Source organism: Scleropages formosus, chromosome 14 (genome assembly GCF_900964775.1).
Source record: "Scleropages formosus chromosome 14, fSclFor1.1, whole genome shotgun sequence".
Classification (NCBI taxonomy): domain Eukaryota; kingdom Metazoa; phylum Chordata; class Actinopteri; order Osteoglossiformes; family Osteoglossidae; genus Scleropages; species Scleropages formosus.
In genome coordinates this window covers 27,889,167-28,006,021 of record NC_041819.1, presented here as the reverse complement: position 1 = coordinate 28,006,021, position 116,855 = coordinate 27,889,167, and the positions used below count along the sequence as shown (strand labels likewise).

The 116,855-nt window shown below is 47.5% G+C and overlaps 3 protein-coding genes and 2 long non-coding RNA genes across 9 annotated transcripts; 3 read left to right on the top strand and 2 right to left on the bottom strand.

The window, feature by feature from the left end:
* Positions 1-32,498: 32,498 nt before the first annotated feature.
* On the top strand, positions 32,499-42,962 carry LOC108935301 (uncharacterized). 3 transcript variants are annotated; one of them, XR_003798144.1, is made up of 7 exons: positions 32,499-32,732; positions 34,905-35,195; positions 36,296-36,352; positions 41,475-41,528; positions 41,785-41,859; positions 42,101-42,148; positions 42,803-42,962. It is a non-coding gene; the product is annotated as an uncharacterized LOC108935301 (long non-coding RNA). The 3 variants fall into 3 exon arrangements; XR_001966192.2 differs by having other exon boundaries at positions 32,500-32,732; positions 42,101-42,138; positions 42,803-42,953; XR_003798143.1 differs by lacking the exon at positions 32,499-32,732 and adding an exon at positions 33,727-33,762 and having other exon boundaries at positions 42,101-42,138; positions 42,803-42,953.
* Positions 42,963-48,091: 5,129 nt separating this feature from the next.
* LOC108931701 (carcinoembryonic antigen-related cell adhesion molecule 5-like) lies at positions 48,092-83,202 on the bottom strand. Its single transcript, XM_029257928.1, has 7 exons — positions 82,954-83,202; positions 81,295-81,591; positions 80,036-80,317; positions 50,133-50,375; positions 49,683-49,925; positions 49,318-49,426; positions 48,092-48,117 (listed from the first exon to the last, which is right to left on the bottom strand). The coding sequence occupies exons 1-6, from the start codon at positions 83,027-83,029 to the stop codon at positions 49,335-49,337; spliced, it is 1,233 nt and encodes a 410-aa protein (XP_029113761.1). The 5' UTR covers positions 83,030-83,202; the 3' UTR covers positions 48,092-48,117; positions 49,318-49,334.
* On the top strand, positions 58,915-62,432 carry LOC114912204 (uncharacterized). The gene is made up of 3 exons (XR_003798145.1): positions 58,915-59,199; positions 60,831-61,128; positions 62,106-62,432. It is a non-coding gene; the product is annotated as an uncharacterized LOC114912204 (long non-coding RNA).
* Positions 83,203-84,554: 1,352 nt separating the features above from the next.
* Positions 84,555-98,046, top strand: LOC114912197 (uncharacterized). Of its 3 annotated transcripts, XM_029257925.1 has the most exons (10): positions 84,556-84,645; positions 89,874-90,293; positions 92,008-92,295; positions 93,975-94,253; positions 94,576-94,603; positions 95,051-95,265; positions 95,442-95,603; positions 95,791-95,829; positions 97,054-97,128; positions 97,521-98,046. In XM_029257925.1, exons 2-10 carry the CDS (start codon positions 90,218-90,220, stop codon positions 97,592-97,594), a joined length of 1,236 nt encoding a protein of 411 aa, XP_029113758.1. In that variant the 5' UTR covers positions 84,556-84,645; positions 89,874-90,217; the 3' UTR covers positions 97,595-98,046. The 3 variants fall into 3 exon arrangements, with proteins under 3 accessions (XP_029113759.1, XP_029113758.1, XP_029113760.1); XM_029257926.1 differs by lacking the exon at positions 95,791-95,829 and having other exon boundaries at positions 84,555-84,645; XM_029257927.1 differs by lacking the exons at positions 84,556-84,645; positions 89,874-90,293; positions 92,008-92,295; positions 93,975-94,253; positions 94,576-94,603 and adding an exon at positions 94,693-94,815 and having other exon boundaries at positions 95,023-95,265.
* Positions 98,047-108,952: 10,906 nt separating this feature from the next.
* LOC114912202 (cilia- and flagella-associated protein 47-like) lies at positions 108,953-116,606 on the bottom strand. The gene is made up of 5 exons (XM_029257943.1): positions 116,588-116,606; positions 110,760-110,931; positions 110,290-110,451; positions 110,049-110,217; positions 108,953-109,951 (listed from the first exon to the last, which is right to left on the bottom strand). The coding sequence occupies exons 3-5, from the start codon at positions 110,391-110,393 to the stop codon at positions 109,829-109,831; spliced, it is 396 nt and encodes a 131-aa protein (XP_029113776.1). The 5' UTR covers positions 110,394-110,451; positions 110,760-110,931; positions 116,588-116,606; the 3' UTR covers positions 108,953-109,828.
* Between the last annotated feature and the right edge of the window lie 249 nt (positions 116,607-116,855).

Here is a 116,855-nt window from a genome sequence, read left to right as displayed (position 1 = left end):
ACCAAGAGATGTTGGTTTGTCTTCATTCAATCACTGGAACAGATAGCAGTTACAGACAAGCCTACAGGTGGATGGTGGAGACAGGAAAGAAAGGGGACTGAAGCACTATAATGTTGGTGTCATGCTGAGGACAGGCAGGCTGGAGACAGGTAAGTAGTGGACCCATTTGTGGTTTGGTTTTAATCCTTTACCAAAACTCATAGGACAGGACACAACTGAGGTCAGGGAGAGGCGAAGGTTTTTCCAGGCATGAACGTCACAACACAGGCAATCCAAAGTCAGTGGTCGAGGAGAAAAGGCAAGCGTCAAAAACCAGGAACGAGAAAACAAGTAAGACACGTAACAAGAATAAGCCGCTAAGACGTCAAAACCTCAAGGGCGTTTGCAAGAATCCATGTCAAAGGGAGAACCTGGAGCTCCTTTGATTCATGTCCTGTTAATTGAGCGCAGGTGTTGCCACTCCACTTGTTCCCAGGGGTGTGACAGTTGGACAGTTGTGGTGGACTGAGTATTTTAATATTGGTGCAAATAATCAATAATTTCTATCCAGAGCAGCTTCCTTTCTGCCAGCTGTGCCAAGGTCAGGGGCACACAGGTGATGACATGGAGATGGTCTGGAATTGGACAACATACCTTCCTATCTGGATGTTGTCAGAAAACAGCAGAGGAGACCCAGAGACCCAGAGTCTAGTAGAAGGAAATAAAGAAGAGATGGAGGTGGACTCAGAGGCAGAGACGGCACTGAAGGGCAGAAGATTCTGGAGAAGAGGAGGACCTTCCAGTAATGATTCCGATCCCTGTCCTGGTAGAAGTTCAAAAATGTTGGAAGGAGGATCCCACACTTCTGTGGAAGAAGAAGGAGAAGAAGGAGGCTGACTCACCAGAAGATTGACAGGTACCAGCAGGCCGAGAGCAAACAACCTCCTCAAAAGACAAGACTTGTCTGAAACAGGATTCAATGCTGGCAATATACTAAGCCCGTGTTGTGATGGAGCATCAATGATGAGAGGGATGCGAGGCTGTGTTTAGGCTTTATTGCAAAAAAGGTTGGGCAGGCATATCCCCTACATCCACTTCTGTAACCACCAGCTTCACCTCTCTAAACTACATGCAGTTCAAAGTGAACCTTGTGCCAAGAGATCCTTTGACTTGTCAGGCTCCCTGTACAGGCTCTTTATTCAGGCATCATTTTGTCTGTCGGAGATACAGTTGCCCATACCTTAAGAGATTGTTAGAAATCCAATGGACAAGTCATTTTGAAGTCACCAAGTGTGTTGTGGAGAATGAGGATGTCATTCTTGACAGTCTTTCCAAGGTTCCCAGTGATGACAATGCCTCAGTTGACCTTGCAAAAGAAGCCTCTGGGCTTCACTTTCAGCTGAAGGGACACCATTTCTTTGAAGTTGGCAAATTTCTGATTCTTGCCATTTTGAAACCGGCAAATGCCATCCTACAGTCTCAGTATGTTGATTTGTGCAGCGCAGTTCAAGTAGTACAGGGATCTCTTGGTGCACTGAGAAATCTCAGAGAAAATTGCAGCAGTACTGCAATGGCATGTCTACTGTTGAGCCCTCACCAAAATGTCTAAGGACTATTAATCCTTCTTATGTTGACTCTGTCATTTTTTTCACCTTTAGGGCAAGAAGGGAAGTCAGGGTCCAAATGTGCCACCAAAGCTCAGCTACAGATGTTGAACATACTAGATACAGCTGTATCAGAGATGGAAAACAGGTTTTCCACAAAGAATTTAGAGCTGATGCAAGCCTTCTCATGTTTGATGCAAAAATCCAACACATTTCTTGACATTCAGCTGCTTGAGCCTCTCTGTGGTCTTGCAGGGGTTGCAAAAAATCAGATTCAAAGTCAGATGTAAAATAAATTTTAAAAAAATTATATTAAAAATGAAAAACAAAAAGAAAAGAAAGAAGAACAACAACCACAAAGAAACACCCTGTCTGAAACCGCTTGTCTTAAGTGGAGTCACGGTGAACCGGAGCCTAACCCGGCAGCACAGGGTGTGGGGCTGGAGGGGAGGGGGACACATCCAGGATGGGACGCGAGTCCATCGCAAGGCACCCCAAGCAGGACTCGAACCCCAGACCCACCAGGGAGCAGGGCCTGGTCCAACCCATTGTGCCACTGCGCCACCGCGCCCCCCTCCCCCAGAAAACAAATGTAAAAATTATATTTTTATATTTTGTGATTTTCCAAGTGATAACACCCTCCCCCAAACTGCTTTTACTTTCGCTTCAGAAAGAAAGGCGGCGCTTTGAAGTGACACACCGCTCTTAACGGCTCTCTCCCCATTTCTCTTCATTATTATTTCGGTGTCTGGTGTGTGTCAGAAGATGGGTTCAGTGCGCCGCTCTCACACACCGCACATCATGATCATCATGTGTCTCCTTCTTGTGTTTTGGGCCAAGTTTCCTCTCTCGTTCGCCGGTAAGTTTATCATCGTCCTCTTTTCTCACTCGTAATTCATCATTTATTAACATTCGTTTAGCAGCTGCAACATGCGGCTTCCGCAACAAAATACTCTAATTTTACATTTTAAATCGCTTCTTCTCTACGCCACTTTATTTACTCTGTAAATACAAGTTTTCATTAATTTTACAAGTATTATTATTATTATTATTATTATTATTATTATTATTATTATTATTAAGCGAAATCGACGTAGGACTGAGAGATGAAATGTTCGAGTCACCAATCAATTCTCGGAAAAAATATAATATATTTTTAGATTGTACTGTGAGATTGTTTTTTTAAGTTAAGTGTGCAAATGTTCCTGTTTAAATATTAAATTGTAGAAATAATTTCTTATCGCGTTATCAACCGGAAATGGTGTCGCGTGCAGCTCGATTGCTCACACAAACGACTCCTTTTCTTTTTAAAATTCTTCTGTATATTTGTGTAATTTCTATAAACTAATCCATTTAGCGTAGATGTGTGGTTTTATTGACGCATAATAAAACAGAGGTTTTTATCGGCATTATATTATTATATGAACCGGATGTTGAGTCCGCGCGCAGCCTGATTCCCCAACGGCTTTTTTTTAAAATAAATTATACAGTAAAAGTTTGTCGTTTATCTCTCTGTATTTAGTGGTTTTATTGTTAAATTATTGTCACAATAGACCGGGCGCGCGCACAGTACCCTGCAGCATTGCGGTAAAATCGGGGTGTTGCTGATACTGTACCCGTGCGCATCCCCGGATGGGGTACAGAGTTTTTACCTTACCACGTGAGAGACGCAGGTGTAAGAGTCCCAGTGATTCGTATGGAGAGAAAGTGTAAATGTGTGTCAGTGTCACTCCTTTAACAGAAAATAGGCAGTTCAACAAACAGAAAATAATGTAAAAGATTTAATTTTGGACGTGGAGACTCACTAGTAGTGCATATGTGTGTATGATGAGTCTTTTCTTCCCTCGGGGAGTTTGCCATAGGCGGGACTCTGTACATGCGCACTGGAGCCCATCAGCCAGTCTTCTTGTAAGTTTCACAGGTGTTGCATCCAATAAAAACTTTGAAGGTGTTGGAAACCAACCTGGACGGGCAGCGTTTGTTATTTTCTGGAGCCCTAATGGTCTGGGCGAACCCGACAAGAACGCTTGGTTACAATAATATGAATGATAATATAGCTCATAAATATACTGTAATAGTATAATAATCAGAATCAGAACGAGCTTTATTGCCAAGTATGTTCACACATACAAGGAATTTGTCTTGGTGACAGAAACTTCCACAGCACAGACAGAATGACAGTGACAAGACAGGTGAGAAGATAGAGTATGTGAATAAGGGATAAAAAATATTTAAAAATATAAAGTACCCAATATACAAAAATAGTCACTAGATACAAATGGAAGGGAGTGTGAGTAAGACATATGATGTGATAAATAGATATAAATATAAACAGCGTTATGTATTGCACTGGTTTACTCTCTAGGGGGGATTTAGCTGTTCATGAGGTAGATGGCCTGAGGAAAGAAACTTTTCTTATGCCTGGCTGTCCTGGTGCTCAGTGCTCTGTAGCGCCGGCCAGATGGCAAAGGTTCGAAGAGGAAGTGGCCTGAATGTGAGGGGTCTAGAATGATTTTGCTAGCCCTTTTACTGGACGAGTACAGTTCTTGGAGAGCTGGGGGGGATGTGCCGATGAGTCTTCCAGCAGTCCGAACTATCCGCTGCAGTCTTCTGATGTCTGACTTCGTAGCTGAGCCGAACCAGACAGTTATAGAAGTGCAGAGGACAGACTCGATGACTGCAGAGTAGAATTGCATCAGTAGCTCCTGTGGCAGGTTGAACTTCCTCAGCTGGCGAAGGAAGTACAACCTCTGCTGGGCCTTCTTCACAATGGAGTCTATGTGGGGCTCCCACTTCAGGTCCTGTGAGATGGTAGTGCCCAGGAACCTGAATGACTCCACTGTTGCCACAGTGCTGTTCATGATGGTGAGTGAGGATAATGCTGAGGTGTTTCTCCTAAAGTCCACAATCATCTCCACCGTTTTGAGCGTGTTCAGCTCCAGGTTGTTATGACTGCACCAGACAGCCAGCTCTTGGACCTCCTGTCTGTAAGCAGATTCGTCACCATCCCGGATGAGGCCAATGAGTGTGGTGTCGTCAGCGAACTTCAGGAGCTTGATGGAGGGGTCTTTTGCGGTGCAGTCGTTGGTGTACAGGGAGAAGAGCAGTGGGGAGAGCACACATCCCTGGGGGGCTCCAGTACTGTGCGAGTATTGGATGAGAATTTTCCCAGCCTCACTAGCTTCTGCCTGTCTGTCAGAAAGTTGGTGATCCACCGACAGACGGAGGTGGGCACAGAGAGTTGGGTTAATTTGGACAGGAGGAGGTGTGGGATGATGGTGTTGAAGGCTGAGCTGAAGTCCACGAACAGGATTCTCGCATAAGTCCCTGGTTTGTCCAGATGTTGCAGAATGTTGTGCAGTCCCATGTTGACTGCATCATCCACAGACCTGTTTGCTCGGTAAGCAAACTGCAGGGGGTCCAGCAAGGGTCCAGTGATGTCTTTCAGGTAGTCCAACACCAGTTTTTCAAGTGACTTCATGACCACAGACGTTAAGGCGACAGGTCATCACAGTCATCAAGTCCTGTGATTTTGGGTTTCTTTTCGATGAGGATGATGGTGGAGTGTTTGAAGCAGGAAGGAACTTCGCACATCTCCAATGCTTTGTGCTATGGCACCGTGAATGGCTGTCTCGGTGTGGAGCTCCACAGTTGTTTTACTGTTTTTGTTAGTTTGCCCTGTCTTTAGTTATACTCCGACAATCAGTTTTACCAGGGAAGAACTGCTGAACATTTGGCAGTACACACCACCCAACATTTTACCGGTTTTCAATTATTCTGACGTTTTGCTGGACATTGTAGTCGGAGGTGCAGCGGCGCTGCTCAAGCGCTCCAAGACGCGCAAGCGTGGAAAAGCAAGCCATTGGCCCGCTAGTCAAGCTCCGACAGCACTGCTTTAGAACAGCGCTACCTAGTATCCATCTGGCGAACCTTCGCTCCTTACCCAACAAAATGGACGAACTTTTCCTCCTGTCCCAAAAACGCAAGAACTTCTTAAACTCTGCTGCTCTGTGTTTCACGGAAACCTGGCTGAATGAAGCCATCCCGGACAGCGCGCTACATCTGCCGGGTTTCCAGCTGTTCAGAGCGGAATCAGCGGGGAAATCACATGGAGGTGGGACATGCTTCTACATCAACGAAAGGTAGTGTACAGATGTAACAGCGTTGAAGAAGATGTGCTGTCCCGACCTAGAAGCGCTCTTCATCAACTGTAAGCCTTTCTACTCGCCGCGGGAGTTTTCCTCATTCATTCTCGTAAGCGTTTACATTCCACCGCAAGCGTGCGTGAACGCAGCACTGCAACAGCTGGGCGACCAGATCACAGACACAGAGCAACAACACCCGGGCTCGGTTGTAATCGTTCTCGGGGACTTTAATAAAGCAAATCTCTCCCGTGAACTGCAAAATACAGACAGCAAGTCACATGTCCTACTAGAGACAGTGATATACTGGACCACTGCTACACCACAGTAAAGGATGCATATCACTCTGTTCCACGGGCAGCTTTGGGGCTCTCTGATCACTGCCTGGTTCATCTTATACCGACCTACAGGCAGAAACTGAAATCAGCTAAACCTGTAATAAAGACTGTTAAAAGTGGACTAACAAGTAGTAGTGCAGGACTTACAAGCTTGCTTCGAGTGCACCGATTGGAGTGTCTTTGAGGCTGCTGCTAGTGATCTAGATGAGCTCACAGACTCTGTAACATCATATGTCAGTTTCTGCGAGGATATGTGCATCCCTACCAGGACTCGTTTAACATACAACAATGACAAACCGTGGTTCACTGCAAAGCTCAAACAGCTTCGTCAGGCCAAAGAAGACGCCTACAAGAACGGGGACGGAGTCTTGTATAAACAGGCCAAAAACACACTGGCAAAGGAGATCAGAGTGGCTAAGAGAAACTACTCTGAAAAGCTGAAGAAACAGTTTTCAGCCAACGATCCTGCGTCAGTGTGGAAAGGCATGAAAGACATCACAAATTACAAGACACCACCCCCCGGCACCGTGTCAACTCAACAACTAGCCGACGATTTGAATGAGTTTTATTGCAGGTTTGAAAAACCCTGTCTCACACCCTCTCTCCACGAATCAATTAACACCTCCAGTAACCCCCACCTTCCCCCCTCCTGCACCTTTGATCTGTGAAGAGGAGGTGCGTCGGGTCTTCGTCAAACAGAAGACAAGGAAAGCACCAGGCCCAGACGGTGTCTCACCAGCCTGCCTAAAAACCTGTGAAGGTAATGAAGGTATACCAGGCACGGCCAACTGGGATGAGGCCACGAAGTCAGCCCAGGAACCGCTGGAGGGATTATATCTCACAGTTGGCCTTGGAAACGCCTGGTGATCCCCCAGTTTGAGCTGGAGGAAGTTGTGGGGGACAGGGGTGGCTGGGCCTCTCTGCTCTCCTTGTTGCCACCACGACCCTAGAAGGACAAGCGGGAAAGAAGATGGATGGATGGATGGATGGATTACAATGGCACCTGTCAAGGGGTGGGATATATTAGACATATATTAAGGATCTCTGTGTTGGATAGGTTGAGTTGTAGGTGGTGATCAGGCAAAGGCAATGGTCATAGCTCTGATAGGAAAGGAGAGGAAGAGCTAGGTATTATCGGTGTAGCAGTAGTAGTTGAATTCATTGGAGGTGATGACAGGGCCGAGAGAGAAGGATTAGCTCGAAAGGACCCAGCACTGAGCCCTGCAGGACACTGGTTGAGAGAGACAGAGAAGAATGGGAGCCCCACCAGACCTCTTGGTACAATCTGTCTGATAGGTAGGACTCAAACCACTTTAGTGCGGTTCCTTTGATGCCAGGCTGACCAAGAGAGGAGAGAGGAATGCAGTGGTTGACAGTGTCAGGTCATGGAGGATGATGACTAGGGAGAGGGAGGCCAGGGAACATCTGACACTGCTAGGAGAGCTGTCTTGGGGAAATGTCCAGCTTTGAATCCAGACTGATGCCTGTCGTGGAGATGGTTCTGGGTGAGGAATTCAGATAGTTGATCACAAGTTGCTTATTTCAGAGTTTTTGACAGAAAAAGGAGGAAAGAAACTGGCCTGTTCGCATCTAGTCAGGATCCAGAGGGGGTTTCTTTACCAGTCTCCAGGCAGATGTTGCAAATTTGCATCAGCTGGTAAAATCTGATTTTTCCTACTTCTAGTTTATATTTAAGGGGGCGCGGTGGTACAGTGGGTTGGACCGGGTCCTGCTCTCTGGTGGCTCTGGGGTTCGAGTCCCACTTGGGGAGCCTTGCGACAGACTGGCGTCCCATCCTGGGTGTGTCCCCTCCCCCTCCAGCCTTACGCCCTGTGTTGCCGGGTTAGGCTCTGGCTCCCCCTGACCCTGTATGGGACAAGCGGTTCAGACAGTGTGTGTGTGTGTGTGTGTGTGTGTGTGTGTGTGTGTGTGTGTGTGTGTGTGGTTTATATTTAGCCCAGAGAGAGTTAATACAGGTGAAATGAGGGCAGTTTTGAAAGCAGACAAGAAGCAGCCAGAGGAAAGCGAGGAGTTGATCAAGGAGATGGAGAGTTGTGGGGAAATGGTCTTTAGGGCTGGTGAAGGGATCAGATCAAGGGAAAAGGTGGTGGTTTTGTATAACAACAAGAGGTCAGAGATTTCACTTTCTGACAGGAGATTAAATGTGGAGAACAAAAGTTCACAGGGAGGTCCAACATGATCGGGACAGGTGGGCACCAAGATCTTGTGGAGTTTTTTGTCTCTGAAGAACAAGACAATAATGTTAGCAGTGAGAGAAGGGAGGAGGAGGGCAGAAAAGGGATGAGAAAGTGGAGAAGAGTCTGTGTGGTTTAATTATAGACTGTAATTTGTTGTTGAAGGTGATTTCTGCTGAAGAAATAGCAGAGTGGAAGGTCACTAGGAGATCCTTGTTAAACTTCCAGGTCCATGAGAGTGTTTTGATTTACATCATCATTGCTCTCCAGCCTGGAGTTTGGTCCTGTTGGTACATAGTACATCTAATAGCCGTGGAGTGGAACTGGGGAATCTCATCTGGAAATTAGAGGACAGGGCTGAGAGAACGACATAGGTAACATTGTGTGTGGACAGTTCTGAGAATTGTACAGCAGAAGGGAGAGAGGATAGTGTGGCAGAGGAGAGAGAGATTTTATGTTGTGGCAGAAGGTGACAGAGGGTGCAGAAACAGTTGAGAGTTAGTAGTGATGTAGGGCTGGAAGGAGATGAAGAAATGATCAGAGACATTCAGTGGAGAAACAGAGAGTACAGGACAGCCACAGTTTCAAGAGAAGACAATGTCCACGTGATTGCAGAGGACTGGGACATAGAGCTCACCCTGAATGCCAGTCCATCATATCACAACATTTGTGACATAGAAAATAAGCTACATTGTGGAAAATCGGTAACTCATAGACACAGGACTCTGGGCAGTTTGGACAGTGAAGTGGGGCTTTGAGAATAATGCACTAAAGAATTAAGATTTTAAATCTCAATACAAAACTGAATGTGGGCTGTATGGTGTCCTGGTGAACAAACATCCTGTATAATTATAGTTCTTTAGAGGTTAAAATGAGGTAAAAGGCACTCCTACTCACAAAACAGCTCATGAAACTCATTACATTTGTTTTCTGGAAATGTTATAACTGTGTGCCTGTATCATGTTTCAGCCCATCGTTGACTTGTCTGTCTTTACTTCTCTGCTCTTCTCTCCCTTCCACAGCACAGCAGTGTGATGTGACCAAGGTGGTTGGAAACACTGTGATTGTCCCCCTGGGGTATTCAGGCTTCACAGATAGCAATGATTTGCTCTGGAAACATGGAACCAACACAGTTTTTGAGATGAAGACAGGATTAGTCATAAAGGGCAGCAACAAAGATATAACCAGAGATGGATCACTTATCCTGGACAGTGTGCAGATGTCCCACTCAGGACAGTATTCTGTACAAGTCTTTCACAGTAACAGAAAACAGGTTTTTTCAACAGTGAAGACCTTGTGTGTTACAGGTGAGTGGAGCAAAACATGGAGACACTGATGGTCTGTGACTCTGAATCCTGTGAGGTTTATGAACTCTGTCTCCATTATTTTACCCCGTTTTTATATTCTGAGCTTGTGAATGATCTAATGAGATTTTATATTTATTGAGTAAGGCGAGGTGCGGTGGCACAGCGGGCTTGGCTGGGTCCTGCTCTCTGGTGGGTCTGGGGTTCACTTGGGGTGCCTTGTGATGGACTGGTGTCCATCCCATCCTGGGTGTGTGTCTTCCCTCGAGCCTTGCGTCCTGTGTTGCCAGGTTAGGCTCTGGTTCACTGCAAACCTGCTTGGCACAAGCAGTTTCTGACACTCTGTGTGTTTACTGAGTCAGAATCTTGTTTAAGACACTTACGAAAACTAAAGTATTAAAGACTGGCTCCTATAAAGAATTTTAATTTTAAAAAATCATTGAATTCACTTACCTTGAATTTCACCAAACTTAAAGAATTCATATAATAACACACACACATTTTCTGAACCGCTTGTTCCATACAGGGTAACAGGGAACCAGAGCCTAACCCGGCAACACAGGGCGTAAGGCCGGAGGGGGAGGGGACACACTCAGGACGGGACGCCAGTCCATCGCAAGGCACCGCAAGGCACTGCAAGCGGGACTCAAACCCCAGACCCACTGGAGAGCAAGACCTGGTCTAACCCACTGCGCCACTGTGCCCCCTTCTTCATATAGTAACAGTTAATAAAAAATTTTACTTGAATTTTAAATTTTCAGGGAAGTAAATTTGATGGTTTTTAAATTCAAATTGTTTTACTCTAATCGGATTCCATACCCGTGGTAAGGGACTGTCAGTAGATATGTATCATATTTCAATGTGAGCTGACATTTAATAACCCCAGTGTGATGCTGCATTGGATGAGCAGAGTGTCATCAAGCCTGGGAGATGGAATCGCTGCCTTTAGACCTAAAGCTCGCAGGCTCAATCCAACCTATTGTTGTAGTACCCTTAAGCGAGGTTCTGTTGTCTTCCCCTCAACCCTGTTTTCCTCTCTAGACCCTCTCTGTCCTGTAATGTCCACACCAGATGCCTCAGTTCCACCCCATGGCTGTCAGGTGTACTACATGCCAACAAGACTAAACTCTAGGCTGCAGAACAGCAATGGGGAAATCAGACTCTCACAGACCAGGAAGTTTACAAGGATCTCCTAGTGACCTTCCGTTCTGCAGCTTCACCTTAAACCACCTTCTTCTACAACAAAATACAGTTTGTAATAACACAAACTCTTCACCACCTTCTCATCCCTACTCTGCCCTCCTCCTCCATCTTCTCTCACTTCTGATGATTTTGCTTTGTTTTTCAGAGACAAACTGAACTCCATCATTGACAAGTTCTTGTTGTTCTCCTACCCCGATCATGCTGGACCTTTCTCCAAAGTCATGTTCTCCACTTTCAAACCCCTCTCAGAAACGGAGACCTTCAGACTCTGGACAGAACCACCACCTGTTCCCTCAATCCGGTCCTTTCGCCACTCCAACAGAACATCTCCCTGCAATTCTCCTCCAAGGTTAACTCCTTGTATTCCTGTGGTTGCTTCCCATCTGCTTTCAAAACTGCCCACATTTCACCTCTCGGAAAGAAACCCTCTCTGGATCCTGACTCAGTGCAAAACAAGCCAGTTTCCCTTTTCCCTTTTCTGTCAAAAACTCTGGAAACATCAACCATCTGAATTCCTCATCCAGAACCATCTCCTCGATGGATAACAGTCTGGATTCAATGTTGGCCAGCCCACCAGGACAACACTTCTGGCAGTATCTGATGCTTTGCAGTCAGCTAGAGCAGCCTCCCTTTCCTTGGTCCTCATCTTCCTTGACCTGTCTACAGCATTCAACACTGTCAACCACAGGGTTCTCCTCTCTCGGTCAATTTGGCATCAAATGGACAGAACTGAAATGGTTTGAATTCTATCAGACAGATTCTACTAAATGGTCTGGTGGGGCTCCCGTTCATCTCCTATGCCGCTCTCAGCTGGTGTCCTGCAGGACTCAGTACTGAGCCCTCTACTCCTCTCAATCTACTTCTTTTCCCTTGGCCCTGTCATCACCTCTTGTGGATTCTTCTACCACTGCTATGCCAGTGATACTCAGCTCATTCTTGCCCGAAGCTACAGACATTTCCCTGTCTGAGCTGAACTCAACCTCTTTAAAAAAAGATTCTTCACCTCCGTACTGGTCTATCCTCCTGTGGTGAACTCTGTCAAACTGGACAACTCAGTCATTTCACCTACCTTGTTGGCTAAGGGTCTGAGAGTGATTTGGCTCAAGTCTCTTATTTACAGGATCTGATCACTCTGTATACCACAACCAGATTTCTGTACTCCTCTACCGCTGTCAACCTGGTGGTCCCATACACCAAATGCAAAGGTTTTTGGTCCTGTCTCTGGTGGAATAACCTCCCCCTCTGCCTCAGAACTGCTGAAACCCCTTCTATGTTTATCTCAAACTGACCTTTTTCAGATTTGCTTCTCCCCTGACCTCTTCAGTGCATTATAAGCATGTACACCAATCGGCCACGATATTAAAACTACTTAAAGGTGAAGTGAATAACATTGATTATCTTGTTACAATGCCACCTGTCAAGGGGTGAGATATATTAGGCAGCAAGTGAACAGTCCTTGAATTTGATGTGTTGGAAGAAGGAAAAATGGACAAACATTAGGATCAGGCAACTCTGACAAGGGCCTAATTGTGATGGCAACACAACTGGGTCAGAGCATCTCCAAAACAGCAGGTCTTGTGGGGTGTTCCTGGTATGCAGTGGTTAGTACCTAACAAAAGCGGTCCAAGGAAGGACAACCGGTGAACCGGCGACATGGTCATGGGCGCCCAAGACTCATTGATGCACATGGGAAGCGAAGGCTAGTCCTTCTGGTCCGATCCCACAGAAGAGCCACTGTAGCACAAATTACTGAAAACCCTAATGCTGGACATGATAGAAAGGTGTCAGAACACACAGTGCATCACAGCTTGCTGTGTGTGGGGCTGCATAGCTGCAGGTCAGTCAGTCCACTGCCGAAAGTGCCTACAATGGGCACGTTAGCGTCAGAACTGGACCATGGAGCAATGGAAGAAGGTGGCCTGGTCTGATGAATCACGTTTTCTTTTAGACCATGTGGACAGCCGGGTGTGTGTGTGTCATTTACCTAGGGAAGAGATGTTAGCAGGATGCACTATGGGAAGAAGGCGAGTCGGTGGAGGCAGTGTGTTGCTCTGGCCAGTGTTCTGCTGGGAAACCTTGGGTCCTGGCGTTCATGTGGATGTTACTTTGACACATACCACCTACCTAAAGATTGTTGCAGACCATGTACACCCCTTCATGGCAATGGTATTCCCTGATGGCAGTGGCCCTGCCACACTGCAAAAATTGTTCACGAATGGTTTCAAGTTCTTTGTCATTCTTTTATATAGCTTCTATACAGTGGAACAAAATTTATTTTTTCCAGAGACCATGGTGGTGCAATACAGAACAGAGTACAAGACAGCAAATATACACAGGACAGGATGTGGATGTGGGTATGGCTGTGAGCTGTAGGCAGTTGTGGTGTAGTGTAGTGCTGAGTTAATTGTTCGATGGAGCCAGGTGAGCGTTGGGAGGTAGCTGGGTGTTGAGCAGTCTGACTGCCTCAGGGAAGAAACTGTTGTGGAGTCTGCTGGTGGTGGCGCAGATGCTCCTGTACCTCCTGCCAGATGGCAACAGGGCAAGGAATCCATGAGAGGGGTGAGGGGGTCGTCCACAATGCTGGTGGCTTTGTGGATGCAGCAGTTTTTGTATGAGGAGTCGATGGGGGGATGAGAAACTCTGATGATCTTTTCAGGTTTTCTTACAACTTGCTGTAGGGTCTTGCAGTCAGAGGCTGTGCAATTCCCGTACCACACAGTGAGATCATTGGTCAGGACACTCTCTATCATCCTTCTGTAGAAGGTAGTGAGGATGGGAGGGGGAGTTTAGCTCTCCTCAGCCTCCGTAAGAAGTGAAGACGCTGCTGGGCCTTCTTGGCTAGGCAGGTGGTGTTCAGAGTCCAGGAGAGGTCCTCCGTATTGGAGTTTTGACTCTCTTCACAGTTATTTCATTGATGTGCAGAGGTGAGTGGTCTACTCGGGTCCTCCTGAAGTCAACTATTATGTCTTTGGTCTTATCAACATTGAGAGATAGATTGTTGTCTCTACACCATTCTGCGAGCTGGTTCACCTCCTCTCTGTATGCTCACTTGTCATTGTTACTGATGAGGCCCACAACTGTAGTGTCGTTAGCAGACTTGATGATATGATTTGAACTGAACTTTGCAGCACACTCATGAGTCAGTAGGTTAAACAGCAGTGGACTGATCACACAGCCCTGGGGAGTGTCGATGTTCAGTGTGGTGGTGCTGGAGGTGGAGCTCCCAGTCCTGACAGACTGGGGTCTCCCAGTCGAAAAGTCCAGGATCCAGTTGCAGAGGGAGATGGTCAGACCCAGCACTCAGCTTTCTTATCAGTTTCTAAGGGATGATTGTGTTGAATGAACTGAAGTCTATGAACAGCATCTTTACATGGTTGCCCTTTTTGTCCAGATGGGTCAGAAAAAGGTGGATGGCAGCAGATATGTTGAACGGTTGGGACGGTAGACATACTGGAATGGGTCCAGTGTGGTGGGAAGACTGCTCTTTATGTATTTCATGACTAGCCGCTTGAAGCACTTCACGATGATAGGTGTGAGTGTAACCAGACAGTAGTCATTCAGACGGGACGTCTTTTGTTTGAGGAACATGGCAAAGAGTTCAAGGTGTTGAGTTGGCATCCAAATTCCCCAGGCCTCAAGCTGATCGCTCATCTGTGGGATGTGCTGGAAAAACAGGTCTGATTCATTCAATTTACAGGACTGAAAGAATCTGCTGCCAACGTCTAGGTGCCAGATACCACAAGACATCTTCAGAGGTCTTGTGGAGTCCATGCCTCCATGGGTCAGAGGTGTTCTAGCAGCATGGGGGGACTTATACAATATTACATTTATTTACTTAGCAGAAACTTTTTCCAAAGCGACTTCCAATGAACTAACTCTGTGTAGTGTTATCAGCCCGCACACCTTATTCACCACAGTAACTTACACTGCTAGATACACTACTTACACTGGGTCACTCATCCATACATCAGTGGAACACACACACTCTCTCTGTCACTCACGTACTATGGGAAATCTGAACAGCATGTCCTTGGACTGTGGGAGGAAACCAGAGCACCCAGAGGAAACCCACGCAGACAAAGGGAGAACATGCAAACTCCACACAGATTGAACGGGGTTCAAACCCATGCCCTTTTGCACCACCCAGATGTGAGACAGCAGCGCTACTCGCTGTGCCACCCTATAATATTAGGCAGGTGGTTTTAATGTGTTGGCTGATTGGTGTAAATGTTCAATAATTTTGTAATTAGAAATTGAATAATGGATAAACCTTTTTTGCAGCTACTCACATGATGTACACTGGTTTACATGGTGGACTGTAACATATTGACTACTCTCGTCTACATCTAACTCTCTCCTTTTGTTGATGTAATGAACTCTGTTTTCCTGTTGTACATTGCTTTGGTGAAAAGCATCTGCTAAATAAGTAAATGTAAGTTGTTCCAGTAAAATTACCAAGCTGTACAAATGGGTTAATAATTGTAGGTCTCTTCACAGGGACTGTGGAGAAAACAGTCTATATATACATTAGGTAAATACCGTGCTACACTGATGGAATGACCACCCAGTGTCCAGAGGTGGAGGCGCTCATTGATCTTTCTGGGCTTTAGGAGCAATGGGTCTTTGACTGACTCGTGCATCATAATCAGAAAACTCCAGGGGTTTAAACTCACTGCTAACTGGACCTTTTCAGGACGTTAATTAACATAAATGTAAAGATTATTCCATATCACACAATTATATATTGTTTCCTACTATGAGGTAGTTTTTTTTTTTTTCAACAATTAGGAGTGCTCTAACCCTAATTCTTCTAGATATCGCTACATTGTGTTGCTGTGTCCCTCAAGTGTCCTCAGGTCTACAGTCTGTATACTAGCACCAGGGTTTTTTCAGGACTAGGGAATTCTCGCTGGGGGGGGAGTTAGGGTTACTGTTCTCCTCGCTCTTGCTGTAGTATCAAAGGATGGGTGTCGGCACCTACATTACTGTTAGTTGAAGCAACTTTACCATTCTCTCTTTCATCATGTAAATCCTCTTCCTGTAGTGTTCTGTTTTCTCCCTCCCTCTCTTGCTTCATATGAACCAGTGTACATTACATGAGTATCTACATAAAGATGTTCCTATTATTAAAGAATTATTAAACATAACACGTACACGTTTATTAAGCACTTAAGAGATCGGGGAGGAGTTCGAAACAGGCGAGTTTTGAGACGCTTCTTTAATGTAGAGAGAGATTCAGCAGTTCTGAGTGAACACATAAGGGTTCTGTTAAATCATTACATAAATCAAAGTTTATGCACAGTGCTGCTTGAAAGTATGCGAATGCCATAATAATCCCAGGGATTCCGCCGACAGTCTTAAATGCCGGTGTATGTTTGTGTAGTAGGGCACACAATAAAGTAGTCAGGGATGGGCAGAGGTTGAATGATCGTCATCCATTGTTCTGAGGTGCAGACAAAACCAGAGCCAAGGTCATGGAGCAGAGAGTCAAGGAACCAGGAAACCAAACCGAGGAAACACAGTATGGGTTATATCTTTGAAGATTCTCAGTTATCCAGGTCATGGTATATCTTAAAACAAAGGCAACTGGACTTGCATAAGTTTCTTTGAAGATGTTTCACCACTCATCCACATGCCTTCTTCAGCTCTAAATGACTGGTGGGGAGTTTGGGTTTTTAATTTGGAACAATTGTGGGCAGTACCCACTTGAAACTCACATGACTAGGGTCTCTTAACAACCCAATAATCACCTTCAGTTAGAGGATGTTGTTCAGATTAACCTAGAGACTATCCTGTTTTTCCACAAGTAGTGTTACTCTAACGACCCATTAACGGCCAGAAACTCCAGACTCAAGGTGTGAATGGGTGTGAAACCTTTTGGGGACAGATGCCAAGACTGTGTTGTACATGGCTGATAAGTTGTGTCTCAGTCCACCTCCCCTGTTCAGAGAGGGTTCTCCAATTTTTCCTTCACTCCTCTCTTAAACAATCTGTCTTCTCTGGCTAAAATGTGTACGTTGTTATCCTCAAAATAATGTCCCTTGTCCTTCAGGTGTGGGTGGACTGCTGAGTCCTGACCTGAAGAACTAGCTCTCCTGTGTTGAGCCATGTGTTTACGAAGGGGTTGTTTTGTTTCGCCAATATACAGGTCTGTGCATTCCTAAGTGCACTGAACTGCGTAAACTACATTACTCTGCTTTTGCCTGGGTGTTTTGTCCTTGGGGTGAACAAGTTTCTGCCTCAAGAGTGTTGCTGGGCTTGAAGTGTACAGGGATAGAGTGTTGATTGAAAATCCTCCTGAGTTTTTCTGATACTCCAGCCACATAAGGGATCACAATGTTTTTTCGTTTGTTGTTCTCCTCCTCTTTGTCCATTCTAGGTTTTTTCCAGTTCTTTTGATGAAAGCCCGGTTTGGATATCTACATGTTCCGAGCGTTTGATGTGTTTTTGTTCCTTCTCTTTACCTTCTCTTCTTGTGGGTACAATCTGCGCCTGGTGGTGTAGGGTTCTGATGTCCCCCAGCGTGTGTTCCAGAGGGTGGTGGGAATCAAATAATAGATGCTGATCTGTGTGTGTGGGTTTCCTATACACTTCAGTGTTGAGGCTTCTGTCCTCCTCCGCATACACTGCACAGTCTAAAAAGGCCAAACAATTCCCACTGATGTCCTCCCGAGTGAACTTGATGCTGCTGTCTACGGCATTGATGTGCTGTGTGAATGATTCCACCTCCTGTATTTTAATTTTGACCCAGGTGTCATCCACGCACCTGAACCAGTGGGTGGGGGTGGTTCCGTAAAAGAGTTCAGGGCTCTGCTCTCCACATCTTCCATATAGAGATTAGCCACTATGGGTGACACTGGTGACCCCATCGCACGGCTGTGTCTTTGCCTGTAGAAACCCCCATTAAATTGGAAGTAGGTGGTAGTCAGACAAAGATCCAGCAAGACGCAAATGTGGTCTGGAGTGAGGTTGGTTCTGTCGGCCAGAGTATTGTCCGGTAGTAGTCGTTTCCTTACCACTCTTGTTGCTTTTGTGGTGGGAATGCATGTGAAGAGAGAGGTAACATAATAGGATACCATGGTTTCATCTGGGTCCAGTTTGATTTGTCTGACTTTGTTAACAAAGTCCTGAGAGTTTTGGATGTGGTGTGGAGTATTACCAACTAACGGAGATAGGACAATGGCCAGAAGTTTAGCAGTGTTATATGTGACTGAGTTAATGCTGTTGGCAATGGGTCTGAGTGGAGCTCCTTCTTTGTGTATCTTGGAGAGTCCATAAATACAAGGGATGGCCTCCCCGGGGTACAACCAGTAATACAGTTGTCGGTCATTTTACATTTACATTTATTCACTTAGCAGACGCTTTTGTCCAAAGGGACGTACATCTCAGCAAAAGTACAATTTATGCATTACATTGAGAGAAGGAGACATAGCTGCAGACATGAAAGTCTCAGACCTAGTTTGTTCCTTACCACTTGCTGCATCGAAGTTCATCGTTCAAGTAGGTGCATAAGACACAGACAAATCCCGATACTGACACCAATTTTTTTTTTTTTTTTTTAAATTTATTTATTTATTAAATATTATAAGATACACAAATGAGCAGAACAATATCAGAGTAATGGCTGAATAAAGGTTGTATCTGGGGATGCTTCTGGAGTTACGATGCGTGAACAGTTACACCATAAATGAGCTGGAGGGATCTTGTCACCCCACACACACTGATTTTCACACTGTGTGATTTTTATTACTGTGTTAATGTAAAAGTATTTTTACTGTGTTCATGTAAACTGGGAGTTGAAAGTTCGACATCCATTTTCTCAGAAAGATACAGATGTAAACAGGTGATTGTAGTCAGTAAGATGTGTTTAACTGTAATTGTTCTTATGTGTTTTTCATTTCTCTCTGTTTTTTACCTGTACAGGTGGAAGAACTGAATTTGTTTATGGATTAATAGGAAAACAGGTTCAGCTGGATCTAAAAGCAAACGAGATGATCCGCAGCATCATATGGAAGAAAGAGAACAACACAATAGCAAAGTGGGACAGAGATTCAGAACTGAAATATTATGATAGATGTTTCACAGAAGACCAGTGTGACCTGAATACCACTACTGGGGTGTTTATAATGAAAGGGTTAAAACGAGAAGATAAAGGTCGATACTCTTCTGAAATAAATGGGAAAACATCTCAGCGGGACTTTCTGGTGACTGTAGGTGAGTTGGATTAAAGACTGATATTAAATAATCTATTAGCAATTTTAATTTTGTTTAAAATGTTTGTTGTTTATTGGGAGGGTGCGGTGGAGCAGTGGGTTGGACCACAGTCCTGCTTTCCGGTGGGTCTGGGGTTCGAGTCCCGCTTGGGGTGCCTTGCGATGGACTGACGTCCTGTCCTGGGTGTGTCCCCTTCCCCCTCCGGCCTTATGCCCTTTTTTACCAGGTTGGCTCCGGTTCCCCGCGACCCCGTATGGGACGAGCGGTTCTGAAAGTGTGTGTGTGTGTGTGTGTGTTGTTTAATTTGTTTGTTTAAACCTTCCAAAAAACACATTTTGTGTTTCGTTTTTTTTAATTCAGGACATGAGATTCGGTAGAAATCACCTGTTTTAATACATTGATTTTGGTGTATGGGCTTTAGTCAGAGACGGTGTTTTGACCTGCAACATTGGAGGTTCAGTTGCAAGTTGAAGATTTTGGCATTATAATTGTTTTTAAAAAGCCTCCAAAGATTTAAAGATATCACTTGTTTTCCATAGCATATAAGAAATGGGGTTTATTACACTGTTTTTTTAAAGGACTGCATTGTTCATTGTTTCTTTACTGTAGCATCCCACACTAATAGAGAGCACCTCCTAGCATGAATGGGTATGGACTGTAAAATACTGGTAATTAACAAGAGGATGTTGGGTAATGTCAGTAGTTCTGCAACCACTGAGGGGTCTTATATCTACATCTAAATGGTCTGTGAAGGACTGAAAGCAGGAATTAGCACCTGTTGGGGAATAACCCTGAAACACATGTGAATATAAGGGTATTTAGCTCCGCCCCTCGGGCTGTCAGTGACCCACCCACACTTATGTAACTCTCACTGCGGTACAAATTACCCTGATGTTGTAAATCTGAGAGGACATTTTATTGAGCTCTTGTTCACTGTGTGTTTGACTCCTTTGAGCTCCCAATGTCCACACTGTTAGTGTTTTCAGTCCCACATGCAGGACGTCTCTGTCACTGAAACTCAAGGACACGTCCACGTCTGTCCCCAAATAGAACTTCTTTTTACAGGAAAGTAATTAGAGCAGAAATCATTTTTAGCACTTTTACCATATTCTTATTGGTAAATAGTTGAGGTAAACAGTTTGAGGAAGAGCAGGGTGGTGGGACCTCAGTGGGAAAAATGGATGAGCTGGAGGGGAGAGAATAAGGTCCAGGGTTCGGGGGAACAGTGTAAAAGTGTTGATGGTGTTTAGAACATGTTCAGTGTTTCTCTACTCAAACAGAGACTGTTATAGACACTTATAAAGCCTTTGAGTAAAGAGATTAAAAACGGCGCAATATGAATAATAAAGAGAGCGCTGTGCTCTATTACAGTGCGACACCAGTAAAACAGAACCGTTAACAGCTCTGTCTGCACTATTATATTATATTATATTATATTATAGTGATAAACAGGTGATGGTGTTCAGTGAGAGAGAGACTCCAGATTTATCTGTTTTTGAGATTTTGTCCCAGATTGTGTCACTTTCAGTAAGCTTATAATTCCTGTTTTTGACAGACATGAACATTTTACACATAAACTATTAAACACACAGATTGACTTTCACACGATGTAATTTTATTGATGTATTAATGTAAAAGTACTTTTACTGTAGGGGTGGCACAGTGGGATGGGCCAGGTCCCACTCTCTGGTGAGTCTGGGGTTCAAGTCCTGCTTGGGGTGCCTTGCAGTGGACTGGCATCCTGATGGGGTGTGTCCACTCCCCCTCCAGCCTTGCGCTCTACGTTGCTGGGTTGGGCTCTGGCTCGCCTCTGGACAAGCGGCTTCAGACAGCACGTGTGCATGTGTGCGCCTGCTTTTACTGTGTTTATGTAAACTTGAAGTTCAAGGTTCAAGAGCCATTTTCTCACTAAAGATAAAGATGTAAACAGGTGATTGTAGTCGTGTAAGATGTGTTTAACTGTAATTGTTCTTATGTGTTTTTCATTTCTCTCTGTTTCTTACCTGTACAGGTGAACTGGTCTATGAATTCATAGGAAAAGAGGTTCAACTGGATCCAAAAGTGACTGAAACGATCAGGAACATCACATGGAAGAAAGAGAACAACAGAATAGCCGAGTATAACAGCAATAGATATGATTATTATAACAGATGTTTCACAAAAGACCAGTGTAACCTGAATCCCAGTACTGGGGTGTTAGTAATGAAAGGGTTAAAACGAGAAGATGAAGGACGATACTCTGCTGAAATAAATGGGAAATTATCTGAAAAGGACTTTCAACTGTTTGTACTCGGTAAGTTGTGTTTCAATTTGTTATTAAACACATGTGAATTTGAGGACATGTAGCTCCACCTCTTGGGCATTAGTGGACCCCCCCACACTTATGTAACTCTCACTGAGGTACGAATTACCCTGATGCTGTAAAACTGAGAGGACATTTTATTGAGCTCTTGTTCACTGTGTGTTTGACTCCTTTGAGCTTTCAGTGTCCACACTGTTAGTGTTTTCAGTCCCACATGCAGGACGTCTCTGTCACTGAGACACAAGGACACGCCCATGTCCCTCCCTCCTCCCCCCAGTGTCGTCCTCTTTGTGTGAGCAGTGTGACAAGGTGTGGTCCTGCTGGAGGACGACCAGCTCATGAACACACCAGTCCATTCATTCCTGCTGCTCTAGCAGGTTCTCTCCTCCCTTGGAGCTCAGACTGGTCCTCCTGGAGAAGGTGCTTCACTGCCTTCATCATCGTGGTCACTGTCATGGTCAACGTAGGAGATCTCACTGTCCTGCTCACTTCGGACCTCTGAAGTATCTGGTGCATCATCACTACCCACAAACATGTGGTGCTCATCATCATCATCATCATCATCATCATCATGAGTCCCTTCACTGTCAGTCTCTACTTCGTTCTCAGGTCCATGAAGCTGCTCTGCTGTTCTGTCACGCAGTGCTGTGTGGAGAATCACTGACATGTTGTTCATGTGTGTAAACACACAGCTACAAACACTTAACTGACACAGTAACAAACACAATAGTAGATGTTGTGTAATAATAAACATATGAAAACATGAAAATATAGTTTTTGGAAGTGTAAATATACATTAGTGCACTATTACATATCTGCTGTTTCTAGTAACCCTATAACTTTTTTACAGGAAATAAATTAAAACAAAACAGTTTTTAAGAGTTTTGGCTTATCATTGTTGTTAAACTGTTGAAAATGAAAAGTTTTAGGAATACTGGGATATGGGGAACTAACTGGACAGAATAGACCAGATGGAGGGGCAAAAATGAGGTAATGGGGCGCTACTGCACAGAGCTACACGTGGAAGGGATTATGAAATATGGAGTGTGGCTTGTGATTAATCAAGAGAATAGTTGGATTGAAGTCAATTTTTTGTGGAAGATTTCTTTGATTGTTGCATGAACCTCAGTGCTGTGAACTTGTATCTTACCACATTCCTAGAATAAATGTACCTGGAGAGGATTAGTGTTTAAAGCACACATCACAGAAGAAGGTCCTGTAAAGGTGACCTGCAGTGAGGGAGATTCTGTAAATAAACTTGAATTTTGGTTCCTGAATGCCAAAGGAGGTGCAGGCAGGGAACACTTGCAGATATAGATGATCGCTTATTGTCGATAAAAGACACATAAAGGTTCTGTTCTCAAGTTTGCATCAGTGCAGTAAAAGAGCCAGTGTCACTGCTAGATAAAATGGTAAATAATGCAGAACTCATGCCCCTGGAGTTGTTTGGTGTAATGAGTTGTTTTCTCAGCTTTTATTAATTCTTTCCATAATCTGTTCCCCACTAGGGCAGCAATAAAGTTATCACGTTTTAGATATTTATAAGAGTGTATTTGTTAGGTTGAAATTATTTCTGAAAAGGTTAAAGCTCAGCAGTGATTGATCTTAAATAAAAATGAAATATTCAGCATCCCTGTAGATAACCATTTTCATAGCCCAATTTGTCAAATAGTTGAAGGGTGATCTGGGCTGAGAGCAATAGCAAACCATAATGATAATAAACTGTTCAGGATCCCCAGGTGTCTCTTAACATTTTTTCAAACAAGAACATGACAAAATTTTTGGCTAAACATAGAATCTTGTGAAATTTCTGAATAAAAGCCAGAGATTTTAACAGTCTCGCATAACACGAAGGTGACTGAGATCAGGAGGTACCAGAATAACATATATCTCGGTATCTAAAAGTTTGCCAGTTTAAAGGAGAAAACCAAGTACAGTTAAGAGTGGTATTCAGTTGCATTGCCAGAGGGTTAGAGAGAATAATTGTATTACTTCAAAGTTTACTATTGTAGGATGTAACCCTTAGTACTGCTGGGACTGAGATTTCAGGGTGACTCAAGTGTAACAGTAAATCATGAGGATATAGAGAAATTCAATGGTCATCTTAATGCACCCTAATACTGGATATGTCTTGATTGGTCCTAATAGCTTCTGCCAAAGGTTCAATCATAAGTGTGAATATTAAGAAGGAGAGGAGGCAGACTTGTCAGCACCCTCTCCCAACTGTGATGACTTTGGGGAGAAGACACCAGGGGACCACAGGAGAAGGTCATTAGAGATAGTGCCACATACATGGGAAACACCTGCACCTCATTAAAATACTCTTTAAAAGAAGAAGACTTACTGTGGAAGAAATTTGACGTAACTCCAATGATAAACCCAAGATAGGAGAGCGTATGTTACTTTATTTCACCCCAGCTGGAGGGAGAGTCCCCCATCCCCTATGTCAGAGTCTACGGATTCTCTCCGAGCATCAAATACACACATACACTGCCTGGACAAAAAAAAAAAAGGTCACACTCTAGTATTTTGTTGGACCGCCTTTTGCTTTGATTACGGCACGCATTTGCAGTGGTATCATTTCGATAAGCTCATGCAATGTCACAACATTTATTTCCGTCCAGAGTTGCATTAATTTCTTGCCAAGATCTTGTATTAGTGATGGGAGAGTCGGACTGTTGCATAGTCTTCTCCAGCACATCCCAAAGATTCTCAATGGGGTTAAGGTCTGGACTCTGTGGTGGCCAATCCATGTGTGAAAATGATGTCTCATGCTCCCTGAACCACTCTTTTACAATTTGAGCCTGATGAATCCTGGCATTGTCGTCTTGGAATATGCCCATGCCATTAGGGAAGAAAAAAAATCCATTGATGGAAAAACCTGGTTATTCAGGTAGTCAGCTAACCTCATTTTTTGGGCACATAACGTTGCTGAACCTGGACCTGACCAACAGAAGCAACCCCAGATCATAACACTGCCCCCACAAGCTTGTATGGTAGGCACTAGGCATGATGTGTGCATCACTTCATCCACCTCTCTTCTTACCCTGATGCGCCCATCACTCTGGAACAGGGTAAATCTGGACTCAGACCACATGACCTTTTTCCATTGCTCCAGAGTCCAATCTTTATGCTCCCTAGCAAACTGAAGCCTTTTTTTCCGGATTAGCCTCACTGATAAGTGGTTTTCTTAAGGCTACACAGCTGTTTAGTCCCAATCCCTTGAGTTTTCTTCGCATTGTGCATGTGGAAATGTTCTTATTTTCATTATTAAACATAGCTGTGAGTTCTACTGTTGTTTTTTTTGACAATTTGATTTCACCAAACCTTTAAGTGATCTGTGGGGGTGTGGTGGTGCAGTGGGTTGGACCGGGTCCTGCTGTCTGGGGTTCGATTCCTGCTTGGGGTGCCTTGCGACGGACTGGCGTCCCATCCTGGGTGTGTCCCCTCCCCCTCCGGCCTTACGCCCTGTGTTGCCGGGTAGGCTCTGGTTCCTCGTGACCCCGTATGGGACAAGCGGTTCAGAAAATGTGCGTGTTTTAAATGATCTCTGATCGCAATCATTCAAGATTTTTTTCCGACTACATTTCTTCCTCGAAGATGATGGTTCACCACTATCCTTCCAGGTTTTAATAATGCGTTGGACAGTTCTTAACCAAATTTTAGTAGTTTCAGCAATCTCCTTCGTTGTTTTCTTTGCGTGATGCAGGCTAATAATTTGACCCTTCTTAAACAGAGTAACATCTTCGTCACAACCAGAGCATATGTCTTCCAACATAGTTGTTTAAGAAATGAGAAGCTACTCATTGCATCAGTTAGGGCTAAAAAAAACTTGTTGCCAGCTGAAACATATTAATCACTGCAGTAATTATCCAATGTAAGGCTCTTACCTATTTGCTTAGTTAAATCCAGGTGGTATATTATATAGTTCTAGAAATGCATGCTACATATATGGAAACATTTCTCATTGGCTTTCTGCATGATCAACGTGTGCTCAGCTAGTGTTTACTTATAATTTGATACTTACTTATCTACTACGTTTCCTATAGGCTAAAGTGAGGTATGCACATCGTATAGCGAACACCCTACACCCCTTCAGCATATCTCTCAACCTGTCAGCATTATTTAATTTTTTTGTTTTTCAGTCCAAGTGTCTGGTCATCTGGTCAGTGACTGTTTACAGCGTCCTTAAAGTCAGCGGTGCAGTTTCGGTACATTCCTGCTTATGACACAATGGGCTTTCTGCAGAGTTACAGAACACATCAGTTATGCATTTAACGCATACCATCATTTCTACCCCATTTTCTTATTTTTCTCTCACACTACCTACAGTGTACACAGAATATCATTGAGAAACATTGTGTTTCCTTGTCTTCAGCTTTGCTCTTTACTCCTTGTTAATTGTTCTTCAGGTCACAACTTTTGCCCTTCAGACCACAACTACGATTTCTGACTATGATCTCTACATTTTAATCGTGGCTGTTCAGATAACGATTCTCGCTCTTTAAACCACAAAAAACATGACATCAACAGAGAAGCTAAGGTAGTTGGTAGCATAGTGGTTTGCACTGTTGCCTTTATCCCTGAAGGTTACAGGTTCCCTTCCTACCTCTGGCTGTAGTACCTGTGACCAACATACTTACCCTAAATTGTTCCACTAAAATTATTGTGTTGTATAAAGGGGTAAATAATTGTGGGTATGCTAGCATTATAAGTTACTTTTGGAGAAAAGCATCAGCTAAATGAATATCTGTATATGAACTGTCTGACAGAGTCATTAGTGTTAATTTGTGCCATTGTGGAATACAAGAACTTTATTAGGTTGGCAAAGTATTACCCGTTTTAAGTGTACCCAAGACATTAGATAAGAAACTCCATTCCACTCTGTCAAATGCATTTTCAGCATCAAGAGACCTATAAGAGCTGGTCCTTGCTTTCCAGTAATCAAGTTGTTATAGGCACATTTAAGGCACATTGTACATTATTGGGGCCAAACCTAGCTTCAAATCCAAATTCATGAAGTTTAATGATGTTTTGGGAGGACAGCCTCAGTCCTAGGGGGTTACAGTGGTGCAGTGGGTTTGGTGAGGAAAGCCATCAAGCTGAAGAAGGAGGCCTTTAGGGCCTGGTTGGCTCTGGGGACTCCTGACTCAGCAGACAGGTACCGGCAGGCAAAAAAGGCCACAACAGCTGTGGTTGCAGAAGCAAAATCCTGGGCATGGGAGGAGTTTGGAGAGGCCATGGAAAATGACTATCGATTGGCTTCAGAGAGGTTCTGGAGAACCATCCGGCAGCTCAGAAGGGGTCGGAGGAGCTTCGCTCAGGCTGTGCTCAGCAAGAGTGGAGAAACGTTGACCTCTGATGAGGACATTGTTGGGAGGTGGAAGGAGCACTTTGAAGAACTCTTAAACCCGAGTGATATGCCTCCCTACAGGAGTCAGGGACAGAGGCTTTCGGGCTGTCAGAGTCCATTTCCCTGGTGGAAGTCACTGAGGTAGTTGGTAAGCTCCACAGTGGCAAAGCACCGGGGGTGGATGAGATCTGCCCGGAAATGCTTAAGGCCCTGGATGTTGCAGGGCTGTCAAGGTTGACACGCCTCTGCAATGTTGCATGGACCTTGGGGACAGTGCCTTTGGATTGGCAAACTGGGGCGGTGGTCCCTATCTTTAGGAAAGGAGACCGGAGAGTGTGTGCTAACTATTGGGGCATCACACTTCTCAGCCTCCCTGGGAAAGTCTATGCTGGGGTGCTGGAGAGGAGGCTCTGGCTGATAGTTGAACCTCAGATTGAAGAGGAACAATGCGGATTCTGTCCTCCTGGCGTGGAACAGTGGACCAGCTTTTTACCCTCTCACAGGTAATTGAAGGGGCATGGGAGTTTGCTAATCCAGTCTACATGTGTTTTGTGAACTTGCAGAAGGTCTATGACCGTGTTCCCTGGGAAATTCTGTGGGAGGCGCCGGGGCTACTACTGTGGGCCATTTGGTCTCTGTACACACAGAAGTCAAGCCCGATCAATGTGGGTGTTGGACTCCACCAAGGTTGTGCTTTGTCTTCATTCCTGTTTGAGATTTTCATGGACAGGATATCACGGCACACCCAAGGTCAGGAGGGCATTCTATGGAGGGCCAGAAGGTGATGTCTCTGCTTTCTGCGGATGATGATGTCCTTTTGGCACCGTCACATGGTTGCCTCCAACATGCACTGGAACGGTTTGCAGCCGAGTGTGAAGCGGTTGGGATGAGGATCAGCACCTCAAAGTCTGAGTCCATGGGTCTCTCATGGAAAAGGATGGCATGCCCCCTCCTGGTAAGGGGAGAGAATTTGCCCCAGGTGGAGGAGTTCAAGTATCTTGGGGTCTTGTTCACGAGTGAGGGGAGAAGGGAGCGTGACGCAGCAGTAATGCGGTCGCTGTACCGGACTGTAGTGGTGAAGGGGGAGCTGAGCCATAAGGCGAAGCTCTCTATTTTCCGGTCGATCTACGTCCCTACCCTCACCTATGGTCATCAACTCTGGGTGATGACCGAAAGAATAAGATCGCGGATAGAAGCAGCCGAAATGAGTTTTCTCCGCAGGGTGCTGGGACTCACTCTCCGTGACAAGGTGAGGAGTTCGGACATCCGGGAGGAGCTCAGAGTAGAGCCGCTACTCCTCTGCATTGAGAGGAGCCAGTTGAGGTGGTTCGGGCATCTGATGCCCCCTGGACGCCTCCATTTGGAGGTATACCAGGCACGGCCAACTGGGACGAGGCCCCGAGGTCGGCCCAGGACCCGCTGGAGGGATTATATCTCACAGTTGACCTGGGAACGGCTTGGGATCCCCCAGGTTGAGCTGGAGGAAGTTGCGGGAGACAGGGGTGGCTGGGCCTCTCTGCTCCTCCAGTTGTCACCGCGACCCTATTAAGACAAGTGGGAAAGAAGATGGATGGATGGATGTTCTTATGTGTTTTTCATTTCTCTGTGTTTCTTACCTGTACAGGTGGAAGAACTGAATTTGTTTATGGATTAATAGGACAAGAGGCTCAACTGGATCCAAAAGTGAATGAAATCATCTACAGCATCACATGGACAAAAGAGAACAACAAAATAGTCGAGTGGGACAGGGATTTTGCATCAAAATATTATGGCAGATGTTTGACTAACGACCAGTGTGACCTGAATAACTCTACTGGGGTGTTAGTAATGAAAGGGTTAAAACCAGATGACGAAGGACTATACTCTGCTGAAATAAACAATAAAGGACCTGCAAAGGAATCTCAGCTCATTGTACTCAGTAAGTTTCAGTATTTTTGTTATTAGTGCAGTAAACAGGATTGAATGCAGTGAGACACACAGAAGTACAAAAATCGATATCGTACAGCGAACTTCGAGCTGCACACACACCATCGTGTCACATTTACTGTGGAACTCAGATGAACGAAAGCAGCTCTGGGTTTGTTAGAACTTCCACTGTTTCCCCAGCGCTCTTTAAACACTCAGGTGTCTCCAATTTTACTGTGATCAGTGACCTATATTTATAATATTTTGGTTAATAACAGCTGAGCTCCTCCTTAGTACACATTTCTGTGGGAAACACACACTTGAACTGGAGACTCCACTGTGTTGCTGCTGCTGCAGGTGGTGTGTGTTGACCAGCAGGAGGCGCCGTTCACTGTAGAGGCAATGAAAGAGCAAAGTGGCAGAGTAGTGAAGGGGACACTCTACTCTAGAGAGTGTTGCTACTGTCCTCATTTTATTTTTAGAGAGCACTCTTCTCACACAGGCAAGAGAGAAAAAAAAAACCTCTGGGGGTCCAAGTGCCAGTCGCTGCCCGTCACTCACAGGCATTCTAGATTTAAAAAAACTTTTAAGTCAATTTACAACTAATAATAACTTTGTATATAAATATTAACTGGAGGAGAAAACACAACAATCTCAGCATCAGTGTGACATTGAGTCTTTAGAGCCACCGATTTGATCGCATCTATTTTTTGCCTTTATTACCTGAGCAGATCTTTTCCTCTACAGATCCTGTGTCCAAACCTAGAGTGACCACGTCCTGCAACAAGACCCAGTGCTTCTTGGTCTGTGTGGGAGAGGAGACTAAACACACGAAATACTCCTGGAAAGAGAACGGAAAAACTACACCTGGAAACACCTTGACAGTTCAGATGAGTGGAGAGCAGAGTAAAAGTTACACCTGTGTGTTCAGTAACCCTAAGAGTGAGGAGCACAGTGACCCTCTCACTCGTATGGAATTATTTCCAGGTCAGTAGTTCAATAAAGTGTTTTGACTCCTTTATTATTAGTGTCTTCATCATATCTTGTGGATGATGGTAGAGCTATGGTTTAAACTCACACACACATTTTCTGAACCGCTTGTCCCATACGAGGTCACGGGGAACCGGAGCCTACCCGGTAACACAGGGCGTAAGGCTGGAGGGGGAGGGGACACACCCAGGACGGGATGCCAGTCCGTCACAAGGCACCCCCAGCGGGACTCGAACCCCAGACCCACTGGAGAGCACCCCCCCCCCCCCCCAGTTTAAACTCTTAAGTGATAATAGAGATAAAAGCTTTATTCTGTCAGTGGGGTATAATTTCTTCATGCTGAAAGTTAATATTATAGTGTGATAGATGTACAGTGATTTGTCAGGATTTACTCACCATCTTAACAATGTTTTAAACTCTGTTTCAGCTGAAGGTTCTTCAGTTGGTCCCATCGTTGGTGGTGTCGTTGGAGGGGTGTTGGTCACAGTGGTGGCGGCAGGAGCCCTGATATATTGGAAGAAAAGACATCCACAAGGTAGGGAAAAGCAAACATGTAAAACAATGTAAAACACTTTACTCTGTTGAGGATTTCTGTTCCTCCAACATGACAGGAGCTGAACTTTGACTCAAGTGTGTTGATTGTACCTTTATTGAACTTTTACCGCATTTTGTTCACTCTAAACTCCGCTAGGTTGAATGTCCCTCACAGCCCTTTGAATCTACACTTTCCTCATTTCTCATGAGTGAAGTAAAAAGTCACTCATCCTGTGACATTGACACCTTTACTGACTCCAGGTGTTTGTAGGTTCTTTGGTGCCGGACAGAAACCTGTTTGGGTTCAGGTGTCGGTGCTCCAGCTGCACAAGGACACACTGACCAACTACAGTCCGAATCCCACTGTTGTTATAGTACCACAGAACACGGTACTCACCCTGAATTATATTTTTCTGAATCAATGGTTGTGATTGGTCCAGAGTGTTAGTGTGATTTGAAGTAAATACAGTATTTGGTTTCATACATCTTACATCCCTGTCCAAGAACATCCATTACAGTGAAACAGTGTACTCAGTCCTGTATGGATACGGATACATGAGATATAGATACATTTATTAATTCACACTTACTGTATGAGGCTGGATTTTAAGCGCAAGTCAAGGAACGAAGCAGCAGTGTGGATCGTGGTCTGAGCAGCAGGACTCATGTGGAGTCTGACATGGGAATTTACTCTGTTTTGCTCCTTTCCTACAGAGAAGTGTAAAGCACAACAGAACACCACGGGGGGGGAAGAGCAGAGTCTGAAGGCCGTCAAGACTGAAGACAGAGCCGCTGCTTAAGTCCATTGATCTTAGTGGACATTCGCTTTCACACAGCAGGCAGTTTAGGGCGGAAAACACGGTAAAAAGGTGAACTGGTCACGTTTCACTGATTGTGAGTTCAGCTCAAACTGAACAGTTCAAATCCAGTGGAATATGAGTCCGACGTTTCACCTCCACTGTGACACACAATCCGACTCGTCACCTCCTCACTGAACAGTTCACCTTCTTACCGTAGTAAACATCGTGTGGAACTCTGATTTGTAACACTTACAGGGCAGAGTCAGTTCTTTGGCCTTAATAAGAATGATACTTATGGTTTTCATTGTCATCGTTACACAAGGACTTGTGTTTAAAGTGACTCTTGTCTTCAGGAGCAGTTTGTACTGTGCTCTACTGTACTGTGTTGTTGCAAGAAGAACATCCTGGGTTCGAATCCCCTCTCCTGCTGTATTATACTGAATCAAAGTATTTACCCTGAATTACTGCAGTAAAAACACTCTGCTGTATAAATGGACGTGATGTATTCCAGGAACACTTTGTAACATTCCTTTTCTTCAATTAATGGGAGAAGGTTGTCTGATGGACCACTTTCATGGACCAGATTGTCTCTTTGGAGGGAGTCGAGTGTAAAAATCTTTGAAAGACAAGTTTATATTGTTGTTATTTAGCTTAAAAGCACATTAAGTGCTGCTTGTTTTTCCACACTGAATGTTCACCTTGTGTGTTGCTTTAAATCTCTTTAATTAATGTGTATTAAAGTAGAAGATCAACTAAACTCTTCTATGTGTTCACACACACACACACACACACACACACACACTTTCAGAACCGCTTGTCCTATACAGGGCCACGGAGCCTACCCGGCAACTCAGGGCGTAAGGCCAGAGGGGGAGGGGACACACCCAGGACGGGATGCCAGTCCGTCACAAGGCACCCCAAGCAGGACTCGAACCCCAGACCCACAGGAGAGCAGAACCATGGTCCAACCCACTGCGTCACCGCACCCCCACATCTATGTGTTCAGTCCTTTGTCAAAAAGAATAAATAGTGAAGATCAGAAAACAATGAAACATTCAGTTTAACACATTGAACACAAAGTTTGGGTTTTAAACAAAACTTCACGATGGTTTATTATGTATGAAAAATGCATTTTCACACAATCCATTCTGTGTTTATTTATAACACTGTTTAAAACATCCTTCAGGTGAAAGCAAACAGGTAAATCAGTGTAAGCACTGCAGTGAGAGCTGCTCTTCTTGTACAACATTTACCAGGTTTACTTTGAAATAACTGTGAAATGAGTGACTCGCAGCACTTAGTATGAATGTGTGTGTTTTTACCACGGTGCCAGAAGAACCAGAGAGAAGCCCCAAAGAGGAATGTAAATGAAACAGCGCACAGCTGGGAAGGTGTTTCCTCCTGTACACTGGTTTGTACACTGGTTTGTACCCCAGTACTGTATGGGACATCCGGAGCGGACTGAACTCCAGACCAGTGTCAGTGCCAGTGTCCAAAAAGCTCCTCGCGCTCCATGATCATGTTCCTCCCAACTCTTTTTTGTTCTTTTTCTTCTTTCTTTTTAGTGTCTGAATGAGGAGGGAAGAAGAAGAGCAGAATCACATTTCGGACCTTGGACTGGCCGGGGGGGGGGGTAGAGTGCTGTCACAGCTGGATGTTGTGGATCACGCGCACACTCCTATTTACTGCGCTCCCAACATCTGGATTTCATCATCAGAGCGCACCGCGCCCACATTTACTCTGCTTTACTCTACACTCGGGTCTCTTTCGCAGTAAACCGGGGAAAGGAGATGATTATAATCATGTGTTCGCTGCCGCCAGCAGCTCTGTGTCTCTTCGTGCTCCTCTTCACCGCTCTTCCGAGCCTCGGTAAGTTTTACTGTGGTACAAAACGTAGGGGCTCCGTCCGAGTCGCTCAGTCGCGTGTTTCCGCACAAAAGACCGTTTTCGAGAAAGTGCGACAGCGGGGCCCTTGTGTTCTACTGGGGACAGCGAACAGGACCCCCCCTCCCATTGTGAGGGTTCCGCCCCCCGCGGAGCTCGAAAACGCCGAGACTCGGCACAAACTTTCAAAGTGTAACTTTGTGGCTTAAGAGTCTCATGGGTTCGTAGTGGGTGGGATTTGCTGGGGGGTCCTAGTCTTCTGCATGTTTTATAATCTGCATTTAAAATTTGTGCCGTTTCAGCTTTTGCGATATTAGCATTTATTTTTTCGGAATTGACGTCACTCCGGCCCCCCCACGACCACGCCGCAGACGCTCGAATTTGCCGCTTAAACCGCGACTGAATCTCTGTTACTTTTTCAGATATCAACTGAGGGATTTGTTTAATTCATTAAAAAAAAAACAGAAAAGCAACGTTCAATGTGATTAATTGCTTTGTTGAGCTCAACCTTTGTTCTAACGCGCAACTGCGAAACCTTCACTTCATTTCAACACGTTGATACGCGATTTGTTCACGTCACGCGTGGTATTTCCATGGTGCGCTGCTCTGTCTGGATGGATGGATGGATGGATCATGGATCATGGATAGTGTAACGATCCGGCTAAACTAATGAGTTAGCCCAGATCCTCACGTGGATTCCAGAAAGGCGTATATATAATTATATAAATCCAGACGGACACGGACAAAAGGAAGCTCTTCTTTTTAATATCTTGTGGGCAACTATGGATGACATATTTCACACAGCTGTCCTTACAATAAAATAAACAACATTAAAGTAATCTCCAAAACGTGCGAGGCACAAAAGGTGTACACGGCCACGTATATCAGCCTGCGCGCCCGGGAGCCAGCATCGAGGGGGCGGAGCAACCCCTTAGTCTCCACCATGATACGTCATCATTACAATAGGTGTAGTGGAAGCGTCTGAGTTCTGTGTGTTTTTCTGGAAGCAATAACTGTAAGTTGTGAAGTTCTTGCAAACATGATTGCGATTGGTTAGGATGTTTATTTGCTTTATGTTCAATCTGTGTGAACTCTGTTTATCAGCCGTAACTCCACGTAACTTACTCTGTCCTCGTGAAACGCGCGTGTGAGTTCGCGCTCTGTGTCATGTCATGCTGCTAAGTTAACTGCTTATATAATTATAGCAATTTGTTGTCATTAGACTTAGTTTCCTTTACTGCTTCCGTTTCGTTTCACTCCTCGCATTTTCACCTGTCATAAGGAGCAAGACGCTCAAATGTAGAACTAACGAATAATCAAGGTTTTTTTTTTTCATTTGTGCTATTTGTAGGGGGGCAGCTTCACTGAGCTCCGTATTCATATGATTTTGGGATGTAATGTTTTGTAAAGGCACAGCTTGTATCATAGTGGTAAAGGTGCTGCCTTTGAACTCAAAGGTTGCAGGTTTGAGTCTCGTATCCAGCTGTTGTACTCTGCTACTTACTGCTTGAATTGCTCCAGTCAAACTATCCACCTCTGTAAATGTATCAACAGTTGTATGTTGCTTGGAGTTGTTTATGGATTACATGAGACTGTAATAATTGTTTATATTATCTGGCACTTCTCTCCAAAGCAGCTTACAACTATTTACCCATTTGAGGTGGGTAATTTTACTGGAGCAATTCAGGGTAAGTACCTTGCTCAAGGGTATTACAGCTGGAGGTGGGGAATTGAACCTGTGACCTCTGGATCCAAAGGGAGGAGCTCTAACCTCTATGTTACCAGCTGTTGTTCAACACTACACTTTAAGCCAAAATGATCACGATGTGTTTTCGAAGTGGTTCAGGTAGCAGACACTTTCACTGTATTGCTGCATCCTTTCTGACTTGTGAAAAAGGCTTTTTTGTTTTTATATTTTTAGTTCTTCTACTACTATATTACAGTGAATTCGTCACACTTGGTTTATGTTTTTTACTGTAACGCAGATGCCATTGGATATTTCCTTTGCTGGTAAACACAGTGACAATGTAACGGACGAGAGTGAAGAGTGTTAGATATGGGCTGCTGCTGCCTACCCTGGTACCAGGGTGTGGTAAACTCATGGTAATAATGATGATAATAATATCCTTTTCTTGTCCCGTTCTGCTCGGCTCGCAGTGACGGCCAACGTGGTCCAGGAGCGCGCCGCTCTTGATGAAGAGAAATTCCTTCGGCTCAGTTGTGGAACATACCAAGAAAATTATGATGTGATCTGGAAAAAAGAAGGGCAAGAAGTTGCTAGCATAAAGAAGGGAATCAAATCACTGCAGGAAAATTTTGGCTTAACAGAGCGTGGAACCCTTGTGGTGTCCGAAGTGCGCAGGTCCGACGCAGGAGAATACACCGCGATGCTGCTTGACAGCTCGCAAAACAAATTGTGTGAAATGACTGTGCAGCTGAGTGTGTCAGGTGAGTGGATCAGGATGTACAGTAAGAGCATAAAACAAAAGAAACCTGTGAATCCTGCTAGTTTTTCTTTATTTATTTATTTATTTATTTATTTATTTATTTATTTTTTTATTCTGGCACAATCATTTGACTCACTTTACATTCTGGTTTTGTACACCACATAAGATTTTTGAAAGTTCAGTGGATTATTTTTTTAATGAAGAGCTGAACGTTATGAAAACCTTTAACAATAAAATTACATTTATCAGAAACTTTTCTCCAAAGTGACTTCCAATGAACTCTATGTAGTGTTATCAGCCCACACACCTTATTCACCACGGTAACTTACACTGCTAGATACACAACTTACAATGGATCACTCATCAGTGGAACACATACACTCCCTCTGTCACTCACACACTATGGGGGAACCTGAACAACATGTCTTTGGAGCATGAGAGGAAACCAGAGCACCTGGAGGAAACCCATGCAGACACAGGGAGAACATGCAAACTCCGCACATACTGAGTGGGGATTAAACCCATGTCCTCTCACACCACTCAGGCGATACGAGACAGCAGCGCTACTCGCTGTGCCACCGTGCAACCCCTATTAATGAAAGATTGCCACATTTCAGGTAGATGAAATGAAGAAGGGATTCCGTTTAGAAAATGACATTAATTCCTAAGAAGCTCCGATCCTTACATTATAATGACCATCTTGTCCTCAGTTGGAGGCCCTGTTGTGGAGACCAATCATGATCTAACAGAGGAACTCGAGCTTGTTTCCAGGTGTAGGTGGGTCTTGACTTGGTGAAGGACTGTCAGAGAAAGTACCATATTTCAGTGTGAATTGTTCATTTGAAGCCCGGTGTGCTGCTGCCACGATGGGGAGCTGAGTGTCCTCAAGTCTAGGAGACGGTGAAGGAAACGCACAGTCCCACCATAATGCTGCAGGGGGTTTGTCTGTCTGTCCCCCAGGCTGGAAACACGTAGTACTATAGCTCTTCTGGCTTTTCAACACACTTTTACCACTGACCATGCTTTATCACTTAGTGGTAAAGTTTTTTTTGGTTACTGCAATATTTGCTTGTTTAATAACTATATGCTTGTTGATTTTAGATTCCAGTGACCCCCCACCTGAGCCAACAAAGAAACCTGAGAAAAGCCCACCTAAAGGTCAGTAAATTCAGTGAACTGTACAGTGGGAAGATAACAGTGGGGGGAAAGGGGGGAACCGGGAACTGGTAGAGCGGGGCGGTGCTTCAGGGTCGTGGTCGGGATCGGGGCTGTGGTCGGGACCGGGGTCGTGGTCCTGATCGGGGTTGTGGCTATCGCAGGTCTCTCTCTTTCTCTCTCTCTCCTCCTCCGTCTCTCTCTCTCTCTCTCTCTCTCACTGGCAGATCCAGGGGAAAGAAATAAAGGTTGCAATTAGCCCCAGCTGCGGCTGGCTTACCCTGGACTCCGCCCCCCTTCCTGCCCGCCTCGGCATCTTACACCCCTCCACCATCACTGACAGGTCCCCCATCTGCCCCGCCACCCCTCCCCATCATGAGAGGAAGTCAGGGACCACCAGGTCCCGCCCCGGGCGATGCACCACCCGGAAACGGAAAGGCTGTAGGGCCAGGTACCAACGGGTCAGGTGGGGGTTCGAGTCCTTCATGGAATGGAGCCACTGTATGGGGGCGTGATCTGTGCAGAGGTCGAATTCCCGTCCCAGGAGGTAAACCCGGAGGGAGAGGACCGCCCATTTGATTGCCAGGCACTCCTTCTCGATGGTACTGTACTTTTGTTTGGCCCTGGTCAGCTTGCAGCTGAGGTACAGTACGGGGTGCCACTCCCCATCTACCTCCTGGGAGAGGACCGTCCCCAAACCCCGATCTGAGGCATCGGTCTGCAGGAGAAAGGGGAGAGAGAAGTCAGGGCAGGCAAGGACAGGACCCCCACACAACGTCTCTTTAATCTTACGGAAAGCAAGCTGGCACGGCTCCGTCCACTAGACCGGTTCTGGGGCCTCTTGGCGGGTGAGGTTCGTCAGGGGCGCGTTTAAGGTGGAAAAGTCCGGGATAAACCGGTGATAGTAATTTACGAGTCCCAGAAAGGACCTCACCTGTTTTTTTGTCTTGGGGGGCGGACAGGACGCGATGGCGGCTGTTTTGTTAATCTGAGGCCGAATTTGTCTGTTCCCCAAGAGGAACCCCAGATACCGTACTTCCCTCCTCCCAGCTGCACACTTCACTGGGTTTGGCGTGAGGCCCGCCTCCCTCAGTGCCTGCAGAACTGCCCGCAGGTGAGCCATGGGCCGGGACCAGTCCAGGCTGTAGATGATGATGTCGTCCAGGTACGCCGCTGCGTACCCAGCGTGCGGCACGAGGACCTTGTCTATGAGCCTCTGAAAAGTGGCCGGGGCCCCATGTAAACCAAACGAGAGTGTGACAAATTGGTGTAAACCAAAAGGAGTGGAAAAGGCCAAGATCTCCTTGGACTCTGGAGACAAGGGAATCTGCCAGTAGCCTTTGGTGAGATCCAGTGTCGAATAAAAACGAGCCGTTCCCAGCCAATCCAGCAACTCATCCACTCAGGGCATGGGGTAGGCATCGAACTTGGTGACCACATTGACCCAACAGTAGTCTATGCAAAAACGAATGGAGCCGTCCGGTTTCGGGACCAGAACCGCCGGGCTGCTGCAGTCGCTGTGGGATTTCTCGATGATCCCCAGCTGCAGCAACTTGTCGAGTTCGTCCCGTACCACCTTTTGTTTGTGGACAGGAATGCGGTAGGGGTGGCTCCACACCCCCCCCCGCTGAGAAACTGTAGTCGGGGCTGGACAAGGGACATCCGGCCCGGCAGAGCAGAGAATACAACCGAGTACTCCTGTTGCACCTGTACCACCTCCCTTTGTTGGGCCTCTGTAAGGCCCGGGCCCACGGTGACAGAAAGAGGCTTCTTGTTTAGGGCGAGCAGCTCCGGTCCCAACTCGTCCCGTAGCGGTACTGTGGTGGCCAGCAAGGCGACCGGAGCCTCCTGCCAGCTTTTCAGAAGGTTGAGGTGGTATATCTGGCACGCGCCCCCTCGGTCTGGTCGGAGGACCTCATAGTTGACCGCCCCGATACGCCGTGTGACCACAAAGGGTCCTTGCCACTTGGCGAGCAATTTTGACTACGAGGTGGGAAACAGGACAAGAACCTTCTCACTCAGGGTGAAGTGCCGTAGCCACGCCCCCCTGTTGTATGCGTGCGCTTGCCTCTCCTGGGCCTGTTGGAGGTGCTCCCATGACAGACACCCAAGGGTGTTTAACCGCTCTCGCAGGTTGAGGACGTGTTGCACTTCGTTTCTAATGAGGCTGGGATCTTCTTCCCACGCCTCCTTCACAATGTCCAGGATCCCACATGGCGACGCCTGTATAATAATTCAAATAATTCTGTTCACACTCTATACATCAGATTTTAGATACTACTCACAGTCCTGCCATCTGCAGAAGTTTTCTGACGACTCTGGCATTGTTGGTTTTATTAGTAGGGGACAGGAGGCTGAGTATAGGAGTGTGGTGGACAGTTTTGTGGAGTGGTGCGAACTAAATCGCCTGCAACTCAACATAACAAAGACCAAGGAGTTGGTGGTAGATTTTAGGAGGCAAAAGACCTGTCCAAATCCCGTTAGCATCCGGGGAACAGAGGTGGACATTGTTGAGGACTACAGGTATCTGGGTGTTCACATAGATAATAAGATGGACTGGACTAAAAACACTGAGGTTTTAGCTGCTTGTACTTTCTCAGGAAACTTAGGTCTTTCAATGCCTGCAGAACCATGCTGCAGATATTCTATCACTCAGTGGTGGCCAGTGTTATCTTCTACACTGTAGCGTGCTGGGGCAGCAGGATGAAGGCAGCAGATGCCAATAGACTCAATAAGCTCATCAGGAAAGCTGGCTCTGTCTTGGGGGTGGAATTGGAGTCTTTGGTGGAGGTGTTAGAGAGGAGGATGCTGAGGAAATTACTCAGTATTATGGATAATGCCTCTCATCCCCTGCATGCCACGTTGGAAGCACAGCGGAGCAGCTTCAGCCGTAGATTAAGACCACCGAGGTGTACCACAGAACGCCATAGGAGGTCTTTTATACCAGTGGCCATCAATTTGTACAACTCTTCCCCCTTCTGTAGGGAGTAAAGTGGTAACATCAAGACATCGAGTATAATTGTATAATTATTATGTGCAATATCATTACTTCTTTCAGCATTACTAGCAATATAACCATTTAATATCATGTGCAATTGTTTTAAATTGTTTAAAATTTTAATATAATAATGTAATACAAGGTGTAATATTATGTGCTGTGTCATTTTCTACCTTCCACTTTGCTTTCTTACTTTGTGTACTTTTTTTTTTTTTTTTTTTTACTTTTATATGTAATTGTTGTGGTTAATCTGTTTGAGCAATCTCTGGCACAAGAATTTCCTTCGGGATGAATAAAGTTTTATCTTATCTTAAAAGGGGAAAACCCTATGGATTCCTGGGGCACCTCTTGCACCGCAAGCAACAGGGGGTCTAGCAGCTGGTCCCAGTGTCTGGGGTCGTCAGCCACGAATTTTGCAATCATATTTTTCAGAATACGATTAAAGCGTTCCACCGGACCGTCGCTTTGAGGGTGGAACATGCTAGTGCGTACAGGCTGGATCCCCAATAACTTACACAAATCCATAAGGGTGCGGGAGATAAACGTGGTGCCCTGGTCGGTGAAAATTACCTTTGGAACCCGCATCCTCGTGAATATTTTAAACTACGCCTCCGTCACCGTACGTGCCGTCATGTTCCACAAGGGGACCGCCTCGGGGTACCGCATAGTATAATCGACCACCACTAACACAAACCGGAAGCCCTGCGCGCTCTGCTCTAATGGCCCTATGAGGTCCATCCCCACCCGGTCGAATGGAGTGTCTACCAAGGGTAGCGGACACAGCGGCGCACGTGGCTCTGCAGGGGGGTTTACTCTCTGGCATTCCGGATACGCGGCACACCAATGACAGACATCACCGCGGATACCCGGCCAGTAGAATTGTGCCAAGAGCCGCTCCAGGGTTTTATCCCGCCCGAGGTGTCCCGCCATGGGGTTGGAGTGAGCCGCACGGAACAACGGTTCCCGGCAACCGTAGGGTACTTACAACTGGAGGTTCTCCTCCATGGCTTCTGGGTTTCGATGTACGCGGTAGCAGCGATCGCAAACATGCAAAAGTTGGGGTGAGATGGAGGCTATCCAGGGCGGACCAGCACGCCGTCTATTTTTGTTACCTGTTCGCGCGCGTCCCGCGACTGCTCGAGGGGGAAGTCGCTCACCTGCGCCAGCCTCACAATGGTCGCCGGGGGGTCCGGTGTTTCAGCATCCGGCCCGTTGTTACCCGGTGTGGTCGGGAGGCAGTGGGCTTCCCCCTCCGCTTCTGTCTGCACGAGGGCCCCAGCAAAGCCCGCCCAGTCGGTCCCTAATATTAGCGAGAATGCCCGTACCCTATAACATCGCCCCCCCCATCCAGAATGCAGTCCTCGTGACAAGTAACTGTGCACATCCCCGTGAACACACTGAACCCTCACTATCTCCCGCTTACCCCGTGTCCCCGGCAGTACTATGCTTTGGTGGACCATGGTTTGTTGACACCCTGAGTCCAGCAAAGCCCGGCAGATACCCCCTCGGAACCTTATGGGGACTCGGTATCTCGGAGCCGGACCGAGAGCAGCAGCACCAGCGGCGCCAACGTCCATTATGGGACAGTCGCACTGGAGGTGGTTCGGATCCCCACACCGCCAGCACTCCTAGAAACTGGACCAGGACGGGGACAGGAACAGGAACACAGAGGACAGACACAGACAGGACTGGAGCTCTGGACTAGAACACAGACACGCGGTGAACAGGACTTTAGAAACACATGAGCATAAATGCAGTAAAGAGGCGCTCGCTCTTGCTCACCTTCTCTGTCTGATAGGAAGGAAACGCATAGAACTGTAGTCATTTTGCCTTTTTAACCACAGACCATGTTTCATCACTTAGATTTATTCATGTAACTGACAATTCTCTCCAAAGCGACTTATAGTGTTTAGGTTACAGTTCTTTACCCATTTGTACAGCAGGGTAGTTTTATTAGATCACTTTACGGTAAGTACTTTGCTCAAGGCTACTACAGCCAGAGGCGGGATTTAAACCTGCAACCTTCAGATCGAAACCTCTACACCACCAGCTGTCCTGTAATGCTAAAGACAAGCTTTTTTGTGAATTACTACAATATTTATTTACTTGTTTGCTTATTTATTATAGATCCCAAAGCACCACCCCCCCATAAGCCAAAACCTGGACTGGCCAAACCTAGAGGTCAGTAGCTCAAGAAAGTGATATGTAACTTGTAGCATCGCACTGTTTTCATACCACAGTGTGGACGTTGGTTCAGCTGCTGTTTGGCCACAGGTTTATTCTGTTACCGGGATTTTTCTGTCTTCCCTTTATTGTCTCTTGTTGACAGCAGTTATTATACTAGAAACCCATAAAATTCTAATGTCGTTTCTGTAAAGTTACTTTCTTAAGTTTTACACATCAGGCTAATTTGCATTTTAAACTGGATTTCTTCCAGCTTCTGCTTCCATCATCACTGCAAGCATCTCTGCTCATGTGATACTGTTATTGGTGTGGATTTTGGTGTGAAAAGGTGAGTGTGACCCAACGTGTACAGACACAGTGATCCCTGCTCACAATTAATGTGCAGTATCGTGAAAATGAACCCCCACCGGAGGAGTCCCGTCTGTATGAACAGCACTTAGAGCTCAAAGTTCTCACTGGACTCTTACAGGGTGTGTTACCACAGTAAAAACCAGCGTACCCAGTAGTCCCTGAGCTCTGGAGCTGCTAATCATCAGAACTGCTTCTTTAAATCTTCTTTCTGCGCGCAGGTTCCAGGCCATGATTTCCACACCTTGAGAATTCCCAGGTCAGTCTCAGTGAGTACCTCCTGCTCGACTGAGTATAATGCGGTTTCCTACGGTAAAGTTACCCATATACGGCACAGGTCCCCTCCCCTATTGCTGCAGTTATAAACTCTGTCCTGTGGACTAAAACTTTATATTGTTGGTCATGAAGAGCCTCCAGGTATAAATCCGTTCAATTTCATGACACAATTAAAACATGTTTTTTTGCAATCTTTAAACTTCTAGCCATTACTTGCTGTCTGTATCATAGCCACTTGTGCAACATCTGACTGTGTGAAAATTAATTTATGCTGCATGAACTCCTTACATAGTGACAGGCAGCAGGTGCAGTTTACTGTAAATTACTTTATTCACTTCTGTGTTCTAAAGCAGGAGGCGGAGGTGTGTGCAGTGTGTGTGTTGTGGTGTCATACACACCGCTGTTATAATCAGGATGGCCACTGTGATCAGTGACATCTCAGCCGAAGTGCAGGCTGTAAACAAGTATACTGCGCTGAGGCTTACCACGGTGAAGTAGTGCACTCACAGTACAGGTGCAGAACGCAGTGATTTTTTTTTGAATCCGGAATAAATGCACAAGGGAGAAACACGACCGACTGGCTGAGCAGCTGCGTCACAGTGGAGTGTGAGGTGGAAACCAGACTGATGTTTGGTCGATTCCCACAGGAGACGAGAAGGTGGAGGAGGGGAAGTGGAGGCACGGCGAAAGCGCAGAAGCTGAAAATGGACCCATAATTCTTTACGAATGCACCTGACTGTGGTAAAACTGAAGAGCGTTACTTGCCTTTTATTTTGAAACGGCTCCTTGTGTGTTTTCTTAAAAAATTAACATTTTATTTGCTAAAAGCAAGAACAACCAAAAGGCAAAAAAGAGCTCCTTGTGACCCTCGGAGCTGCTGAATCCCTCCCACATTCAAGGAGGCTCTTGGGAATCTTTTCGAATCTTTTTGAGAGCCGCTTCCCTCCGGACACCTTGTTCATTTATCCTTTGCCAACCTTGTTTTTATTCCCATATTTTCCTTTTTTATTTAGTGCATTACACTTTTAGGAACCTTCTGAAACGTAAGTGCTAAGTCCTACCAGACACTAGAGCTGCATGTCGGTAACTGCGTGTTTGTACCTTCGTTTACTCGGAGTTTACTCAGACTCTCGGCACAAACGTGTCTGAAATGGTCATAATGGAAATAGAAATGAAGACACAAGTGGGTCCAACTGCTACACGACCATCCTGCAGTCGGTATGAACGCAGTATTAACCGTTATTTTTATTAACAATAAACAGGAGCTCCTGATGAAGGCTAACCACATTCTCAATATTTACTCTATTATGTACCCAGGGATATACTCTATTATTTACATTTCAGTCCTTTTTTACCTCTTTCGATTATTTGACGTGTGTCATGTGTGCAGCTGTGACACTTGCATGCCTGCAGAAGGTTCTGGAAACTTCAGGCCGAAGCGCCCTCTGGGGTTTCTAAATGTTCACGTGCAGGGGTACGAGACCGAAAGGCCTCGAGTTGCTTCGCTTTGGGAACGTACTGATCAGAAGACGGTTTCGGGGTGTATTCCAAGAGCACAGCTCACATGAGCAGAGGCAGTGAGTTGAGCACACGCGTGTGCAACGTCCTGTAAGCGTGTCGCTGCTCGATGGTTAAGACCTGGAGAAGTTCTGTATGGAAAGAGAAATAAAATGTCTTTATGCTCTTTTGTGTCTCATCACTGAGTCTCTAGTGGACCAGTAAGTGTGTGAAGAAGCTGAGTTCGAACCCTGAACCGCCTGTACTGATGAGTCAATCTGCGCTCTGTCCATGTTCAGTTATCGATTCAAAGGCTCCCAATGGCTAAATAACCAGCTATGTAAAAAATGAGGTAAAATGAAGCTCGATCTCTGACTGTCAGTTCAGTTTGGTGACTCAGCAGGTCCAACTGTCCCAGAAACTGATCTGAGAGTGTGTGTCCGGTCCTGAGCATTTATAGCCCAGACATGTGTTTCTTTATGTTTTTATGTTGAACTTTTCACATAGTTGCTCACTTCAGCAGACTTTTACAACGAAAATACGTTAAAATAGCAGACGGGCGGCAGGAAGAGAGAACTGGACTGTGTGTGCTGTGTGTTCCTCATGGAGGAACATCTGCTTATGTAGGAACATGGAGAAAACACAGCTACGGCCGAGAGACCGCACCTATGTGCCGAAGGGACGCTCTCGGGGGAAATGAGACCCGGGCGCTGCCACTCGCTGCAGCACGTTTTGTGAAAGGAGACGGACCGAGAGGACGGATGTTTCCGGACATCTGGACATCAGTTAGAACTGGTTTAGAGTCCAGCTACACTGGATTCTCAACTCACACACGCAACTGAGAGCACAGCTCTGTTTGTAACTCGCACACTGCACTCGACCTAAAACCTCCACCGCCCACGTCTACGAGCAGCATCATCATCAAGGCCTGCAGCGATGGGAAAGGGGCGAAGCGGCAGGTGGAAGATGACACCGGAAGCTGCAGTTCCGATCCTGCGTGCAGGCGGTCCGGGCGTAAGGGTCGTCTGACGTTGACCCCGGAGACGACGGCGTCATTCGGCAGCACCCTGAACGACCAAGCAGCCTTCTCTAGAGACAGCATTGCTGGAGCCTGGGAAAGGTGGCCTAACCAAATCTCGTCGCTGTTTCTCCCAGTTGGTTAGCCGCGGCCAACGGGCATCTTCAAACGCAGTCGAGCAACAAAGAAGAAAAGGCACACACCTGCCTCACAAGGTGCTCTACGACTGAAGCTCATCTGCCGCAACAGAACCATGCTTGATACAGCAGACAGAATTATAATAATGTGTGTAGAGAGAGAAGGAGGTGCTCTTCAGTCTCGTGTTCCTGCACTCAGAGTCAAGAGTGGAATAAAAGATGACTGTGGCTCTACAGTCTCTCTATTATATAGAGCTGATGGAACCAAGACAATATTGGGGGTGACCAGGGGTGCGGTGGCGCGGTGGGTTGGACCACAGTCCTGCTTTCCGGTGGGTCGGGGGTTCGAGTCCCGCTTGGGGTGCCTTGCGACGGACTGGCGTCCCATCCTGGGTGTGTCCCCTCCCACTCCGGCCTTGTGCCCTGTGTTACCAGGTCGGCTCCGGTTCCCCGTGACCCCGTATGGGACGAGCGGTTCTGAAAGTGTGTGTGTGTGTGTGTGTGTGTGGGTGGTGGTGGTGACTGTGGAGGAGGAGAAAAACATTTCCATGTATTGTGTCTTTTTAAAGGTGCTCATCTGTACCACAGGACAGGTAAACCCAGGTGTTTCCGCAGGACCGCGGGAGGATACGGTCACTGTGTTCAACAAGAAATATTGCAGACAACAAACCTTTGTGAGAAAGAATTTATTGATATACTCACACACACAAAAGCTGAGATTTATCCAACATTCCCAGATATATCACTGCACACACTTTGCTCGCTATGATTTGTTCCACAACTGGGGAAAATGTGACCAAACTGATATTTAATGTTATTAAAAGCAGTAAAAATATAAAAAAGAGCAAACACTGAAAAGGCTCCTATAATGAATCATTTGAAGCTGAATATTTACACACAAGAGCACTGAAAAGTGTGACTACAAGATATTAGCGGCGACTCCGTGATGGACCAGATATTACTGTACAAAAGTGTGTCATACAGTATTACTGTAGTATTAGTACTATAGTATCACTGTGTTAATAGTCCAGGTTCAGTGGGAGAACTGAGATACAGGAGCTCATTGTACTGTATACATGTTCTGACTTAAAAGATACGTTACACTATAATAACTGGTGAACAGTGTCGCATTATTAATAAGATTAAAAGGAAAAGATTGAGAGAGTAAAATACTGTGACCTAATAAATACCGACCAGATACTGTAATATTCTCACTAAATATTACACTGTAATTTCCAGCGGCGGCTCTTTGCTCAATCTCCTCGTCAACATTTGTTGAAACGAACAAACGTCACTGTATTTACCGTAAGAAGAGCTCATTTACATGTTATGTACAAATGTCCATGAAACGGGCAGCTGTAGGACACAGAGACACAAAGAGACAAACTTTGACAGAGGAAACTGCCAAAGGACTAAATGAGACACAGAGACACTCGCTGTACCACAGCTACTACGGTAAAATACAAGAATCACTTCATATCAATATATTTGATCAGTTTTATAAGGTAAACTGTACAATGTTTTCTGGACTCTTCTGTTCTCTTCGGTGACTCTTGTGTTTCCACCATCTGGGAAAATTAATGAAGTAAATAGGAAGCATCAGACAGACAACAACAACAACAACGATAATAACAATAACAATAAGCTGCTCAAGTTCATGTACCACAGTAAGTCCTCATATGTGCTTGTGTTCAACTCTGCAATTCTCTATAAGTGAAGGCACAAACGGCACCTGTGAGCTCAGTGTAAAATGAGGTAAATTACATCATTTAGAGCAGCGGCACTGAAACTGACACTGAGACCCCGAGGGGGGCTGTGTCACATCCCCACACCCCCGATCGCACCGCGCACACAAGCACCTGGCGCCAGTCAGCAAGGCACAGTATGAAGGGATGAAGGGAGACACAGCGCCGCTCCCAGGATGAGACAAAGGTCCCTCTGCATTTACGAACACTCATTGGCCCTCATCGTCCCCAGTCCTGACTCCTCGTCCCCTGACTCCACCCCCCCAGAACGACGATTGCGTCTTGATTCCTCGACCCGCACCTGTCCCGTACCATAATTACTGAAAGATCCCGGGACTTGGGACCTACCTTTTGTCCCCTGCCCTTGTGTGTGTGTGTGTGTCTGTGTGTGTGTGTGTGTGTGTAGGGGGATAAGTGGGGGAAGAGTATTAAAGTCACAGAACTTTAAACAACAATGAAAACCAATCACATCTACAGCAAGAAAATATCGCAATAATCTACACCAGTGGCTCAGACAAATGTGATTTTGAATCAATAACCACAGCCAACTATAAGTAAATAAAGCAGCAATAAACTACATATAAAACAAATGAAATTATATAATCAGGTATTTAAGAATGAATTTATGAACTATTTTTTCTACAAGGAAACTGCACCACGCTTCATGAATATTTATAAAAAGGATTATGTAGCTGATGACTTTGTCCTGCAGCCTATTAACAGAATGAGGTTTAAACGAACTTTGTGCACAGCATGGAATTTTTACTGCAGTATTTCAGAGTAAATGCCTTAATGGGGTACAGTACAGGGAATGGGGATTCAAATGAGAAACTTGCAGATGGAAAATCTCTAACCTCTACGCCACCTGCTGGTGCTCTCATTAATAACAATATTTTTGTCTTATTCCTCAGTGTAGACGGTCAAGAACGTGTCAATGTCCTTAGACCAAAGTGTTGTCCTTCTTAAACAATAATAATAACCCGAGGGCAAACCGAGGACAGTGTGTGTGTGTGTGTGTGTGTGTGTGTGTGTGTGTGTGTGTGTGTGTGTCCTGTGAAGGACAGCAGATCCCCTTCAATGATCTGGACACTGTTGCTGTACAAAGGAATTCTGGTCTGTCCTGCTCTACTTGGGATTATTTAATGATGTTGTGTGAGATGCTCTGGACACCCAGTGGGGACGTCACTCAGCACACTGTCTGTACCACACTTTTACACTATAGCCATTTGCTGCCTTCTTCATACTTACCAGTGGACTGCAGTTCCTGTACATTCTGATACACTGTCTTGACCTCTAGAAAGAGAGGACCATAAAACTCCATGAGAAAGAAACTCCATCAGGTGGTCCATGATGTGCAGAGTGTAACCCATAACACACACACACACACACACACACACACACCAGTGACTTTGGTGTTTTCAATGAAATCTCTTCAGTATCTATATAAGATGGACAGTTGACCACAGATGGAGCTCAATGGACTCTCACTGTCAAGGGGCACATTTGTACCACAGTAACTTTACCTGCATAGAACTCGTCCCTCTTCTCCTCAGGGAGATTTACACCTGCAGAGGTAAAGAGAGATGAGGAACCACTTAAATTTACACCAGTGACCAGTTGTACAAACCGTCTTATAGTTTAATGTCACCTGTCAGTGCAGGAAGTGACTCTTTATATCACTGATTAATAAACTTTTTTTCTGCATGAAAATATGGTGAGATTTATGGTATAAACCCCTGTTTACCACATTGTGTTCTCTTCCTCTTACTGAGTCACCAGGCTTCAGGGCCTCATTACCTGACACTCTTCACCTGTGTGTCACTGTCAGCTTAAAGCTCAGCAACTCACATCCTCTACACTCCTGCTCATATGGATGTTTTACAGCATTCTTTGTGTGATACCATAGTAAAGTTTCTTATTATGTCTATAAGTGACAACAGTAGCTCATCGACTCTTATGAACAAGCGTTTTTCTTCTTTATTGCTCAGGACTCTTGACCCCCATCTGCTCCACCATCTCAACACTGTGAGTCGTCCAGCATTAAAGAGTGAACCTGATGTAAATGGAGGTGTAAACTTACATTTACATTCATTCATTTATGACACTTTTTTCCAAAGCGGCAAACGTCTCATAGAAAATACAATGTGTTCATTACATTAGCAGGAAGAGACAGATACAGATGTGTGATTTTGGTTAGTTTGTTTCCTTCCGCCACATGAACCAACGTTCATCACACAAGTAGCTGCATAAAACTTTGTCTGAATATCCATTATTCCTAATCACCTTCCTAGGAGTTTTTTTTTGAGATACAAATAAACATTGACATTACATTGCAGAACTGGCTCCGTAAAGGACTGATCTGAGCATCATCATGAATATTTATACCTTAACATGAGCTTAAGAGATGATGGGCAAAGTGAGTCTGGAAGAGACAAGTTTTCAGACCCTTTTTAAATGTGGACAGAGATTCAGCAGTTCTGAGTGAGAGGGGAGGTCGTTCCATCACAACAGAACCAGAAACTTCACAGAACAGGTGAGCTGTTACTTGACTCATAAGAAGTGAGGAAAGTGTAGATGCTCACAAAGGGTTGTGAGGGACATTCAGGTCTCTAGCGGAGTTTAGAGTGAACAGAATGCGGTAAAAGTCCAATAAAGGTACAATCAACACACTTGAGTCAAAGTTCAGCTCCTGTCATGTTGGAGGAACAGAAATCCTCAACAGAGTAAAGTGTTTTACATTGTTTTACATGTTTAGTTATTCATACCTTGTGAATGTTTTCTTTCAATAAATCAGAGCTCCTGCTACCAGCACTGTGAACAACACCACCCATCCACAGACACTACCAGTGATGGGACCAGCTGAAGAACCTTTGGCTGAAATAGAGTTTAAAACATGGTGAAGATGGTGAGTAAATCCTGACAAAGCAGTGCACATCTATCACTTTATAATATTAAATGTTCCTGATTCTCTGAACAACTTTCAGCAGGATGGAGCTCATCAAACACAGATACCACCTTTTACCCTCCTTTACTACTCAGGAGTTTTAACCACAGTTGAACCACCATCTACACTGTGGTATGAAGATACTGTAATAATAAAAAAGTAAAAACACTTTATTGAACTACTGACCTGGAAATAAGTCCATCTGAGTGAGAGGGTCACTGTGCTCCTCACTCTTAGGGTTACTGAACACACAGGTGTAACTTTTACTCTGCTCTCCACTCTTCTCCACCGTCAAGGTGTTTCCCTCCTTTACAGTTTCATTGTTCTCTTTCCAGGAGTATTTCGTGTGTTTAGTCTCCTCTCCCACACAGGTCAGGATGCAGTGGGTCCAACTGCAGGACGTGGTCACACTGGGTTTGGACACAGGATCTGTAGAGGAAAAGAACTGCTCAGGTAAACAAGGTAAAATGTGGATGTGAGCAAATCTGTGGATCTAAAGACTCTTCAAGTCACAAAAATGCTCAGATTGTTGCATTTTGTCCTTTGAACCTCAGTGTGATGAAGACTGAACAGTCCTGTCCTGATGTGTCCAGGTGCATCATAACATGTGTCATATACGTCAGATGAACCACTGACCTGGAAATAAGTCCATCTCAGTGAGAGGGTCACTGTGCTCCTCACTCTTAGGGTTACTGAACACACAGGTGTAACTTTTACTCTGCTCTCCACTCTTCTCCACCGTCAAGGTGTTTCCCTCCTTTACAGTTTCATTGTCCTCTTTCCAGGAGTATTTGGTGTGTTTAGTCTCCTCTCCCACACAGGTCAGGATGCACTGGGTCTCGTTGCAGGACGTGGTCACACTGGGTTTGGACACCGGTTCTGTAGAGGAAAAGAACTGCTCAGGTAAACAAGGTAAAATGTGGATGTGAGCAAATCTGTGGATCTAAAGACTCTTTAAGTCACAAAAATGCTCGGATTGTTGCATTTTGTCCTTTGAACCTCAGTGTGATGAAGACTGAACAGTCCTGTCCTGATGTGTCCAGGTGCATCATAACATGTGTCATATACGTCAGATGAACCACTGACCTGGAAATAAGTCCATCTCAGTGAGAGGGTCACTGTGCTCCTCACTCTTAGGGTTACTGAACACACAGGTGTAACTTTTACTCTGCTCTCCACTCTTCTCCACCGTCAAGGTGTTTCCCTCCTTTACAGTTTCATTGTTCTCTTTCCAGGAGTATTTGGTGTGTTTAGTCTCCTCTCCCACACAGGTCAGGATGCACTGGGTCTCACTGCAGGACGTGGTCACAATGGGTTTGGAGACTGGTTCTGTAGAGGAAAAGAGCTGCTCAGGTAAACAAGGTAAAATATGGACATGAGCAAATCTGTGCCTCTTAAGACTCTTCAAGTCACAGTGATATTCCGATTGTTGTATTTTGTCCTCCACTGGACACCAGAGGACTGATGGACTGACCACTTTGACCATCTATTGTCCAGGTGATGATGATGATGATGATGTGTGTGTCGGAGCATCAGTGTGATGAGCAGTGAACGTCCTGTCCTTTCAGTAAGAACACTGACTGTTTAATGGTCACTACGAGGACAGTAACAACACTCTCTAGAGTACAGTGTCTCCTTCACTACTCTGCCACTTTGCTCTTTCATTGACTCTACAGTGAACAGCACCTCCTGCTGGGCTGCAGCTGTAAGTTCTGTATAAAATATTTCATTTCCATTCTTTATCTTCACTATTGATCAAAGCAACTTCCAATGAACTCTATGTAGTGTTATCAGCCCACACACCTTATTCACCGTGGTGACTTACACTGCTAGATACACTACTTACACTGGGTCACTCATTCATACATCAGTGGAACACACGCGCTCTCTCTTCATTCACACACTATGGGTGAACCTGAATAGCATGTCTTTGGACTGTGGGAGGAAACCAGAGCACCAAGAGGAAACCCACACAGACACAGGGAAGACATGCAAACTCCACAAAGACTGAGTGGGGATCGAATCCATGTCCGTTTGCACCACCCAGGCGCTGTGAAACAGCAGCGCTACTCACTGTGCCACCCTAAGTATAAATGTGTATAAATATGAACATTTATACTTCAGTAAGACTCACTAGATACACAAATTAATGGTCAAATTAATAAGACACTAAAATGATAATATGTCACACACCTGTAAACAAAGTTCAGCTCTTGTCCTTCTTTTTCTCAGCTTCACTGTTACAAACAAACAAATCCCAGCTGCCACAGAAACTGCTGCTGAACTTGTACAGGAACACCATGGAGATCCACCTAACCAACCGCACCATCGTGTGCTGTGCCAGCTGCACAGCGCCTGAGCTACAGGATCTGCACCAGCGCGTTGTTGGGACGGCGCTCCCCCACTTGGACACTATCTATGCTGGTGGACTGAGGAAGAAGACTGGCAGGATCATGAAGGACACCACACAGCGCGGTCAACCCTGTTGGAACCGCTGCCGCCCGGCAAGCTGTTCAGGACAATAAGATCCTGCAGCAATAGACTGAGGAACAGCTTCTTTCCCAGAGCCGTGGCCTCCATAACCCCCCCGGCTTTATATAGCTATATATCTATCTATCTGTTTGTTTGTTTTAAGTGTTCTTCCTGCTACTGTTTTCTGAAGGTTGCCACACAAAATTTCATTAGATTGTAGACAATGACAATAAATCTATCTATCTATAATTAAGTAAATAATCGACTTACCGAGTACAATGAGCTGAGATTCCTTTGCAGGTCCTTTATTGTTTATTTCAGCAGAGTATCGTCCTTCATCTTCTCGTTTTAACCCTTTCATTACTAACACCCCAGTAGCAGGATTCAGGTCACACTGGTTGCCAGTCAAACATCTCCCATAATAATCATGTCCTAAACTCCTGTCCCACTCGGCTACTTTGTCCTTCTCTTTCTTCCAGGTGATGCTGCTGAGGGCCCCGGTCACTTTTGGGTTCAGTTGCACCTCTTTTCCTATTAATCCATAGACGGGTTCAACTGTTCCACCTGCGTGGGTATCAAACACACACACGCACGAACACACACACACACACACACACCATGTTTACAAACCATGATGTTCACCAGGAAGCACAGTGTCATTGTACAGTACAGTACAGTAAAAACTACGGTAACACCATGAAATGTCAAGAACCAGTTCATAGAGAGTGAAAAGGCTGATTTAACACCATATTTAAAATATGTTGTGTTTTTATTTTTTGAAACACTTCAAATGGTAACTGATAGCAGTTAACTGAAACACCATAAAATAATCCACAAAAGTACTGAGCAGTCAGTGTTGTGTGGTTTAGTTGCTAAAATAAATCTAGAATATGTGTAAGAAAAAGGAACACACTGAGCCTTCCTGCTTTGCATATGTAAACCCTCACTGTGATCACTGTCCAACTTCCTCCTTATAGGGGTAAAATGAGCCTTTTGTACCGTCTGCTAGAGCCCACATTGACTGGGGTCAAATCCCACAATTCCCTCCCCCCGTAACTGCATTTCCTATAATATCAGTCGATCCCGTGACCCACCAGGACTTCCAACTGAGCCATCATTAAATGTGTTTAATAAAACACAAAGTGACAGTAAACACACAGCGTTACGCTAGAACACATTGAGAGTTCAAGCAGAACTTTTCTATCAATAGTTACAGTGACAGGACCGTGTTTCGGCCTGAAAGGAGCAGCGAACTCACCGAATGCGACGCAAACCGCTCCAAACGCCCCAAAAAGTGACAGCAGTGTCTCTGTGGTGCTCATGATCCCTGGACAGGTTAAATGTTGCTAATAGTGCATGAACACAGAGCTTTTGGACCTGTTAGTTCAAGAGTTCCGCCTTCAGGAAACGAAAAACCACAAGCAGAGTGACATCTGAAGGCCTATGGTGTCCAGAGAGGAGGTTGCCATCGAGGGGCAGAAACACCACGCAGCTCTGCGTCTCGGTACGAGACACAGTGTGAGCACAGCGGACGTGTGTGTCCCTCGCCTGGGGACAGTTGTTCACCATCCAACAAACCGTAGACTTTCTGAAGCTCGCTTCGCTGTTCTGTAATTCCACAGTGTTCATTTACTGCGTATGAATTCGCCGCATCTGCCTTATTGAGCCGTCCGAGCTGCAGAAGACAGGAATGTCCAGCTGGACTCGATAAAGACACGTTCGTGATCGGTCGCATTTCACCGTTTAGTCAGCTCTGTCTCGGACCCGTCCGAACAGGTGGATGTTCGCCCTGCGGTACTGACAGGTCAGTACGGCCCATGAGCTCACGGATCGGCGTCTTTAACCGCGACGCCCCCTGTCCTGGAAGAGCTCGCTCACACTCTATTTTAGCACAGTCGACTTTCTGAGCTCCTCTGCTTTTCTCTCGCAGTCTGCAGCTTCACGTGTGTCAGGGAGCGCCAGCGCGGTGCACGACGTTCTCCGATGATGCACTTATTCTCCCTGCCTGCAGCGTATGTTATGCGATATATAGCGCGCTGTGTGCAGTGTGTACCGTGGTCTTTCTACACTCTTCAGGGAGCGAGAGCTGAGCAGAGGAGCAAAGACTCAAGCACAATGTCTCCTGCGACCCTCACGTGTGCTGCACAGCGAAATCCTGCTCTCCTTTAGCTCTGTGCTCCTGTTACACTACAGATGGAGGCTTTCAGTTCGGCACTTGGAGCCAGTTCTGCACACATACATGAGCTGACCAAACCACAGTGTGTTGTGTGAAAGGCACAGAGCTCACATCCATATTTGACCTGTTTACCACAACATCCTCTTTTCTTATCTTATGTCTTTTAGATATTTGTGTTACACTCAAGGTTTCTGTCAGTATCAAGTGTGACAAGTGTGTAATATTTTGGACCACTGCTACACCACAGTAAAGGATGCATATCACTCTGTCCCACGGGGAGCTTTGGTGCTCTCTGATCACTGTCTGGTTCAGCTTATACCGACCTACAGGCAGAAACTGAAATCAGCTAAACCTGTAATAAGGACTGTTAAAAGATGGACTGGGGAAGCAGAGCAGGACTTACAAGCCTGCTTCGAGTGCACCGATTTGAGTGTCTTTGAGGCTGCTGCTAGCGATCTGGATGAGCTCACAGACTCTGTAACATCATATGTCAGTTTCTGCGAGGATATGTGCATCCCTACCAGGACTCGTTTAACATACAACAGTGACAAACCGTGGTTCACTGCAAAACTCAGACAGCTTCGTCAGGCCAAAGAAGACGCCTACAAGAACGGGGACGGAGTCTTGTATAAACAGGCCAAAAACACACTGGCAAAGGAGATCAGAGTGGCTAAGAGAAACTACTCTGAAAAGCTGAAGAAACAGTTTTCAGCCAACGATCCTGCGTCGGTGTGGAAAGGCATGAAAGACATCACAAATTACAAGACACCACCCCCCGGCACCGTGTCAACTCAACAACTGGCTGACGATTTGAATGAGTTTTATTGCAGGTTTGAAAAACCCTGTCTCACACCCCGCACCCATTCTGACCCCCTCCCCACACATCAATTAACACCTCCAGTAACCCCCACCTCCCCCCCCACTGCACCTTTGATCTGTGAAGAGGAGGTGCGTCGGGTCTTCGTCAAACAGAAGACAAGGAAAGCACCAGGCCCAGACGGTATCTCACCGGCCTGCCTAAAAACCTGCGCTGACCAGCTGGCCCCTATCTTCACAAAGATCTTCAACATATCACTGGAGACGTGCGAAGTTCCTTCCTGCTTCAAACGCTCCACCATCATCCCCATCCCAAAGAAACCCAAAATCACAGGACTTAATGACTACAGACCTGTCGCCTTAACGTCTGTGGTCATGAAGTCACTTGAAAAACTGGTGTTGGACTACCTGAAAGACATCACTGGACCCTTGCTGGACCCCCTGCAGTTTGCTTACCGAGCAAACAGGTCTGTGGATGATGCAGTCAACATGGGACTGCACTACATTCTGCAACATCTGGACAAACCAGGGACTTATGCGAGAATCCTGTTCGTGGACTTCAGCTCGGACTTCAACACCATCATCCCACACCTCCTCCTGTCCAAATTAACCCAACTCTCTGTGCCCGCCTCCATCTGTTGGTGGATCACCAACTTTCTGACAGACAGGCAGCAGATAGTGAGGCTGGGAAAATTCTCATCCAATACTCGCACGATCGGTACTGGCGCTCCCCATGGATGTGTGCTCTCCCCACTGCTCTTCTCCCTGTACACCAACGACTGCACCGCAAAAGACCCCTCCATCAAGCTCCTGAAGTTTGCAGACGACACCACACTCATCGGCCTCATCCGGGATGGTGACGAGTCTGCTTACAGACAGGCGGTCCAAGAGCTGGCTGTCTGGTGCAGTCACAACAACCTGGAGCTGAACACGCTCAAAACAGTGGAGATGATCGTAGACTTCAGGAGAAACACCTCAGCATTATCCCCACTCACCATCATGAACAGCACTGTGGCAACAGTGGAGTCATTCAGGTTCCTGGGCACTACCATCTCACAGGACCTGAAGTGGGAGTTCCACATAGACTCCATTGTGAAGAAGGCCCAGCAGAGGTTGTACTTCCTTCGCCAGCTGAGGAAGTTCAAGCTGCCACAGGAGCTACTGATGCAATTCTACTCTGCAGTCGTCGAGTCTGTCCTCTGCACTTCTATAACTGTCTGGTTCGGCTCAGCTACAAAGTCAGACATCAGAAGACTGCAGCGGATAGTTCGGACTGCTGGAAGAATCATCGGCACATCCCCCCCCCCCCCAGCTCTCCAAAAACTGTACTCGTCCAGAGTCAGTAAAAGGGCTAGCAAAATCATTGTAGACCCCTCGCATCCAGGCCACTTCCTCTTCGAACCTTTGCCATCTGGCCGGCGCTACAGAGCACTGAGCACCAGGACAGCCAGGCATAAGAAAGTTTCTTTCCTCAGGCCATCTACCTCATGAACACCTAAATCTCTCCCCTAGAGAGTAAACCGTGCAATACATAATGCTATTTATATTTATAACTATTTATCACATTTCTCCTACACTCCCTTGCATTTGTATCTAGCGACTATTTTTGTACTATTTTTGTATATTGGGTACTTTATATTTTTTAAATATTTTTTATCCCTTGCTCACATACTCTATCTTCTCATCTGTGTCTTGTCACTATCATTCTGTCTGTGCTGTGGTAGTTCCTGTCACCAAGACAAATTCCTTGTATGTGCGAACATACTTGGCAATAAAGCTTGTTCTGATTCTGATTCTGACTTTCTGTACACAGCTGTGCAGATTCACTCAGCGCTTTTTTTCTTTCCAGTCTTTTTCTCAGGATGATGTTTCAAGTTTTACATTTTTTCAAACATTTTGACGCCTTAGTCCGGATGACAGTACAGCTGCGGGTCAAGACCCCTCGGCAAGAATTTTCTAAACTAACTTTTGCCGTTTGTGAGTTGATGATCTCGAACTTGAACTTTTGTTGACATTCATGGATTTCAATCATCTCACACGTATCAAATTACTGTAATTTTCCAGAGGCACGGGAATCGCCTGGGCTGCACGCAGGTGACGCAGTGGCACCGCAGCTCATTCAGGTGTGTCACAGTGCAGTACAGTACAGGGGATCAATACTTCTACACTCGCTTATGTTGCGCGCTGCCGTGTATTAGTAAATCGTTCGAAACCGATGTGCAGGAACACACTGTCACTTTGCCATTAAAGAGTATTCTTTTTGTCCATCGGTGTCAAAGAGTCCCGGCGGAACCCGGAACATGAAGAGGCTCCGCGGGGGGTGAATACTTTTCACGGGCTCGGCTTGCCGGCCGCGTGGAGGACAACGGCGCTCAAAGGCTGCGGGAAACGGTCTTCGCTTCCCGCACAGACGTGTGGGCGGCCCCATCGCCGGGACGGATTCGCCGCATCTCACGCTCGGGCTCTCCCGCAAGGACACGTTGCAGCACTGCGGTATCTTACCTACTCAAGGTCAGTGCTGGGCGAGCAGGTCCATCCCACAGAGCAGCCAGAGTCTGAGGGTAAAAGTGAGAGCAAAGGGGTCTTTTCACACATCGACAGCCCTAAGTTTGGTTTGGAGCCCAAAGCGTGTGGTGAACAGAAGCTCACGAAAGGTCACCAAAGGTCACCGAACATCGTTGTTCTCTGATTTATTTTAGTTCTTTGTACAATATGGACAGTTATGCTTCCCTGTGTCTCACTGGACAAAACCCCTCACTGCATCAATACCTATTAACTGTTAATAGCCCTTAAAAGTACCTTTTCGGGGGCTAGAAGCATTAGACTGGAGAGACTCTGTGTGGTACCACAGTAAAGATACAGATATTCCCAGCCAGTAATCCTCTGGAGGAATGTCCACATGGGCCAGTGGTCCATCCATCCATCCATCCATCCATTTTCTAGGCCGCTTGTCCTTCTAGGGTCAACCGCTGGCGACCGTGCTCAGGGCATCAGGGTGCCGTGATCCAACAGGCGCAGAGAGCACAGAGACGGAGGGACATGAGGGACGGCGCTTCACGCCGTCAGTCGGTACGATTCCCAGTGGGGTCCTTGTTCCCCTGCGACTCGCTGTGATGCCGGACTGTGGGAGCAGCAGCAGAACATGAGCAAAAATCAATCAACATAAATGTGAGCTGGAGTTTGACAGAAAGTTCTGGAAACGGTCGCGGGGAGCCGGAGCCTAACCCGACAGCACAGGGCGTAAGGCCGGAGGGGGAGGGGACACACCCGGGACGGTACGCCAGTCCGTCGCAAGGCACCCCAAGCGGGACTCGAACCCCAGACCCACCGGAGAACAGGACCCGGTCCAACCCACCGCGCCACCGCACCCCCCTGCACAGGCATATATATTAATTTATTAATCATTTTAGTCAAATTTGCTAATAAAAACCTATATGTTTGATTTTTTTTGTAAGACATTAAGATGTACATAAACACTACTGAGGAGTGTAACGATAAGAAGGCCATTAAGACTGTACATTATTGTAATATTTTAAGGTTTTCATAATGTCTCAGTTGGGTGGCGCAGTGGGTTTGACTGGGTTCGACCGGGTTTTGCTCTCCTGTGGGCGTGGGGTTCGATCCCACTTGGGGTACCTTGTGACGGACTGGTATCCCATCCTGGCTGTGCCCCCTCCAGCTTTATGCCCTGTGTTGCCGGGTTAGGCTCCGGCTTCCCGTGACCCCGCATGGGACAAGTGGTTTCAGGTTGTGTGTGTGTGTGTAATCCAGAAAAATTGAACCTTGCCAGGGGAATTAAATGCAATTTTTTGTGTTTAATTCCCCTGGCAAGGTTCAATTTTTCTGGATTACATAGACACACACGCACACACACACACACAAACACACACACACACACACACACACACACTGCATGTGCTCTTTGCTCAGGAATGCAGTCATGATGTTCAGGTGTAAAAAGTTACTGTGTCTCAAATCGGAATGAAACATTTTATAAGTTCCGTTTGTATGAAATCATTAGGAAACATCTTAAAACTCCGTCCCTGAGCTCAGTTTCGTGACTCTTGTTAAAGGTGTGTGTGAGTGTGTGTGTGAGTGTGTGTGTGAGCATCAGTGTCCTCTGTTTGAGCAGCACGCCGGAGGGCTGCGCCTGCACTTTACCGCAGAACGTGGCCATGTTTACCGTAGCGGCCGAGAGGCTCCAGCTCTCTTTGCTTTTCCTCATTTGTGTCACTTTGGGTAAGTTTGCGTTTCTTGTTCCTTTCACTGTTTACACTCCGCTGTTGCAACGTGTGTCTTTATTACAATATTCAGCTGTGGTGTTTTCTTCATGTACAACTGTGAGCTTTTATTAAGTAATAATGTAAAATTGACCCAATATTAATGTACTCCTGTGAAACTACATTTTTCTTTAAAGTATGGATGCGAAGGGAGCTGTAGTGGAGCAGCGGGTTTGCCCTCTGCCTGCTCTCCGGTGGGTCTGGGGTTCGAGCCCTCTTTGGAGTGCCTTGTGATGGACTGGCGTCCCGTCCCGGGTGTGTCCCCTTCCCCTCTAGCCTTGTGTCCTGTGTTGCCGGGTTAGGCTCCGGTTCGCCGTGACCCCACTTGGGACAAGTGCTTTCAGTTAAAGTGTGTGTGCGCGTGCGCGTGTGCGTGTAGGAATCAGGTTTTATTGAGCTGAGCTTGGAATTCTGAGTCATTTCTTTCAATTATTAAAATAAAGCTTTCTGAATGTATTGACATTGACGTTTTATCAATGCACTCATGTAAAGTTGTGAGGTTTTATTGCATTTTAACCCATTTCATGGTTTGAGGCCCTTTTTTCTCTTGAAAACTGGACCATTTGTCTGTTATTCCTCCACGTTCATCTTCCTAATAATAATTTAACCTCACAAGCACATAACATGTGCATCCAGTTTCAGTAAGCGCCTTGTCCTGAGCAGAGTGGCTACACACACACACACACACACACACACACACACACAGACACACACACACGCACACATTATTGTGAAAGGACTGCTCTCCACGTCGTGGGCAGCAGGGGGCGCAGTGGTTTCAGCTGCCGCTCTGAACTCGTTTTGCTGGGACCTGCTAAATAAGTGAAGATGAAGGACTCAGTTGAAAGAAGAAATTGAAATGTTGACTGTCTTGTTTGTGTCAATTTTTCTTGCTGCATGCCTGTGTTAAAGCGCTCTGTGTCACTACGTGAGAAGAGCGCTCTCTAAAAAATAAAAATAAAAATAAATAAATAACTGTCCAATGTGGACAGAAAGGAAAAGTTCAGCTGAAATCATTTTTCCCTCATTTTCAGACACTAAAACAGCGAAATAACTTCATATTTACCGCACCGTGCTGGTAGCACTGTGGTAACATTTTAACGTGTTTTACTAATTCGTAATCAAACTCCTGAGTTTAACACCAAAACAGTTTTAACTGTAATAAAAAGATTTTAGAAAAACACAAATTGAAAGCTGTGTGGTTTTGTTGAAGGATTAATGTAAAACTGTGACGTTTCACTCTGTTCGCGTGAAGCGGGAGTCGAGGGTTCGAGGCACCGCCTCACTTCTTGTGCAAACTTTTCACACTTTTCACTCCCTCTAGTTCATCTGAAGAAAAGGATAAAAGAATGAAAACGCAGAGTTCCTTCAAATATTGAATTGTTGGACCCAGAAATAACTCCATAAATCACCAGTGGAGTGAGTGAGGAGTCCAGTGTTCAATATAACTGATCACATGTCAAGGAAGAGTCTTTGTGAGCTATGGATCAGTCATTGAGTGTGTGTGTGTGTGTGTCTGTAAGTGGGGGGGGGTTACTGTGTTTCAGTCCCTCACTGACTTGACCCGACCCCGTGTGTTGCATTTCACAGCCCAGCAGCAATGTGATATGACCGCTGTGGTCGGGGACACGGTGACCATCCCACTGGGGGGGGGGTCCACACCCCAAGGACCTCAAGAACCTGGTGTGGAAGCACGAAACCGGGACGGGATCTTTGACGGCGTTCCGGAGGAGCGGAGGACGGGTCTCCAGAGGCACCGGACGAGATGTGACCGGGGACGGATCCCTCGTCCTGCGCGACGTCCAGATGTCCCACTCAGGACAGTATTCTGCTCGTGTGGCCAACACTGATGGAGTTCGACCCGTGACGGTGACCCTGTGTGTGACGAGTGAGTGGAGCACAATATTGATGCTTGTTGTATCTTTTATTGTTGGGTTGGTGCTCTTCGATGTTGTATGGTGGAAAGTTGTTGTTGTATTTGGTTGCCGACTTGTAACTGCTGACCAGTGATTGGCAGTGAGTTGTACAATTTGGAATGCGATTTCTAGAACTGCCACTAGATGTCCATACGTTAATTACGTTCTTTATTTTAGCGAAAATGTGATAGTAGTAGAGAGGAAGAGTTTGTCTCAGTGTGTACATGTGGAGCGACGGATGTTTTGTTGGTATTTCAATTAATGTAACGTTGTTAATAGAAAACCGAGAAGTCAGTCTCGTCATTTGTGAACTCGAGAAGCTGCAATGGAGTTAGTGACACCAATCTGGGCTGTGGAAGCTAAGAATTGCTATAACAATAAACAAATAAATGTCAGTAGTTCGATAAACCCTCTCGGGTTATCAGACCCCTCACAGCTATTGGACGTCCTTTTACATTCTGAGTTTGTATGGAAAATAATGACGTTTTCAGTTTTGATACATTTATCGCAAGAGACTGTTTATTCCCTAAAGGAGCCCTGACTCTTAAGAGCAAAGGTCTGGAAGAAGGAGTGGGGCCTGAACCAACAACCTTCGGGTTTCAAACTCGCGTTGTGTTACGTTCATGTCTAGACAACAAGTGTGCGGCTGCATCGCTCCATGAGACGATAGTGTGCTTGTACACTAGTAACCATGTGTTACTACTGGTAAAGTTGTAGTTAAAGCTGCTGCCGTTAGGCCCCAAAGGTTGCAGGTTTGAGTCCCACCTCCAGCTGTGGTACCCTTGAGCGAGGCACTAACCATAAGAAGCCGCAGTAAAATTACCCAGCTGTATAAACGGGTAAATAACTGTAAGAAGCTCAAGACTTGTCACTTTGGAGAAAAGCGTCAGATGGATGAATAAACGTAAATGTGTGTGTTTGTTACCCACCCATCTATGTGGACAAACAGAACCAGTCTATGGACTACTGGGAGCAGACGTGGAACTGGACCCAGATGTGAGCGAGACCCTTTTCGACATCTCATGGCAGAGAGGACGCTATTTTGTAGCCATGTGGAACAGGGATATTGCTGAACATGATTATTATGGCAGATGTGAGACCGGCGAGCAGTGTGACCTAAATAACTCTACTGGGGTGTTGGTAATGAAAGGGTTAAAGGCAGAAGATGAAGGACGGTACCTTGCTAAAATCAACAGGAAAACGCCTCTAATGGGACTTGACCTGATCCCACTGAGTAAGTAGCCGCCATTGATTGATTGATTGATCGATCCAGTAATAAATGACAGCACTACAGTAAAAGGCCCAGAGCACATCCTGCTGCACTGAGTTCAGCACCTCGATTTTAAAGTACCTGCACACTTTCGTCACCCTTTGCTAAGTGGCCACCTTATAGGACGTTTTGCGGCGGCAGCGAGCGTGTCGTCACCGTGTGAAGTGCTGCGATGACGAGGACGTCACCCGGCGGCTCAGCGTCACCGTGTTGTGTGTTCATGGACAGCAGTTCTACAGCACTGATGCACAGTCAGCAGCTTCATGTCAACTTCTGTCTCGTACAGAACCGGTGTCCAAACCCAATGTGACCACGTCCTGCAACGAGACCCAGTGCATCCTGACCTGTGTGGGAGAGGAGACTAAACACACGAAATACTCCTGGAAAGAGAACAATGAAACTGTAAAGGAGGGAAACACCTTGACGGTGGAGAAGAGTGGAGAGCAGAGTAAAAGTTACACCTGTGTGTTCAGTAACCCTAAGAGTGAGGAGCACAGTGACCCCCTCACTGAGATGGACTTATTTCCAGGTCAGTAGTTCAATGAAATAAGAGGTAACTTTTACCATCCCGGTACCTAGAACACACAGTGTGGATGGAGGTACAGGTGGGGTAAAAACACAGTGATATTAGAAGTGAATCCTCATTCTGTCCAGGCACTTTTTTTCGCTGTTTGTCCCCGTGTGAAAATAATGAGACACGTATAAAATAATGTTATAATCTAGGATGAAACACTTGTAACAATATAGGAATATTTAAAACAACGATCTCACGGCTCCGCACTGATTTGCACCGTTTCCTTCTCCAAGCTCACGTGTGTTTTAAACTCCAAGGTTCTCCCACTTGTTCCCGCGCCGCCGCCGTGCTCCCTCTGGTCGCTCTGGTTGCGGCTGCAGCTCTGGCAGCAGGGATCTATTTCAGAAGAAAACTCTTCAGCGGTAAGTAAAGCACAACATTTACATGCAAACAGGATGGAACTTGGCGGAGCGGAAAATAAAGGTTCGCGGTTGCCCACAATGCGTACAAGTCGTGCGTTTTCCGCACTGCTCTCATAGCTACTGTACGAGTAGAGCGCCCCCCACTGGAGGAGTCCTGTCTCTCTCCACGAGGACATTCGCCACGTGAACGACACTCACCGCTGCTGCTTTGACTTAAAGCACCGAGACTGGAGCTCTTATTGGACACTTGCAGGGTGTGAGAGCAGGGTAAAAAACAGGGTACACGCTTACTCCTGAGCAGCGGCGCTGATCGCCGGGGATTCAGATCCTCTGAGAAGCTTGATGGTTTTTCTCTTCTCTTTCCAGCCGTACTGGTCCTGTATCCGTGGCGCAACGACTCGCCAGGTCAGTGGAGAGCATGTTTACAGGCCTCTAATATGTGCAGTGACACGGACTGGTGACGTTGTTACCAAGTGCTGCCGTCTCCTCAGATACAGAAAGTGGGAGAGTCGTAGGCAGTGGCGAGACCCCCGGCGTGGAGATGGCCACTGAGCTCTAAGGTAAGGTGGATGTGGTACAAGTGTCCCCCTTGACAGTGACAGTCCACTGAGAGTCCATTGCTCGGTCCCGTGTTTGTCTCTCGCTCTCCCTGTACTTACCGTGCTGTACCATATTGCGCCGCACCGTACCACGCCGTCCTGTAGTGCTGACCCGTTCTAGCAGAGACTCTGGACTGGACATCAGGTCCACTGCAGAGTCCAAGCGGACCCAGACCGCAACCGCTCTGTTTATTTGTTTGTCGTCTGCAGAGACAGAGGTGGAGAAAATACTGTAACATTTCCCTCAGTCTGTGGTGTTTACATTAAACAGTGTACTTTACCTTGTGTTTAGAGAAGAGAAGAGAAGAGCTACAGACCTTTTCTCCGCGTCAAGCCCATGTGATGAGCTGTGACCCGGGTGAGAGTGTGGGAGGAGCTCACACATCAAGGCTGTATCTCAGTTCTTCAGCTGAACCAGACCGTTCCACAGCAATACCATAGTACTCGTACCGCAGTAATGCCGATATGCATTTTTTGCCCGCTTTCTACACTTTTTCATATTTTATTGCATTTACGCACATTTAGTCACTTCTTTATACAGCATATCACATATGTAGAAATGTTAACGACTTGCACTTTCAATGAGGGTCAGTTAATTTTTCACGACCTCATCAGTATTAATCCAACATCTCGCTGAGTCGCTGTTCATTGCTGACGCTTTTATCCATTTCTAGCGCAGTATTTTACCACAGTGGCTCAGGTGAAGTCACGGGTTCCCATCCTGACCTGCTGTTCCTTTTTGGTAAAAACAAGTGGTCTGTGGGTCACGTAGGGTGAAGGTACGAGCTGAGCAACCAAAGAGTGGATGATTTTCCTCTCGCTGATTATTGATACTGTCATAGCGAATTATTAGCACTACATCTTTATTACAGTAAGTGTGATATATGTTCTAAACACTTTACCATGGTACAACTGATAGAGCACATGTAGTTTATGTAACAGGCCTTTTGTCACGGTTCGGGAACAGGGTAAACTTGGTTACTTTTCGTACCTTTTACCTTACACGCGTTATACACATTTCAACTGCTGTGTGAGTTCATATAAATAAATAAATAAATACAATCAAAGTTTGTTCTTTGCGTATTTCTTACTGCAGCGTCTGAGCGCAATGTTGAACACAGTGACCATATCCTCCCGCGGTCCTGCGGAAACACCTGGGTTTACCTGTCCTGTGGTACAGATGAGCACCTTTAAAGAGACACACAATACATGGAAATGTTCTTCTCCTCCTCCACAGTCACCACCAATATTGTCTTGGTGTGATTTACTGTGCCTTCACTGTACTTTTCCCTCTTCATTTCCGGCTCTGTTCCTTTCCCTTTTTGTGTGTGTGCGTGTGTGTGCGTGTGTGTGTGTGGGAGAGAATGCTGGGTAAGTGCAACTGCAGCAGATTCGTATTCTAGAAGGTTCTGAACACTGTCACCACCTTGTGGTCTCTTTTTGGGGTCAACTACAGCGGTCCTATATTTTTTATTCTGTTAGTTGGTTTTTTCCTTTTTGGGTAGTTCTTGTCAGAATGATTTTGGACTCTGTTCCTTGTTCACGGGGTATTGCAGCCTGTAATGGGATTTGAATGTGCAACCGCCTGGTTTAGAGGCCGCGGTTTCCTTGTAGCTGTTCTGTTTAGGGTTGGGGAGCAAATTAGGGTTTGGGCTCTGGGATTGAAGTTTGGGTTGGGAGTGGGGCTGGGGTTATGGTTAGACACTCTAGGTCCCAACCATCATTTAGTCCATCGGCACTCTGGTGTCCAGTGGAGGGTCTGCACACCAGAATGCTGATGGACTGACCACTTTGGTTTCACACACGCATGACTACCTCAATGTTCTCCATCCGAGCAGCACTTCCACATTCTCACCCTTCCTTCCCGAACCCATATGATATGGAGGTGCTGATCCAGGTGAGAGAGTGAACGCAGGTGACGGTGACACCGGGGCCACATGATGCTCCTCAGACACAGTGACACCAATCAAGGGGCTTTTAAAGGCTCTTCTGATGGACAGTTTGTGCTGCTCCACACTCAGGAATAGCCCTGGGGGGTCGGAGGTGGGGGTGGTCCATGGTTCACCTTGTTTACACCCTTCTGCAGCAGGGCTCACAAAGAGGAGGTAGAAGCTCAGTGCTTCTCCAGTGTGGGCCTTCCTATTCCTGCTGGTGCTGCAGGGAACCACTGGGTGGCGCTACAGCAGGCAGAGGACAGCGAGAGCTTCGGGCTTCAGGGTCTGTGACTCTGTGCGGGACATGAGTCAGGACCAGAGCTCCCCACATGCACCTGCTCACTGCTACTTTTACTGTCTTTTACCCCAAGCTTCAGTGTTCCTCACCCAGTGGGTCAGGGGTTCGACTGGCCTCTACTCATCACTGACTGTAAATGTTCACACAGCTGCTGGGGTTCCTCAAACGCTCCCTCTAAGGTGAATAACTTAACAAAAGCAGGTAAAAGACCGTCCACCTGAGAAGATGAACTTCCGGGTCACATCCCCACAGGACAGAGTAAAACACAGTTTTTACACTTTGATGTGTCATGATGAGCTGCTGTGTGTGAATTTCCCTGCAGGGATTAATAAAATATCTTTTCCTGTACTGTACCATACTGTACTATACTGTCCTCCCTCTTGGTAAAAAAACCTTGTCCCTCCTCCGCCTTTTTACCGCAATATTCTCTGTTCCTGTCCAGCAGAACGCTGTAAAAGTGACACAAGGACACGACACACCGCACAGGTGGCAACTTCTTCTCTCTCTGTCTCACTCAGAATGTAGGAGTGGAGCCCACAGAACGGCTCCACGACCCCATTGGAGATGCGGCCCAACCGACTTATTATAAAATACAATAATTAAATGAGCGACTTCCCCCATGATGAGTTTCTCATCCAGCTCCGGCTGCTCCTGTGAACCAGAGAAACACACACACTCGTATTAGGAGAGAGGAAAGCTCAGAGTGTGAACAGTAGCGATGGAGGAGTAACACACAGTGACACTGAAACGTTACACACAGCGTACACATCATCGGGGATTCACTCTTCGAACCTCTGTGTATTCAGTGTGTGTTCATATGAACTTGTCCATTCCCATCTCTTCTGCCTCTGGACACGAGTTTGAACCCCTTCAGTCTGTGTGCAGTTTGCATGCTCTCCCTGCATTTCCTCCAAATGCTCTGGTTTCCTCCCGCAGTCCAAAGACATGTTTAACATAGCTGTCACGGTTGGTTCCGGAAGGAAGCGGCAGACCCAAGTGCAGAGCGGGATTCGTGGTTTATTCAGGGAAATCCAAGAGCCAGAGGTCAAGGGACAAGCAATCGGTCTTTGAGGCGCGAACGTTTTTATAAGGAGAGTCCAAAAGGCAAGGTCGGTACACAGGCAAGAGGTCGATGATCATAGGGAGGTACAGGAACGTAGGAGCAAGGGATGGGAATGGGGAAGGCGTCAGGGAACAAGAAGGAGTGGAGCAAGAGGCTAGGAGATCGCTAACAACAAGGCTGAACAAGGTTCCGCATCAGCTGCTGGTCTGATGCAGCCTTTGATGCTCCAGTCTGCGCCGCGTCCCGGGTGTTCCGCGTCGGCTCGAGGGTGTGGGCGTGGCAATAGCAGTGGTAGCCTGAGCGAATTTCCCCACATTGGTGTTATTGCTATCATCAATCCTACCATAATAGTAATTTCTCGTAATTATTGATGCTCATCTGTACCAGAGCTCAGTGAACCCAGAAGAACTAGGACAGTTTCTGCTAAACAATAAATATTACAAGAAGAAAACCGAGAGAACAAAGTTTACTTTGACATTATTTATTGATATATAGCACAGCTGAGCTGTATATAGGCGGTGTGGTGGCGCAGCAGGTTTGGCCAGTACTCGCTGTGTGACGGGTCTGAGGTTCGACCCCTACTTGGGGTGCCTTGCGACGGACTCCTGTCCCATCCAGGGTGTGTCCTTTGTGCCCTGTGTTGCCGGGGAGACTCCGGTTTGCCGCAACCCCGCTCGGGACAAGCGGTTGCGGGCACTGGTTGGTCGAGATGTATGTAACGTGTACGGATACTGTATGTTACTGCACACACTTTTCTTTGTGGAAGAAGTGTTCTCTCTCCCTCTGACAGCTCTTGACCATACAGACTGGGTGCTTCGGTGTACCCCTGGGGCCTCACCGTCCACATCCAGTGCTTCTTCCTGAAAGTAAAACCAAACCAGTAGAGATGATCCTCGACTAACGACGGGGTTACATTCCGATAAACCCATCGTAAGTCAGAAAAGAATACAGTACCGCACCTACCGAATATCATAGCCTAGCCTACTTTAAATGTGCTCAGAACACTTACCTGTCACGCCCACTAATCGATCCCACCTACCCAAAACAGCAAGGTATAAAGAAACCGTTCCTGCTCCCCTGGATGCGGAATCTCGTCTGGGAAACATGCATCTCCTGCACTCTGAAAGAATGACAGTCTACTTACCCGTTCTTTCTTCCTCCGTCCCTCGTCCCGTTTTGGAAGAAACGTACACCGACCATCTATGAGAGCTTCAAGAAGCAGTTTGAGGCAGTATTCGACCACCCTCTCTCGGGTCGCACCGCCAGCGACCGCCTCATGAAAATCCAGCAGGGCAGCCGGTCAGTAGTAGCATATTCCCTGGAATTCCCAGTGCTGGTAGAGGGGAGCGGCTGGAACCCCGCGACGCTTCTGGCAAGCTTCATAAATAGCCTGAACCCCAAGATCCAAGCCGAGCTAGCCTACCAGGGGAAGGATTGGACTTTTGGTCAATTCGTTGAAAATGCCATTATGATTGACAACCTGGCCAGGGAACGTACACAGCTCTCCTGGCTGGCCCCATCTGTGTCCAGTCCCCACTTCAAGGCTCCAGAGCCTATACAGATTGGACAGGGGTGCTTGACCACTGAGGAGAGGCAACGCCGGCTCCAAGACAGTTATGCCTGCGCTGCAGTGATCCCGGAAGTTTCTGTGCCATCTGCCCTGTCTGATCTCTTCCGAGAGATCTCGGCTAGGCACCAAACCGTTCCTGCTCTCTCCCTCTGCGCCAACCGGAAAACCAGTTGTCAGTACCCGTAGTGTTGGCCTGGGGAGGGAATCAGGTGGACTCCGAGGTGGCCAGCTGTTTTATGGCTCTAGCCTTCGCCAGGGTACGGGGCATTCCGACACGAGGGTGCGATGTCAAGTTAATGGTCAGTGTGCTCGATCGGCAACCGCTGGGTTCAGGAGAACTGAACCTTTGAGGTTACAAGTCGAGGCGTGCCACACGAAAGATCTTGTGTTCTTCCTTATTAAATCCCCCGATGCTGCCATGCTCTCGGCTTACACCTGGCTCCCCCGATACGACCCGGTGTTCTCGTGGAGCACCGGGAAACTTGTCACATGGGGGCCCCAATGTGCGAAGGGCTGCTTGTCACTCCCACGTTGGCCCACCTCCATAGAGAACCCTGAAGTAGCCCAGCCCTTGATGATTCCAAGGGAATACCAAGACCTCGCAAAGGTCTTCAACAAAAGCAGGGCCTCTGCCCTGCTCCCACACTAGCCCGGGGATTGTGCACTCGATCTCCTGCTGGGCATCTCTCCCCTTCGGAGCACAGTGTACCCCTTCTCTCTGCAAGAGCAGAAGGCCATGGAGGAATACGTGGCTGAGGCACTGGCCTCGGGGATCATTTGGGCTTCGACCTCACCAGCCTCAGCAGGGTTTTCTTTATTGAAAGGGAGGACGGAGGGCTGCGTTCATGCAATGACTATTGGGGTCTCAGTGCCAAAACCATGCAATACCCTCATCACCAAAGCTCTGTTCAGGTCTATGGAGCGCGGGTGTTTACCAAGCTGGACTTGCGGAGTGCGTATAACCTTATCCGGATCAGGGAATGTGATGAGTGGAAGACCATGTTTAGCACCTCCCTAGGCCATTATGAGTACACCAGGCTTTTGTGACCACGTGTTGGGGGATCTGGTGATCAAGTGTGTGCTTGTTTATCTGGATGACATCTTGATTTATTCTGAATCAATGGGTTACCACGTCCAGCAGGTGCTACAGTGGTTATTGGCAAGCAACCTTTTTGAAAAGTGCCTCTTCCACCAGCAACAGATTTCCTTACTTGGGTTCATTCTGGGGGGGCGCGGTGGCACAGTGGCGCAGTGGGTTGGACCGGGTCCTGCTCTCCGGTGGGTCTGGGGTTCAAGTCCTGCTTGGGGTGCCTTGTGACGAACTGGTGTCCAGTCCTGGGTGTGTCCCCTCCCCCTCCAGCCTTACGTCCTGAGTTGCTGGGTTGGGTTCCGGCTCCCCATGACCCTGTATGGGACAAGCGGTTCAGAAAGTGTGTGTGTGGGTTCATCCTGAGTGTAGAGGGAGTGGCTATGGATTCCAAGAAAGTCCAAGCAGTTTTGGAGTGGCTCAGCCAGTTCTTACAGGACCTCAGTTGAGCCCAGGAGGAAGAATCTGGTCCAGCAGACAAGTCAGCCAGAAAAGAATACATTCTAGTAAGTATGCGGCCTCTTCTACTCCAGTGGGGACACGACTCCCCAGCCGTCAGGCACCCCAACCACCGATGGAATCTCTCGCTTTTATGGCCTTCCGGAAGATATCAGGGTGGTGAATGCTGCCCGTGGGGAGGGGTACAGTCATGCTGACAACTTTGCCCTGATCAACCCCACCTGTCCCAAACCAAAGCAACAGGGTATAAAAAAGCCGTTTCTGACCCCCCGGGTGCAGAATCTCATCGGGGAAACACGCATCTCCTGCACTCTGAAAGAATTACAGTTTACATACCCACTCTTCCCTGACCCTCCTTTTCTTCCGTCCCTTGCCCCCCGTTTTTGACATCCACAGCTCCCGACTCCGGCATCGCTCAACTCCGGATTCACCCCAAGAGCCACATCTGCACATTGACCGACCCATGCCTGTCCCCGACCGTGACTCTTGCCTGTTCCTCTGTATCAGTCATAAAACTCCTGCATTTGGGTCCACACCAACTCCTCGGTCTCCTCCTCTCAACATTGGAAACTGAACATTGGAAAACAAAGCTCAGGAGGAATAAACGATGGACTTCGGGAAGAGCTACGTGACCTCTGGCTGCTACGTGAGCCAGGCCCTGGGACCACGGTATTGCCTGAATCAAGGGTGCCAGAAACAGTTTGCGAGGCAGTGGAAGTGTGGTAAGCGAGCCGGTCTTCATAGTAGGCTAAAGGCTAACCCTAGCTGCCCGGCTCTACCATCCATTCTCCTCTCCAATGTTCGCTCCCTCGACAATAAACTGGACTCCCTCAGACTACAGCTAACTACCCAGCGTGAAGTCAGGGACTTCCGTGTTCTCATCTTTACACAAACACGGCTCAATGACAGCACTCCAGGTGCAGCCATTCAGCTGGCCGAGCTATTTGCGCATTGTGCCGACAGGATAGCAGCACTGTCTGGTAAGATTGGTAGCAGTAGTCTGTGTGTTTACACAAACAACGAATGGTACAGGAATTGTGGTCTCTAGCTACTGTTCGTCGCTGGTGGAGTTTATAATCGTGACGTACCGGCCATACTACCTGCCCAGAGAGTTTACCGCCGTACTCACTGTCGCGGTCTTCATTCCACCAAGTGAACTCTATGGGTCCGTCAGCAACTTAGACATCACAACCCGATGGATTTTTCTTTGTCGCCGGGGACTTGAACCACGCGACTCTCAAATCAGTGCTGCCAAAATTGTACCGGCATGTCGATTTCGCATCCCGTGGTGCAAACACTTTAGACCTCATTTACGCAAACATTCCCGGTGCTTACAAGGCTGCACCCCGACCCCACCTCGGCTACTCGGGCCACATCACTGTTATGTTAATCCCAGCATACAGACCACTGCTGAAACATGCCAAACCAGTCTTGAAACAGGTGAGAACCTGGTCTGAGGGAGCCATCCCAGCACTTCAGGACTGCTTTGAACACACACACACACACACACACACACACACACACACACACACACACACACACACACACACACACACACACACACACACACACACACACACACACACACACTTTCAGAACCGCTTGTCCCTTACGGGGTCACGGGGAACCGGAGCCTACCCGGCAACACAGGGCGTAAGGCCGGAGGGGGAGGGGACACACCCAGGACGGGACGCCAGTCCGTCGCAAGGCACCCCAAGCGGGACTCGAACCCCAGACCCACCGGACAGCAAGACTGCGGTCCAACCCACTGCGCCACCGCACCCCCTGGCTTTAAACACACAGACTGGAATATGTTCAGAGAGGCTGCTACTACCATAACACCGCAGACTTGGAGGAATACACAGAATCAGTGACTGGCTACATTAGCAAGTGCATAGATGATGTGACTTCCTTCAAGATCATCACCACACACGCAAACCAGAAACCGTGGATGACTGCTGAGGTATGCTTGCTGCTGGAAACCCGAGACACTGCCTTGAGGTCTGGTGACGAGGTAGCGTACCGCACAGCAAGGGCCAATCTGTCCCGGGCTATCAGAGAGGCGAAATGCAATTACGCAGGAACAATCCGCCGTCATTTTCTAAGCTCCAATGACACAAAGCACATGTGCCAAAGCATTCAGGCCATCACGGTCTGTCTCCTCGAGGCTTTGCATTTTTCCTGATGCTCTGATGATGTAGGTCTGGTTTCCATTTGTGGGAACCCCTGGAACCTCCTGTCTTCTAATAAGTGGATCTCGTCGTCCATGCGTCCACCAGGAAGGAAATGGGTCGATGCGAGACCATCAGGTCTGATGTGGGGCACCAGGTCCGGGCGGTGAATTGACCCGTTCCTCCACCGCTCGTCCCCATCTCAGCCTAGGCACTGTGACTGAATGCTGTCTCTCCCCTCGGTGGGGGCGCCGGCCAATTTTGGTCTTGCTGGTCCGTCCGCTGCTTGTCGGGGCGGTCTCTCTTCCAGTGCCTTGGCCTTCCGCAACGGGAACATGCACCTCCACTGCCCCGAGATCGGAACCCCCCAGATCGTCCTCTGCCTTCTCCGGGGTTCCCTCGACCTCGGTCTTGATTCTGTGTCCGCAGCATCTGTCAGCGCTGTCATTCCTTCTTTTGTAGAAAGCAAATTGTGCTACCATCAGCTTCGTCACTTTCCTCTCCCCCTGTTCTTTCTGGTTTCTTTCTGAAAGTCCTGTGTGCCGTCTCACATCTTCCAGTTTAGCCTCATGCCATTCTGTATAACTGAATGATCAACCTTCATTACGCCAAGGCGATGTTTCCACTCACTGACACTCTCTGCATCTTCCCGTCTGGCCTGACTCAACTTTTTCCAGTCTGTGCCTCACTTGTACTCTTCTAGAATTTGAGTGCGAAGACTGCCACTTTCCGCTGAATCCGGTTCAAGCCAGTCCATCCCTCTCGCACGCTGTTCCGGTCGCTCCCGAGCTTGCGTCTTGGGACTTGGAACCATTCGCCACCACTGGGTTTGTAGATGTGACTGAGGTTCTGGATAGCCTCCCAGAAACATTTTCCCACCCACCTCTCTGGGATTGGGAAAGCTATTGCAGATGTCAATCAGTTCCTGGATGTTCCAGTTCCTCTGCACCAAAACCACTCTCCCTTTTCTATTCCTCAGTTGTTTTTCAAACTTGTCATTTCATCTGGATCGTAAGCCGGATCTGGTCAGGATGGTTCGGAGCGATCCGATAGATTTTCCCGATTTTGGCCGCGTGGTCCAAACAACGAACCCGTGGATTTTTTATTGTAGTAACAACTTTAGATATTTTGTCCAATTTTGGACAATTGAGCTCGTACACTTTCTTATACCTTACTTTTCAAAAACTACCCCTGCTCTCAGGTTTTCTTTCCTGCTCACCATTTCTGGCTTACCTAATCTCCTCTTACATGTTAGAAAGAGCAAAGCAGTTCTTCGTTGCAGAGCAGAATAGCCTTCAGACACAGAGGAGGAAAGCCCGAGCACAATAGCATTCATTCTCTTTTCATTCCCATATTCAGATGAGTGGATCACAGCACCATTTTACCCAATACACTGGTACATAAAGTGGAAAGAAACTCTCAATAATCACACGTCTGCAATGTACAAATTGTATTTCTCTGGAGATGTACGTCACTTTAGAGAAAAGCATCTGATAAATGAATAAATGTAATAGAAGAATTGTCTTTATACTTAAGATTTGTCACGGTTCAGTGCCAAACCGTTCCGTGTGGATTACAACTCACTCGCAGCCTGAAACCGTTTGTCCCAAGTGGGGTCACAGCAAACCGGAGCCTTACCCAGCAACACAGGGCGCAAGGCTTGGGGGGGGTGGACTCACCTAGGACAGGACACCAGTCCATCACAAGACAGCCCACGCAGGACTTGAATTCCAGACCCGCCGGAGAGCAGGACCTGGCGAAACCCGGCGCGTCGCCACGCCCCCTAGATTACAACTCTTAACAATGAACAATGGTTCTCCTAGGACACCAGCTCGTTGGGATTCCTTTAGCCGCAGGTCACCGACAGCATAGTTTAACCATCCCGGGGGAGCTCCAAAGTTGCGGAAGAAATCTTTCTTTCTTCCCCCGAACCGATCAGCAGTAGGAGAGCCGTACAAAACACTCAAGACGCGTAGAGACTTTTCACGACAACATCGGCCGATGGGAGAGCCCCAGACAGCTGGATGTCTCTCCAATCGGTTTGCGCTGCCTCCCTTTATTTGCAAGCTCATACATATACAGGTCATAAGGCACGGCAACTTTCGAAACTTCAATACTCCAAACAATTTGTCCCCCTGCCCCCGTTTAAGAAGTGCGTCGGGACGAATCCTAAAGGTCAATAAACAAACTTTCTTTGCGTCTTGTTTCCTACCAACATTTTTCTATTGCATTAAACTTTGCATGAAGCCAAGGTAGAACATATATTTTCTAAATGCATTAACTTTGACATCACACGAGAAGTAAATATTAATCACTTAAACATAGCAACTACTTGAACACATTTCCACACCACACCTTCCAGCTTCACTGTGCTCTCTATGCGGTACTAACACAGTACCATAGTATCACTGTGCCAACAAGTCTGGCTTCAGCTGGAGAACTGAGATACAGGAGTTCACTGTATAATAGTCTTTCTGATAAGATGTATAACAACACAAATATAACTGCTTAAGATTAATGAGGAAGAGTAACATTGTAGAACACACACACACACAGAATTTCGGGATGTCCTTGTCCTCGATCTCTGAGCTCCTCCCACATTCTCACCTGGGTCACAGTTCTGTCCAGGTTCATTAATCTGAAAATAAAGTGAAACACACATTATTCACACTTTCAAAAGGCAAATAAAATACCAACCAGATACTGTAATATTACCACCAAATATTACACTGTAATTTCCAGCAGTGGCTCTTTGCTCAGTCTCCTCGTCAACATTTGTTGAAACCAACAAATGTCCATGAAACGGGCAGCTGTAGGACACAGAGACACAAAGAGACAAAGACAGAGGAAACTGCCAAAGGACTAAATGAAGATATTTTATCAGTTTTATGGATGAAGCGACACCAACTTTTAAGGTCTCCTCTGTTCTCTTCAGTGACTGCTGTGTTTCTGCTGTCAATATTTACGGAAAAACGTGGCAAACATGATGGATTAGTTAGGCAATAATAACAACTTGTGTTCATGTTCACCTCTGCAATGCTGAATAAAAGAAGAAACAACACAAACTGCACCTGTGAGCTCAGTGTAAAACAAGGTAATTCACACCATTTAGATCAGCAACACTGGCTGTGACAGAGACCCCCTGGAGGGCCGTGGGGGGGCATGAGGTATGTGGATTATTGAACAATAATACTGATCAATTAGATCTGCAGACGACATCATGTAGTAATAAAGTAAACATGGTAACAAAATGTAGTACAACTTTATAAATGAAATTATGAATGAATGAAAACTTTATTAATCACAGGGAAACTGCATTGAGCTTAATAATCACTTACAAAATTATTCTTTCATCTGTCATCTTTGTTCTAAAATAACTTAGTGTGAGGTTTGTACAATAACACCTTTTCACAGCACAGTACTCTTACCGGAGTAATTCAGGGTAAAAACCTTGATCCAGTGGAGTGGAAGGAACGTTCATACTGAAAAGCAACATTTGTAACCACTGCGCCACCTGCTGTTGTCCTCATAAATAACATTAATATTTTCATTGAATCTAACAAAAATTCAGTTTAAGCGGAAAACGGAACACTGCGTGTAAAGGTGTGTGTGTGTGTGTGTATGTGTGTGTCCTGTGAAGAACTGGGTATCCCCCTCAATCAGTTGGGACACTGTAAAACCCACTGGGGACACCACTGAACACACAGTCAGTTACCACACTTTTACACTGATTTACTGTATTTAACAAACTTACCATCAGTGTCCATTTTCTCTAAGATCTGAGGCATCTTCTGAATCTCTGTAAAGAGGAAGCGAAAACTCACACAGAAGTTCCACCAGGTGGTCCATGATGTGCAGAGTGTAACCCAAGACACATGCACTGAACTGTATCTATATAAGATGGACAGTTGACCACAGATGGAGCTCAATGGACTCTCGCTGTCAAGGAGGACATTTGTACCACAGTAACCTTACCTGCTTTGTACTCGTCCCTCTTGTTCCCAGGGAGGGGTCCATCTGCACAGGTTGACAGAGAAAAGGACACCGCTGACATTTATATACACTTTATAAAACTGATTAATAACGACACTTCTATTAATGTGCAGAATTCTTTGTCCCTGGAAAAAAGGACAAAACACTCGAGAACGGAATAAAAGCACAATTCAGGGGACGTCAGTCAGTAGATAATCAGGGACTGCTGGGTACACTGGATTTTACCCTGGCAAGTGTCCAGCACACCCCAGCATCCTGAGCGAGTTGCTCAGTTCCATTTACCATCGTGGGTTCGAAGAGGGACACTGGACACACGGAGGTCGTGGACGGTCAAGCAGGACACAGCGCTGTACCTCCCCGCGCCAGTAGCTCTGTCCAGTGTGTCCTGCTCCCGTATTAATTCAGTGGGAAGACAGCAGCATTACAATAGGGGCCCGGGCTTGAACCCGGGACCTTCCGACTACAAGGTGACACCTCAAACACCGCACCACCTGCCGTCGTCTTCTGTAACGACATCGTTCATGTTCGTCCTCCAGGCAGACGGTCAACCGCACGTCGCTGCTCTTGGACAAAGGAGCAGCATACTGTTGCTGTGCTAAGGGAAGAATGGTGTGTCCTGCTCTACTGGGGGTGAATGGTGTGTGAGACACTCTGGACACACAGTGGGTAAACGCTGCACATACCACAATTTTACACTCAATTACAATGTGTCATCTGTCACACTTACTGTAAGACTCCAGCTGGTTTACAATCTCAGATAATTTCTTGATCGCTACAAAGAGGGAGAACAGCAGATGGTCAATCAAGTGGATCATGAGAACACACACACACACACACACACACACACACACACACACACACGCACAATGGACTCTCACTGTCAAGGGGAATTCGTACCACAGTAACTTTACCTGCTTTGAACTCGTCCCTCTTGTTCCCAGGGAGGTGTCCACCTGCAGAGGTAAGCAGAAATGAGGACACGCTCACAGTGTACAAACCCATTGCAGTTCCTCACTTAAAGACTCCGTTTGCCAACATTCAGCGCCAGTAAGAGTGTAAACTATCACAAAACTCAATGAGCCGTCAGCTCACAGCGAGGAGAAGTACCTTACAGAGTAAGAACCTTGGTGACGTCGAGCCCCACACAGGTGAGTACCCCCCCTCCCTCCGGCACAGGTACTGTAACTCGTCCAGGATCACAGGTTTCTTTTGGAAATCATTGGGATTTGAACCCGCGTGTTTAGTTGTTCTCTTTGTATCAAACCACTTCTGTAACCCCTCCCGCCAAGGAACAAAACCACACACATGGTCCCTCCCTGCGAGTCGGACTGGACATCCAGTTCACCGCAGTCGCACCCCGATTCACATACAACATCCCATAATAAATTAATAGAACCAAGAGAACCAATAAATGTGACAGGATTCAGAGCCTTTATTTTTCTCCTTTCAGTCCATCAGCGTGTCCACGTTCTCTTCCACTCACCCGTCACACACAAGGTCTTCACTGTGAAATAGACCAGTTTTCCATCACTGTTAAACACTTCAGCAGAATACGATCCTTCCTGGTCCTTCGTCACGCTGCGCAGGACAAGGGATCCGTCACTCATTACATCTTTTCCTGCTGCCACTTTTCCCCCCTCTTTCACAAAAACTCTCTCTGTGTTGTGTTTCCACACCAGGTCATTGTCTGCCCTGAGGTCCAAACACGCCAGTGGGATGGTCACAGTGTCCCCGACCACAGCGCTCAGATCGCACCGGGTGCTGCCTGTTATGAGAGGTGGACAGGAAGAGAAGGATACAAGTGTTATTGTTTCACACACTGTAACCAAGGATACGCACCAGTACCGTATGGGTTCCATACCCATTAGTCCTCTCTGCAATATGGGGTTTCAGGCGTTAGGAAGATGAAAGGGTCGTAAAGAGTTCGGTTCTCGGAGTCGACAAACCCGACGAACCTCCTAGAACGTGAACACAGCAGCTGGCAGAGTTACTATCGGTACCAGAGGAACGTTTTTAATCCCCGAGGATGTGTAACGTGAAAGAGTGTAAAACAACAGCTTGCAGAGACTGAACTCAGTCAGTGTTGACATCCTCAGCTCAGTTTGACCCTCATGTGTAAAACTGGACCGATCGTTACACATCGGATCGTTATGTTAAAAATTCCCGTTTGTTTCGACACCTTTTCAAACAGGACAATAAAAACTTGTGTGAAATCCTGTGAAAAGATTTTCTTTCTCTTCTTTCTCAGGAGTCTTGACCTCACACTGTACTGTCATCCACAAATTATCACAACACTGTATTTCCATGCATTTCCTAACCTCAGATTGGACATTACAGACACAGTACATTCACATGGAGGGTGTGAGACCAGGGTCCCGTCAGCCCAGGGTGGGGTGTCTCATGTTGAAAGACCCCGAACACACAGTGACCCCCAGAGACATCACTGATGTAAGTCCAGGTGTGAGATAAAAATAAAGTTCTCACCTGGAAATAAGTCCATCTCAGTGAGGGGGTCACTGTGCTCCTCACTCTTAGGGTTACTGAACACACAGGTGTAACTTGTACTCTGCTCTCCACTCTTCTCCACCATCAAGGTGTTTCCCTCCTTTACAGTTTCATTGTTCTCTTTCCAGGAGTATTTCGTGTGTTTAGTCTCCTCTCCCACACAGCTCAGGATGCAGTGGGTCCAACTGCAGGACGTGGTCACACTGGGTTTGGACACAGGATCTGTAGAGGAAAAGAACTGCTCAGGTAAACAAGGTAAAATATGGATGTGAGCAAATCTGTGGATCTAAAGACTCTTTAAGTCACAAAAATGCTCAGATTGTTGCATTTTGTCCTTTGAACCTCAGTGTGATGAAGACTGAACAGTCCTGTCCTGATGTGTCCAGGTGCATCATAACATGTGTCATATACGTCAGATGAACCACTGACCTGGAAATAAGTCCATCTCAGTGAGAGGGTCACTGTGCTCCTCACTCTTAGGGTTACTGAACACACAGGTGTAACTTTTACTCTGCTCTCCACTCTTCTCCACCGTCAAGGTGTTTCCCTCCTTTACAGTTTCATTGTTCTCTTTCCAGGAGTATTTGGTGTGTTTAGTCTCCTCTCCCACACAGGTCAGGATGCACTGGGTCTCGTTGCAGGACGTGGTCACATTGGGTTTGGACACCGGTTCTGTACGAGACAGAAGTTGACATGAAGCTGCTGACTGTGCATCAGTGCTGTAGAACTGCTGTCCATGAACACACAACACGGTGACGCTGAGCCGCCGGGTGACGTCCTCGTCATCGCAGCACTTCACACGGTGACGACACGCTCGCTGCCGCCGCAAAACGTCCTATAAGGTGGCCACTTAGCAAAGGGTGACGAAAGTGTGCAGGTACTTTAAAATCGAGGTGCTGAACTCAGTGCAGCAGGATGTGCTCTGGGCCTTTTACTGTAGTGCTGTCATTTATTACTGGATCGATCAATCAATCAATCAATGGCGGCTACTTACTCAGTGGGATCAGGTCAAGTCCCGTTAGAGGCGTTTTCCCGTTGATTTCAGCAAGGTACCGTCCTTCATCTTCTGCTTTTAACCCTTTCATTACCAACACCCCAGTAGAGTTATTCAGGTCACATTGCTCGCCGGTCTCACATCTGCCATAATAACTATATTCAATATCCCGGTACCACATGGCTACAATGTAGCGTCCTCTCTGCCATGAGATGTCGAAAAGGGTCTCGCTCACATCTGGGTCCAGTTCCACGTCTGCTCCCAGTAGTCCATAGACTGGTTCTGTTTGTCCACATAGATGGGTGGGTAACAAACACACACATTTACGTTTATTCATCCATCTGACGCTTTTCTCCAAAGTGACAAGTCTTGAGCTTCTTACAGTTATTTACCCGTTTATACAGCTGGGTAATTTTACTGCGGCTTCTTATGGTTAGTGCCTCGCTCAAGGGTACCACAGCTGGAGGTGGGACTCAAACCTGCAACCTTTGGGGCCTAACGGCAGCAGCTTTAACTACAACTTTACCAGTAGTAACACATGGTTACTAGTGTACAAGCACACTATCGTCTCATGGAGCGATGCAGCCGCACACTTGTTGTCTAGACATGAACGTAACACAACGCGAGTTTGAAACCCGAAGGTTGTTGGTTCAGGCCCCACTCCTTCTTCCAGACCTTTGCTCTTAAGAGTCAGGGCTCCTTTAGGGAATAAACAGTCTCTTGCGATAAATGTATCAAAACTGAAAACGTCATTATTTTCCATACAAACTCAGAATGTAAAAGGACGTCCAATAGCTGTGAGGGGTCTGATAACCCGAGAGGGTTTATCGAACTACTGACATTTATTTGTTTATTGTTATAGCAATTCTTAGCTTCCACAGCCCAGATTGGTGTCACTAACTCCATTGCAGCTTCTCGAGTTCACAAATGACGAGACTGACTTCTCGGTTTTCTATTAACAACGTTACATTAATTGAAATACCAACAAAACATCCGTCGCTCCACATGTACACACTGAGACAAACTCTTCCTCTTTACTACTATCACATTTTCGCTAAAATAAAGAACGTAATTAACGTATGGACATCTAGTGGCAGTTCTAGAAATCGCATTCCAAATTGTACAACTCACTGCCAATCACTGGTCAGCAGTTACAAGTCGGCAACCAAATACAACAACAACTTTCCACCATACAACATCGAAGAGCACCAACCCAACAATAAAAGATACAACAAGCATCAATATTGTGCTCCACTCACTCGTCACACACAGGGTCACCGTCACGGGTCGAACTCCATCAGTGTTGGCCACACGAGCAGAATACTGTCCTGAGTGGGACATCTGGACGTCGCGCAGGACGAGGGATCCGTCCCCGGTCACATCTCGTCCGGTGCCTCTGGAGACCCGTCCTCCGCTCCTCCGGAACGCCGTCAAAGATCCCGTCCCGGTTTCGTGCTTCCACACCAGGTTCTTGAGGTCCTTGGGGTGTGGACCCCCCCCCAGTGGGATGGTCACCGTGTCCCCGACCACAGCGGTCATATCACATTGCTGCTGGGCTGTGAAATGCAACACACGGGGTCGGGTCAAGTCAGTGAGGGACTGAAACACAGTAACCCCCCACCACACTTACACAAACACTGCAAGGGTTAGGGGCACAGGCCCCCCACCATGTGGAAAAACCATGTAAAAATCCCGCCCCCCCTCCCCCTGAGGCGAGCAAAACCTGCACCTCCAGCTGGGGGGTGTGGTGCCCCCATCCCTGGGAAAATTTTAAAGTAGACCAGTTTTAGGATGTTTTTCAGGCTGTTGGGATGTGGTCATATATTAGTCAGTGTTAAGCATGAAATACAAAAGAATTTCACAAGAAACATTAGAAATAATTCTATGAGATGTACATGGCTTTGGGGAAAAGCATCTGCTCAGTGGACACTGAGCATGTAAATGTTTCTTGCTGACCTGCGAACACATGATACATACTGTAACGACCCGCGTTACTGATTTAATGTAAATAGTTGCATTGTGGGAAATCTGTAAATAATGTCTGTAACCGCCGGGGCCACTTCGGGGGGAAATGGTGGGTTGACTGTGTCTGCCACTGTGTTAGGGAAAATCTAAGGGCACTAAGGCAACCGAGAAAAGAGGAGTTCTCTGACCGAGAGCATTATTTGCTTTGTGCTGGTGTTCGAATAAATTGTTCGTTATGAACGCTGTCCCGCGTCCTCCTTTGCCTCATCCAAAGCCACGGCGGTGCGCGCCGCCATGTATACAAATTCTGTGTCTGAAACCACTTTTCCCATATGGGGTTTGCGGAGAGCCGCAGCCGAACCCAGCAATACAGGGCAAAGGGCTGGAGAAGGAGGGGACACACCCAGGACGGGACGCCAGTCCGTCGCAAGGCACCCCAAGCAGGACTCGAACCCCAGACCCACCGGAGAGCAGGACCCGGTCCAACCCAGTGCGCCACCGTCATAATATATGACCACACACACACACACACACACACACACACACACACACACACACACACACACACACACACACACACACACACACACACACACACACACACACACACACACACACACACACACACACACACACACACACACATTTTCAGAACCGCTTGACCCTTACGGGGTCACGGGGAACCGGAGCCTACCCGGCAACACAGGGCGTAAGGCCGGAGGGGGAAGGGGACACACCCAGGACGGGACGCCAGTCCGTCACAAGGCACCCCAAGCGGGACTTGAACCCCAGACCCACCGGAGAGCAGGACTGCAGTCCAACCCACTGCGCCACCGCACCCCCAAAATATATAACCATTATAAATTTATACTCTAAAAATACTATACTAGTAAAAACGTTTACACTAATAACATTACTACGTTGGGAAGTGCCAAGTGGAAGGAAAAACGTACCGAAAGTGAGACGAAACCGGAGCAGAAGGAGAAAAACAGCGATGGCGAGGAGTGTGTCGGTCCGCGGGGGGCGCATCGTGACTGACGTGGGGTCAATAAAACGACATGCAATAATAAAATAAAAAAATAACGAAATGAAAGGAAATAAAATAGAATCAAATAAGAGAAGAAGAGAGAGAGGAGAGCTGCCGCCGTCGTCTTGTGCTCTTTATTCGGGGAAAAGTGCAGAACAAAGTTCGCTTCACGGCTTTTTCTCCCTGCGCGGTGACGTCTTAGAAAGGCAGTGAGTTACCATGGCAACCAGACGCGCGTTAGGGAGGCAAGGCAACCGGACGCAGGGACGCTGCTTGGGTGTGAACGCGTCTGGGCGCTCAGAAAGGGGTGTTTATGTATTTCTGTCCGAAAATGGGCAGAATCCTGTGTTGAAAAATAACAAAAGAAAATGGAAAGAAAAGAAAACAAAGAGGGGAAAACGAGTGGAGCGCAGAGACACAGACCGCCATCCAATACACAGCACCGGACCTATTATTATTGTTTCCTGCATGAAAGCCATCAATTAAACAACTGGGATGTTTTTTTTTCTCACTATGACTTCAGTTCCTGAAGCACCAGGAGTCTCCAGTGTGCCCCAGTGCCCCCCTCACAGTGATGTACTGCTGTAATAAAAAGAAACCATATTAAATCAAACATAATTCATATCAGAAACTGTGCTTATGAGCACAATGTGGCACAAAGAGCTGAGAAATTATTTGTCTTTCCTGATCATTTTCATCTTCACACAGAGGGTGAAGTGGTTAGAATGTGAATGCTACTCTCTTACAGAATGTGCACAAGGAACGTATTCTAATAGGCACAATAATGGCGATTACCTCTTTTACCCCCAGCAGCCTCCCTTCTATAGAATCTGCCAGGGTCAGGGGCACACGGCAGAAGTCTGTAAGAACATGAGAGGGAGGAACTGCTTGGAGACTGGCCATTTGGCCAGGGATTGCAAGTGCCCCCATCGCTGGAATATTTGAAGATGCGAAGAGCATTTGGCCCGTCTCTGCCTGCAGCAGAGGCCCTCTTATGCAGATGCCCTGTCTGGAACCGGGGTATCTGTGGAGGAGGGTCTTCAGGCACTAACCTTGACGAAGAAGGAAATCGGCGTGATGGAGATGGTGGTGGAAATGCCAGCGGGGGCCAGAGAGGCCATTGGTGAAGCCAAAGAGATCCGGGGAGCAAGCCCTGCCCCTATCTTGGTGAATATTTATGGAGCAAAAAATGGAAGATTCTACACCAAAAAAGGAAGAAGAAAAAGTTTGGAAGGGAGGCTGCATTGGCATCTGACGGGGCCCTTTTGCCGGCCGAGTCCCCTTCGGAAGAAGGCCGAGAGCAAACCTCTTCCCCGGAGGAGATGGATGCCGTGTGGACCCTGTGGAGGCAGTGTCTTCTGAAGAGGAGTTCTTTATGGACTAAATAGTGGCCGGTTTTTCATGTTATTTTAGTGCTTTATTCATTTAATAATGTACTGCAATGGCTGATTTTAAAATATTATCCCTTAACGTCAGGGGACTTAAAAATGAAGTAAAAATAACTGCTGTTTAACTGTTTAATCAGTTTGAGTCCTATGCCTTCAACCTGTGTTTTTGCAGGAAGTCCATCTCCGGGACTTGCAGGACATGACTCTCTTCTCTCACGAATGGAGGAAGGGTGAGTCCTACTAGAGCGTAGGTGGTGTCCACTCTACAGGCATGGAGATACTTTTTGGGGAGTGCACCTATCAGAAGGTTAGGCCTTTTACTGTTCATGCTGGCTGGGTTTTGGGGTGGACGTCACATGGAGAAGTCAGTACATACACGTTCTGTGCGTCTACGCTCCGCTGGAGGTCAAATCAAATCAAATCCAATCAAGCTTTATTGTCACATCACCGTCAACATAACATGTAGAGAAGAGTGAAAATCTTTAGTGCAGCTCCAGAAAATGCAGTGTTGAGAGTATAACATAAGTTACGTTATACAACATAAGTGTACACTATGCAATCCCTATATATAGTAGAACAATACAATACACGGGGGGTTGCTCAGTATAAATACACACACACACAATATTGCACAGTATACGTAATATGCACTATATACGCAGTATACATAGTATACATATGACACACGGGGGGATAACGCAATGTACACAGACAAAATACAGTATATATGCAAATTGTATTCACAAAATATACAACAAATAAACAAACTATCTATAATGTATGTGTAGAGAATACAGAGAATATGTACATGTAGTCAAGTTAACAGCGGATTTTGTTTTTTTGGTCTCGGTCCTGGGTGTTTAACAGTCTAATGGCCTGAGGAAAGAAACTGTCCCTCAGCCGACTTGAGCAGGACTGGATGCTCTGGTACCGTCTACCTAAGGGGAGTAGGTAGAACAGTCCGTGACTAGGGTGGCTGGGGTCGTTAATGATCCTTTGTGCCTTCCTCACACACCGCCTGTTGTAAATATCCTGGAGGGAGGGAAGCTCAACCCCCACAATGTGTCTGGCTGTCCTCACCACCCTCTGGAGAGACCTGCGGTTGAGGCCAGTGCTGTTACCATACCAGGAGGTGATCCATCCATCCATCCATCCATCCATCCATCCATCCATCCATCCATCCATCTTCCTCCACTTATCCGGGGCCAGGTCGCAGGGGCAGCAGTCCAAGCAGAGTCCCCCAGACTTCCTTCTCCCCGCACACCTCCTCCAGTTCCTCTGGAAACCCTAAGGCGTTCCCAGGCCAGCTGGGAGACATAGTCTCTCCAACGTGTCCTGGGTCTGCCCCGAGGCCTCATCCCAGTGGGACATGTCCAGAACACCTCAACAGGGAGGCGTCCAGGTGGCATCCGAGCCCCCTCCACAGGCCTGGCTCCAGGGTGGGGCCCCGGTGGCCCCATACCGGGCGGGGTAAACGAAAACCTTGATTTAATAGTCATCATAAGGGTCTTTTGAACCGCACTTTGTCTCGTCCGTCATCCAGGACCTGTTTGCCATGGGAGACCCTACTAGGGGCATATAGCCCCAGGCAACATAGCTCCTGAGATCATTCAGGCACCCAAACCTCTCCACCACGTTAAGGCGGTTCAAGGAGGGGAGGAGGTGATACAGCCAGTAATAATGCTCTCCGCTGCGCAGGTGTAGAAGGCTTTGAGGATGTTCTGGTTCATCCTCAACTTCCTCAGCCGTCTGAGGAAGAAGAGGCGCTGATGGGCCTTCTTCACCACTGCATCAGTATGACTGGGCCATGTGAGATCCTTGGTGATATGGACACCGAGAAACTTGAAGCTGGTGAGCCGCTCCACCGGTGTTCCGCTGATGGTGATGGGGGTGTGTTCCCTCTCCTGCCTCCTGAAGTCCACGATGACCTCCTTGGTCTTGGTGGTGTTGAGTAAGAGGTGGTTCTCCTGACACCAATGTGTCAGAGTGTGTACCTCCTCCCTGTAGGCCGCCTCATCACTGTCAGTGATCAGGCCTACAACCGTCGTATCATCGGCAAACTTCACGATGGCATTGGAGCTGTGCGTAGCTACACAGTCATGAGTGTAGAGGGAGTACAGGAGAGGGCTCAGAACGCAGCCCTGCGGGGCACCGGAGAGGAGATGTTGCAGCCTATTCTGACCACCTGACGCCTGCCAGTTAAAAAGTCCAGTATCCAGCTGCACAGGGAGTTGTTCAGACCCAAAGCCTGGAGCTTCACACTGTGCTTGGAGGGAACAATGGTGTTAAATGCTGAACTGTATTCTACAAACAGCTTTCTCACGTAAGTGTTCTTTTTCTCCAAGTGGGAAAGAACAGTGTGGAGAGTGAAGGCAATGGCATTGTCTGTGGAGCGGTTGTTCCTGTAGGCAAACTGGAGAGGGTCTAATGAGGCAGGCAGCACAGAGCAAATATAGTCTCTAATCAATCTCTCCAGGCACTTAATGACTATGGAGGTCAGAGCAACAGGGCGCCAGTCATTTAAACACGTAATTTTTGATTGTTTTGGGACAGGCACAATGGTTGATGTTTTAAAACACAGTGGGACGACTGAGTGGGAGAGGGAGAGGTTAAAAATGTCCATAAACACACCCGCTAACTGGACCGCACATGTTCTGAGCACGCGGTCCGGAATGCCGTCCGCAGCTTTACAAGTCTTCACCCGACGGAAGGGTCGGGCTACATCCGCTACAGAGACAGAAAGTGGACTAACCTCTGCAGCCGCGGGAGCTCTCTCTGTGCTGGTGGTGTTGCCCGCCTCAAAACGAGCATAGAAGGCGTTCAGCTCGTCAGGCAGAGAGGCAGCAGCGTCCGGAGCTCCGCTGGAGGTCAAGTCCCGCATTGCTCTGTTTGATGAGCTGGTCCCTCATTGTGTGACCGATAGACATCTAATAACAGGAGGAGACTTCAACATCTTTCTTGAGGGCAAGGACGATGCAAGTATTAAACATTTCAAAAGTTTTAGCCTTACTGATGGTTTTAGAAACCAGGCATTATCTAGCGCAGCAGCCACAGCACCTGTAGCCGTTTAGATTACATTTTAGCATTGTCCTCCGTTACTTTTAAGAAGGTTCTCCCAACTGCGCAGTGGCCCACTGACCATGAAACACACACACACACCTTCTGAACCGCTTGTCCCATACGGGGTCACCAGGAACCGGAACCTACCCGGCAACACAGGGAGCAGGGCCGGAGGGGACACACCCAGGAGGGGACGCCAGACCGTTGCAAGGCACCCCAAGCAGGACTCGAACCCCCGCCTCGCTGGAGAGCAGGACCTGGTCCAACCCACTGCACCACTGTGCCACCGCACCCCCTCTGCTATGAAGCTCACCATCAACAATTATATCCAATGTTCTGTTTTGCGACATCAGGATATCAGCTCGCTCAGGGAGGAACTCCAGAGGATTTCTTCTTGCCACAATAACGGCGGGACCTTTGATTGTGATAGGGCCGTGGTGATAAGGCTACTTTGAGGTGGTCGCATGAGCGGCAGGCCAAAGCCTTGCTGTTTGTCTCCGGAGTTAAGGAAGTAGAGGAGAGCAAGAAGGTGAAGGACTTGAAACGCAAGAGAGGGTTTACATCTCTGTGAAACCAGCTGAGTCCTTCACCGACACTGCCTAGATGTTGGAGGTTGCATTCTGTTTTTATAGAAATCTTTTTAAAATCAGGGAAATGGACTTGGTAACAGAAAGGAGGTTTTTAGAGAATTTGACATCGGAGGTTCCCGAGGATGCCCTTTGCGGCTTAGAGAGCCCCGTCACTTTGCTGCAGTTGTCGGAGGTGCTTAGGTAAGATGAATTGGCGCAAGGTTCCTGGCCTCGATGGTTTGCCGGTGGAATTTTATTACACATTTTGGGACGTCTTGGGGCCGCTTTTTTGCATGTCGTCAAAGAGGTGCTGGGCAGGGGCATGCTTACTATGAGTACAAGGACGGGGTGCGCTCCTTGTTGTACAAGAAAGCAGATAAAGCCAATCTTGCCAACTGGAGACCCCTCAGGCATGGCGCTAAACCTCAGAAAGTCTCTTATCAAGCTCGTTGACAGCTGGAAAAAGTGAGAGGATTGCATTGATAGGTTTTCCCAATACGACGGTCCTCTCAAGGTTTTGGGGATTAACTTTCCTTCAGAAGGTGCTGCCAGGGGTCAATTGGAAAGAAATTGACCAAAGCCAGATGGAAAGTGGGTTTGTGGAAGACCAGGTCCTTCTCCTTAGTAGGGAAAATGTTGGCACTGAAGGTGGACATCCTCCCCACGTTGCTCTACCTTGCGCAGGTGTACCCCTTGCCCAGCATGATGCGGAGAGGTCTCGTCTAAGGGGGCAAGTACGAGTACGTGAGAAGGTAGGGCATGTACCTTCCAAAGGAGGAGGGAGGGAGCGATGTGCCTGACATTCCTTACACTGGATTGTCTCTTCCCCTCCCAGTTATGTGACCGACTGGCAGCTCCAATTCAGCATCCCCACCAGTACTTTGTGCGTCTTTGGTTGGCCCTTCCGATGCTCCAGTTGGTGAAGTCCTGGTCCAACACCGGGCCGAATGCCGAGACACGGCCCGCTCATTACAGCCACGCTGTAAAGTGCAGTAAGACCATGGCGGCTGAGGTCCAGGCGGAGACCCTCCTTAAGCACAGCACCGTGTATAAGGCCCTGTTTGACAGGAGAGGAACTCGAGTTCTTCTGGGGCCCGAGGAGGGCACTTGGGCCCGGATTCAGCCAAAGCAGTTCCACCACCATGGTTATTGTCTACAAACGCATCGTTAGAATTGCTTCCAGATATTTACAGGACTTGATCAACCGTTACACCCCAACCAGACCGCTTTGCTTGTCTACTTATGCTCGCTTGATGGTCCCGCGCACAAAAAGTAAACCACAGAGGTTCTTGGTTCTGGTTCCGTTGTGGTGGAACGACCTCCTCCTCTCACTCAAACTGCTGAAACTCTTGTACATGTTTAAAAAGGGTCTGAAAACTCACCTTTTCCAGACTCACTTCGCCCAAAATCTCTTAGATTCATGTATGGTGTAAATGTTCATGCACCGTAACTTTATGATCATGCCCAGATAAGCCTTTACGCAACTACTCTTGTGTGTAAATGTTTGTGTACCTTATAAAAGATTTGTAGGAAGGCAATCAGGAATTGTGTAGTCTGGGTTTTATGCACTTACTTGTACGATTAACATAAGGTGGAAGGAAACAAACTAGGTTTACTTGATTATCACACGTCTGCAACTATGTCTCCTTCTCTTAATGTAATGAACAAATTGTATTTTCTCCGAGATGTACGTCGCTTTCGAGAAAAGTGTCTGATAAATAAATGTATGGAAATGTGTATTGGATGACGGTCTGTGTTTCTGCGCTCCACTCATTTTCTCCTCTCTGTTTGCTTTTCTTTCCATTTTCTTTTGTTATTTTTCAACACAGGATTCTGCCCATTTTCGGACAGAAATACATAAACACCCCTTTCTGAGCGCCCAGACGCGTTCACACCCAAGCAGCGTCCCTGCGTCCGGTTGCCTTGCCTCCCTAACGCGCGTCTGGTTGCCATGGTAACTCGCTGCCTTTCTAAGACGTCACCGCGCAGGAAGAAAAAGCCGTGAAGCGAACTTTGTTCTGCACTTTTCCCCGAATAAAGAGCACAAGACGACGGCGGCAGCTCTCCTCTCTCTCTTCTTCTCTTATTTGATTCTATTTTATTTCCTTTCATTTCGTTTTCTTTTTTTTTTTTTATTATTGCATGTCGTTTTATTGACCCCACGTCAGTCACGATGCGCCCCCCGCGGACCGACACACTCCTCGCCATCGCTGTTTTTCTCCTTCTGCTCCGGTTTCGTCTCACTTTCGGTACGTTTTTCCTTCCACTTGGCACTTCCCAACGTAGTAATGTTATTAGTGTAAACGTTTTTACTAGTATAGTATTTTTAGAGTATAAATTTATAATGGTTATATATATTATGACGGTGGCGCACTGGGTTGGACCGGGTCCTGCTCTCTGGTGGGTCTGGGGTTCGAGTCCCCCTTGGGGTGCCTTGCGACGGACTGGCGTCCCATCCTGGGTGTGTCCCCTCCGGCCTTACGCCCTGTGTTGCCGGGTAGGCTCCGGTTCCCCGTGACCCCGTATGCGACAAGCGATTCTGAAAGTGTGTGTAATTGCAACTGGACTGTTTAATCATGTTTATAAGTATAAATACAAACGGTGGTGTTTTATTATAGCAAGCAGAAAGCGAACTTCGTTACGCCGCCCATTCACACACGGCAATTTCGTTCTCAAACTGTAAAATTGTAGTGATTTTCTTAAGTGTAAATAAATATTACGTAAATGTGGAACGTGACAGGAGTTCCTGGTTTCACGTAAAAATGAAAAACGGTTTTCTAAAGAAGAGAATGACATGAGGTGGGGCGGATTTTGCGAGGTCCTGTTCTCTGGTGGCTCTGGGGTTCGAGTCCCGCTTGGGGTGCCTTGCGATGGACTGACGTCCCGTCCTGGGTGTGTCCCCTCCCCCTCCAGCCTTTCGCCCTGTATTGCTGGGTTCGGCTGCGGCTCTCCGCGACCCCGATATGGGACAAGCGGTTCAGAGAGAGTGTGTGTGTGTGTAAATCTATGGTTGTCTGTCAGTGCGTGAGAAGAGCCGTACCTGATGTTGCAAGTGGACTGTTTAATGTTTATGAAGTATTAATGCAAAGGGCGGTGTGTGGAGTTTGCATGTTCTCCCCATATGTCTGTGGGGGTTTCCTCTGGGTGCTCTGGTTTCCTCTCACAGTCCAAACACAATGTTCAGGTTCACCCATAGTGTGTGAGTGACAGAGAGTGTGTGTGTGTTCCACTGATTTGTGGATGAGTGACCCAGTGTAAGTAGTGTATCTAACAGTGTAAGTCACTGTGGTAAATGAGGAGTGTGGGCTGATAACACTACATAGAGTTCACTGGAAGTCGCTTTGGAAAAAAGTGTCTGCTGGATATACACACACACACACATTTTGTGAACCGCTTGTCCCTACAACAGATACGAAACGTTGCAGGAAGGACCATCGGTGCCCCTCTCCCCTCCATACAGGACATGTACCACATGCGGTGCACCTGCAAGGCCCTCAGCATCACATCTGACCCCAAAAAACAAGAAGACTGCACAAGTCACTTGAACATGGCACTTTCCCCACCGTCCCCATATTTATTCACATGTTACTGTCTCTGGTGCTACACAGTAAATTGTCATTTGTTATATTATTTGTAACACTTTTACTTCTCTCTATATTGTATGTTATGTATCTTGTCGCCAGACTGGGTTATGCTGCACTGTGTTTTATTTGCATTATCTTGCACTGTGTTCTGTGTGACACACAGGTGCAAAGAGAAACTAAATTTTGTTCCCCTCTGTGTAACTCATCTAGAGTGGAACTGATAATAAAGTTCAACTTGACTTTGACTTTCACATGTTCTCTTGCTCCCCGTGGGTTTCCTCCCAAAGATGTATTTCACGTGAACCTGTCACTGTGTGTGTGTGTGTGTTTCAGCCAAACCCGAGTGTATTTTTAACTCCCTCTTCTCTGTGTCCCACAGCCCAGCAGCAGTGTGATTTGACCGCTCTGGTTGGAGACGAGGTGACCGTCCCACTGGGGTATTCAGGTGCCACAGAAGACAATCGGCTGATCTGGAAACGTGGACATTTGACAATTTTTGACAGGGTGGATAAGAGAGTCAGAAGAGGCAAATTAGGAGATGTAACGAGCGATGGATCCCTCGTCCTGCGTCGTGTGACGATGGACCAGTCCGGACTGTATTCTGCGCAAGTGATTGACAGAACAGGACTGATGCGGCATAACAGAGTGCAGACCTTGTGTGTGGCAGGTGAGTGGAGCAGGATGTGGATATAGGGGTGACCAGTGGCAGCACAACAAACAAAAGGGGTTTAAGCAAAAAGCGTGCAAAGACAATCCAGTGCAGTAGTGCAACAGTGCACGTCACAGTACAGGGGGTGTAATTTGTGTGGTATAAACAGTGTAAGGGACAACAGGAAATGACCTAAAGTACAAGTGACAGTACAGTTTGGCTGTAAAACTACAGCTGGTAAAGAGTGTGCAATGATCTGACAGCCTGTGGGTGGAAACTGTCTCTGAAGAGGAAGCTGTGGGTGGAGATGCTCAGAGGGTGGAGATGCTCCGGTTGCATTTATCACAGACTAGTAGGGAGAAGACGTGAGCTGGACGACCGATGTCCGTGATGGTGCACCGAGCCGTTCTCCGACAGCGGGGGCGTAGACGTCCTGGAGATGTGAGACCTCTGAACCAATGATTTACTCTGCGGTTTGCACAGTCCTTCGAGCAGTTTTAGACTCTGGGTGGCCAGTGATGGTACCAAACAACACTGTGATGCTGTCAATGGTGCAGCGATAGAAGTTCACCAGGGTGGTTGTTCCCATGGAGAAAGTTTGGCTCCTGCCAAATAATTGTTCCAAAAATCTCACTTAAGGTCATGCACAACATTCACCCTGCAAAGCTTTATCTCAAGGAAATTCAAGGATGCTACAGATGGAAATTATTCCTCATGTCTGCTGCACCCAGAGACTTTGCCGCCCTTTTCTGCACTCTTATCACACCAAAAAGCTGAATCCTCACAGTATGGCAGAAACAATGGGAAACAGACATCATCTAACAAAAAACCTCCCGTGTTTTTCTTAGAGAATCAGCACAGTGTATAAAGATTATTAAAACGTGTTGAGTCGGTGTGCGGTCCACCCCAAGGCCGGAGGTGGGTGCAGCACGATGGACGGCTCACAGGGACCCGTCCGTGCCCTTGTTATGACTGCCAGCTGCCGGCCCTTAGAGGACCCGTCGAGGGGACGAAAGGGCAGCTGGCCTGAGGATTCCAGTGAACTGCATCTGGGGGAAGAGGCTGGGTGGCTGATCCAGAGGGGGGGAGTGTTTTGTTGGGTCTCATATTTCCAGTAAACACCGTTTTGTTGTCAAAGCCCTCCTGTCTGTGGCCCCCTGCACCTCACAACTGACTAATGAAGCCCTTAAGACTGTAATTTAATGAGTTGTTTTCAAGGTTTTCCTGTAACACGCAAAGTTATTTTATTTGGTAGCTTGCCTGTATGGTCTGAATTCTTTAAAAGTGGGTTTGGACAGTGTTCACGAGCAGTGCATTGTGGGTATGTGTGTGTTTATGGCTGTACGGCTGTACCATGACTATTTTAAGGGGAAATTGCACTGCACTGAATCAACACTTAAAAAACAGGAGTTACTTAGTGTTTGATCCACTTTACAGAACTGAGTAATTCTAATGAACATGTTAAATGGGGCTTGAACCAAGTACTTTCAGCTTAAAAACTCGTGTTATCTTCATGTTTAGACAATAACGGTGTATGGCCGTGTTGCTCCACGAAGAGCATGCTGTGCCTGTACAGTAACCGTGTGTGTGTGTGTGTGTGTGTGTGTGTGTGTGTGTGTGTGTGTGTGTGTGTGTGTGTGTGTGTGTGTGTGTGTGTGTGTGTGTGTGTGTGTTTACACGTTCATGTGCACAAACAGAAACAGTCTATGGACTACTGGGAGCTGAGGCTGAACTGGATCCGGGAGCAAATGAGAAAATCAAAGAAATCATTTGGAAAAAAAGTAACACCAAAATATCCGAGTGGAAAAGGGATAAAGTGGTTTATTATGGCAGATGTGAGACCGGCGAGCAGTGTGACCTGAATAACTCTACTGGGGTGTTGGTAATGAAAGGGTTAAAAGCAGAAGATGAAGGACGGTACCTTGCTGAAATCAACGGGAAAACGCCTCTAACGGGACTTGACCTGATCCCACTGAGTAAGTAGCCGCCATTGATTGATTGATTGATCGATCCAGTAATAAATGACAGCACTACAGTAAAAGGCCCAGAGCACATCCTGCTGCACTGAGTTCAGCACCTCGATTTTAAAGTACCTGCACACTTTCGTCACCCTTTGCTAAGTGGCCACCTTATAGGACGTTTTGCGGCGGCAGCGAGCGTGTCGTCACCGTGTGAAGTGCTGCGATGACGAGGACGTCACCCGGCGGCTCAGCGTCACCGTGTTGTGTGTTCATGGACAGCAGTTCTACAGCACTGATGCACAGTCAGCAGCTTCATGTCAACTTTTGTCTCGTACAGAACCGGTGTCCAAACCCAGTGTGACCACATCCTGCAACGAGACCCAGTGCATCCTGACCTGTGTGGGAGAGGAGACTAAACATACCAAATACTCCTGGAAAGAGAACGGAAAAACTACACCTGGAAACACCTTGACAGTTCAGATGAGTGGAGAGCAGAGTAAAAGTTACACCTGTGTGTTCAGTAACCCTAAGAGTGAGGAGCACAGTGACCCTCTCACTGAGATGGACTTATTTCCAGGTCAGTGGTTCATCTGACGTATATGACACATGTTATGATGCACCTGGACACATCAGGACAGGACTGTTCAGTCTTCATCACACTGAGGTTCAAAGGACAAAATGCAACAATCTGAGCATTTTTGTGACTTAAAGAGTCTTTAGATCCACAGATTTGCTCACATCCACATTTTACCTTGTTTACCTGAGCAGTTCTTTTCCTCTACAGATCCTGTGTCCAAACCCGGTGTGACCACGTCCTGCAGTTGGACCCAGTGCATCCTGACCTGTGTGGGAGAGGAGACTAAACACACCAAATACTCCTGGAAAGAGAACAATGAAACTGTAAAGGAGGGAAACACCTTGATGGTGGAGAAGAGTGGAGAGCAGAGTAAAAGTTACACCTGTGTGTTCAGTAACCCTAAGAGTGAGGAGCACAGTGACCCCCTCACTGAGATGGACTTATTTCCAGGTCAGTTGTTCAATAAAACAGCGGGCAACTTTTACCATTGCAGTATCTTCAAACCACAGTGTGGACTACGGTACAGCTGCTGGACTTCATGAGCTTCTGCATTTTGCTGCCAGTTGTATAACTATTAGGAAATAAAATGAGTTTCGGGGTGCAACGTCAGATTTTACTCTGCCTAGATAACAAAGGTTATGACATGGACCAGGAGCCGGTGCTGGAGCGGCACTCGTCGACGATGGACGGCTGGACATATGAGTACTTCGTTGCCATACTGGTGGCGGCCGTGGCTGTGACTCTGCTCATGATGATGCTTTATTATTGCAGAAGATTTTACTTCAAACGTAAGTACAGCAACAAAGCAACAACTGGCTGGCTCTACCTTGAGCGTAGTTTACACCTTGGGGTAATTGATAAGCGTGTAGAATTACATAGATGATGTTTGTATGTCACACCTTTAAAAACATCAGCGTAAGGTGATTTGTTCACCTATTGTCACTTAGTCGCGTCCTCATCTCCTTACCTGTGCAGGTGATGATCGCCGGAGGACCTACATGAATTCATTCTATGGTAAACTGAATCTCCTACGGATTTTCCCCCCGACAGTCGAGCCTGTTGAGCTCCAGCTGTGCTCACTGGCCACTTTGATAGAAAAATGAGATTTGATTGGCTCATCAACCCACAGGTGAACTGTCCACCTGTCTCATCAGAACCAGCCCCGTGTTAGTGGGTGGTTGAAAAGTAGGTTTAAAAATAATTCATACTCATTAAGTTGTTTGCAGTCCTGCCTTGTTGGTCCATCATCCATAAGGTGATGTGTTGTGTTCGAGTGCTGCAGTGTTTGTTGGGTAACAAGCGTCCGCTAGTGAACGCCAGTGTTCTTTTAATTTAAGGGTTCATTTAATTAGTTTCACCAGCAGTTTGTTCATTCAGAGGAGTGCAGGTTCAAGCCACAGGATGGCTTTTTAAAACCCACCAAAAGCTTGGTTTGAAATCCCCTCACCTGTCCTAGTGTCCCTGAGCCAAGGTATTTCTCCTGAGGTGATAGAGTGGAGCCGTACCTAATAAAGGTAAGTTGTACTCAGAGCTCTGTGCCACGCAGGCAATAGATGTCAGCCAAGGGTTCGAGATGGCTCTTGTATAAGCTCCTGTAGGAGAGTGGCTGGTTCCTGTAGTGATATGGAGCAGAAAAGAAACTGTCAGCTCAGCAGAGGAGGCCTGGTTGGGCAGAGAGGTACCAAGATGCCAAAATCTGTGGGAGGAGCTTGATGTGACCACTGAAAGTGAGTTGTGGACTTGGGACAAGTTCTGGCCACGAATCCAACTATATATAGCATGGCAAAGCACAGTGCTGCTCCAGCTGTTCCTGGCAGCTGCGCTGACCTTTCAGGAAGGAGGAGTCACAAGTTCTGAGGGACCGAGCTGACGTTCCTACAGCAGGCAGTCAGACATCTGGGGACATTCCCCCAGAAATGAGGATAGCGCAAGGTGCTGTTGGAGTTCTTGGCCAAGACGCTTCCTTTGTTGACGTGGAAGGACGGAGACACCGTCTAGAGAAGTTCCGTTTCAAAAGGGAGGTACAAACCTCAAGACGAAGGGTAACGGCTGATTGTTGAAGCTCGGGAAGAACAGCGTACATTAGTTGTGGTCATGGAACAGCAAACTCTTGATTCTCTGTTAAGGTCACAATTCCCCCCCTTGGCTCCACCCAAGTCATGGTCATAGTGGGACATTGAGCCAAAACCCTCAAGTCATGGACCCTGTCCTTTTCTGAGTCCCCTTTGTACTGTACAGATGCGGAGTCCAGGGACACCATATACAAGGCAGATGAGCCTCCTGGAAGCGCTACAGTGGACAGTGTCCCTCGAGGTAACGTGGATGTTCAGACGTAACCCTTGGGAGCGAACCAACTCGGTCCTCGGAATGTCAGTTTTCGCCTGTCCATCTTCACTCATACGGCTTTTCAACGTTAACTGAATAATTTGTGACACAAATCATTTCATCCTTGGTGCAAAGTATGAGTCTCAGTCAGTTCCCCCCCTCAGCCACCAGTCTGCAATATTCAAATCTTTGCAAGTTCATCACTCAGTTGTTGGTACCACGGTGTCACTGTGCCGATACTGGACGGACATGTAGATCGCACACTTGCACTATAGACCGGAAATGTCTTGAAATGTGCTCTAGCTGAGCCATCCTAGCAGAGATGATGGACTGCAGACCAGACGCACTGGACTAACAAGCACTGTGTTTATTCCCCACAGATCCGAACCCTCAGGATCAGATGAGACAAGGAGCTGCTGATGCAGATGGAGAAAATCTTATGACTTTAGTTTGAGCCCCGGTTGCTCTTTACAAGAACAAACCGTTTGCTCACGAAGTCCCAGGACAGAAGAGTTTGTGGGGCCGCAGTTTTCGGCTTCCTTTTTTGTTACTCCGTTGTTCACGTGTCACGGAATTCTCATGATTTGGAGGACAACTGTTCAAATGTGGTAAAAGCTGCGTGTGACTTTGTTTCTGTTTATTGATACTGTTGGTATGAATTTTATGGCTGTTTGTTGCATTCAGCACAGTATGTGTTGTAAGCACATTACTGTGGTACAACTGGACTTTACTGTATTACGCAGCACACTGGAGCTGGTTACGCTTCAGTCACATACTGGACGTGTTTTTACTATCTTTGTGTGTTGAGGTCATAGTTATAGAATGTCTGTTACATAAACTCAAGAATGGGGTGAACTTGATCACCTTACACATTATATACATTTCAACTGAGTTCATATAAATAAATGCAATCAAAGTTTATTCTTGCGTATTTCTTACTGCAGTGTCTGAGCGCAGTGTTGAACACAGTGACCGTATCCTCCTGCGGTCCTGCGGAAACACCTGGGTTTACCTGTCCTGTGGTACAGATGAGCACCTTTAAACATGGCAGCACGTGTGGACACAGCGGATTGGTACTCCTGTAAAAGTTCTGTTCTTGCTTGTGTCATTTTTATTTGCTTCCTTGGTTTTTTTGCTCTGTACCTGTGCTCAGTGCCCTGTAGAGGCGCTCCATGAAAAGGGGATGAATTGCATTTACTTTAGATGGTAAAGTTGCAGCACACAGTGTATGGACGTCTTGATCTTGTAAGTATGGATCTACATGAGATCATCTCGAGTTTAACTGTAAACAATACCGGTGGAAATTACCACAACACCGGGTCGGTTTGGGTTACATCATCTTCTAGCAGTAGACGATGGCGAGGGAACCGGGTAGGAGCAAGGGAAGAGAGCAGGGCTACAAGCTAAGCTAAAGGCTGCGTTGTTCAAACTACCACTCCCAACCATATTTCTTGCAAACGCTCAATCCCTTTCCAAGAAGATGGACGAACTACAACTGAGGATAATGGCGCAGCGAGCTACTAAGAACTGTTGTATCCTGATCTTGATGGAAAGACGGCTTAAACCGCAACATTCCCGACTTGTGAGTTAGCAGGCCACACATTGTTCTGCATCCACAGGACTTTTGGAGGCGGCAAAAAAACGGGAGGCGGACTTTGTATATACGTGAACAAGGCTTGCTACACGAATCCAGTCGCCACGGACAGACACTGCAGTCCCGACTTGGAATATATCGTGGTGCAATGCAAGCCTTTCCATCTCCCTTAGGAATTCGCTGTGGTTTTTGCAATTGCAGTCTGCATACCCGCGTGTGCTAATGCTAAGGTAGCACTAGAGCTACACACACACAGTCTGAAACCACTGGTCCCATATGGGGTTGCAGGGAGCCAGAGCCTAACCTGGCAACACGGGGCCAAGGCTGGAGGGGGAGAGGACACCCAGGACACGACACCAGTCTGTCGCAAGGCACACCAAGCAGGGCTCAAACCCCAGACCCACCAGAAAACAGGACCTGGTCCAACCCACTGCGCCACCGTAACCCCCATACTAGAGCTGCTACACTCACCTATTAGCAAACAACAGAACTCGCATCCAGAAGGATTATTCGTTGTAGCTGGGGATTTTAATCATGCAAACCTCAAGTCAGTTTATCCAAAATTCTATCGATGTTAACTGCGCAGCCAGGGGTACGAACACACGACCATGTTTACACAAATGTCGGTAATGCCCCCGACGTATGTGGCAAAGTACAAGCTGCCACAGACTACAGAAGGAATGATAATTTGCCCACAGACAGTAATTGATCCGTAGTGGAGGAGCTCAACTCGTACTTTGCCCACTTTGACAAAGACGGCAATAGTGGGGAAACAGTTCAGCCTGCACTGCCACCTGATCAACATGAACTGCCGATACTGGATACTATTGAGGACAGAAGGGTTCTGCGCAGTGTCAATGTGAGGAAAGCGACTGGTCTTGGTGGTGTCCCAGGGCGTATACTTTCTGCTTGTGCCAACCAGCTAACAAAGGTTTTCACTACTAGTTTAACCTGTGTGGGGGGTCTGGGGTTCGAGCCCTGCTTGGGGTCCCTTGCGACCGACTGGCGTCCCATCTTGGGTGTGTCCCCTCCCAATTCGGCCTTGTGCCTTGTGCTGCCGAGTAGGCTCCAGCTCAGTGCAACCCTGCTCAGGACAAGCGGTTGTTGTCATTGGTCCTTTTGCACAGCCCTTCCTGGATTGAGCCTTGTCGTGGCAGAAGGGCTGGTGTGATCTAGGGATCTCCAGAGCTATATCGTCGGGAGCATTATGCTCCTGGTAGGGTCTCCCATAGCAGACAGGTCTGGAATGAAAATCCAGACTAAGAGAATCCAGAAATCCCCATGAAAAAAGTAAACAGTACAATGTTTATCCTACCCAGAGTAGGGTCACCAAGGACCTACCCCTAGAGCCAGGCCTGGGGGTAGTGTTCCTGGGTGAGCACCTGGTGGCTGAGCAGCCCACATAACCCGCCCGGGCTCAGCCCAAAAAGGCAACGTGTGGGGGGGGCATGTGGGCCCACCTCCCACAAGGTCCAAAATGGAGGTTGGATGAAATGTCTTTCAGACTGCTGGAGGGGGCAGTGTAGCGCGTGGTATCACGGCCCCTCGCAGCAGAAACTGGTTCTTGGCATGTGCAATGTAACCTCCTTGGGGCGAAGGAGCTGGAACTGGTGCAGGAGGTTGAGAGATACCAACTAGATATAGTTGGGCTCACCTCCACTCACAGTGTTGGCTCTGGAACCAAACTCCTCGATAGGGGGTGGTCCCTCTCCTACTCAGGAGTTGCACGAGGTGAGAGGCGCCGGGCGGGTGTGGGGATACTCACAAGCCTCCGGCTGGCTGCCATACAGTTGGAGTTTATCCCAGTGGACGAGAGAGTCACCTCAATGCGACTTAAAGTTGCAGAGGAAAACTTTGACTGTTCTGTGTACTTATGCACCAAAGGTATTCAACCTTCTTGGAGAGGGTGGGTGGGGTTCTGGACAGGGCCCCCACCTACAGACTCCATAGTTCTGTCAATGGTTACATTGGCAATGACTGGGAAACCTAGCGAGGGGTGATTTGGGAAGAACGGCTTGCCTGATCTAAACCCGAATGGTGAAATATTATTGGACTTCTGTGCTAATCATGGTTTATCCATAACAAACACCATGTTCGAACACAAGGATGCTCATAAATGTACTTGGTACCAGAGCTCCTTGAGCCAAAGGTCAATGATTGACTTTGTAGTTGTTTCATCTGAATTGAGGCCACATGTTCTGGACACAGGTGAAGAGAGGTCCTGAGCTCTCAACCAATCACCATCTGGTGGTGAGCTGGATCAGATGAAAAACTGAAGGACAGACCTGGTAGACCCAAGCACATAGTGTGAGGATGTGCTGGGAACGACTCGGAGGACCCCGTCCGGATTGATTTTAACTCCCACCTCCATGAGAACTTCTCCCATGTCGAGGGACAGGTTGTGGACATGGAGTCCAAATGGACTTTGTTCAAAACCTCCATTGTGGAAGCAGCCAGGCTCAGCTGTGGTCAAAAGCTTTTTGGTGCCAGTCATGGTGGCAACCCAGGAACCTGCTGGTGGACACCGGTGATGAGGGAAGCCATCGAGCTAAAGAAGGAGGCATTCAGGGTCTGGTTGGCTCTGGGGACTCCTGACTCAACAGATAAGTACCAGCAGGCAAAAAAGGTGGTATGAGAGATAATTTAATATTAGATATTAGTGCTAAAAGCAAATATAACTATGCAGTGTCCAGTAGGGTAAGTGCTTGTGGAAAATAACTGAGAGCTGCATGCTGTATCAAGGAGCAGGAACTAACAAAGATAGACTGGGTGAGAAAACTGCTATATTGATGCTCTCATATGCAAGTAGACACTGAAACAGGGCAAGGTGACCCAAGGTTGGAGAAAAAACAGATAACGCGTTAGCATTAAGTACTGAAGGGGGCGTATCAACTCAGCACAACAGGTGTACATTTATATTTAAATTTACATTTATTCATTTAGCAAATGCTTTTGTCCAAAGTGACGTACATCTCAGCAAAAGTACAATTTATGCATTACATTAAGAGAAGGAGACATAGAGGCAGACATGAAAGTCTCAAGAAAACCTAGTTTGTTCCCTACCGCTTGCTACACCGAGGTTCATCGATTGAGTAGGTGCATAAAACACAGGATAGACAAATCCTGATACCCTCCCACAATTTTTTTTTAATATTAAAAGATACACAAATCAGCAAATACAATGCCAGAGTAGTGGCTGAATAAAGGTTGTATCTGGGGATGCTTATGGAATTACGATGCGTGAACAGTTACACCATAAATGAGCTGGAGAGATCTTGGGCAAAGTGGATCTGGAAAAGGTGGGTTTTCAGACCCTTCTTGAAAATAGACAGAGTTTCCGCAGTTCTGAGTGATAGGGGAAGGTCATTCCACCACAACGGACCCAGAACCGAGAACCTCCGAGCTTTACCTTTCGTACGTGGGACCACCAAGCGAGCAGAAGTAGACGAGCGAAGGGGCCTGGCTGGGGTGTACCGGTTGATTAAGTCTTGTAAATAGCTGGGAGTAGTTCTATTGATGCATTTGTACACAGTAACCAGGGTTTTGAATTTGATTCGGGCAGCTATAGGAAGCCAGTGCAGAGAAATGAGTAGAGGAGATATATGGAAGTGCTTTGGCAAATCGAACACAACTCGTGCAGCAGCATTCTGTAGAAGCTGCAGAGGTTTGATGGCATTAGCAGGAAAGCCACACAGGAGAGAGCTGCAGTAGTCCAGACGGGAAGTCACTATGGCCTGGACAAGTAGTTGGGCGGAGTCAGTAGTGAGGTAGGGACGGATCCTACAAATATTATGGAAGATGGATCTGCAGGTCTGGGTTGTAGCTTCGATATGCTGAGAGAATGACAGATCATTACTCCCAGACTCTTAGTGAAGGAGCTAGGCGAAATGAGTGAGTTGTCCAGTTTGATCGAGAGGTCGTGACAGGAGGACAGGCCAGCTGGGAGGTAAAGAATCTCTGTTTTGGAGAGGTTGAGTTGGAGGTGGTGATCATACATCCATGAAGAGATTTCCGACAGGCAGGCAGCAATGCGTGGGGAGATATCTGACGCACCAGGTGGAAAGAAGAGGAAGAGCTGGGTATCATCAGCATAGCAGTGGTATTTGAATCCATGGGAAGTTATGACCGGACCGAGGGAGGAGGTGTAGATGGAGAAAAGAAGAGAACCCAGTACCGAGCCCTGCAGAACACTGGTTGAGAGAGGCAGAGGAGAAGAACGAGAGCTCCACTTGATAGGATCTGTCAGAGAGGTAGGACTCAAACCATCTTAGTGCTGCACCTTTGATCCCAAGCTGGTTAAGAGAGGAGAGTGGAATCCAGTGATTTACAGTGTCGAATGCTGCAGACAGACTGAGGAGGATGAGGACCGAGAAGAGGGAGGCAGCTCTAGGAGCTTGGAGAGCATCAGATACCGCCAGAAGGGCAGTCTCAGTGGAGTGACCAACTTTGAAACCAGACTGATAACCATCGAAGAGATGGTTCCGGGTGAGGAAATCGGACAGTTGATCACAGGCCGCCTGCTCTAGGGTTTTAGACAGGAAGGAGAGGAGAGAGACCGGTCTGTAATTTTCAACCAGATTGAGGTCCAGGGAGGATTTTTTTAACAGAGGTGAAATTAGAGCAGTTTTAAAGGCAGCTGGGAAACAGCCAGAAGAGAGTGAAAAGTTGTTGATAGAAGAGATGAAGGAGAGTTGCGGGGAAATGTTCTGGAGGAGTGATCATGGGACTGGATCAAGCGAGCAGGTGGTGGCTCTGCGCAATATCAGGAGGTCAGCGACTTCAGATTCGAAGAGCGGCTTGAAATTGGAGAGGATAGCTTTGCGGGGAGGTCCAGCACGACCGGGCAGGTTGATGGTGAGAATTTATCAGTGATCGCTTTGACTTTGTCTCTGAAAAACAAAGCAAAGTCTTCAGCAGTAAGAGAAGAGGGAGGAGGAGGTGACAGGGGACACAGAAGGGATGAGAAGGTGGCAAAGAGACTGTGTGGTTTTTTGGATGCAGACTGTATTTTGTTGTGGAAGAAGGAGGTTTTAGCTGAAGAGAGCAGACTGAAAAGCAGCTAAGAGTGACTGGTAAGCATCCACGTCCGATGGAGTTTTGGATTTACGCCATCTTCGCTCTGCCGCCTGCAGTTTGGTCCTGTTAGCACGTAACGTATCAGACAGCCATGGGGTAGCGATGGGGCGTGCTGGTCTTGAAGACAGAGGACAGAGAGAATCAAGGAAGGAGGATAGGGCAGAGAGGAAAGTGTTAGTGGCGTCATCTATGTAATGTAAATGTAATGACGATGGCGCCGTGAACGGCCGCCTCGGTGTGGAGCTCCGCAGTTGTTTTACTGTTTTTGTTAGTTTGCCCTGTCTTTAGTTATACTCCGACAATCAGTTTTACCAGGGAAGAACTACTGAACATTCGGCAGTACACACCACCCAACATTTTACCGGTTTTCAATTATTCTGACGTTTTGCTGGACATTGTAGTCGGAGGTGCAGCGGCGCTGCTCAAGCGCTCCAAGACGCGCAAGCGTGGAAAGCGAGCCGGCGCGCTTGTCAAGCTCCGAAAGCGCGGCTTTAGAACAGCACTGCCTGGTATCCACTTGGCGAATCTCCGCTCCTTACCCAACAAAATGGACGAACTTTTCCTCCTGTCCCAAAGAAACAAGGACTTTTTCAACTCTGCTGCTCTGTGCTTCACGGAAACCTGGCTCAATGAAGCCATTCCGGACAGCGCGCTACATCTGCCGGGCTTCCAGCTGTTCAGAGCGGAATCAGCGGGGAAATCACATGGAGGTGGGACATGCTTCTACATCAACGAAAGGTAGTGTACAGGTGTAACAGCGTTGAAGAAGATGTGCTGTCCCGACCTAGAAGCGCTCTTCATCAACTGTAAGTCTGTCTACTCGCCGCGGGAGTTTTCCTCGTTCATTCTCGTAAGCGTTTACATTCCACCGCAAGCGTGCGTGAACGCAGCGCTGCAACAGCTGGGCGACCAGATCACAGACACAGAGCAACAACACCCGGACTCTGTTATAATCATTCTCGGGGACTTTAATAAAGCAAATCTCTCCCGTGAACTTCCAAAATACAGACAACACGTTACATGTCCTACCAGAGACAGTAATATACTGGACCACTGCTACACCACAGTAAAGGATGCATATCACTCTGTCCACGGGCAGCTTTGGGGCTCTCTGATCACTGCCTGCTTCATCTTATACCGACCTACAGGCAGAAACTGAAATCAGCTAAACCTGTAATAAGGACTGTTAAAAGATGGACTGAGGAAGCAGAGCAGGACTTACAAGCCTGCTTCGAGTGCACTGACTGGAGTGTTTTTGAGGCTGCTGCTAGCGATCTGGATGAGCTAACAGACTCTGTAACATCATATATCAGTTTCTGTGAGGATATGTGCATCCCTACCAGGACTCGTTTAACATACAACAATGACAAACCGTGGTTCACTGCAAAACTCAGACAGCTTCGTCAGGCCAAAGAAGACGCCTACAAGAACGGGGACAGAGTCTTGTATAAACAGGCCAAAAACACACTGGCAAAGGAGATCAGAGTGGCTAAGAGAAACTACTCTGAAAAGCTGAAGAAACAGTTTTCAGCCAACAATCCTGCATCGGTGTGGAAAGGCCTGAAAGACATCACCAATTACAAGACACCACCCCCCGGCACCGTGTCAACTCAACAACTAGCCGACGATTTGAATGAGTTTTATTGCAGGTTTGAGAAACCCTGTCTCACACCCGTGGGGGTGCAGTGGTGCAGTGGGTTGGGCCACAGTCCTGCTCTCCGGTGGGTCTGGGGTTTGAGTCCTGCTTGGGGTGCAAAACAAACAACCGCCCAGACGCAATTAATCGAACTCACGGAGTCACGCCCACTCCCGCTACGGGACACAGAAATGATCCGGAGAACAGTCGTCCTAACAAACCACTAAATACTACTTAACAAACAAAACAATTACAGTGCCACGCAACGCTACACAAACACACAACCGATTGTATCTATCAACCTGCACAGCTACACGACACGAATGTGCGACGGGAAAAAGTGGTAGCAAAACAACTACACTTACCAGAAACACCATGAACAGCAGCGATGCACCTTCAACACAAAATATAATGCACAATGAGTAAGTAATAAGTGTGTAAGTAATTGCTGTATACTTTGTTGTGGGGGACCCACTGCACAGAAACTCTCCCACATTAAAGTGTAATGCGCATTAAAGGGAATATATCCTATGCGACTCTGATTGTCCGTGTGGCTCATTTTAATTCCACAGTGGCAATTGCTGCAGTTGCGGAAGCAAAATCCAGTGCATGAGAGGACTTTGGAGAGGCCATGGAAAATGACAGTTCTGGAGAACCATTCAATGGCTCAGGAGGGGTCAGAGGAGCTTCGCTCCAGCTGTGCTCAGCAAGAGTGGAGAAACTCTGACCTCAAATGAGGACATTGACGGGAGGTGGAAGGAGTACTTTGAGGAACTCCTAAACCTGAAAATATGCCTCCCTTATGGGAGTCAGGGCCAGAGGTTTCTGGGGTATCACAGTCCATTTCCCTGGTGAAAGTCACTGAGGTAGTTGGAAAGTTCCACAGTGACAAAGCACCGGGGGTTGATGAGATTCGCCCAGAACTGCTTAAGGCCCTGGATGTTGTGGGGTTGTCATGGCTGACACGCCTCTGTAATGTTGCATGGACCTCAGGGACAGCGTCTTTGGATTGGCAAACTGGGGTGGTGGTCCCTATCTTTAAGAAAGGGGACCGGAGAGTGTGTGTCAACTATCAGGGCATCACACTTCTCAGCCTCCCTGGGAAAGTCTATGCCAGGATGCTGGAAAGGAGGCTCTGGCTGATAGTTAAACCTCAGACTGAAGAGGAACAATGCGGATTCTGTCCTCCTGGCGTGGAACAGTGGACCAGCTTTTTACCCTCTCACAGGTAATTGAAGGGGCATGGGAGTTAGCTAATCCAGTTTACATGTGTTTTGTGGACTTGGAGAAGGCATATGACCATGTTCCCTGGGAAATTCTGTGGGAGGTGCTTAGGGAGTATGGGGTACCGGGGCCACTACTGCGGGCCATTCGGTCCTTGTACATACGGAGCGAAAGCTGTGTCCGCATACTTGGCATTAAGTCAGGCCTGTTCAGTGTGGGTGTTTGACTCCGCCAAGGTTGTGCCTTGTCTCCACTCCTGTTTGTGGTTTTCATGGACAGGATATCATGGCACAGCCGAGGTCAGGAGGGCATTCTGTGTGGGAGTTGGAAAGTGACGTCTCTGCTTTTTGCAGATGATGTTGTCCTTTTGGCACCGTCACATGGTTGCCTCCAACACGGAATGGAAAGGTTTGCACCCAAGTGTGAAGCGGCTGAGATGAGGATCAGCACCTCAAAGTCTGAGTCCATGGTTCTCTCACGGAAAAGGATGGCATGCTCCCTCTAGGTAAGAGGAGAGAAATTGCCCCAGGTGGAGGAGTTTAAGTATCTTGGGGTCTTGTTTACGAGTGAGGGGAGAAGGGAGCGTGAGATTGGCCGCAGACTGGGAGCAGCGGCAGCAGTAATGCGGTCGCTGTACAGGACTGTAGTGGTGAAGGGGGAGCTGAGCCATAAGGCGAAGCTCTCCAATTACTGGTCGAGCTACGTCCCTACTCTCACCTATGGTCATGAACTTTGGGTAATGACCGAAGTTGAGGTGGTTCGGGCATCTGATAAGGATGCTCCCTGGGCACCTCCCTTTGGAGGTATACCAGGCACGGCCAACTTGGACGAGACCCCGAGGTCAGCCAAGGACCCACTGGAGGGATTATATTTCCCAGTTGGCCTGGGAGTGGCTGGGGATCCCCTGGGTTGAGCTGGAGGATTTTGTGAGGGACAGGGAAGTCTGGGCTGCTCTGTTCTCGCTATTGCCACCGTGACTCTAGATGGACAACCTGCAGGAGCAGTGAGCTCACATGGTCACAGTGACCAATGTGCTCCACTGTCTGTCCACTGGCCACCAACGAGAACAAAAATTAAGGGGGGGGCTGGATGCACACCAACTGTTTAGCTTGTTTACAACCTATTGCCGGAGCGGTTACCGGGGGGTGCAGGACTTTTCCCGAGCCAGTGAGCTTTCTGGGGCTTTGACCAGCCAACCAGAGAATCCTTCTTTCCCGTTTCATATTCGGCGTCTGCACCATATGCAGAAACGTGTCACTTGCATACCCAGTATTCATTGTGCAGCCATGTCCCCTTGCCCCGCAATGCATTTTGGGGAGTGAGGATTGACCCCTCCCAACCTGACACAGCCAAAGCAGAATCCTGATTGGTCAGCTAATGGTCACGTGACGACTCTGCGATGAGATTTGGAGAGCGTTTCCGAGTCAGTGGCTAAATTAAACACTGAAGAAGGTCCATTAAGAGGTAGTTGGGGGTGGTCACATGTCCTTTTCCGATGTGGTGGAATGATCTCCCCCTCTCAGAACTGAGGAATCACTGCATTTAAGAATGGTCTCAACACTTCACCCCGATCTCTTAATTAGAAACATGTAAATGTTCATAATTTTGTGATTAGAAATTGCCAAATAACGGATAAACCTTTATACAGCTACTCATGTAACGTACACTGATTTGCAGCATGGTACGTGACAAATGAACTGTACCCTAGAATCAGTGTCTGTATCCAAATTTCTCCTTCTGTTGATGTAATAAATCATTTTTGTCTGAGATGTAGGTCCCTTTGGAGCAAAATCTCTAATAAATGAAACTTTAGTGAATAATAAATGAAAGTCTACCCTAGAGTCAGGTGTCAAACTCAAGGCCCGCGGGCCAAATCCAGCCCGCCCCCTCATTTTATGTGGCCCGCGAGAGCTTACAAATTATTAGTTATTATAAATTTTACTTTGGGACCTGAAAATGCATCTCAGTTTTATTGCCTGCGCGATGAAGGCATCTAGCCAGTAGACGGCAGTGTCTGGATATGTTTTCCCTGCAGCGACGTTCTAGTGGAGTGATAGGATTAGTAAAAAAAATACAAATAGACCCATCATGTCCAAGAAAAGAAAAGTTGATGCAGATGTGTAAGTAACGATTTTTTCTTAATTTCATGAATTAAGTTAATTTAGAATATCACAGAGAAATCTGAGCATGTGCTCACATACAGCACAAGCATGTGTTTTTGTTACATCATTTATTTTTTAAATAAACTACAATAGTTGTACACTTGAATACACTTTGTCATTATTTGTCCTGGGCTTCTACTTTCAAAGCTAGGTATTAATTGCTTTTTTACCAAAACCAGTAGTAATCGCATGCACAGGTAATTATGTAATGTAATAAGAGTAGATACATTCATATAGTCGTCTTACAGTTACAACCAGCCCTTTGAGAGCAATCATATTGTTGATGTGGCCCGGGATGAAATTGAGTTTGACACCCCTGCCCTAGACAGTCAGTTTTACTGTTCGCTCCGAGTTTGAATCCTCGTTCTCCTCCAGTTGGCAGAAACAATGGTCAATCAAGTGTCTTTTACACCCTTTCGATTCTCCTCTTGGACCTGCTGACGGTACCCGGAGCAGCGCGTGTCCGTGTCTGTCCCTGAGGAGCGGTTGTGCTGTTCTTGGAGATGTTCGTCGCTTTAGAGAAGAGGGTCGGTTGAATTAATAAATGTGCGAGTCAACAAGTGTTCATTGTTTTACAGCTGCACTTACTGACCGTGTTCTGACCACGTCCCTGCAGGACTGGACCGTTCACTGCTTCCCAGGGACGAACCCGTGTTCACCACTGACCTGGAGGCGCTTCAGCCCAAGGGTGGGTGACAGGACCGAGCCCAGCCTCCATTCACCATCACAGTGCAGTTACAGCCCTGGACTACACAGGTGAGGAACCACAGTGTGTCGGTGGTGTTGGAACCCAAGCGCTACTGGTCCAGGGGGACCCACTGCTGCCCCCTGCAGTACTTATTCCCATGTCTCCTGCAAAATGGGAACTGAAGAAAAATGCACACCTGCAGCAACAGGAACAACACTGTGGTCCATATACCAGAACTTCGGCACCTTTATTGACAACCTGTGGGGTTCAGTATTTGACCCTGGGGGGTGCAGTAACCCATGGGGGGGTCACACTTTGTTTTTCAGTCGCCTGCGAAGGGCACCATCCTGCTGCAGCTTCACATGCGTCCTCTGGTGGGGTGAGGGTGGCGGAATCCCTTCCACCTGGTATGTCCACTGCATGACCACTGTCTGGGGCAAACAGTGACCGTGAACCTGGTTGGTGACACTGACCGTAGTGCAAAGAGAACCTAAATCCTATTTCACATGATAAAATAAAGGAGCTCACCTGGACAAGCAGCACAGCCCGGCGCCTGCGGTTGTACATGCAGGGGGTGAAGGTGACCGTGAAGAGCGTCCCTGCTGTGTCCAGAGGAACCAGGGTGCCTGAGCTGGGAAAGACCTGGAACTCGCGCCCGCCTCCAGGCAGGAATGTGGCTGTGAAGGGTTCTGGGTGCCTGGGGTCGGAAAGGGACGGTCGAGGTCAAAGCGTCCAGTCTAGGAAACCCGCAAGTGGTGGGGGAGCTCACCTGGACTGGCTGCTGAGTCGGAAACAAACACCTGCAGTCCTGTGCAGCGCTGCCGCCTCGATGCTGATGACATCATCCACCTGCGGGTCTGTGGCAACGAGCATGATCGGAAATTTCCAGAGACCCCCAGTGACGCAGCGCACAGCCAGTGCAGCTGTACACCTGCGAGAGCAGAGGGAACTAATCCGTCGAGCTTTCTAGGAACACTTCTGATGTCAAGTTCACCAACGGTCCCTTTGACCATGCAGAGTGTATGGACACCATGTCCAACATCACAGCTCAGGGATACACTTTGCTTTGCCCTTATTCTGTTTCCTGACACCTGATTTGCTCATGTATACAGCAGGGTAATTTTTACCGTATCACTTCAGGGTAACTTCCTTGATCAGAGGAACTACAGCAGGAGGTGGGATTCGAACCTGCTCTAACCGTTGCACCACCTAGTGAGTGCTGAGGGGATGGCAGTTCACCTGATCGGTCTGTTGGGGGCAAAGGCGATGCTGAAGGTGAGGCTCGCGATGCCCGATGAGGGGTCTCTGTCCTGTGAGAGTAGAGACAGGGACACACTGTCCTCCAGCTGGACCTTGTGCTCCTCATCCTCAAAGGTCAGCTCACACAGGAAGTCCTCCAGCACTGCGAGCACTAAGACACACAAAATCATTGCACGCGTGCGGGTGCGCGCGCACATTCACAGACACACACTTTCTCCTATTCTGTCTCTGAAATGGTTGTTTCAAATATAAAGGAATTTCCAAAAATTGATCCATTGAAGCTGGAGAAGCTCCCAGTAAATTCAGAGTACAGTACAATAATCAGTCACATTACACTGTGGTATCTGGAGCTAGTGGGGTGTGGTGGCGCAGTGGGTTGGACCGCAGTCCTGCTCTCCGGTGGGTCTGGGGTTCAAGTCCCGCTTGGGGTGCCTTGTGACGGACTGGCGTCCCGTCCTGGGTGTGTCCCCTCCCCCTCCGGCCTTGCGCCCTGTGTTGCCGGGTAGGCTCTGGTTCCCCGCGACCCCATATGGGACAAGCGGTTCTGTAAATGTGTGTGTGTGTGTGTGTGTGTGTGTGTGTGTGTGTGTGTGTGTGTGTGTGTGTCTGGAGCTAAAGTAAAACACTGTACACAGGAGCCAGCGATGGTGCTACATGTGGACAGCAGGATAAGGATAAATACAGCAATGTGTGTGAAGGAATGCTGTCTCACACTTATTGTGTTTACCACATTTACCAGGGAGGTTTCCTCCACGAACCTCCACCTTAACGTGATGGAGGGGTTTGAGTGTCTGAATGATCTCAGGAGCTATGTTGCCTGGGGCTATATGCCCCTGGTAGGGTCTCCCAAGGCAAACAGGTCCTGGGTGACAGATGAGACAAAGCGCGGTTCAAAACCCCCTTATGACTATTAAATCAAGGATCTCGTTCACCCCACCTGGTATGGGGTCACCGGGGCCCCACCCTGGAGCCAGGCCTGTGGAGGGGGCTCGCATGTCTGCCTACGGGGCCTGGCCGGGCTCAGCCCGAAGCCATGAGGTGGAGCTGCTCTTCGGTGGGCTCACCACCTGCCGGAGAGGACATAAGGGGCCGGTGCATTGTGATTCGGGCAGTGGTCGGGGCCGAGTGCCCGGTCGACCCAAACCTCGGACGCCACCTCTGGCTTTTGGGACTTGGAATGTCACCTCACTGGCGGGGAAGGAGCCTGAGCTAGTGCAGGAGGTTGAGAGATACCGTCTAGATATAGTCGGGCTCACTTCCACTCACAGCTTGGGTTCTGGAACCACTCTCCTCGATCGGGGGTGGACTCTCCACTATTCTGGCGTTGCCCAGGGTGAGAGGCGGCAGGCCGGTGTGGGGTTATTAATACCCCCCTAGTTCAGCCGCCATGTGTTGGAGTCTACCGCGGTGAACGAGAGGGTCGTCTCCCTGCGCCTTCGGGTCAGGGAACGGTCTCTCACTGTCGTTTGTGCTTATGCACCTAGCGGCAGTGTAGAGTACCCGGCCTTTTTAGAGTCCCTGGGGGGCGTGCTGGAAAGCGCTCCCACTGGGGACTCTGTCGTTCTACTGGGGGACTTTAACGCCCACGTGGGCAGCGACAGTGACACCTGGAGGGGCGTGATTGGGAGGAACGGCCTCCCTGATCTGAACCTGAGTGGTGAGTTGTTATTGGATTTCTGTGCTAGTCACGGTTTGTCCATAACGAACACCATGTTCATGCATAAGGGTGTCCATCAGTGCACTTGGCACCAGGACACCCTAGGTCGGAGGTCGATGATCGACTTTGTAGTCGTTTCTTCTGATCTTCGGCCATATGTCGTAGACACTCGGGTGAAGAGAGGGGCTGAGCTGTCAACTGATCACCACCTGGTGGTGAGTTGGATTCGATGGCGGGGGTAAAAGCTGGATAGACCTGGCAGGCCCAAACGCATAGTGAGGGTCTGTTGGGAACGTTTGGCAGAGGCCCCTATCAGAGAGGTCTTCAACTCCCACCTCTGACAGAGCTTCAACCAGGTCCCGAGGGAGACTGGGGACATTGAGTCCAAATGGACTATGTTCCACACCTCCATTGTCGGGGCGGCGGTCCAGAGTTGCGGCTGTAAAGTCTCCGGCGCCTGTTGCAGCAGCAATCCCCGAACACGGTGGTGGACACCGGAAGTAAGGGATGCCGTCAAGCTGAAGAAGGAGTTCTATCGGGCCTGGCTGGCTCATGGGACTCCTGAAGCAGCTGACGGGTACCGGCGGGCCAGACGGAATGCAGCGCTGGCAGTCGCCGCGGCAAAAACTCGGGCCTGGGAAGAGTTCGGTGAGGCCATGGAGGAAGACTTTCGGTCGGCCTCAAAGAGATTCTGGCAAACCGTCCGGCGACTCAGAGGGGGAAGCGTGTTCCACGAACACTGTTTACAGTGGAAGTGGTGCGCTGCTGACCTCAGCTGAGGATGTTCTCGGCGGTGGAAGGAGTACTTTGAGGATCTCCTCAATCCCTCCGACACGCCTTCCGTAGAGGAAGCTGAGGCTGGGGACTCGGAGGGGGACTCGTCCATTACCCTGGCTGAAGTTGCTGAGGTAGTCAAAAAACTCCTCGGTGGCAAGGCTCCGGGGGTGGATGAGATCCGCCGAGTTTCTCAAGTCTCTGGATGTTGTGGGGCTGTCTTGGCTGACACGCCTCTGCAGCATTGCGTGGAGCTCGGGAACGGTGCCTCTGGACTGGCAGACCGGGTGGTGGTCCCTCTTTTTAAGAAGGGGGACCGGAGATTGTGTTCCAACTACAGGGGGATCACACTCCTTAGCCTCCCTGGGAAAGTCTATGCCGGGGTACTGGAGAGGAGAATCCGACCGATAGTCGAACCTCGGATTCAGGAGGAGTAATGCGGTTTTCGCCCTGGCCGTGGAGCACTGGACCAGCTCTATACCCTCACTAGGGTGCTGGAGGGTTCGTGGGAGTTTGCCCAACCAGTCCATATGTGTTTTGTGGACCTGGAGAAGGCATTCGACCGTGTCCCTCGCGGCATCCTGTGGGGGGTACTTCGGGATTATGGGGTTCGGGGCTCGCTGCTACGGGCTGTTCGTTCCCTGTATGACCGGAGCAGGAGCTTGGTTCGCATTGCCGGCAGTAAGTCAGACCTGTTCCCGGTGCATGTTGGACTCCGCCAGGGCTGCCCTTTGTCACCGATTCTGTTCATTATCTTTATGGACAGAATTTCTAGGCGCAGCCAGGGAACGGATGGTGTCTGTTTTGGTGGCCGCAGGATCTCATCTCTGCTTTTTGCGGACGATGTGGTTCTGTTGGGTTCATCAAATCAAGACTTACGGTGTGCACTGGAGAGGTTTGCAGCCGAATGCGAAGCGGCGGGGATGAGAATCAGCACCTCCAAATCCGAGGCCGTGGTTCTCAGTCGGAAAAAGGTGGATTGCCCCCTCCGGGTTAGCGGGGAGTTGTTCCCTCAAGTGGAGGAGTTTTAGTATCTCGGGGTCTTGTTCACGAGTGAGGGAAAAATGGAGCGGCAGGTTGACAGACGGATCGGTGCGGCATCCGCAGTAATGCGGTCATTGTACCGGTCTGTTGTGGTGAAGAGGGAGCTGAGTCGTAAGGCGAAACTCTCAATTTACCAGTCGATCTACGTTCCGACCCTCACCTATGGTCATGAACTCTGGATCATGACCGAAAGAATGAGATCGTGGATACAAGCGGCAGAAATGAGATTCCTCCGCAGAGTGGCTGGGAGCACCCTTAGGGATAGGGTGAGGAGCTCAGTCACCCGGGAGGAGCTCGGAGTAGAGCCGCTGCTCCTCCGCATCGAGAGGAGCCAGTTGAGGTGGCTCGGCATCTGTTCCGGATGCCTCCTGGACGCCTCCCTGGGGAGGTGTTCCGGGCTTGTCCCACTGGGAGGAGGCCTCGGGGCAGACCCAGGACACGTTGGAGAGATTATGTCTCCCAGCTGGCCTGGGAACGCCTTGGGGTTCCCCCAGAGGAGCTGGAGGAGGTGTGCGGGGAGAGGGAAGTCTGGAGGGCTCTGCTTAGACTATTGCCCCATGACTCGGTCCCGGATAAGCGAGAAAGATGGATGGATGGTTTCTTTGTTTATCTGACACTTTTTACTAGAGTCACTTACAGTGTTCAGGCACTCAGTCCAAAAGCAGCGGCTCTAGCCACTACGCCACCTGGTGGCCACGTTTTGAACACGAGATGTGTATAGTAACAGTTACATGGCGCCGGCGTGAGGTGACGTGTTGATTGCTTCTCCTCGCAGACTAGTTAGTTTAGTGTATATTATTTTATTTTTATTTAGTGTATATTATTTTGTTTGTGGGGGTGCTGGCGCGGGGGTTGGACCATAGTTCTGCTCTCCAGTGGGTCTGGGGTTCGAGTCCCGCTTGGGGTGCCTTGTGATGGACTGGCGTCCCGTCCTGGGTGTGTCCCCTCCCCCTCAGAAATCCGCGCGCAAACTTGCTCGTTTCAGTCCGGAGACACGACGCGTGCAAGTGTAAGTACGAGCTCCGCAAGGCCATCGCCAGCACGAAACAGGAATGCAGCAGGAAGGTGGAATCAGAGTTTAACTGCACTCAAGATGCACATACGTTGTGGCAGGGAATCCAAACATTAACAGATTATAAACCACAGAGGCAGTCATTGACAGGTGCTGCTGCGTCTCTCCCAGATGAACTGAATGCATTTTATGGCCGCTTCGAGTTCGAGAACAAAGACCCCCCCCCGCTGCGCATCCCCACAGTACATGATAACACAGGTCTCACCGTCTCTGTGGCACAGGTGAGAAAAACTTTTAGCTGAGTCAACATCTGCAAAGCTGCTGGTCCAGACGGAATTTCAGGGCGAGTTTTAAAGACATGCAGTGAGCAACTGGCTGCCGTCTTCACGGACATATTTAACAGTTCCTTAAAAAGCTCAGTTGTACCCACTTGTTTCAAAAACACCACTATTATCCCCGTTCCTAAGAAGAACAAAGTGAGCTGCCTTAATGTCTATCGCCCAGTGGCACTGACCCCCATTGCAATGAAATGCTTTGAGAAGCTGGTGCTGGGACACATTAAGGACACCATCCCAGACACTCTGGACCCACTGCAGTTTGTTTACTGCCACAACAGATCCACTGAAGATGCGATATCGCACACACTTCATAGCACTCTGGCTCACCTGGACAATAAAAACTGCTATGCAAGGCTATTATTTGTGGGCTATAGCTCAGCATTTAACACTGTCATCCCAACCAAGCTGATCCACACACTGGTAGGGCTGGGACCGAGTGCCGCATTGTACAATTGGATCCTGGATTTCCTTACCAACAGACCCCAGCGTGTGCAGATTGGCAGTAATACCTCCTCCCCACTGACCCTCAACACTGGCACTCCATTGGGAAGAGTCCTGAGCCCAGTGCTATATTCCTAGTTCACACATGACTGTGTGGCCAGTCACAGCTCCAACACCATCGTGAAGTTTGCTGACGATACCACCATTGTGGGTCTGATCACCAACAACGATGAGACGGCCTACAGAGAGGAGGTGAGGCTCCTGGCAGAGTGGTGCCAGGACAACAACCTGTCTCTAAATGTCAGTAAAACTAAGGAGTTGCTGATTGACTTCAGGAAATAGGATAGGATACGGTTCAGGCACCCATCTACACAGGAGGGGACATTGCAGAGAGGGTCAACAGCTTCAAATTCCTCAGGGTCACCCTCACTGCCAACCTCACATGGACTGAGCACACAGCATCGACCATCAAAAAGGCCCATCAACGCCTCCACTTCCTCAGGCGTCCGAAGAAACCCAGGATCCCCACTACAGTCCTCACCGCTTTCTACAGGTGTGCTGTGGAGTCCGTCTTCACAGGGTGTATTACATCCTGGGGTGGCAGCTGCTCCATACAGGACAAGAAAGCCCTACAGAGGGTGGTGAAAACAGCTCAGGAAATCGGCACACAGCTACCAGCCTTCGAGAACACCTACACCGCACACTGCCTCAGAAAGACGATGCGCATCATGAGAGATCATAGTCACCCCGCACGGGCACTTCTCTCTTCCATGCCATCTACAAAACGGCTTAGGTCTATTCGAACCCGC

What these genes read in the sequence shown, in the direction of transcription:
- LOC108931701 (XM_029257928.1), bottom strand. Translation starts at nt 83,029, where the DNA reads ATGCGCCCCCCGCGGACCGACACACTCCTCGCCATCGCTGTTTTTCTC. An exon ending in CCGGTTTCGTCTCACTTTCG is followed by an intron (nt 81,592 to 82,953) that starts GTACGTTTTTCC and finishes TGCATTTCACAG; the next exon opens with CCCAGCAGCAATGTGATATG. An exon ending in TCAGATGGACTTATTTCCAG is followed by an intron (nt 49,427 to 49,682) that starts GTCAGTAGTTCA and finishes ACTCTATTTCAG; the next exon opens with CCAAAGGTTCTTCAGCTGGT.
- LOC114912197 (XM_029257925.1), top strand. Translation starts at nt 90,218, where the DNA reads ATGCGCCCCCCGCGGACCGACACACTCCTCGCCATCGCTGTTTTTCTC. An exon ending in GCAGACCTTGTGTGTGGCAG is followed by an intron (nt 92,296 to 93,974) that starts GTGAGTGGAGCA and finishes GTGCACAAACAG; the next exon opens with AAACAGTCTATGGACTACTG. An exon ending in CAGAAGATTTTACTTCAAAC is followed by an intron (nt 95,604 to 95,790) that starts GTAAGTACAGCA and finishes TTACCTGTGCAG; the next exon opens with GTGATGATCGCCGGAGGACC.
- LOC114912202 (XM_029257943.1), bottom strand. Translation starts at nt 110,393, where the DNA reads ATGCTCGTTGCCACAGACCCGCAGGTGGATGATGTCATCAGCATCGAG. An exon ending in CGACTCAGCAGCCAGTCCAG is followed by an intron (nt 110,218 to 110,289) that starts GTGAGCTCCCCC and finishes TTCCGACCCCAG; the next exon opens with GCACCCAGAACCCTTCACAG. An exon ending in GGGCTGTGCTGCTTGTCCAG is followed by an intron (nt 109,952 to 110,048) that starts GTGAGCTCCTTT and finishes TGTTTGCCCCAG; the next exon opens with ACAGTGGTCATGCAGTGGAC.